This window comes from Halichoeres trimaculatus, unplaced genomic scaffold, assembly GCF_033239565.1.
Source record: "Halichoeres trimaculatus isolate MK-OKI-2021-1 unplaced genomic scaffold, fHalTri1.1 fHalTri1_scaffold_16, whole genome shotgun sequence".
Classification (NCBI taxonomy): Eukaryota; Metazoa; Chordata; class Actinopteri; order Labriformes; family Labridae; genus Halichoeres; species Halichoeres trimaculatus.
This window is the reverse complement of record NW_027437194.1, coordinates 25830408-25948603: the sequence shown is the minus strand read 5'-3', so window position 1 is coordinate 25948603 and position 118196 is coordinate 25830408. Positions and strand designations below refer to the sequence as shown.

Sequence of the window (118196 nt, the reverse complement as noted above, 5' to 3'; positions counted from 1 at the left end):
TAGAACAAGTTTATCCACTCTGGACCGTGTCTGGGGAAGAACTTCTCTGAAGATGAAACAAGTCTACAGAGTTCCATTTGAACGCAATTCAGACAGAGTCAAAGAACTGCGATATAACGATGTACAAGTAAGTCCTCTACAATCCTGTAACTGTTGCATACCCGGAAAAATGTAAACATACATGTTTTACAGTTTTTCTCGATTGTTTACACACAATTTTTGGTTCCTGAGACACGATGACCACAACATATAACCAATGCACCAACTCCATGAACCAAGTCTGCTAAACTATAAGCACAATTCCTGCTTTTCACTCAGACTGCAGATCTACAACACACTTTTTTCAAAACACTACACACAATTCTCTGAGTTTTGGCACAATTTACATGAAGTAAACTTCTTGTTTTCACAAAGAACACAATGCCACTCAAAACAGTAAAATGAATATTCCTATTATGCACTCTGACTCATCACATGGGTAAACACCTGTCACACAATTTTACATTTAGCAATCAGAGCTTTAGCATAAAAGGGCAACAGGTGAGTTTCTCTGTTTTGGAACAATGGATGCCAACAAAATCAGAGGGAGAGCCAGAGGTGTGAGAATGAGAGGACTACGCAGAGGATGAGGAGGACGAGGACGGGGACGATGAAGGATGAGGGCCATAATCTCTGATGAGATCAGGGCCACTTTGGTTGACCATGTGATGAACCATGGTCTAACAATGAGGGAGGCTGGGCAAAGGGTGCTGCCAAATTTGAGCAGAAACACAGTAGCATCCATCTTTCGGGCTTTCCAAAAAATGAGAATAAGAAATTTGGTCTTACTAGTTTTAGGAAATTGTTGTACTGCTATTCAACACAGTACTCAATGAGGACAGTATTACAGTATTGCCAGTGGACTGTTCTGAAGGACTGTAAAAAAGTAAAGTGTTTATTAGGGCCCGAGCCCCCGAGAATCGGGGGGCGAAGCCCTCTTGTAACTGTTAGGATTCTTCTTCTTCTTCTTCTTCTTCTTCTTCTTCTTCTTCTTCTTCTTTGTTTCTGCCAATACAATGCCATTTTGCGTGCCTTTGGCTTGAAAAAAAGGCGAAATGACCTAGCCACAAAATTCAAACTCGGCGAAAAATTTATGATTCCACTGTCTCTGCAAAAATCCATCCCCCCTTGCGCCCCCTAGGGGCTTAAAACTGCAGCCCCTTGGTCTGCTTTCAGCTACAGCCTTGAAATTTGGTGGGTATAACAAGCATGCCCACATGAACAAAAAAGTCTCTTATGACTATCGTGAATTCTCAACATGAACTTCGCTATTAGCACGTAAACATGGGATTTTGACGATTTGTAGCCTACGCATTTGAACGAACTAGTCCTAGGGCTTTTGTCACAGCAACTTGGCATGTGTATACTAAACACATTGAACATTAATAATCATAGCTAAATTTACAGAATATTTTTCCGTTTGGCTAGGACACGGGCTCAAAGTTCGGCATTTTTCAACTTTGTCCAATCTGCACCAAAATCAAGACACATGTTCAGTGTTAAGCCCTGGACACAGCCATGTCATTATTCCTCCCAGAAATTACAACGCCTCCTGATGGCAATGGCCTGAAATTGCCAAAATTACATTTATAGGCTATGTATTTCAATGAACTACTCCCAGGTTTGGACTAAGATGAACTCCAAACTTGCCTTGTGGAAACTACACACATTGAAGATGAACACTTACAATACAATTCTTATCATCTTGTATGGCTCGGCCACAAATGGCCGCCAAAGTTCACCATTTTGCAACTTCATGAAAATCTTAATAGCTCTCTTGTACAATGTTGGATCAGGCCCAAAATGCACACACATGTTAACTCTCCCATCTCCAACACATCCATATACTTCTTTTCATCTAACACTACAGCGCCCCTTACTGTTAACAGGAACTCATGTCTTTTACTCTGTCATTTATAGCCTGTTCATTTTCTGACATTTTCTTTTTCATTCTTCTTGCAAATATCTGTCGTGCCTTCATAAAGCATTACAAATCAGCTCATGTCCTCAAGGTCAAGGGTGTGTCTATGCCACTAGCTTCACCTCGCTAATGTCAAAACACAGCAGGAAGTAGTACTAACTCAGTCATTTAAGGTCTAATTTCTTCCAAACTTCACACACACCATGAAAGTCCATCCCCCAACTTTTCTTTAACCTTAAATCTCTGCTACTGCAATAGCGCCACCCACTGGAAATGCTTGATCATATTATTACATTCATTTTAACGTTTGCTCCAAATTTTACACACATGAAGTCACTCCCACTCCTGACTGCTGTTGACATGAATTACATTGATAATGCTGCTCCCCCTATGGTACACTAATCATATCAACTATGCTTTCAATGTACCATGTATGCTTGCTTGCGGGGGAACAACCTCATCCATACACAGAGCTCTTGCTTGAGGCACATTTTGCTGCACTTAGCCCGCTTGGGAATTACCCCAATACGGACCATTTTTCGCGGGGCGAGGGCCCGTCATTGCTGCATGCAGCTATATTTTGAGAAATGTATTCCTTCCTTTTTATCCCTTCACAATATTTACAGTATTTCACTCTGAGTTATTGCAGAGCTGAAAGACGACCATCAAGAGGAGGTGGGGAGCGTCTACTGTCTCCTGAACAGGAAAATCAAATTGTGAACATGGTCCTCGAGCATAATGTCATTACATTACGACAAATCCAAAGAAAAATACTAGAAAACAATGACATTTTTCCAAATGTTGATAGAATAAGTTTATCCACTCTGGACCGTGTCTGGGGAAGAACTTCTCTGAAGATGAAACAAGTCTACAGAGTTCCATTTGAACGCAATTCAGACAGAGTCAAAGAACTGCGATATAACTATGTGCAAGTAAGTCCTCTACAATCCTGTAACTGATGCATACCCTGAAAACTGTAAACATAATACATGTTTTAGTATTGGAATCATAATGAATGTATTTCACAATAGTGACCACTCCATGTCTATTTCTGATATTATCCTGTGTGTTTCAGAGAGTCCTTGAGCTAGAGGTGGCTGCAGTGGAGCACCAGTTTGTCTTTATTAATGAGGTTAGATTCAACCTCACAAAAAGACGTAGAAGAGGAAGGAACATCATCGGCCATTTTGTGTTCCAAGTCAAAAACAAACAAACAATTCTAAAATATTTTGCAAGAAGTGTCACACTGAACACAAAAAGGCCAGAGTCATGATGAATATTATGTAATCACAGTGTTTTACACTGCGCACATCAGTGTTTAACTGGTTCATATAAATGTTTGTCCATATAGTGGTTTGTGTGTGTCATTTGGAGACAAAACACCATTTTGAGAAGAATAAACACTGTTTTGGATGTAAAGTTTCATTTTGCAGGAGAATTGAGGGGTTTTGAGAAATGTATGAGTGATTTTTTGATTTGTGTGTAGAGTTCTGAGAATATGAGGCATCCTTTCAGAAAATGTGTGTAAGCAATTGAGAAAAACTGTAATATTGTAATATAATTTTACATAATAATACCAGTAAAGCATTAATTAATAAATGACAGGTACATTTGATAAGTTGAACTTAATTTCCAAGAGATAACTAATGCTACGCTAAGCAGTTTTGTTCAGTCTGCCTTTGTTGTTCCCTTAGTTATATATAGGGGAGGATTTTGTTTAAAAAAAACAGGTAGCACTTTAGATTACAGCCCGCGTCTTACAGTGTAGTTTCCCGTCTCTTACAGTGTAGTTTCCTCAACTGTAGGGGTAACTCTCACACATGTACCTTGACATTTTGCGGTACCTATCGGGTAGTTACGCTCTCGTCTTACAGTGTAGTTTCCCGTGTCTTACCATGAACTTGTCAAAACAGTGTAATTTTCCTGGGCATATGCTTTTGCTGTTAATGTGCAACTTCCTCTTAACAATCAGTATGGTGAATAGAGTAGACCAATGATGAACCTAAACACTGTAATGTATTGATGAGTATGTGTTTCGCACAATAATGATAAGACTTGCAGATGTAAAAAAAATTTTTTTTTATTTTTTTAAACACACAGAGACCCCACATAGTAATTCACCTTTTAAGTAACCCGGCCATTAAGTTAACACTTGCCTCTGCTTACTGTCTAACTGTCCATTACTTCCACTGCGACAACCCACTACTTTACCTGTAACTACTGGTCAACAACTGGAACCGGGCTGGATTTTAAAGTGCACAGTTGTTGGCTTTACTTACTGTGTAACTACCCACTACTTTACTGTAACTACTGGTCAACAACTGGAACCGGGCTGGATTTTAAAGTGCACACTTGTTGGCTTTACTTACTGTGTAACTACCCACTACTTTACCTGTAACTACTGGTCAACAACTGGAACCGGGCTGGATTATAAAGTGCACACTTGTTGGCTTGACTTACTGTGTAACTACCCACTACTTTACCTGTAACTACTGGTCAACAACTGGAACCGGGCTGGATTATAAAGTGCACACTTGTTGGCATTACTTACTGTGTAACTACCCACTACTTTACCTGTAACTACTGGTCAACAACTGGAACCGGTCTGGATTTTAAAGTGCACACTTGTTGGCTTTACTTACTGTGTAACTACCCACTACTTTACCTGTAACTACTGGTCAACAACTGGAACCGGGCTGGATTTTAAAGTGTACACTTGTTGGCTTTACTTACTGTGTAACTACCCACTACTTTACCTGTAACTACTGGTCAACAACTGGAACCGGGCTGGATTTTAAAGTGCACATTTGTTGGCTTTACTTACTGTGTAACTACCCACTACTTTACTGTAACTACTGGTCAACAACTGGAACCGGGCTGTATTATAAAGTGCTCACATGTTGGCTTTACTTACTGTGTAACTACCCACTACTTTACTGTAACTACTGGTCAACAACTGGAACCGGTCTGGATTATAAAGTGCACACTTGTTGGCTTTACTTACTGTGTAACTACCCACTACTTTACTGTAACTACTGGTCAACAACTGGAACCGGGCTGGATTTTAAAGTGCACACTTGTTGGCTTTACTTACTGTGTAACTACCCACTACTTTACTGTAACTACTGGTCAACAACTGGAACTGGTCTGGATTTTAAAGTGCACACTTGTTGGCTTTACTTACTGTGTAACTACCCACTACTTTACCTGTAACTACTGGTCAACAACTGGAACCGGGCTGGATTTAAAAGTGCACACTTGTTCGCTGTACTTAATGTTTAACTACCCTCTACTAGTGTGCATTTTATAATCTAGTCCAGTTCCAGGTGTTGACCAGTAGTTACATGTAAAGTGCTGGGTTGTTGCAGTGGAACTGTTGAAGCTACTGACATCTGTGTTTCTATGATGAATAATGCTTGGACACTTTATCCACACAGATACTCCGGTCAGAGAGTAAAGGCAGATACACAGTTCACAGTTCAGTCTTTTATGTATCCTTTAAGAAACAGCATTACACTAACGGCCGGATGCATGGAGAATGAATGAACGAAGAGGATGAATAATGTGTGTGACATCAACGTCCAACAGCCACTTATCAGTAGTGCATCTCAACAGGGTTGGCAGTGTATGGTATCTGAAACAATAAATAACAGAAGGTGAATCAAAGACAGTGTCTACCAGACGTTAATGATGCGCCCACTAGCTATTTAGCATTAGCAGTGCAACGTAAGGGAAACAAGAGCCAAAATTCCTGCCACATAATCAAACAAACTAAATGTTTATTCCCCTCTCAACACTCCTTAAAGATAACTTGTAAGCTATTAAAGTACTTACTTCCTCAAGAATGCATCACTGATAACTTATAAGATGTTTTGAAGATGCTTTTAAACAATCGCGGAATCTCCGTTCGGGATATACAACTTTTAGGACCCCAGGCTGCCCGCATAAAGGCATGAACGCAAATACGCAAAATCCTAAGGACCCCGGTCTGCCCTCCAAGTTGCCTGAATAAAATTATATACAAAATGCTTACAACACATCAACGAAGAACAAAGGCAATTTATAACAGAAAATACTGGATAGTTAGCCAGTAAGCAAAGACAAGTGTGATCTTAATGGATCAGTAACTTAAAAGGAGAATTACAATGTGGGGTCTCTGTGTGTATAAAAAAATAAAGATATTTTATACGTCTGAATATCATTATTATGTGAAACCCATACTCATCAATACATTACAGCTTTTAACTTTATCATTGGTCTACATAATCTTTATCCATGCTGATTCTTAAGAGGAAGTGATACATCAAGGTTTGCATAGTTAGAGCATATGTCCAGGAAAATTACACTGTTTTGATAAGTTCATGGTAAGACACGGGAAACTACACTGTAAGACTCCGGGACTTACACTGTAAGACGCGAGCATAACTACCCGATAGGTACCGCAAAATGTCAAGGTACATGTGTGAGAGTTACCCCTACAGTTGACGAAACTACACTGTAAGAGACGGGAAACTACACTGTAAGACGCGGGCTGTAATCTAAAGTGCTACCAAAAAACATAAACCAAGAGTGTACATATCCTAAAATCAAAATAACTAATCTCCCAAGTTATAGAAAATATACATGGCGAGCCTGAATTTAATCATCTCAAGATAAACTCCCGAATCCTGTAGGTGGCAGTATTGTGCGTGGAAACTTGTAAAATGTGAAGAAGAAGACGGCAAGCCTCACAGTGGCTGTTTTCGAATTCGCATACTATACTAGCAGTGCCTACTGTTTCGACCAAAATGCAGTATGCAGTATGCAGTATGCGAACAAATGTCAGAGTTGCAGTATGAGAAAAACACCCGGATGACGTACTGAAATGGGAAAAATCCACAGTATGCATCGGACCAGTCTGCTTCGCATACTGTTACCCACAATGCAACGCGCCAGGTCCCATATCAGAAGTGAAAATGGCTGAGGGCGGAGCAACAACAACCGGAGTAGCAGAGGAATATAAATATGAGAGCCATTTCTTTTTTTATCTTTAAATCCTCATCATCTCCACCACTGAAAGTTTATATAAAATGCTCTCTCTGGCAATATATTTGCAGATAAGTTACTCGTGGTTTGTTTATTTTCTACATTTTCAATAAAGTTTTTTTTGGGAAAAAAAGTCGGCCGTAGCCAACTTCCGTTTTCTTCGAACTGAAAACCAGCGTAGCATACTACAAAAATTAACCCAACTGAACAGTCATACTACATACTGCTTATGAAAGTAGTATGTAGTAGGCAGTGCCTACTACATACTACTTTAATAAGCAGTATGTAGTAGGCGAATTCGAAAACAGCCTGGGTAAAGCCGGGTAGAGCGCAACGCGTTTAACCCCGCCCACGTTGAGGCACGCCTCGTTCTGCAGGCTGCAGTCAGGGGCTTCTCTCTTGATTTGCAGCTTTATTCTTATAATAAATCAAAATACAAAAGAAGCCGTTCGTCATGGTCAAAGAACTGTGTGCTCATCCAGTCAAAAAACACGCCCTCTCACCTGGTGAGCACACCTATAACACTGTCCAAGACTCCACCCCTGTTTAAGTGAACACAAATAAATATAAAGTGTGCATAAATAAAAATGTCTGCAACAAGTAGGATTTGCTTGTTTCGTTTAATCTTTCTAAACCACGCTTCTTGTGAGTTTCTGTTAGTGATAGAGGTGTGGGGAACTTATTTTACACATGTGGCACTTGTTTCCTCATCCATTTCGCTGTTGCACTTCCTGTCAAAGTGAGCATCGATACAGGGGCTGTTTTCGAATTTGCATACTATACTAGCAGTGCCTACTGATTCGACCAAAATGCAGTATGCAGTATTCAGTATGCAGTATGCGAACAAATGTCAGAGTTGTAGTATGAGAAAAACACCCGGATGACTGAGGGCCTTTTTCAAACCGCCCCCTACACACTCTCCCTACCCACTACCCCTCTGTTTGCGCGTTCTCGCGGAGGGTCCGCCACATTAAGGGCCATCCCAAACCGATCCACGGGGAGGGGTAGTGGGCCATAAAACCCTCCACGAGCGAGTCTGCACCGATGCCGACTCGCTGAACACGTGCAGCGCTAAATTGTGTCCGGTGTCAGCCATGGAGGAAGCAACATACAAATGTAAGTTCCAGGCATATGTGCCTGCACAAATACTGTAAAACTAACACAAATATTTAATTATTGTCATGCAGATGTTCACAGCTTAAGATGTGCATGTCATTGATTAAGGCCTGCCTCGCATTTGTTCAGACAGTTCGTGTTTGAGTGTTTAATATTTACAAAAAACAAAATAATTTATTCAAGCGAGAATGAAACATGAAAAAATCTTCAATAAAAAAAGAAATGCAGCCAAAGAAGCGTGGGAGTGAGTTTCTTTTGTATTTCATACGTTATATTTTCTTTGTTTATCTGTTTCCGCCTGAGACACTTGTGTTGTTCTCTTGCGTCTTAGTCCCTCCCACCAGAGATGATGGGAGAGACGCGAGGAAATGAAGAGAGGAGAGAGGATGGAGGAGATTCGTTTTCAGGGCAATGGGACATCCTCTCCTTCAGAGCGTCACATGAAGCGACGAGTTTCAGTGAAGATGGCATCAGCTGATCACCTCTGGATCATCTGTCAGTCAGCTCTAACAGCTGTTTGTGTGTCTGCACATGTGCGCTGTAATAACTCTGATCAAACAGAAACAGAAACAGAGCTTTGTCTGTTCCTTTAACCTGTTTAACAAACGTGTTACCATAAAGAAAACCTGCTCTCTGTTTATTCTGTGTGCTGTTTAGAAGCTCACGGATCACTTTTCGGGTAAAATGCGTAATTGTGAGATTATTTATGAATTATTTATCCTTTATCTTGAGCCCATCTGATCGTGAACTCTGAAGCTTCAGAGTTCACGATCAGATAAAGTGGGTTATATTACTATCAATATAACCCACCTTATTGTGTCTCAGGAAGATATTATTGATCAGTCAGTTTTCTGTATTAATCCTCTGATTATATTGATTTGATGATGGTTGCGTTCAGTGTTTTGTGCTTTAAACTCACAGCGAACACTTTATTACCAGATTTATGATCAGTTTCTGAATGATCCTCTGTGCCTGTCCTCAGCTCGTCTTTTCTCTCATTAAACTCTGTTGTGTTTGTGAAGTTTCATGTGAAGTCTGAGCTGCTGCAGCGTCCAATCAGAGAGTGATATTCAATATGGGGGCGTGTTGGTCAGTGAAAAGACTCCCGCAAAGCCGGCTCTCGTGTCTCCTCGATCATAGCTCCTCCGATCAGTCTCCTCTCTCCTCTCTCCTCTCTCCTCTGAGTGCAATTATCGCTTTGGGACAGTCTTCAAAATGGCGACTGGGAAAGTACTTCCGGTGTCATGGAGGAGATAGGACGGAGGAAGCACGAAGTTAACGCATTGAGACGCACCCATTATCACAAAATCTGAGCGTGAAATCAATACAGTTCTGCTCTCAAATCAATAAAAAATGCTCTTGATTTAAGATAGGATATTCATTCCATATCTGAAGGCCTGTCAGGGACAGACCTGGTTGATAAACCCCTCAACCAACGTGTCGTGAACCAGAGAGGGGGATCTGTATCTGCTGATTTCTGCAACACATAAATAGGTAGAGGCTTGAAAATCTGCACAGGTTTAGTATGATCATCCGCCGTTTTGTTACTTTATATCTATGTTTAAAATCTAGAAAGCACAATTCCTCTTTTTTAATACACCAGGACTCCTTAGTAGGTCCTCAAGATCATCAAATACATCTCACAACCTTTAAATGTCACTGGGTCGTGTTCTGTAGCTTCAAACATTCATCAGTTTCATGTACAAAGACGAAAAAAATATACTTCATTCAAGAACTCTTTGCTTTCGTCATTAAGACTTTGATGAGCCAATATCATAAGTCAAAGGCTCATTTATTTTATTAAAAAATTATTGTGTTCACATTATATCTGTTGTTTGGTTTGTTATAAAGTTCACACACAGAAAAATGAATTTGACTCGCTGTAACTGACAACTGTTTGTGCACTAGGGAGGGACTGTATTTTTCAAATCCCTTTACAGTGAAAGTTCCCTCTAACAGGAGATCCTAAAGATTCCAAAAATAATAAAAATCCTGAGTGAACAGAAGTTGCCTGTTTTTTCCATTGTCATAAATTCATTTACAAAAACTGAAGTTATATCTCCGAACAAACCTATGATATTGTGATTTTTTTTCTATAATTTGGTGCCACATGACATCTGAGAAAACCATGCTGCTTCTAACCTTCCTGTTATATTACAAAGGAATATTAGTCCCTTTTTGGACTGGCCTGCTAGTTAGGGTTAGGTGCTGCAGCTTTTAGCAACATTTAACCATCTCAGCACAACTGTGGTCTGCAGTCTATGAAACTAATTTCAAGGTGACTGGAGGCCAAAAGTTTTGTGAGCCCTATCCCTTAAAAAAGGGATGCCTCTGACTTTATCAAACAGGAAACATAATATGTCATCATAATCTGTTAAACTTTCTGTTTAATGTCCTTCTTAGAACTGTTACTGAGTGAGTATGAGTATTAGTGATAAAGTTTAGATGGACTTAAACAATTTGGTATCATCTCCCTCTACTGGCGTTTATTACACTCCCTGAATTAATTTACCTTCAATAGCAGTGAGGTCACTCCAAACCACCAGGGGGCGATATTGATCTATTAACAAGTCTAGCTCAATTAGACTCTTAGACTCTTTGATGTTGTGTGATGGCCAAAGTAAAAAAAAAGGATTTTTTCAATGATTATTATTTGATTATTAATAATATTTATTTATTTATTAGGGTCCTCGGCCTGAGCCAGGGCACCTTCTAGCAGGGCTAGAAGGTGCCCTCGGCCGAAGGCCGAGGGCACTATTGTTCCTGCTGCGTTTCTTTTTTTTTCTTATTATTATTCCGCCCCGTCAATGATCGCTAATTTGAACCCCTAAACATGCTCAAAAACTCACCAAAATTGGCACGCACCTCACAATCGCGGAAAAATTCGATAAAATACCAAACATGACCCCCGCCATCCCATAATAATCTCTCTACAGCCAAAAAACCTCTAAAGACCACTCAAAAACACACAAAAATGGATCTAGCTCGGGCCAGGAATGTCGTAGACACATGAAACCAACATCAAAACGTTCGTCTCATTGAGACGCACAAAAAATATAGGAGGTATTTTTGCGTTGCTCCAACAGGAAACCGGCAATTTGCCCGCCAAAATAAGAGTTTTCAGAATTTTTAGCCTTTCTACAAACATTAACTTGTCAATAACCAAAAATGGTACAGGCTTGAAAATTGCCTCACATGACAGACCAGACCCTGTTCTACAAAAGTTGTAGGGGAAGTTGTTGTTTCTGGCCCGGTTTTCGAATGGCGAGCCCTCAAAGTCGCCGACCACGCAATGTTAACAGATGGGAGAGCAGCCCTCGCTGAGCATTTGGGCCTCTAGACAAAAAAGTAAAAGTTGCACAGCTTTAAAAATGACATGGTTGGATTCCTCACAAAATGTTCTTTAAGAAAATCATATTTTTACACAGATAAGGTCAACATTCTGGTCTAGGATGAGTAGTTCTTTCATCTTGGAAATTTGATCCTCTCCCAGGGCTGCTGCATTCCTGTGATGATGTCACACACTGATTAGTAGTTCCACACAGCTGGTCACATGACTCAGCAGAGGAAACAATGACTCTCTCCCTCATTAAAGTGCTTATTAGACCCCCTGAACATGCTCAAAAACTCACCAAAATTGGCAGACACATTACAGTCGTCAAACTCTTCAATATAATACCAATCATCCCATAATATTCCCTCTGTCCACATTCTGACACATTAAAGCAGCCATAGCAGCCAGTAGGAATGTCCTAGAGAGATCAAACCAACATCAAAATGTTCATCTCATTAAGACAAACAAATTACTTGCTGACACCCTGACCTTTCCCAGACAGGAAGTTGGCTATTTCTCTTCAGCATAGCACAGGATACGTTGCCATGGTATCAACTGACTCCCTGACATCCCATAATATTCTCTCAGAGCCATTAGGCTTACTTCCACCAATGCACAGCAAAATAGCCCTAACTGGGGCTAGGAATGTCCTAGAGAGATGAAACCACCAACAAAATGTTCGTCTTATTCTGTTGGACACATTGGGGCCAATACCATGATAGTAGGGCAAAACCGGCATGAGCCCCGAGGACCCGTCTAACGCTGCTTGCAGCTTTAATTTTTATTATTATTTGCAAATTGTTTTTTTTATCCAGGTCTTAATCTGTAATTAACAATACAGTACATAATAATACATTATATTTCCCCCCATTTATGATGCTCCTGTGGTCTTTTTTTTTTAACACACATTTACTCGTTCTAACAATTTTACTTAATTATTTGTAGTATTACCTAGTTTAAAATCTTCACTTTTACACTTTACCGTTCATGCATTTTTAGATGTCAGCGACAATGTGACCCAAGTCTCAAAAATGACTTAAAAAAAAAGTAGATAACTGGATTTTCTTTAAATAGAATCGACAATAAAATCCCCGTAAGTTCTTATAAAAGTCTGAATCTACCCCAAGACTAGTGGAGACCTTGAGATTGGGATAAAATCCCATATTTCCGATGCCTCAGCTAGCACGTGAAGGCAGCACCAGCAGGCCCACCGCTGCGCTGTCCCGTGGGGTTTTCCGGGTCTGTCACACAGCTCCTGCGCCACTCATTAACACGAGACAGGTGTCCGTCCAAATGGCCGTCCTACCGTGGGAATAGCGTTTGTAACCACCCTAAAGAAGAACCATGACGGAGGAGAGGACTCGACTCGGCAGCTGTCCTCCGCCAACAAACAACAACAACACGAAGAAGAGCAGCGACTGGACACTGTGTGTCTTCTCATGATAGGTTTAATGTTTTCCTGCGGCCTGGGCGGTCTGTATGCTGCTTTCTGAGGGCGTTGACGTTTTTACTTTGTATATGTGGTACTGTTGTGGTCTTCTGATCTCACTCTATCAGAAATAATCACAACAGCTGCTGCAGCGACGTCCCGAGGAGGAGCATCCCTGGTGTTTATTACAGGAGAGGAGGACACTATCACAAGCCAGGGACTCGACGCAGAGACAGACAAGAGCAAACATGTTCGAGGCGAGAGGAATCCCCTTTGTGCTGCTCGACATAGCCTGCCTGGTTCTTGGTATGTATTAAATACCCTTTTTTTTTTCCTCCACCGACTGCTCTAAGCTCTTTGTTAGCGCTATTTTTATTACTATAAGCCGATTTGTGACTTGATATAATCCTGCTGTTGGGATATTTAACAGCTTGCCATCATGTGAAGGGAGTGGTGAATGTTCAGCAGCCCACGAGTGACATTTACATTTACAATCATTCTACACTTTTTCTGTATTTTCCCCTCTGAGCAAGATTACTAATAACAATGAAATGACTTTGGTTTCATATGCAAAGAAGGGCAACGTCTTTTCAGTCACCCTGTGGGTGCATTATTATGTAATATTCACATGAGGCGTTATAATAACGAAAATACCCATTCATAAACCTTAATGCCTCCTTTTATATCATATCACTACAGTTTTAACTTACTGAGCTGTTATTAACTTTTTTTTAATGCTCTCCGACGACCAAAATTAAAGGTTAACATTTATGCTTTGTTTAACTTTAATTCACAGATTTTCTTGACAAACTGTATTTTATGACACTCTGACACCAAAAGCTGTTTTAAACCCATACACAAGCATTGGCAAGTTGCTCAAGATTGCTTGTTTATGTATAACCATGTGTTTCCTCTTAAACAGGAGGTAAACTGTGCTCAGGTCCGGCCTTTTTCTTTACTTTAAGGCTTTATCTAACATGAAAAATGACTGTTGCAGGTGGTAAAAATGAACAAATGACACATTTTATACTTGAAATTATTAATTGATTTAAGGTTTCTATTATCAAAGTAGAAAAAACGTAAGTTTTTATTCTTTGAAACTCAAATTGTGAAGAGTTAATGCTAAATGATTAGTCTCAGCTCCACCCACAGTCTTCAGCGTAATCTTCGTATTTCCATGCAATGCTAGATAATGTCAGCTTTGACCTTTAGACATATTTTGAGACAAATTTTCATTACTTTGCCAGAGGAGGGGGCAGCAATATACGAGTGCCGTAAAGCACTGCATTAGACTAAGAGGTAGCATGACTGCAATTTGGAGAGCAGAAAAAGCAAACTTGATTATCCTGCCAGTGACGCAGACTATTCGATTATGACCAGGCATGCAGCCTGAGGTTGTTTTTAACGGTCTTACCAGGGCGCATGTGACCTAAAGTGCACATACATGTTGCTAGTTAAGCTTAATTAATGCAGTGAAGTGCATGATGTACAGAAAGACAAGTTAACCAGGTTTCTTCTTTAGTACATTTGATAAAGAGCTGATGTTGAATCCTCAGGAAAGTGTGTGTATTCATGTTAAAGTGTCCACATTTCTCTGTGTGTGTTTGTTTCTCAGCTGTTATATGGATCAGGACATGATAACGTGTAATACGGCTGCAGTTAAAGAGTGACTTGGGACTTTCAGCCTGTTGGCCTGTCTCAGGTTGTGTCTTGACTTTCTGGTGTCTCCAGCTTTTAGACGATCAATATAAGATGAAAGAGCTGAGGGCAGCAGCTCTAAATATGGCAGATGGACGAGAACCAAAATGAAAAAGCTGATTTATAAGAGCGTGTGGGTGAAGGTGTAGCTGCATGTGATATCATCAGGTTTAAATGTGGACAACAGCTCAATAACACACCCTCATTTTTCTGTTTGAATGGAAGAACAAATTAATTTCTGCTTTCTTATGGACCAAATCAAGCAGAGAGGTGTGCGCAGCTCAATATCCAGACTTTGAACTGTCAGAATCTATTATCTTTATTATGGTATTGTATCTGTTAGGAGTGCATTTGTCCACAGCTCTTTTCACACCAAGGTGAGGCATTGCCAACAACAAAAACACCTCAGAAATATCCTTCCTGCTGACAAAACAGACCAAAGTGAACACTAAGGTCGCTGGGAGTCTGTCTTATGTTATGTGATACATTGTGTTGAGCTTGACAGTGCACATTTTCTGAAGCTGTGTTAAAAACTTGCCATTATTTTTATGCTTTTTAAGTGTTCACATGATATTAAAAGACCAAAATCAACAGTGAATTGATCATAAAACAAGTCTTGTGATCAAAGCTAAATTGTACGTTCCACTGACTTTCTTCTTGTCCAAAAACTACTGGAATAGATAGACTGTGAGTGTTGTTACAGAAGTATAACCTCATACAATGGATCACAAGAAAACCCCTGGATTAATATGGAACTGGTTTATAATAAGTCCTGTCTGTCTCTGAGGTTCATGCGTGTTATTGACCTCTGTTATTTTCTCTAACTTTGAAAACATACCCAATAGATAACAGACATTTTAAGCCAAAGGGTATGACACATGTCAGGGAACAGCCAACGTCAACAAAGACTACTTCTTAAAACAAGTATTGTCAGGAAAGCCAAATGTTACGTTTGACTTCTATTGTTGTAGGACTGTGGAAAAGGTTTTACCGCAACACTTTCTGCCCCAATCTGGATTTTTTTTCTGTCTTGATTAGACTAAAATAAACTGTTAATATTGATCCAGTATCTAGTATCTTATGTCTTGGTTGTTGATAGGGACGCATGGTATTATCGGCACATTATTGGTATTGACCGATATTGGCTTAAAAATAAAACATCAGATATCAGCAAACACATCAAATGCAGTCGATTTAATAAACCGACAACATAATGGGCCAGAGATACATATGTTTTTTACACTTTTTGTGATTTTATTTGCACAGTACAGATTCAGTCATCCCATATTTGTCTCCTGTCCAAAGTTGAAGTTAAACTTAGTTCAACTTGAGTTTAAGCAGCAGTCCGTACAATACATGTATCTGAGTCATTTAGGCACATTAACCATTTACCAAAGTAAACCATTTTATCCAATTTGGGTTTCAATCGTTGTACAGTTGCACTTCTTATATGTTCCTTGTGAACACAGGTTACGTTTACTGACAATCAATTGTGAAATTGGTCAGATTTTCCCTGGTTGTTGGTAATGTTATGATTTTGTCAGGAAGAGCATCTTCAGCTTCCAAGTAGGATTTACCTTTTGGATTTTTTTTGTTTGAAAGCAATTGTTATTGATAAATATATACAATTTCATGTATATATTTTTCTTATTTTGCACAAGAAATTAATATTACCTAACAAATGTGATGAGAATATGCATCATAATTAGACACTGATCGACATCAACATTAGATTGGTGATCGGGGATCGACGATCGACCTATCCTTACACGTGAAACTGATCTTGTATACCTCTGGGAAGGTCTGACAGCCAGCCATTGTTGCCTTTTGCTCTGAGACCTAAAACTCAGCACACTTAATTGGTTGTTTGAGTAAAAAAATAAAGATTTTATTGTTTCACAGGTATTGTTCAATGAAGGTATATGCTGCCAGTTGTAAAAAATAAAAATCAGTATCGGCCAAAATTGGTAACTGTATTAAGATGATATGAAAACATAAAAGCCAGTCTCCTTTAACCTGTCAGAAATGTTGTGGTCTCTTAATTTGTAACGTATTTATCAGCAGATGATCATTCACACTATCTGAGAAATGACTGATTTGGTGATCTCGTCACTGTCTCTCAGCAGCACCCTCACACTCTGATTGTTATTGATCATTTTTTAACCTTTGACCCTTCCTTCCACAGGAGGTCTGCCTCTGGCAGCCTTTAACCTGGGTAAGATCCGCCCCTATCAGAGGGGCTTTTTCTGTAACGACGAAAGCATCAAGTACCCTTTCCACCACAGCACAATCACCTCCACAGTGCTCTACACTGTGGGCTTCAGCCTGCCCATTAGCTGCGTAAGTAGGAATCAACGGAGGCGGGTTCACCAACGTCAATTTAACCTCTCTGTAGCTTAGGAGCTGCAGGTGTAGCTGATAACCAGGAGTTGAAATGAAAGGAAGTAATCTACTATAAAACCAACTCATTTCCAGGCAGAGCTTGATGTAAATTCAGAAACGTTAGCTTCCTGTTTGATGAGACAGAAGCTTCAATTATTCAGAAGCTGTTCTGATGCATGTCGACCCGCTATTGAGTCCAGATGGGATCAGGTGAAGCCCTCTGTTCACATGCATCAGCTTTGAGTTCTATAAATGTGAAGGCCGAGGAGGATGTCCACTTCAAATAACTGATACAAAACAGAAGCAGGAAGTTAAATCTTGCCACATACATTACACACTAAATGTAAAACTCAGATTCAACTTCAATTCATTCACTTCAATTCATATTTTTGCACCTTTATGTGCAATTTTAATGCAATCAACCCAAAGTATCATGATTAAACCAGCAGTATCTGTATGGCTAACAATAAACTAATATCAATCCACACTGTTTCTCCCATAAAACCACTTCAGAGCAGGACTTTACTCTTCTTTCCTCAAACATTTTACTGCTAACTATGGCCTGGGCTTTCTCTCTCTGTTGGTAATTATTGCAGCACATGTGCAGGCTGCGTGCTGTGTCTGTCTGTTCCTTAAAATAGCTGGAATGCTCCTGGATCAGAGAGGTTTTTGTTTCTGAGATGGTGTTGGTGGTGCTGGAGGTGGACGGGCCTGAAAGTGCCGCTGGTGTGTGTTTCTGTTCAGTGGTCTCCACTCCCTTTATCTCTCAACTCTGTGTAAGATCTTTAATACGAATGTGAAACACTTTTTTTAATGTTATTATCGTCTGAACTTTATCATTTTTATCACTTTAACCATCGTTGTCCGCTGCCAAAAGAAGAAGAGCTGAGGTTTTAGTCAGAGCTCAAGCGCGAGAAAGAAAAGCTGACCTGAAGTTGAGGTCAGTTTTTTCCATGTCACTGCAAAGTGTGAATCATGTATGTGCGCTTCAGTCATGTGTGTTAGACCAGTGCTGACAGTGATGGCTTTCTGTAAGGATCTACTTGGCTCTAAAACACAACCCATGACACAAATCACGCCTCTCCCTTAAGAAGTAAAAGCACTGAGGTTTTGCACTTGAGTTGGGCTCATTAACCAGCAGCAGAATGTCATTTCTGTGCTTTAAGTTTAACTTTTCGTTATTAACATCCACTTTTTGTTATCTGTCTGGACGCCATGCCGGCACTTTTAACCATTAACATGCACAAGTTTCTTCCTGGAAGCTGGTGGAGGGTGCTGCCGCCTCCATCGCCTTTTTCAGAGGATGCAACCTGGCCGCTGTCTCACACTTTGCACAGACAGGGACACAGTGTTGCATCATGGGTAGACATGATCTTGTAACCTGTACATTTTCCTTGTTTTTTTTCTCTCATTGCTTCTCTGCCAGTTGGACTCCCGTTTGCTATACTCACACTGAGGCACAGTCCTTTCCGCCGAGGCTTTTACTGTAACGATGATTCGATCAAGTACCCGTATAAAGAAGATACCATATCTCATCAGTTGTTAGGAGGTGTTATGATTCCCGTCACAATAATCACTGTAAGTGCACCTGTTGGTTTGCTAACTGTTGGTTTGCTAACTTTCTGTTATCCACTTCTATCTTCCCTTTAATCCATGTTAAGTCCTTTTTTCCTGTTTTGTCTGTGTGGTTTTAACTGATTTCACCAGTCACTAATGCTTTTAATCAGTTTGGTTGTTGCATGTTTCCCCAAGCCTTTGAGAAAAGTTTCACAATAAAATAAAAAGGTGCCTCAGGTCAGACTTTTATTTTGAAATTCACCTGCCCTAGATTCATCTCCAGCTGCAACAGAGAGACACTAGATCCAGCAGATGTGAAACTCTTCACGAGTGACCTCTGTCAGCCCAAGCTGAATGGAATTGAAAAAATGCTAAAGCACTTACTGAGCCCACAAAAGTGACACAAAAACAAGCAGAGCGCCAACTTCCATTTAAGTCCAGGCACAAAAACCTCCTAAAAAAAACATCTTTTCACTGTAAAGAAGATTAGGATCCCCCAGCTTTTTAAGATAACGGCAGCAGTGAACCGTTAAAACAGCTCCTCTGTGGTTGGACCCTCAGGGCCTGTTATCTGCTGGCAGGGTTATGAAACAGACTCATTCAGATGTATTCAGACCAAAACACACCTACCAAAAGGAAAACATGAGTCATTCTTACGACATGTGACATCCACTATGTATGAACACGTGTCAGGAAATCATTTTACTACTAGAAGAAGAAGAAGACTTTCAGATCAAACAAACAAAACTTCCCGATGCCTTTTTCTTTAGAAGTGTTTTGTGTTCTTCACTTAATCAGATTTTATGACCTGAGACTGTCCTCCAATAAGTCAGGTTTTCCCTAACAGAAGTATTATGATATAATCGTTATCATCAGTAAAGTAAAGAGTTTTATATCAAAGCATGTTGTACCACAACTAGTCAAAACGTAAGGTATTGTATCATTAGTTAGGGTTTAATTCCCTCTCATAATGTTTATGTTTTCTGAAGTGGACATCATCCTGTGGCTTTCCCTCATGCATTACAGGCTTCATCTTGATTTTTTTTGGTAGCCTATGTACAAGACAGTTTTTGCTTCAAAGAAAATCCCCAAAACTTAATTCTCTTGCAAGAAATTAAATCAGAATATCAGGATTACTCATGCAACGCCTAGCGATGGTTTAGCCTCGCGTGAAGACAGAAAATGAGGTAAACAGCATCAATCCAACCAGTGGTTTTAAAATTACCCTGGCTCTATCTTCAAAGCTCATTTTAAAAGTCCCTATATCTTTTTTGTCAGGGTTACTTTTTGCCCCAGTTTTCAGTCTTGATGCTAAGCTAGGCTAACAAGCTGCCAGCTGTTGTTGCTTGTCAGTGTAAAAACATTATTAGTCGTGGTTAGTCTTTCATTCATGTCTCATCAATAAAGCAGATGTGTTTCCCCAAAAGTCTTTGATTAATCATGGTTAAACCGAGTAATCCAGGGAGTGTTTCTGACCCAGATGTTGTACTTTTTATTCAGCTGCTTCTTTGTTTTCATTTCTGTACAAACCTCTGACTCTCTACCCTGTCCTCCTCCTTACAGATGATCTTTGGCGAGTGTCTTTTGGTTTATTTAAAGCGCATCAAGTCCAAGTCCTCTTTCGGCAGCTATGTGGCTTCTGTGTACAAAGCCGTTGGTACCTTCCTGTTCGGTGCCGCCATGAGCCAGTCTCTGACTGACATAGCCAAGTATTCTATTGGCCGGCTCAGGCCACACTTCCTGGACGTGTGCAAACCGGATTGGACCAAGATCAACTGTTCCTCAGGGGCTTACATTGAAGACTTCACCTGCACCGGAGACGCAACCATGGCCAACGAGGGCAGGTGGGTCGACTTCTTTAAACCACAGACTCTGAAAGTTTTGATGCCAACAGGGGTAAAGCAAAACTCAACGTAGGCTCACTTCACTTTGGACAAAAGCTTCTGCTAAATGAAACTGTAGAACTTCTTTCAGAGAAACTGGCCTTAAGCCTTTTCTCAGACAGACGCAGGCTGTCTGCCTGTCAGTCAAGTGAGCCACGACCTTATATGGGCAAAAGTCATCATTTTGATTTGAAGAAAAGGAGTTATAGCCCCCTTTGATAGTTTTTGTGAACCAGGTTGAAAACATGTTAATTTTTGATTAAATCGAAGTCTCCAGCAAGCGCTTCCTTTAGCTCCGTTCCGATGACAGTCGAAATGTCCGCTCTCAGTGAGGATAAAATATCCGCTTTCAGGTCCACGGTATCCATTGTTGACTCTGGCCGTGGGGAGGATGGCTTATTGCCGCGGCTAGTAGTTGCTAACGCCGCAGCGTCGCTAGGCCTTGAGCTCGAGTGTCCGTCGTACTTGTATTTACGAAGCTTGGCGTTTGATGCCATGACACACACCGTTACAAACTTGCTGCAGCTTATTTATAATGTTGAAAAATGAGTTTTTTTATACCCAGCTTGTATTAATTGCGTGATAAAATTGTATTTTTACATAGGTAAGGCAGGAGCTTGTCGACGCACGTCTTACTCCATTGACACCTCAACAGCGCCCCCAAAACATGTTCATTTTTGCTGTAAGAATCAAAATTTTATAAATGATGTCTATGGGGTATCCCAGACTTTTGCAGCCAGCCTCTAGTGGACACTTGAAGAACTGCAGTTGTTAGCACTTCCACGTAGGCTTCATAGTTTGAGCCCTGGAGTTACCACTTGGTTTTAACTCCCGTTAAGTAGAATTGCCAAACACCTGTTGTGTCTGGTTTCACAAAGAGAAAGGTTGAAGTCATTCTGTGTAATTTAGAGTAAACTGCTAATCATTTTTTTCACTTATATCTGGCTTTTGGAATACAAATGAAATGAACCAGTTGACAAAATAAACTGTTGATTTATTGATAGCGTGATAAAACACTGGCTCGTGAATATCGAGCCCCCATATTTCAAATGTTAGTGTTGCAGGTCTGACAGGCAAACCTCCTCACTGTGTCAGTCCTGAAGGTGAAATATTGTGAAGAAAATCTTCTGAGTGGTTGTGTAATTGTTGTAAAAACATATGGCCATCCCAGAGTCGAGTTGTGCAACATTTCATCTGTAGTTAGTATCTGGCTACACATGGATGACATGAGGCTGTGTTTTTAGCAGAATGCGTTGGCAGCACGCAACAGCAGAGCTTGGGTAACATCGCAGGAATGTAAAGCTTGTTTTGATTAAGGTCTGTGTGCGTTATCGGCCGTGAGCAGAGGGAAGTACAGAGGGAGGAGAGGATATCCACTTCTCGTTTTGTCGTAGGGACAGCCAGCGGGAATAGAGGTAATAATAGAAGCAGAGGCCTGGATAGTGACATCAGCTGTGCAGATTTTAAAGAACGCCTCTTTATGAGCCAAAAGGAGCTCTTCTATCTGCTCAGCTACCTAAAGGCTGTGACTCTCTGAGGCTCAAATCTTTTCCTTCAAGTCCTGAAGCCGAGTGGAAATGTTCCCACTTACCCTCCCAGTTATCTACTGAATATCTCCCAGGGTGTGGCGCATACTTCATGATAATTCCATGAGACTTGATACCACGCTGCCATCTGAAGCAGCTTATTGAGGCAACGATTCATCAGCTGTTCAGAAGAATCAAAGATGCTGAGCTGATTTCATTCATGGAGTTTGCACACTTCCTTTCTTTTCTGCACACATCTGGACAAAATTTAAAACTCTTAAAGCAATTAATTTCTTTCCGAAGTTTCTGGAAAGTAGAAGTTTTTCAGCTCTCCATGTTGCTTGTGTTTTTGTTTTATTGCTGTTTACTGTTATGCACCAAAATCACAGACAAATCCTCCAAATATAAATATACAAACAAAGTCAGTATCAATTCTGATTCTTTTTCTAAGATCTTTTTAAAGAAACTTCAAAGCATGGCATGTTTCCACTGTGGCCTTCTTGTCAGTGTTATTCTTAATAAGCGCAGCAGAAGAGGAAAGGGCTCAGCAGGAAAACCTGAGCCGGATCATGTTTCTGTAACATGATCCCTCCATGGCTAACCCTCCTGCAAGAGGAGGCCCGCTATCAGAGTGGACAGTGTGTGTTTGCTTCATAAGAACAGAGATAAGTTGATTCAAATGAGGTTCCTTGTACGGTTGTGGTTCATCAGGAACAAATTTAACTTCCAACAACTGGATGTTGTTTATGTAGAATGAGTGGAGGCTTCAGGGGGTCTGAGCAAAATGAATAATTGATGCAGCAGAGAACATGAAAAGGTCTCTGAACCTGTTGAAAGAACAGAGAACATCTGTCTCCTTTTCTTTTTGTTTCATGTTGTAAAAGATTTTACAGCCTCTTTAACAGCTCTGTGAGGTGGAGGTAAACACAGCTAATCATTAACAGAATGCTAACATAATTTATAATTTGAAGCAGATACAGTGTTGTAAAGTTACCCGTCTTAAAGAGGGAGTGTTCTGCTTTCTCATATTATAAACACATGAAGTAACAACGCTGGATGTTCAGACTAAACATGTGCAGATTGTCAAACCTCTTCATATTCATGTGTCGTAGAAATCCCTCAATCTGATCAAACCTTAGATTTTAAAAAGATGATGAGGTCATCACATAAGGATCTCCTGACTGGATCATGACACTTTGGAGGGGTGGGCCTCAAACACCAAGAGTTGCTCATAGTTCCGCTCCTGGCCAATCAGAGTGAAGGGGGTTTATAGAGCAGAGCCTTAAAGAGACATCTTCTAAAACAAAAGCTGAAATAAAGATTTTCTGCCTACCTTTGCTACTACAGGGGGGGAAAGGGACAGACTGAAGACTTAAAGAGGGGGCACAATAGCCCCTCTTTAAGTTTTTTAGCATGCTAGAATTTGCTAATTACCTCTATACCCACAGGATTGCTATTAATTTTACAGGCTGTTGGACTTCAATCAAATTACCTATGCCATTGAAATTATGTTAATACATTTCATCACGCATTGACCTTATCTTGATTCTAAACAGGAGGTTATCTCATCCTCATGGGACTGTAAATCTTAAAAGAAGTGTTGTTATTTCCAGAGCTAGCTTCATCAAAATATACTGCCAGACTTGTAAATTGAGTTTACTGCTGTTTATCTCTCAGTATTCAGGTTATTTTTTCAGTAATTCAACATGTGAGATACACATCTGATCACCTCTCCTCTTGTTTACTCTGTAAAGTCTTCGGCCCCTCAGCCACAAGTGTAACCCAAATAAACATGGTTACAGTATAAATAATCAGTGTGTGCATTCATGGTTTCTGTGGATGTGCTCCAGACAACAGCATTAAACATAGCTCTGCTGTTTTAAACAGGAAGTAACCACAGCAGGAGGGGCTGCAAGGGTGGTTTCTTTTATAGCTGCTGTCTAACACGCTGTTGAACAATTCAACATCACTTCTCTGAAACACTCGCATGCCCTTGAATATCATTACCGGCTCAAATATAGGTCTTCCTAGAAGAGGAAGTGTGTGTTGTTGTGGTTTTAGACTCTGTATTGTCTGATTCAACGGACACGACCGGTTGTATCTGACAGGTTTGTTCCGTTTGTCTTCTAACAATGAACAAAGTGTTGAGTCATGTTTTTGTCTTCCTTTCAGGCTTTCCTTCTACTCCGGCCACTCCTCTTTCTCCATGTACTGTATGCTGTTCCTGGCTGTAAGTATACACTCAGTCCTCAGATCAGATGTTATTGTTTACTGGTAAATTGATTTGACAACAAGCTGTAAAGGGACAATTCATGCATTTTGAAACACCTTTATAAGTTTTTCTGCTCTTACATTTTAAGTCAAGTTTCTTGGTTTGATGGTTAAACTGATATGACAGCAGAGAGAAGTGGTGTAAAAGTACGTAAATAGGTTTTTTCTCTATACATCTTAGCAGGTTAGCTTAGCGGAGCATTAAGTTGTGAAATTTGGTTTCATTTTGTAGCGATGGTGGACACTGGAGCTGGACTGTCAAAAAGGAGGCTAAAGGCTAACACAGAGGCTAATCTGTTTGTGCTAATGTTCATTCCAACCCACAGTCAGCAGTTATTCTGCAGTGGTTTGTTCAAACTTGAGATTCTTTCAATAAAATGAAGAGTGAGGTTATGTTAGCTCTGCTTGGTAGATGACTAGCAGGACTTAGCTAACCAGGATTCACTTAAGTTACACATTACGCATCTCTTAGCACTAGGCTGTGAGTAGCATTAACTATAGCAGCAACTAAACTAAGATACAAACTAGGTTTACAAACTAATATTATTGTCACATTTTGAAAAATTTTGTAACAACAAATAATTACATTACCTTGTCACTTTGTATCCAGTAAAAAGTTGTCTTAATCAAAGAAAAGGAGTTTTAAAAAGATCTGCTCTTAATTTGTTCACTTTAAAACAAATGCACATTATGGCAACATAGACTGTGTAAAAAATGGATGTAGTCTTCCTGATGTCACCCGTCTGTTTTTTAAACGGAAGATAAAGCAAATTGGGAATCGCGGCCATGTTGGAAGTTGCAAGGGATTTGCGTACAGCTATAGGGCGCCTGTCAGTCATGTGTGCCTCTGATTGGTCACATCTGCACGATAGTAGGTGCGAGTGCTCATGGGAAACAGAGTCTTTATCTCGGAAAAATACTAGCTTTTCCAGATACTCCGCACAGCTCCTTTAATGAACTTTGTATAAGTAAACAGTTACCTTTGAGATGGGGATCACCTCCTTTACAACTAGAAGTGAAAAGATTTTCCAGTGCTCCTTTCATATCACTTCACGTTTATCTAACGGACTGTTAATAGCAGGGATCTCAACCTCGTGCCATGGAGGGCCAAGAGGCTGCAGGTTTTCTTTCCAACTAAAAACTTCACCAGCTGATTTCACTGATTACCCCACCTTCAAGCAGCGAGCAGGGACTAATCAGTGAAACCAGCTGGTGGAGTTTTTGGTTGGAATGAAAACCTGCAGCCTCTTAGCCCTCCATGGCACGAGTTTGAGATCCCTGGTTTTAAGTGTTGTTGTGTTGCAGTTTTAATGCTGGCTCATCTGTGCAGGTATGAGCACCTGAAACTGAGTGCTACCTGTAGGGATAGGTACCGAGTTAGGTACTTTTAAAGGTACAGACTGAACTCTGTCAAAAGTACCAGGTACCGATTCATGTAAAATCAAAAGGTACCATGTTTAGATTAGAGCCCGACCAATATGGGATTTTTGGGGCAAAAATAAAAAGATATCCGATATATCGGCTGATATATATAATAAATTCATTGATATACACTGGATATATACTGTATATGAACACAAATTATTATAACACCCATATGATTTAAGACAGAGACAGAACACTATTAAATTAAAGAAGTCAAACTTTAAACACAGTAAGTAGAAAAAAAAGTCAAACTGTAAACACACAATGAGCAACTTATACGACGCTAAAATACCGTGTTAGAGTCTCCCATTAGATAATGGTGGACGTGTGAAATAACAGTACCATTTATCTCTGTTTATCTCACAAAAAAGCAGCAACGTGACGTTAAAACGTCATTCCATAGTCTTACATGACATAATGGTGGAGGGGGCGGGCAGTGTGCAGCCCAACACGCAGACACACAGGAGCAGGAGTGACAGAATCTCTATGGAGCAAAAATTTTTAGAATCGGCTACATTTTGGCCGATGTTGATTAATCGGTGACAGGCATAATTGGCCCGATTAATCGACCTGACCGATTAATCAGTTGGGCTCTAGTTTAGATACCTAAATGCACACTTGTGACCGTGAGGGAGTGGAAGAGTAGGCAATTTTCCATGCAGGACATGAACACATCATTGCCGTACCGTTGAGTACCGGTACCAATTGCCAGTACTGTATAGTTTCAAATGTGAAAGGTACCCATCCCAAGCTGCAATAAGCAGAAAAAAGAAGACAAACAGCAATAATGCCATGCATTGTGGGAAACAGTTGACTATCCAGATGCATACAGGCAATTTTTCCCAGATCAGGACATCTGGGAATTTTTGCCTTACAGCATATATTTTGTTCACATACTAAATATACTTTAACCTAATCAGCTTCTCCTGGTATGATAAGGCAGTTTGGAAAACAGCCATTGATCTTGGTCATTTTCCTCTATTTGGGTCACGGTTTTTTATTAAAGGGTTTGTGGGTCCCAAAGCAAGACCACTTAAGAACCAATGATTTAGGCTAAAGGACTTCTTCATTAGCTTAGCATGAAGAGCAGAGTTCTGTCTGTAAGCTTTTCCTCTCTTTAAGATGATGTAAGTGTTCTCAGCCAACTCCTCTGAGTCTCCACCCTAAAATAAACAAACAGATAAATTAAAATTCCCCTATCAACACTGATAGCCTTATTATCAGTGTCACTGTTCTCCTCAGAGATCTTTGTGTCCCCTTCTGTTTGTTCTGAGCCCAGTCCTGATAAACTTCATAAGCTGCTGATTCATTTATTCATCTCCAGCAGATATAAATAGACTCAGGGACAAAGTCCTGGCGCCAAAAGAAAGCTCTCCCCTCTCTGTATGGAGGGAAAGATACAGCAGCTGACTTTGACACAGTTGTGTCCAAACTCCAGAGATACTGATTAAATATAACAGCATGAGCATCAGAAACAGTTTGTGAAGAAAGGAAACATGGATCTGTTACGTCTCCTTATATAATGCCAGACACACCCGGTTTATAATACAAACAAAATGTTCGTGTGTGACCCTCAGAAACATGACGCTCAGATGATCAAAGGTTCTCCATGACAGCTCATTCTGAAGAAGTGCTCTGATGTTAAACTTTGATTATTTATTTCCCAGCTTCAACAAACACTTGAATGAATTGTAGAGCTCGTAACATGGGCTATAAAAAGCAGGATGTTTGTTTTGCTTCCTGCGTGTGCGTGCACAGATTTGTGTTTGTTGCACATGGAAATGCTCTGAGTCATCTGCAAATCTCTGCCACTCATTTTCCTGCTCCATTGACGCCATGCCGTGCCCCTTTTTTTTATTTCCTCCTCAGCTCTACCTGCAGGCTCGACTCCAGGCTGACTGGGCACGGCTGCTGAGACCCACAATCCAGTTTTTCCTGATTGCTGCCACGGTGTACACAGGATTGTCGAGGGTGTCTGACTATAAACACCACTGGAGTGACGTGCTGGCTGGACTCCTGCAGGGCGCTCTCATGGCGCTCCTGGTGGTAAGTAACAAGTCTGAATATTTACATTCAACATGTCAGGTTGATTTTTTTCAGAGACAGAAAAATCAAACTTTATTTAAATCTCCTCCAAAACAGTTTTGAAGCAGACTGCAGCTCAATTTGTTTTTGACAAAACCACTGAACCTGCCGTCAGTTACTACGTCTCAGCGATGTGTTTGAGCCTGTACCTTATAAATACCTCAGATTTCTCCGTTCTTTAAGCTTCACAATCAACTTATAAGAAAGTGAAGTTATTATTGGGCTTTACTTTAACTGAGTCCTGTTTCTCATTTGCTGCAAAGACAAAACTCGTTCCTGTGACGTTCATGCCTCTGATTGATGATGCTGATGTTTTATTTATGCATGCTTCAGCTCAGAGCCTTCCTTCTCTGGATACGCTGTACCGTGGAGCTCTGAGGTTCATTACCAATCTGAAGTCTGTAACTCATCACTGCTCCCTGTATGCTTGAGTTGGCTGGCCTGCACTGTAGACTAAATCACAGCGTGTCCTTATTTACCAGGCCATTCTTAATTTGCTTTCCTCTTATTTATGTTTTTAGAAAAATGCTGGAAGCTGCAGTGTTTGCTCTGTAATCCTGTCACTTAACTTGAAATGCAGAAATAAGTTAAAGGTTTTGAAATCTGCAACAGGAGGATTCTAGTCTAAGTGAGCTGCACTCTTTAAACGTTTTTAAAGCAGACTCAGTGAGCTTGTAGATGTTTGACTGATGACTTTCTGTCATGTGATCTCAGGTATGTTGACATGTTTTTTTTTAGTTCTGTTTGTCTGAACATGCTGCTGCTGGTCTCAGCCAGGAAACTCTTGTAAATCAGATTTTTACGCTACAAGACTGAACATTTCTGTGCAGGTACTCTATTATTGTGCTTGAAGCTGTTTACGATAATTTAAAGAGTTGAAACACCTTCAAGGAGCTGAACTTTTGGAGATACAATGACCAAGCTATCCAGCCATCAGACACTGGGTTTTATGGAAGTTGCTCAAAAACTTATGCTCGCACATTTTTTACTGCTTCAAATGCAAAAACCTTGATCCCAAAACGATCACTTTATGCTGCACGTACACCTGATCACAGTTTTAAGACCAGTTGAAGGTTGCAAGAATTTACATTTTGCACTGTGAGATCTTAAAAAAGTTCTGAGCAAAGTTTTAAAATGCAAAAAAAGAAAAAAATGGTAGTGAGACAACAAAATATCCAGCAAGCAATTTGTCGAAAACAGCAAGTTTGAAAAAAGGACTCGGTAACGAGGAGCTCCACCATTCTTGTTGTTGCTTGATTTGGGTGTTTCCAGGAGGCTGTGTGAACGTTGCTCCAAGTGGTGAAGACGACTTCATGGAGAATCATCCACTGTCTGAACTGACGTCCATTTCTGTAAAGGTCCCTCTCCATCCATCCCCAAATGTTGTCAGAGTGATTTAGATCAGGGGAACATCAGGATGGTCCAAAGAGTGAGCTGATTCCTCTGGAAGAAGTCCTTTGTCAGGCGCCCATTGTGACCTGCAGCGTTGTCCTGTTGAAAAACCCAGTCATTCCCACACAGACCAGGGCCCTCAGTCATGAAGGAGGCCCCCTGCAACATCTCCACAGAGCCAGCCGCCGTTTGACGCCCCTGACCAACCTGAAGCTCCATTGGTCCATTGAAGGAAAAAGCCCCTGATCATGATGGCGCCCCCTCCACTGTGCCGCCGTGAAAACATCTCCAGTGGGATCTCCTGGTCATGTCAGTAACGTTGAAGCCATCAGGACGTCAAGGTTCAGTTTTTTCTCCTCAGAGAATCAAACTTTCTTCACCTTTCAGTGTCCCATGTTTGCTGCTCTCTTAAAAAGTCTAAACAGTGAGTTTGTGGCGTTGAAGGAGACTAGGACTCTGAAGACGTGTTTTGTTCTTAAAGCTCTTCTCTCTCAGATGGCGTCTGATGGTTGGGCTGCAGTCGGCTCCAGTAACAACCTTCATTTGGGTCCGGGATCGTCCATCTTCAAGGATAGTCAATCAAATCCTTGGGCTCATCGCTTATAAAATGTTTTTGGGTCTACCTCTGGACTTTTTTGATCCATAACCCTCAGGATCTTTGAAGAAAAATTCAAATGTCTGTCTTACTGCGTCCAACCTCTGAGGTGATGGCATGTTGTGATAGACCTTGCTTTCTCATTTCAACAATATGACCATGTTCAAAGAGAGAAAGTTTTTTTGCCTTTGTCATCAGGAGGTCATGACAGAGTGAATACCTGACAGAAAATCCCACTGATTCCACATTTTTGTGCAGATTTTGTCTTTTAAAGGCTGTGCTCTTAAACTTTTGATCCACAGAGGGACAAACTGTTTCATTTTGTTGTTTTCAATAAACTGTGTCCTCTTTTTTTTTTGTTTCTCACATCTGTTTCTTCTTTTTGCATTTTGAAACTCTACTTAAAATCTTTTTAAGATCCTACAGTGCAAAATTTAAATTCTTGCAATTTTCCAACTGGTCTTAAAACTTTGATAGAGTGTATATCCAAACCATGAACAGGTGCCACTGTAACTAGATAACCAATGATGTTCACTCCCCAGTCAGTGCTCATTTTATGCCTTTTTTCCCCCAACTTTGAAACAAATTTGTTCAAGTGTTGAAATGTTCCTCTGAAACTGCCTGAATGATACATGGTCTCACGTTTTCCCCTTTTCCTTGTCTTGCAGGTTTTCTTTGTGTCCGACTTTTTCAAGCCCCGTGTGGTCCCCCGTCAGGAAGCAGACATCCCACACACGACCCTACAGGAGACCCCGACAAATGGAAACTGTGAGAGTCCAAACTAAGCTACAGGAAAGATGGAGGACAAACTCTGCTCTGTCCAAGCGCACACCCAGGATCCCTGCAGTCTAGCCTTTTCATCAAGTTTCACTCAACACTCCTGCATGGATTACAGCAAACTAGACTAAAGGAAGCTCGTGGAAGACTTTACACCCCAAAAAAAGTTCACCTCAGGCCTGTTAAGATGTTCAGACTTTAAATTTTAGGATATTTGCTTTGTTCCAGTTCCCCTGCTGAAGGAAAGTGTCAAAGACTTTTAAGAAGTGAGATGGACACGAGTTGAAGGATGGACATTCTGAGACGACGGGAACCAACAAATTATTAATGTTTGTGTCTACTGAGCTGGTGGGAAGACTTGCCTGCATGTGCCCACTAAAGGGTCTGACCACTTCAAGGAGGAAGAGGAGGGTTGGAAACCTGTGAATGTAACCTCGCTTTGTGCTATTTCCTGACCTGGAGTCAGGCCGCTCAGGGATCGGGTTCAGGGTCAGTTTGAAGGAGGCGAGTCTCAGCGCTCTGCTGCCTTGATGTGTGGTTTTCATTAAAAGGGCTAATTTGAAAGAGGAACGTTTGCTCCTGAAGACGAGGGTGCTGCAACCTGAAGCTGATCTCACCCTGAGCTGCCGACGCCAGGTCAACGCCGCTGCCGCCTTATTCTCCAACTGTCTAACCTGGATGTGAAGAAGGAAGACGCTCCGCTCTCCTCACATCTGGTTAGAAAGTTGGAGAGTTTCCAGCTGTGAGTTGAAGTCCATCGTTGCCTTTGCTGGACTGCTCCTGCTGCTATCAGCTCCCTGTGTATCTAAGAACTAATATAAACATCAAGTGAACACGTAACCATGTGCTTTATATCATGTGTATGTCCGAACAAATCACCGTACAGACTTTATTAAAAAAGAAAAACTGAAATATTTACAAAGTGTAAAATTATAAAGGAAACATAAAGCCATTACACTCGTGAACTCAGATGAAACATTCATGTGCGATGTATCATGTCATGAGCCTTCAAACTAAATTAAAGCCTGACCTCTTTTGTTTACCTGTAATGATGTCATATAATGCACCACTTTTATTATTGTATGCAGAAACAATAAAAGAATGAATGTTCAGAGTTCTGGCATCAGTGGTGAATTCAGCTCCAGGAAAAATGAAGCTCTGCTGTTTACATAACGTCTGCTGTAAATAACCCAACTCAACGTGACCTAACACGGGGCTCTGAAGTCTTTAAGAAGAAATGAACAACCTGAAGAAAAGAAAAGAACTTGTTTCCAACTAGAAAACTCAAACAGAGGTGTCAGAAATTAATGAGAGGGTTAACCACAAATGAAAGGGAACAAATAAAAAACATGGATCCCCCGGTAGAGAGAGTCTGTCAGGTGAGGGAGCTGAGAGATCTCTACAGGTAGAGACTGGCAGCAAATACAATGTCCCTCTTGATCTTTGTTATTCCTGCAGAGACACAAAAATGACAAAAGTTACTCCAACATAACATCACAATCCAAAGGTTTTCATCCAAGCAAAAGTTTTTTAGATTAACTGAAACAATTATACTGGTACATTTTCCAGCCTTATAGACAATGACTGGATCGAATGATTCACAGACTAATGCAGCTCAAGCATCAGACCTCTGATGATTTATCTGAATATATTTTAATACCAAATATATTTTTCACATTTTTGGGGCAATCAAGTAAAAACAAGTCAAACAGTGAATCAAATGATCTTTAAATGCCATGTCCTTTTGTAACCATTGACAAAGTAATCCCTATCTGCACATTATTTGTTTACAGATAAGTAAAAACGATTATTTTCTCTTGAAAGAGCTTGAATATATTAATTTGAAGGTTTTTTTTGCAAAAATGTATCACATAGGAAAAGGGCCACATTGAATAATTCAGTTAAACTGTCTAAATGTGAAGAGTAAGCTGAGATGTAACAAGAACAAAGCTGTAATGTTACAGATAAAGTTGCAATGTTACAAGAAGGAAGTCCTGACTTTACAAAAATAAAGAGGCAACTGTACGAGAATAAAGCATAAATTTGTGAGAAACAAAGAGGTTAATTTACAAATATAGTATGGCAACGTTACAAGAATTAAGATGTAACTTCACAAGAAGAAATTAGTAATGTTACAGGAACAGTTCTAATCTAACCACAATACATTTCTAACTTTACGGAAATTAAGCTGTATTAGTTTGAGAAATTAGAGTCGTTACTAAATGAGAATAGTCTTAATGCTTGGAGAATAAAATCATACTGTTGCTATAATAGTTGCTGTGCAAAAATAAAACCTTAAAGTGATACTCCGGGCTGGAACAAGTTGGGCAGAAGCCCAGGGTGCTCGCACCAAACACCCCCTCCCTGCTCCTCTGCGGGTTTCCTCTGCACTCAGACGGGGCCATTTTCTACTTGACCAAAAACACAAATAAACGGACTCCCACCAAAAAAAACTGATATCGGTCTGCATTCATGCTTTATTTAGAGAATTTTCAGCGTGTTACTTTCACACAAAAACACAGCTAAATAAGGCTCTAGTTCTCATCGTGTCGTAAAACGGCGCTACCTCCGCTGCAGAGCCACAGCTGACTACGAGGCGCTCGCCGCTTGGTGTATCAGTCCGTGTGCGCGGTGTGCCAGATATAAACAAACGCAGGTAGTCTGCCAGGACGAAGAGACACGATGAGAACTAGAGCCTTATTTAGCGGTGTTTTTGTGTGAAAGTAACGTGCTGAAAATTCTCTAAATAAAGCGTGAATGCAGACCAATATCAGACTTTTTTGGTGGGAGTCTGTTTTTTGTGTTTTTGGTCAAGTAAAATATGGCCCCGTCTGAGTGCAGAGGAAACCGGCTACGGAGCAGGGAGGGGGTGATTGGTGTGTGCGCTCTGGGCTTCTGCTGCACAAAATCACTGCTGTAGGGGTAATTTCTGCCCTCAACCTTGTGATAGAACCCAACTTGTTCCATCCCAGAGTATCACTTTAAAGTCACAGCTGTTCATCTTCAGCTGTTAAATTCAAGCAGGAAGATGGCTGATGTTTTCATATCCACCTTTATGATATTTCAGCATCAATGTAGATGAATTAGGACCCTTTTCTCATAAATTACACCTCAGCTCTCTCACTATCAGACTTTAGTCTCAGTCCCTTACCCTGAGGTCTGGATCTTATGTCATATGAAGCAGTGAAGATAACAGTGTCTCATTTTAATTTGAAAAATGTTTTGTCTCTGACCTTCAGCGAACTTGTTCTCCAGCTCAGTGTTTCCAATGGCTTTGGCTGCAGAACACATCTGTCTCAGGACCTCCTCCAGACGACGCATGCAGCGGATGATGCTCCCTACACACACACAAACACAAGTACACACACAAAGACAAACAATTAACATCTGTGAATCTTCAAAAGCTAATCTTCACTGTTATAAACTCAGTCGTATGAAACAATTAAAGCAGAATGAGAGCGTCTGATAGGAATGTGTTGATTCGGCTCCAAGTTAGAGAAAACTGATGTGTGACGACAGACTCCACTATCATCAATCATCAGATCACTCACTCACACACCAGTATATCCTTCACTCCCTATTAAAGTTACTCAACTCCTTCCTCACTTCTTTTTCTGATGATCACTCACATTTCACAGATGAGCTCACTCAGATAAATCTGAGAGGAGAGCTGATGGACTGAGATCAAATCACGTCATGAGCAATGAATCAATGAGCGAGTCTGTTACAGCATCAGAGGAACAGATCTAATTTCATTAAAAACTTGATCCTAAAGTCAAACAAGTAAAGGGCAAATTCAAAACATTCCTGATCTGCAGAGAAAAGACCCCCTGCTATGACCTGCTGTGTTCCTTTATTACCAGTGAGTCACATGGTTGATTTTTTAAATAAAGGAGGAGCTCTGGTTTGGTCTTTAGGAAGCGATACAATCGCACAAACCAAAACTTCCTTAAATGTAGATCTCAAGAGTTTGAGTCAGATCAGATGGTAAAGTAAATATCAGTCTTTATTTTGTTCAGGGTTGCAAAACATTTCTGTCTGGAGAGTCGATGTATAATGAATAATCAAATATTTACCTTCAAAGACATCGGTCATCTTGCAGATTTGAGCAAACGTTGCTCCGTTGGCCCAGGCGTAGACCACATCCATCAGGTGAGGCTTAAACTGGTTCAGGTACGTCTCCTCGTCCACCTCCACCTTGGCGTCAGCAGAAACTTTGGCTATCCGCTTCGCACATTCCTGAACCCGACCGGAACAAACAGTTTAACAACTGAGACGAAGCACCAGTCACAAGTTGAACATAGTCTGACGTTGTCATACCTGCATTTGTCTCAGAGGAGCTGCGAGTTGCTCCGTCAGTTTTGGCATCTCACTGGCCTGAAGGGAAATATGGAAAACTTGAGTCAAACATTTTTCTATTGAAAAAACTACAGTCAGATTTGAAGAATTTGAAGAATATCATCAACTCTCCACCAAGGAGACTTCAACCAGCTTTTATGTCAAAGATTTTAACAAACATTCATTTGTCTAATGAAAGAAAAAATGAAACTTTAACTTTCTTTCCAAGAGTTAAATGTGGAGATAATAGTACTCATATTATGGTACAAAATAGGGTAACTTAGGAAGGAGTTGTGTGTGTAAGGTAATAAAACATTTAGTAGGCCTGTCACGATAATCAATAAATCAATTAACCGAACAATAAATAAAAACGTTCTTGGTAAGTTTGCCAGCCTGGATAAAGTGACACAAGCATACATGTTTGTTTTCCTCCTCTCTGTCGACCAAAGAGGCTGAACGTGAAGATGGCTCACTACGTCTATCTTTCCTAACATCAGGGTGCATAGGTTCTATAGCAGATTTAGGGGATTTATAGCGGAGTGAGCATCTGTCAAAAATGCGATATTTGGGGTGAAGACGGGGCTACTCGCGCGTCCACATAGACAGAGCTGAAGCGAGCGTCCTGAGGGGTAAGGAGGAAACACACGCTAATATGAGTGATGGCACAAAAGATACGGTTCTTAAGCCGCCTGCCACAGTCCCAGTGTGGGAATATTTTGTAGTGGCGACAAAGAAGAAGAAGAAGAGGGGGAGGTGCAGCGGAGCCTTGTTCTTTGACAATCTGCTCTTACTGAGGCTTTTGGTCTGCAAAGTAAATAGAAATAAAAGTGCCAAATGGTGGGCACTCAAAGACAGCTACATTGCCAAAGAAATGCAGCCCTTCAATACGGTTGAAAGCCAGAAATGTTAAAAATGTTTGACAGACAGTACGGATTGACTGGGAAAAAGGACATGTTACAAACAATTCAGGAACTGTATAAACTCCCTTTTATTTAGGCTATAGTTTTTATTGTTGGTTTTTTTTTTGGAGTTTCATTTTTTCTTTAGAGACAGGGTCTATATTTTATTGTTTTTGATTAGTATTAATTATTTTCATTGACATGTATATTTTTCTAAAAGAGAGTCCATTTCATTTTCATTGTATTTTTTTCTCTTTCTTGTTTGTCAAATTTATTATATTTTTTGTTTATTTTATTTAAAAGATCCTGACCTTTAATTACAGTTAAATACTCTTAAGAAATTAAAGTTTCTTGATTTTGATATGGTGTACTCACTTTATTATCCCATTTATCATAATTACATCAATGAAAAAATGGAAAAAAAAATCAAAATAATATTGACAATAATATCGTTTATCTGCAATAATATTTTGGAAAATTATCGTCTAGCTAAATTTGTTATCCTGACAGGCCTAACATTCAGTTTAGATCATGGGCTGGATAAAACATGGACCCAGTCTCTGTGACATCACTCAGGTGGTCTAAAGTCTCACGATGGTGGTTTCTGTATCGAGTCAACCTGAAGTGTGCTCACTCAGTCGAGAAACAGGAAAGAGGTGGAGCTGCTTTTAGCCTCCTGACAAACAGAAATATCTCACCAGCCTGTCAGTCCACCTCGCCGTGCCGCTAGTTATTCAAATTCTTAAGCCTGGCTTAACTCTTGCACTGACTCGAAGCTGCAGAAGCCAACACAGCCATGAGTAACACATAGAATGTGTCTATTAAACTTTTAATCATCAGAAATGCTTGTGGCCTCTATGAAACTAAAGTCTTCTGTTTCCGGTCCCGCTTTGTTTCCTGCTGGTTTTACCACAGCCTCTCTGACAGCATCTGAGTTTGACTGTGATAGTTTAGAGCTGATACATGTCGACCTTCATCTTTCAACAATTATTACAAAGAAGAATGGAGAGGAGCTGTTCCAGAAATGTTGAAATGCAGGAAATGAGATGCCACCTGGTGATGGATCCCAGCTGAAAGTCTGGGCTCCTTCGATACATAGTAACTGCTACACGCTAAGCCCTCTGCTTTAGAAAAGAGCTGCACACACCTACAGCTCAGGCTACATCCTTGATTTGATGCAGCAGTATAAACTTAACATGTCATATCATCTTTGCAGATGCTTTAAATTCAAATTTAAAAATATTTATTCATCCCCGAAGGGCAGTAAAATTCATAACAATGCCACGCCCTCTGAAACAATAACTACACTGCAATGACTGGAATCTAAGCAAATGGTTTTCATTGTTTGTGAAGAGTAAAACTTGCCAGAGGGGAAAGAAAAATTAGCTCTTGAAGTCAGACTAATGTCTCAGTACAAGAAACTACATTTTTCTTTCCTTACTCCTTAAGCATATTTATTTAACTCTTTACAATTTAAGCATCCTTTTTGTATTCAAATATTTCAAAGAAAGACATTTTTCTGGACTTGTCTGGTTAATATGGCTCACATGAGGTCTAAAAGTTTCTTTTTCCTAAGATAAGAAACACTTCCTTAGATTTCAGTCATAATGTGAACAAGATTTTTTATTTTTTACAACTTTTGCCGTGCCGATTCAATTTAAATTGTGATCATTCGATATTTCTGATTTTTTCAATTTTTAGTTTGTTTTTTCTTACCACCACACCATGTGAAAAAGCTGAATGATGAGGATGATGATGTCGACAGACAATATCAGAAACCATATTTTCCCTAAAGTTATGCATCATGTGTGAGTCAGCTTTTAGGATTTATTCAGGGGATCTGACATCTCATCTTTTATCCAACCCAGGCCTCAAATCAAGAATAAATCAAGGACTTAATTTTGAAAAAAAAAAAGGATTTTTTTCAAAGAAACAAAAAAGTTATAACAATTTGAAATCATTATACAAAAAATTCAGATGCTTTGATGCACCGATTTTTTTCTCACACCCCTAAGAAATATGTCATTTCAGATAGGACTAAATGGGTGTTACTTAGCTCCAGTATTGGCTTCAGTTTTTACCACATAAAGCTTGGACAGACCAGCCCTTTTCCTTTGTTCCTGACCTATAAGCTTAACAATAGTAATGTGCTGCTGGTTGTAACTTCAGGGACAAATATGAAAGGTATTAATGCTCTTCTCTTTACCCAGGGATGAACATAAACCAACTCATCTATATGAGACTTTGATTCACAACATTATACCTCTATTAACACAACTTTTCCAACAATGATCTTTTAAGAAAATAAAGACAAACAGCCCCTAAGGTTTGTATTTCTCTAAACATGTGACTTCAAAAAGGGCCATAAATCCAAGATCATCATCAGTTTTGGCTCTGCACAACTTTTAAGAGCCTTATTTATTGAATGGATGTTGTTTATTGATTAATTTATGCCATAATTTCATGATACTCTGTAAATACTGTCCCTGTTACATTGATGACATTAAAGCCTGTTAAATGGAACTGAAAATCTCCTTCCTGACCTGGTGATTATTCTAAATATCTGATTTAACACGGGTGATTTTAACACTTGTTTGAGAACTTTCATGTCAGTGGTTTAGAAAACACACCCGGGTGTTTGCAGCAGGTGTGTTTGAATGACAGATGACAGCTGCACACACACACACAAACACACACAGAGGTCTCAGTGGTGAACAACATGTGTCACCAGCTGCTGGCCGTGGTCCGCTCTGTGAAAGAGCTTTTGAGTAAAGAATGAGACAGTGACAGTCGGGGAGAGCTGAGCTGATGCTGAGCCAAAGAAAAGCTTTGTTAAACCATCTGATGCTGGGTGAACAGGCTTCATTAGAGGAGGGAAAACACACATCTCCCTCAGGTTTCTGTTTGGGTTGCTGTGCAGGGGAAGAGGTGGAGAGTGAGAGTGGAGCTGGTATGTGTGGGAACGACGCTCAGCTGTGTGTCTCAGTGCTCTCTGAAGGGAAAAGGCTTAAACCTCTGTTTGTGTGCAGAATTAGAGGAATTGTGTGTTTGTGTGCGTTTGCTCGTACGTTCTCCTGGAAGACGAAGCAGGACAGCAGGGCGGTGGCTTGTTCCACCGTCAGGTCGTTGAAGAGGCCGTTGAAGATCATCTCGGTCAGCAGGAGCTCGTCACCACTGAGAACATTCACACAGAACCAGAGGAAATGAGATCAACTGTGACAAAACACACAGCGGGTTTAACATTTCCAGACTCTCTTTGTTCAGCCTGAAGTTACAGACTCTGGATGTCACAAAGGTGGTTTTGAGCTTCTCTTTTAACTCAGGTGTCCTGCTTTAAGCTCCATGCTAGCTCACATAAAAGGAGGAGTTTGGTGAGGTTTGTTAAATCTGTGTCTCTAAAATCTTGTGCACCAGGTGTTCCTCACCTGCTAATCTCACAGGCGACTCGTCCTTTCATCTCGATGACATCAGAGGGACTGGCAAAGCCGAGGCGCCTCAGGACTCTCTTCCTGCATTTCAGTTTGTCCATCTGCAGGACGGTGCGAGCTTTCTTCAGCTCCCGCTTGGCTGTCCGAACGTCGGCGGCAATCTAAAGAAAAAAAAAAAAAACACACTCTGTTATAAATCCACTTCTTGTTTCCAGAACATACCTTTCCAATTATTATGAGCCCTGTGATAAACCCCGGCTGCTTTTGGGAATAAACTCAAACAATTCATTAACTGTTGGAGTGATTTATCATGGGGTATTCTTCCAACAGATGATCAGCTCCTCAGCCTGCTTATTGATGTCCATTATCAACTTTAACCTTTCCCCCTCTTCATCATTACAACACACCTCAGAGACAAACGTGTGCACACAGAGATTTCACAAGTGAGCTTCATTACTCAAAGTTTTATCTTTTCTGTGAAAACTGAAGCCCACTTGTTTTCACTTTGTCAGGACGGTGAAGAAATCTCTGTCCTGATATTTCTTAGAATGAAAAACAAAAGCTTCTGACAGCTGTTAAAAAATAATTAAATCAGAGGAAAGGTTCACTGTAGCAGCCATGATGTAGGACGAGGTGAGATGAGGCGTGCTGGACAACCACAGCAGGTGAGGTAAAAGTTCAACTAAAGGTCAATGTGGAGGTTAGGCGTATGACTGGGGCTGAGGATTAGCTGCTGAGGGAAATACAGGGATTAGATTGGAGGATGGTTAATCTCTTATTCTGCTCATAATACAAAAAGCAATCCTAAAATAGCTCTGTCATTTCACAACACACACAAACAAAACCACAGGGGAGGAGAATGCTGATGATGATTTATCATGTGGGCTTTCATTTGTCCTCTCAGCGATCAAACCTGTACATTTTGTTTTTTGAGATTTTCTCCTTATACTCGTGATCACCTCAGAGTGAGGGGTCACATCTTCTCCAGTAACATCACCAGCTCCTTTTTGATTCTCTGAATACTTTGGTTCTAACAAAAGCCTACAAATCTATTGAAACTTCACAAATTAGTAAAAGTCAAAGCGACCACTGCGACAGACTAAAACCTCAGTACATGGGAAAGCTACCTTCAACAGCTAAACTGAACAAGCATCCCAGAGATGCATGTTTCATGCCTATTTTTACAGCAGCAATAAACATGTTTTCGCCATGTGTGGGTCAACCTTTCTGCATGTGACCAATAAGCAGTGGCACCGGAGACCAGTGACACCCTGACAAAGTCGCAGGGATACACCACGCGGCAACCTATGGTCTGAAAATGTGACGCAATACAGAAGTGCTAAAATGTGCAGTTGATTGTGTGTCCCAAAATAAGCTTTTTCACAGCAGAAATAAACTTGTTTACAGCCTGGTATTTGGGTGGGGGCGTCTTTTCTAACTCGGCAGTTAAGAAGATATAAAGCACTCAAGCAGATTGACAGACCCTATAGCCCTTGTTGACAATTTCCTTCAAAACTCTGTTTAGAAACAAACAGGTGATGTCACAGTGACTACGTCCATTTATTATTCAGTCTATGGCAGAGGTCACCAGCCTTTTTGAGACTGAGGGCTGCCTCATGGGAAATGAGTGGCGGTAAGGGCTACTTGTCCGAAACAAACGTCCGGAACAAATTGCACGGATCACTTTTTAACAACATTAATCATAGCAGAAGTGGTAATAGTATGTGAAGAGACTGCTCACATGTCAATGTTAATTATTCCAGTGTTATTATCAATACTTTACACACTAATGATGGCAGGAAGCAGCTCCATTATGACCATAGACTGTAAAAAAAATGGACATCCGCTTGCTCGAAGTGAGGTCTCCACAAAAACTGCTCCCCCTGGTGGCTGGCTGCAGTATAGGTTTAAAAATCCGGCTTTCCAGCCATTCCAGATGGGCTGTGGTCAAACTTTTAAAAATTATTTCACTTTGTAGAAATGTTTCTCATGTCAGATTGTTGTGTTGATTTGAAAATATCATTTGGCTGTCTTGTATTCAAGTCCTCTTTTTTCTGAAAAGTTTCGTTTTCATTAGTTATACAAGGTTAAAAAAGAGGCTTTACGTAACGTTTAACAATGATTGACAGCTGCCGTTCTCGTGTATTTTGTTTCGGGGATTGTAAAATATGTCGGGAGGTAGAGTCAGGAAGTGATTAGACTCTCGAAAGAAAAAAAATAATTATTATTTTTGTCACCCAGCTCCACTCAGATTCTCCCAGAATCCCTCATCGTCTCTACTGCACAGAATCTGGCTCCAAACTGCTACAATGGTGGCGCCTGAGACAGCGGTATTTTGGCTTCAAAACCGTACAATGATAAATGGCAGTCACGCTGTCCACTTTATATACAGTCAATGATTGTGACCAGTGCTGTTTTTTGGAACATGCCTCCTGGGCACCTTACGTGGTTCGGCGGCCGCCCAGATGCCCACAGGCACAACGTTGGTGACCTCTGGTCTAAGGGATTCATGAACAGATCAATCCAAAAACAAAACAAAATCCTCAAGATGCTTAACTTAGCTCAGCAGTAGCAAACACAGACTTCCTGTGTGCACATATTTCTGTTTCCTTAATGAATCTGCCTCCAATGAATGCGTCGTTATCCTGCTTTAGTCACCTTGGGGGGTTTCAACAAAATAATGAAGATGACAGATCAAATGTTATATTTGCCTGGTTTTATATGAAATTTGACTGATATTCTTTTTTTATATAACAGGGTATATGCTGAAATCCTGAGGTTAAATTCAATACCTCTTTAAGACCTTTTTTAAAACCTTTCAAAAAGTCTTAAGACCTTATCCCGACTTAAAGCTGTTGTCAGCAACCGATCTTTGACAGTTGTAGTTTGCATTTTAACATGAATTAGGTAAACTGAGAAGGAATAAAGCTTGAACGAATAAATGAAACTAAAGGCAGTGTTTCCCACAGGATTTTAGGAGACTGTGGTGGGGGAGTCTCTGACCCTCGGCGGTTTTAATGTGTGTGTACGTTTTTAAGCGCGATGTATCGCCCTTACAGTAAGTGCAGTTTGGGACCATGGACATGAACATACGCTGATAAATAAGAACTTACAAAGGCATATCAAAAATATTTTAAATTTGATTCAGAAACAAAACCAAAAACTCACTCTCTCACAATATTTTGAACAATTTACTGAACAACATTTCAACAACAGGTTATTTACACTATTTCCATGATCTGTGATCCGTTATCAGGCTACTGAGACTGTAGCCTACCGTTATTCTCTCACCTGAGTTAACGAGGTGTGTGTTTGAAGCTGATGAAGAAAAGAGAGCACCAGGATGTGAGTAGGTGAAAGGGAAGCAAAGTAGAAACCCTTTATATTGTTTTAACATCTTAAAAAAATATTTTTTGGGATAAAGGGTCTGATTACGATTCTTCTTCTCTCTGCTCCCTTATTTGGATTTGGGAGTGTAGTGTTTTCATTCTGTTTTTTTTCTATAGTGACTGCTGAAAATAGTCTAAATGAATAAAGATGCCTAAATTTGCTGCGGCCCACTTCATCACAAAATGAAGCCTAAATCAATGCAAGATCATTTTCTGACTGATATTTCCTGATATTTCTGTGTATCTGGCTTTGAGAGAAATTCATCTTCCTCCATGCTCTCTCCGTCTGTGGTGTTCACCATCTTACGCTGACGTCAGTACAAAAATCGCAGTAGCACATGGCTACTTAATATGCACGTACTGATTTGCATTGACCATATATGGTTACGTTCGGGCGTGCTGAAGGTGGGAAAGGAGGCGTGCTCACCACATTCAAGCTTTTCTCGTCGCGGTGTGATTTATCACGGGGAATGGCGTGCAGCCGTGTGTATGCAGTTTGATAGATCTGAAAAGAATGTTGGTCGTATCCACGTTTTGCCTTTTCGTCGTAAGTGAAACTTAAGAGGACTTCGCTGTAATAAATGTAGGCCCCAGGAGAGGAGACTATGAAATAATAACCCGCGTCAGCTCGTTGGTATCGTACAGGTAATTGTACTGTGTGCCTGACACTGACTCTGAATGCGCTGTGATAATGAAACTCTTGAACCGAGACGTGCGCGGTGCAGCCATTCCTCTTCCCAAGAAGGGAGGCAGACAGCGCAGTGAGATACTGTGTCCACGGCCGCAGTTAGCATGGCCGCTAATGCCCAAAAAAGAAGTTACACGTACCTCAGAGTCAGACGCCTCGCTCTAACTTCGCTGGAATCTGGTTCGCGCCAAACGTAACAGGTAAAGAGCGACGTCTACGAGTTTGACCAGTGCGCGCGCACTCTTGTTCTCTTGTTTACGTGCGGTAGGAAAGTACAGCTGTGTAATGGTCTGACCGAGTGACGGATCGTATTTTTGTCTCCATATGAGACTGTGGCGGGGCCAAATGAGACTGTGGCGGGCCGCCACAGTCTCATTAATTAATGGGAAACACTGAAAGGCAGGTTAATTAACACTCCCATTACCACAACAAGTAACAGCAGTTATTTAAGGCCAACTTGCAGAAAAAAAAACAAGAATTTATTTCACCATTGTCAAAATTTAGGACATGTGCTTGAGATTGTGTTATTTGCTGTCTATCAGCGCTACATACGGACAGCTACTAAACTACTGTACAAACTGAGTTTGTTGTCACATTAGCCTACGGATATGTTGGGCTGCTAGCGCCACAAATAGCTAGCGCCTCACAAAATGATCGTCGAATCACCAGGTGTGGTTATTTTCAAAGGTTCAAAACATTTTCCAACCAGATGGACTATTTCCGTGGTGGATATATGGAGCTGTCTGTCTGGCGTGTCAGGTCAGTTTGTAACAGTCCCAAGGAGGAAAATAAATATCCATGGATACTTTTGGAGTCAAAGCTTGAATACCAATAAAATTTAATACCTCATAACATTACAATTAAGACTTTTTAATACTTTTTAAGGGCCTTAATTTTCCCACAACTGATTTATCAACTTTTAACACTTTTGAAGACCCCGCGGACACCCTGTATAATACTGGATGGAATACAAAATAATGAGTAGGTTTTGATTTTGAAGTCACTTCATGATCCCCTTGTCAGTGTTTCTTGACCTCCACTTTGGGAACCACTAATCTAGACCACTACTTAAACCCTGCTTCTTGGCTGGTTTCTGGATTACCCCAGACCCACACCAGACCAGTGTCCCTGCTCCTTTGCACTTGACCCTCTGCTAAACCATGGTGGGCTGTAAAACCTCAAACCTGTTGACCCCTGTAATGTTTGTTTGTTTTAGTAAAGTTAAATACAATCTGGTGTCAACACGGTTGAATTTATTTTAAAAGTCACCAGATGTTTTAATGTGGTTTCAGTGCACAGCTCGATCTGCTCTGTGCACATGGATGGGAAAAACAGAAGTCTTCTGATCTGCCAGAGTTAGGATGCAGCCAGAACACAACAGAGTGAAGCCAGTGTGGGTTAATATGTTGACTTGAATTGAAACCTGTGATGCAGCATAAACGGATCTGGTGTTTCCACTGTGAGCCTGAAGTCAGTCTCTATACTATATCCAACACAACAAAAAACAAGTGGACTTGGTAGACAAAAGTATCAATTTTAGAGTCTATTGATAACTTTAGTTTTAGTCTTCAGATTGTTTTTTTTTTCTTTTTTTTTTCTTACAGGCAGGTTGGGTAAAGCTCATATCCAAAGCAACGGATTAGTTTATCTTATTCCAATAATTAAGTGCATCATTGTACAATTTTAGTTTGCTCCATGTCCTCTTTCTGTTGGACTTTCTCCCCGTGACGCACAAACACTTCCATTCTGCTTTTCTGTAGGGCAGCAAAAAGACAGGAAGCAAGCTCCTCGTCTGCTATATTCAACAACACAGAGTTTAAAAAAAAACCTATCATTGTGATCTAACTGTAAGTAATGGTGCGGCCCTGCAAGAATAATGTCCCTGCTGTCTTCCTGTAATTGTCATTACCAGCTTACAATGCCAAAGCTGACATGTCTGGCAGGAAAAGACAATGAAAGGTCAGGATTTTAAGCCGTATAAAACGGTAGCCAGAGTAAATAAAAAGGCAGATAAGGTAATTAATAACTCGCTGGTAACCAAAACAGACTCTTATCTGATGTGAAATACGAGGGCTGACATTTAGCAGTGTTTTTCAGAGCTGACTTTTAGCTGATCGTGGACATTTTCTCACCAGAGCTTTCTTCTCACAGAGAGAATAGACCGATTCCAGGTGCGGGTCGCTGTGCAGGGAGTGTGAGTACATGCGGTGCTCGAAGGCCTCCACTTTCTGAATAACTTTCTTCAGAGCTGGGTCTTTGATGCCCATGTCGTCCACGGGGTCGAGGAGAGGAACACCATCTGGAAAACGTTTCTGAACCTCCTGCAGACAAAATGTTTGCAGGGGAGAGTGACTGAATAAATAGGAACAGTTTAGATCACAGTGTTTGAGAGTTTCTGCAGTTTTAGGATCATGGCTTTGAGATGGCTGCAGCTGGTACCTGTATAGACTTGAGCATGAGCTGTCTGTTGTCAAAGGGCCTTAGATCTTTGGGGATGTAGAGGCGGACAGAGCTGATGGAGGTGAGGAGATGGATCATCACCGGAACCACCTGCACCAAAACAAAAAGATGAAAGAGTTGTCATCATATCTGTGTTTGTTTTCAACGGTTACACCTGTTTGGAGTCTGCAGCACTCACCTGCATCTCCCCAGTTTCTCCTGGAGCTGCAGGTTTTGCAGCCTCGGTTGCAGCATCTTTCACACTCTCCTTACTGCAGTGGAGCAAAACCTCCACCACATACAGCGGGTCTGAGTCGGTGCTCGCCTAAAGGAGGAACTGCTGGTTAGTCACAGTAGAGTGTAAACGTTCACATCTACACGACACTGACACAATGACTCACTTTAGTGTTGGACTTTTTGCAGAAATTAACGACAACTCCCCATCCAAAGTCAACATCTTCATTTTTCACCTTCAGGAACAAAGTGAAACATTATTTACACTCTGACAAATTAACAGCTGTTATTATTACTTTATTTATTAGTAAATGTGTCTGAACTTACCTTGACCAGGCGTCCAGGCTGCAGGAAGGGTAAGCAGTATTTTGGTTTGTGGATGAACTCTTGTATCTCTTTACCCAGTTTGGCGAGCTGCTGTCTGATTTTAAAATAGGTGACCACACTCTCTTCATTAGGAATCTCTATGGAGTGGTACTGCTCCTCATACTTCTTTATTTCTGCACAGGAAAAACACAATCAGGATGAAATTCAGAGATATTCACAGTTTCAGGGGAAATTATGAGAACTTAACCTGCTCACGGTGGATTAAAGATGGACAGAAACATTAAAAATCAATAAATAAACGTCATTTCACCCATCATCTAACATTTTAACCATTCAATAAAAACTGCTGTGGAGTTTTAATAAAGCTCCATAATCCTTTATGTCTAGAAACACTTTGATGTGACTGATTCCTACTGAAGCTGTTTTAAGCCACCACGAAGTTTGAAGTTAAGAATTAATTTTGGTTGAAACTCAAAGGACTCGTGACTAATGAAGCACTGACCCTGAACGAGCTCTGCACCACCATACTGGAAAAGGGCTTTTAGAGCCTTTACCTACCTGACACCAGCAAGACTCATATTTTTGTCTCATTTCCTACATTATTTGTTCCTTTTGATATATTGATGTGTTTTACTTCCATTCTCTAAAATCCTTTCCTGAACTCTCTTGACATATGGTTGGACAAACTTGAAAACAGTCTTTAGCAAACTCAAATGAACATTTTCTGTCTTTCTGACAACTTCCAATATAGTCCGACTTTTTTATTTTCCTTTTTCTGATCCAGACAACAGTTTGCCAGAACTTCCTTTGATTGGTCCAAGAATCTCAACAAACGAAACGTGTTCAAACAAAGAAACGAACTGAACTGTTGTTCAATTTGATCTGGACCGAAAACAACAATCAGTGTTTTTGGTCTGTGGTCCTAAGTAGGTTTCACGTCTGTAAGTTTGGTTCAGGTCAAATGAAAAATCAGCCAAATCAGTCTTTTTGTTTAGCTTTTGAATCTAAATGATACTCAACACTCTCCTGACAGTTTCCTAGTTAAGTGTATCACAGCACAGCACCAAGCATTTTGAAACAATAGCCGCGTTTCCACCAAGCAGACCGGTTCGGTTCATCTCTGTACGGCGGGCTTTTTGAGGCGTTTCCACTGACTCATCCCGGGACAGATCCCTAAAAACCGAGACGGGCCTTCTTTTTGGGACCCTTTCATATGGGTGCCGGACTGAACCGATCCGCTCTCTGAAGGTGGAGCAACACACTGCAGACGGTTGATTGGTCAAAAGAATCATCACTTACCCCGACAGCGGCTGCATTTCTCCTGATGGCTCACAGACTTCTCTGAAACGAAGCTTGATTGCACTTTGTATCAAAGAGCTACATGTCAATCACAGAGAGGACGAAATGCTGCATGTTTTCCATCTGTGCTCTTTGTTTACTGTGTCATGTTTTTCTTCTTTGTTGGATTTAATAGCGGGGTAAGCTGCTACGGCGTCGCGCTATTGTTTAACAGCTGCAGCTTCCGGCATCCGGCTTACCGACTTACACGCCGCCCACCACGAGAGGGCACAGTTTGCTGTGGAAACGCAAACGGGATCAGGCTCAACTGTACCAAACCGTCCCAAACCGTTATGAACCGACCCGAACTGCTTGGTGGAAACGCAGCTAAAGCGAACAACCATCCCAGTCCCCTCTCGGTAGGTGGCGTGTAAGCCAGAAGCAGATAGTCCAGTCAGTTACGTAACACTGTGACGCCATAGCAGAGCAACACAGTGTACCTCGATAACAAACCCAACAGAGAAGAAAAACGTGACACCCTAAACAAAGATCAATGATGGGAGACATCCAACTCTTTGTCTTCTTTGTGATTGGCATGTGGCTCTTGTCACAAATTGCAATCAAGCTTTGTTTCAAAGAAGACTGTGTGCTACCAGGAGAAATACTGCAGCCGCTGTCACACAGGAAGTGACGATTATTTCAACCAATCAACAGTCTGCAGTGTTGTAGCTCCACCTTCTGGGATCAGATCAGTTTAGTTTGGCACCTAAACGGAAGGGTCCCAAAAAGTGGGACGGCTCGTCTCGGTTATTTGGGGAAACGCTACAAAATAGGTGCTGTAGACTAAGCAAACTGGACTCCTTGGTGGAAATGGGGCTCTAGAGCAGAGGTGGCCAACCAGTCAGAGACCAAGAGCCACAAAAACTGTCGTGGTACTACAAAGAGCCACATTACACACACACTTTCTCTCACACATAAACAAATATCAACTCATACTTAGGGATGGGTATCAAATTAGGTACTTTTAAAGGTACCGACCAAAATCTGTCAAAAGTACCGGGTAGCGAATCATGTAAAATCAAAAGGTACCACGTTTAGGTACCTAAATGTATCCTTGTGACTTTGAGGGAGTGGAAGAGTAGGTGGTTTTCCATGCTGGACATGAACACAGCATTGCAAGGTTATATAGTGAAGAATTAAATATGTTAAATTGAATTTTCTTTATACTGTATTACTAAACAAATTGATATTTTTTTTTATCACATAAACACAGAAAAGTACTGAAAACTAGTACCGTTGAGTACCGGTACCAGTTGTCAGGTACCAAGTATCAGTACCATATCGTTTCAAAGGTAAAAGGTACCCATCCCTACTTGTACTTGGAGCCGTGTCTAAGACAAATTTCTGTTTTTACTGCAGAAGACACAAAGTTCCATCCATCTATCTTTTAAGATAGCTATAAGCACATGTGCGATGTAGAGAAAAGAAACTGAAACTTAAGTATCAATCTTATCACCCAAGTATTGATCAATACTGATCACAACATCAACATATCATTATTTTAGATTGACTGGCGCACCACTACTCATAATAATATATATAATATATATTTTTTATGAATGGATCAACGAGCTGCACACCAAAGGGCAAAGAGCCGCATGTGGCTCTTTGCCGCAGGTTGGCCACCCCTGCTCTAAAGGGTGGCTGCAGACACCACATAAACAAACATGTTTACAACCTTGTTAAAGAAACTAATTTGGTCTGAGTACTTCATTTTTAATTTAATTGGCACACTGTAGGAGGAGGCAAATTTCTTCCAAGAGTCAGATATTAAACTAGTTTTGCCCATATAAGGGCATGACTAACCTGACTGACACCCTGTAGCTGTCTGCACAGGCAAAAAAGTCCCGCCTCTTTACCTCATCCTAACTTGACCAAAGCTAGACTGAGTAAAGCTTTTACAATGGGGCCTCAGCCAATGACAGGTTTCAAAACTCTGCACCAGAAACAAATGGATGACATCACAGAGACTACCTCCATGTGTTAAAGTCTATGCACCACTCATCCCACTCTGCAGTAATAATCTAGAGGGATTACTTACTCTCCACCACACCAGGCAGAGCTCTGTAGTGCTGGAACTGGTAGAAAGACTTCTCCAGCATGTACTCTGGGTTGATTTCCTCCACACGCAGCAGGTTGAGCACCATGTTGTAGGTCAGGTGGAAGGCACTGTTCAGAGGGTCGGCTGAGCCCTACAGAAACACAACATGGACAAACACTAAAATGAATACTTTAATTATAAAAATACACAGCAGTGGTTAATAATGTTGTTAGAGTTACACTGTGAGCTCCAAGAAAGCTGCGAGGTTTAAATTAAAGCCGCCTGAAGTCACTTCTCCCAAAATAAACACTGAGGAGGATTTCTCAATCACAACTCCAAAACCACAGATATGTGAGACAGCTTTCCAAAACTCTCTGGGAGTTAAGCACCGTGATAGGGCCAACAAACAGTTTTACATTAAAACAACCTTGTTGGAAAGCTGCGCAGCTACATTTTTATAGCAGACATAAATCAGTCGAATCAAAGACAAAAGACCACAAGGCTTTTACTTCCTGGTGACTGTGTTATCGAGAGCTTAATGGAGCAACAAACGGCCTGACAATCCTTGAAGGAAAGAACTTTCCATTCAACCCTTCCAATAAATTCTCAGTAAGTCTGCAGAGAAGTGAGTTTATTGACGGGGGGAATGAGACGACTCTTAACAGAAGAGTGTGTGGACAGCACTGAAGAGCTCAGTAAACATGTGATGGATAACTCACACTCCTTATACAGAAAAACAACCATGCAGCTGTTTTTGAAGTACCTTCAGCAGCTGTTTGCCCACAGCTGGACTCATCTTCTCATCCACCATGAAGATAACGATGCCCCTGTCATCCATTCCTCTCCTCCCAGCTCGCCCGGACATCTGGATGTACTCACCTGATGTGATCTGGATTGCATGAAGACACAGTAGGAAGACAGAGATGTGTTACTGACTGTTGAAATATGAGAATGAAAACAGGTAAAAAACGGATAAGTGAGGGGAAACTGAAAGTATTGTGAAACCAATTTAACTTGGTGTGTAGCCAAATATGTGAATGAGCAACATAAAAATCTACATGATGAAATCTCCTCATGAGAACAAAATCAAAAGACTTTTCCACAAATCTCAGGGGACTTTTCTCTCCTCTGCACATGGCTCGAGTTAAACTGTGTGTATCTACTGGTCTCTGTGCAACAAAAATGCTTACAAAAAGAAAGATAAGATCAGTCCTGTGTTGAAATGATCGGGTCTTAATTCCAGGCATGCGAGGGATCAGCTCTTGATTCATAATACGGTGCAGTTGAGGAATGAGAGTCGCGTGTGTTCAGAAGTGTGAGTGCCTGCGTGGAGCTTTGGCATCATCACCGGCACCAGATGTTCTTCATGAGCCTCTTGGAGGGCAGTTTCCTTCTTTCTCTTCAACTGTGTGTGTGCGTGTGTGTGAATGAGGTGAAGTTGAAGGGTGCTTCTTAAGTGACAGCGGCTCCACACACACACACACACACACACACACACACAGCCCCCTCACCTCCTCTAAACAATACGTGGCTGTTTATGTGGCAATGCGAGCTGCAGGCCTTGTAAAGTCCTCAGAGGAACACACTGAGTGACGACCCCACACTGCACCAGGCTGGAAACCAGACTTTTGAAGTGATCGCACAGTTTGCAGGGAGGAGGGAGCTTGGCTATTTCATTGGCTCCTCTTTGAAGCTGGTCTAACAGGAAGATTAGCCTTATTTAGCTGTGTAATGCTATGATTGTGAGCTAAATATCAGCTCCTCTTCAAAGGCAGGAAGCTCTTCCAAATATGGACGCTTGGTCCCCCTGGGCGACACTTTTCTGGGCTCATCTTCCTGCTTTTGTTTGCCCACAGCCACAGAAATGACAACTCAAAGCACAATGTTCTCGTTAGGATTCAGCATGCAAAGTAGAGTCAGGGAAGAGATTTCAACAAATTTCCTCTTGACAAAATACTTTAATGGATTTACTGTGTGAAAATGTTTGCGTGTGCGTGTTGCTCTTACAAAACGGTGGTTCTTGCCATCAAACTTGCGTGCACTGGTGAAGAGAACAGTGCGAGCCGGCATGTTGATGCCCATGGCGAATGTCTCTGTGGCAAACAGGGCCTGAAATCAGAAGGAAAAAAGCAACATTGGAGCATTTTATCACAACTTCTGCCAATAGTACAGATAAATATCAGCAGAATCAAAAAAATAGAAGGAGTGCTTCCTGGAATTAAGGAGGGTGTGAGTTTGAGGTGCTCTTTGAAAAGGAAAACATGTAGTCCAAAAAAGGGCCTCCTTGCTTCCTTGGGTCTATTTGACTTCCTGAAGGAGGTTTGAGGCTGAATCCCTTCCAAGGGTTTTTTCAGGGTTACACCATTAAAATAAAGGCATTTTAACAGCTCCAAAGAGAGCACCTTGAACTTTTTCTTGAATTTCAAAGACATAAAAATATCTTTTGTTCTTGTTTTGTACTTCCTCTTAAATTTTAATCAATCACCAAAAAAGGATGTTAGAGTAGTGTGCTACTCACAGCAAAGCATCACGTGCAAGAAAAATGAATCATAAACTGAGGCAGACATAGTGTCTCTGGGCCAAATTTGCTGTCTTTCTGCTTGCACGTCAATCTTTTCCCATTACGTCAATGAAAGCTACAAACATTACAGTCAGTTTTTTGGTGCATGCATGTGTATCCTTTTTGTGTGCTCAACAGAAACAAAGTGAAGATGTGCTGGAGTTAGACACCGCTGTACAGAGCTATAAATTATCAGGCAGAAATAATGTACAGAGGCTGCCTGGTTGGCATCAGTTACAACATTGTGCAACGTTACTGTTTGCTGAACCTTTCCACATTTTCTTTACTGTACAGGCACTGAAGTCAGTGTAAGTTTAATTCAGCTGCTAATTGTAGTTTCTATGAAGCTCTTTCAAGAACTATCTGTTCTCTCCTGATAGCTACTAAGGGATGAGCACTTCAAGCAAAATATGCTTTGACAGCCACTGCTAACCTCTTAATCAAATAGGCACAGGAAGACGAGGAAATGGAGATCCTTTTAAGGCCTGTACAGGGTTGTTATGGGATCATTAAATATGATGTACACATATTATATACACTTAACATTTTGTTTATTTTAAGTTCCCAGAACTCTAATGCTCCTGAAGTCTCTGTTTTTCTCCTGCTCTGAATCCTACAGAGCTGTATCTGTTTTACAGCAACTGACATCAATGCTTTCTCAATGTTACTGAGCTAATACAAACTTTTTTTTTTTCTATATATTTTCTGACAAAAACAAACAGCTCTCAGATGCCATACAACCACCCCTTTGCTGCTATAACACATTAATAGCAAGGGCAGGTAAAAGCAATTCATTTTTAAGATAAAACTCACATGTTGTTTTTTTTGTTAAAGATTATTTGAATATACAAAAACCACAACCTATCTTAATAAGTTCTACTACAGAAATTGAGCTAAGCTTTGAGTTAATGGGTGATTATAGTCAATCTGTACACAACATGACACAACTGCAATTTTTATCCTTATTGTATTGTGTTTTGCGAGCAGCCACCTTGCAGCAGAAAGCATGCTGGGATACACAGCAGAGCCACTTTTTCAAAGCTTGGTATGCCTGTCATATATTTTTTTAGTTGAGCTTTTACCTGAATCACCTTTTAGTGTTTTATTTATTTTAAGTACAGACCACTTTTTATTACCTTATCTTGTCTTGTTTTATTTAATTAATTAATTAATTTATTTATTAATTTATTTTTAATCTTTTCTTTTTAGAATCTTTTCTATTTTCCGTATTTTTTTCTCTAGTTTTCCTGTTTTATTCCTCATTTATTTATCATTATTTATACATATGTATATTTCGAGTATTTTTTTATTCTTAATTCTTAAAAATCATTTTCTTATTTTATATCATAATAAATTTAATTTTATTCTTTTTACCTAACCTCCAGTGTTTTCTCATTTTTAAAACTTTAAGACGGTGTTTCCTCGGTACGTACTTGGTACAGCAGTGTGCTTTATCATTGTCTTTTATCTATGTTGCTTTTTATTAACACTGTGTATGGGTTGCTGTGTGGGTGGGTTCCGGGGCTGGGTGGAGTGGGTTTGGGGTATATTTCTTTTATTTAATTCATGTGTCTGTTTGTAAAGCACTTTGTGCTACATTTTATTTGTATGAAAAGTGCTATATCAATAAATTTTGATTGATTGATTGATTGATTATAAAGACTGTATTCAAGATAAGTGACCAGCAGGCGTGGGAGGCATGACTCGAGAGGCTGTTAAATTTTCAGTTGTATGAGGTTTCTGCAGCCAGTAACAGTCGCGCCTCGACTAAAGGTCAAATAAAAATATCTCAGCACAATCGAGCACACCTCTGCATTGTTTAATGGTTCATTGGTTGCATGTGCAGCACCATTTTTGATAGAATGCTGTCTGTGCAATCTTAAAGTTCAAGCACACTAATTCGTACCTTCAGCAGACCCTCGGAGAAAAGAATCTCTATGGTCTCTTTCAGGATGGGCAGCAGACCTCCATGATGGATTCCTATCCCCCTCTTCAACAGCGGAAGCACATGCTCCACCTGAAACACATTAAGAGCATTGGTAGGCAGATAAAGAAAAAGCAAAAGAAACCAGTTCGTTTTTTTAATAACAGAATCAGAGCCACACAAAGAGAAGATGGAGGACTGAACCTTTGTAGTGGAAAAATGTGGTGTACGTTTGGCCCTGACCCTGCTCGTGTCGTAGCGGTCGACTTACTTACAAATATTACCTCAACTTGGCTGGTTTTCGTTCACAGTGAGGTAAAATAACAGGAGCTCAGTGCTGCAGTCCATGTTGACATTTTCTGAGCAGCTAATTACATGAAAGTATCTGAACTGTATTTTCCAAGCTGAGAATGACCCTGAAGGAAACACTGGGTACTTTTCTCTTTGCCTTAAAAAGGTGGAAAGTTTCTCACAATCTGAGAGGAAACAGAGAGAATGACCTCCTCACCTGGGGAAGCTTTTTGTCTTCATCTGAGAGACAGTCCACGGCGTTGTTGAAGACTTCCTCAACCAGGCGTTTCTCATCATCTGGGGAAAAAAAACACAACATTTATTTCTTTTAAACTGTTCTACACGTTGTTAAGAAATCACTGAAGGTACCAGCACAACAAAAATCTGTCACAGTTTTTAAAGAGTTTTCTTTCTTTGACTTGATTTGATTTCTTGGCCAATATTCAAGAACTCACTCGCTCAAATTTCTATCATTCTGTGGGATTTCTTACTCATTTTTAGAAACATTTACAAATATTCCTGCTGATGAGATGGTGACGTGTCTTGAAAGGCACCAAGAGATGCTGAAATTTTACTACAAACACAAATCAATGCATGGAAGTGGTTAAAATCATGATATTCTTATGATGTATTAGGCTTACATTAATACCCTGTTAGTGCCAGCCCCACCAGTGTCATTAGTTTTCAGATCAGGTTAAATTGTTTGCTGTGGCTACCTTTCTCTGTCTATGTGGAAACTTAGTCATAATTCTGGGAAAGCTTCATTTGTTAGTCAGAATCTTGGATTTCCAAAAAGCTTTGCTGCCCCAGAATTTATTTTTAATGTCACATTACTTCAGTGTCAAGGGAGTCTTTTTAAAAATACTGTAATAACAAAGCTGTACCACAGGATTGGCCAATACGGACCCTAGAGGTTACATAGTTGATGGGATCCCACGGTGAGAAACAAACTGACAAACACTTTGGAGACAGAAGTCTTCAGATATTTCTCAAAGTGAGGACAAAATAATGAGCTCTGAATGGAAATTAAAGGAGGGTGAGTCATTGTAGCATTGAACAATGTGTCATTTGACCATGGCAACCGTAATGTGCGCAAGCACAAAAGTCACATGGCAGAATGTGCAATGTCAGTCATATCCGTTTTCTTTACTTAAAGAGGGGTCATTTCGCATTTCTAAGTCTTTATTCTGTCTCGCTGGTGCTGCCATAGTAGCTGTACACAATTTACAGCTTAAACAAATCTGTATTTTTTTCACACTGGTGATTTAGAAAACCTTTATTTTAGTCTCTGTTTGAAATACTTCCTTGTACTGTTTCTTTAAGGCTCCCTGCTCCAAAAACCCCCTTCCCTCTGATTGGCCAGCTTTCTGAAGGCCTTTCAGGAGGTAGAGCTAAGAGAAACTTTAGTGTTTTAGGGTCACCCCCTCTAAAAGTATCATGAAGTAGTTAGGAGATCTCCTTATGTGATGATCTCATCGTTTCAGCAAGTCGGGTTCGGGTCTTGTGCTATTTTTAGAACGGAGCAGAGGTGTTTGAATATCCAGCATCATTAACCTCATATCCATCTTTGAAATGTGTAAAAGCAGAATATGCCCTCTTTAATAAATCGTTGCAATTGCTATCAACTCAGTTCAAAAGAGGACTATAGGTTCTCCTGTAAACTCGTACCTTAACCAAATTGAAAGAAACGTCTTCTTTTAAGTTCCAGCCCAAAAGCTTACCAACGTGCTAGTTTCTCATACATTTTTCAGTTGAATCTATGAATATTGATTTTGATCTCTATTCGAAGGTGCTTACTTAAGTGCTTTTTCAGATGTCTTGTTGTCTGCTCTGTTTTCTGGATGAACTTTTCATAGCCTGCCCACTTTATACAAGTCTATATGAACAAATCTTTACAAAGAAGAGCCTCTTTGGACCATGCATACTCAAAGCAGTTTCACACTGATCAACCTCATACACCTCAAGCTCCTCCAACTAAGGAAAATAATGTTGTAATGCTGCACAATCAGAAAAAAACGACAAACACTTCTGCAACAAACTCAATCTATGTCCCCTTTTAATGAGGGTTATTGTTTAGGAGTTTTTTTTTTAAGCTGCTGCACTTCTTCACCCGGTCAGTTGGTTTATCTTTCAGCACCAGCAGGTCCCCTGACTCCAACCCTGCTCTGCCATTCTGCACACACACTGCCCAGAAAGTGTGTGTCACAGCACACAGCAGGAAGGCAGGGAGCGAGGAGGGGGGCTCTGTCAGAAGGAAAACAGACTGAGAAATAAGATATGAAGTACAAAAAAACAAGAGGGAATGAGAGAAAAACCAGGTCTACGTGGCTCCCTCCCCTCACTCAAACCCACCTACACACACAAACTGAGGCAACTTCACAACAGCAACGACCTGTGGACAAACACAACGATTCAACAATCTAGAGGCCTGATCCCTGTGAGCTGTACATGCTCGACAAGAATCAGCTTTGACCAACAGCTGCTCTGTCCAAGTCGTGACTTCAGCCTTGATACCCTTTTACTGCAGGCATATAAACACATCAATTACAGTAGAATTTGTAAAAACAGCTTTTCAAGTCTTTAAACTACATAAACATTCTGATAGAATAATTTGACTCATCTGGGGATCTGATTGTTTCATTTAAACATTTTTCCTCACAATCAAGTAAAGTTTTTTTCTGAGGTAATTAAATCAAATCATCTTACTGCTATCGTTGGACAACATCTGCTTTGTTTTCTAAGAAACTCCTCTTTAGAAAACTCATGAAACTGTGGGAAATGAGAAATTACTTCTGGCAGAGTGAATCCATTTGTGTTTTTTTGTGATATTAATGAAGAAGTTGGCAGCAGTGAAAGGAGAAAGGCCTTCAGTGCTGGAAGAGCTGAGCACAAAAACAAACCTCTTCATTTATGAGAATGTCACAATGCAGCAAAAATAAACCAAGATGAGGGAGGAAAATGTTTCTCAAGTGAGACTTCATGTTTTATTTCACTGACAGAGCCTGAAGCAGGTGGACGCGAGCCAAGCTCAATCTACCGCTGGACTATCTCCATCCTGCAGAGATTTGCCCTGGAGAAGATACTTCACGTATCCTCTGAACCAAACAGCAGGACCAGCTGTGCAGATACAATGAACCAGATTGATGGTACTCACTGTGTGGGGTGGATTTATTCAGCTACACTTGCCAACAGTTTAGCATTTTGAGAGATCGCCAAAATCCAGCTCCCACCACAGCTCTCACAGTTCATCTTCAAAATGCATTTGTTTGGTATTTTAGTGGGCAGACCACCAACTCTGTAAAAAATTAAAAATAATGCTAATAATATCATATCATGTAATAACCAAATGACAACTTCCTGTTTGAAGAATGTGAAACGCTAAAAAACTGCAGTTCATTAACCATCCACTAGAGGCTGGCTGCAGAAGTACCAGAAGCTTAATACATACTGATTCAAAAAAGCCAATCTTTACAACAAAAACAAAAACCTATACAGACTGGTTCAAAAAATGGTTTGGGTCTGATTAGCTCACACTGGACAGGGGAACATTTTATTCCTAGCCAAGTACTTTTTAAGTAACTGAACTTGCGAGTTTTACCCATATAGGGGCATGGCTGATTTGATTGACAGGCAGGCATCCTGTAGCTGTCTGTAAAGAGGCTAAAGGCCCGCCTCTTTGCCTACCTGTTCTAGCAGGAACAAAGTAAGGCTGTGTCAACATTTTCAATATGGCCCCCAGCAACGTAGGGCTTCAAAACACTGAATATAAAACAAACAGGTGACGTCACAGAGTCTACTAATTCGATTGTATTTTATCCAACTGATTTCTGAAATCCCCTAAGGAGCCAGAAAGAAAAACAAAAATATTTGAACGTTTCCACAGAGCTCAACAGGCAAGTAATCTGCTCATCTGTCCTCAGAAACATTTTTTTTACAAGGGGACAATAACTGAAGAGGGGGTACTTTGCCTGGAACTCCTGTAGTGGCTTGACATGATTCACTACTCAACAAAAACCCTTTTTTTTTTACACTGGTGTCTTAGAAACCCTTGAGAGACCTTGGTGTTTGAGGCCCATTTTGCCAACTTATCATTAGCCAGTTAGAAGATTCTTATGTATGGATGGGTACCGAATTAGGTACTTTTATGGGCACCAACTGTATTCTGTCTGTAGTACTGTGCACCATTTCACATAAAATCAAACAGTACCATGTTTAGGTACCTATACACATCCTAGTGACTGTGAGGGAGTGGAAGAGTAGGCAAATTTCCTTGTGAACATGAACACAGCATTGCAAGGTTATCTGTTGAAAAATAAATATGTTAAATCAAAACGATTTGATTTTACTATTAAACAAATTAATAGGTACTGGGCATCAATACATATTGTTTCAAATGTGAAAGGTACCCATCCCTATTCTTAGGCGATGACCTAATCATTTCAGCAAGTTTCACAAAGATCTTTTGCTATCATTAGTTTTCAATCAGTTTACAATCAGACTCAGGCATTTCTACAACATATGAAGAGGTTTGAAAATCAAGTAAAACTTTTCATCTGCATGACTGATTTCTTCAGCGATAGATTTTCACTCGATTATGAAGTGTGCAGTGAGAGGACCAGAAGCAATGCTGCCAATGAACACCAAACAGTTTAAGGTTGATGTGAAGCTTGTGGCATCACCTCCTTTTACAAAACCGAGAAGACTATTAAATACACCAACAAAAAAACACAAAGAGATAGCCATAAAACACAACACTTACCTGTGTTGAAGTCCAGTTTGGCAACCTGCAGAGCGTAGGCCTCACACTCTTTCTTACTGAAGCTGAAAATGATGACGGGCTGGAAGTTTCTCTCCATGATCATCTTCACTATCTTAAACACACTCGATGGACCTGTGGGAATCACACAAATGAGTGTACGCCAACACATTTATCAATGTACACTTACAGTTTATGTATAATAACTAACACACACCTTTCGTGCCTCCTTTCCGTCCTCTTGGGTCCCACTTGCCTCCGCTGCTGCTCCCAGAATCCCCAGCATCTCTCAGCACCTGCATAGCTGTGTTAAAATTGTCCTCTCTGAAGTCACCCTGAAAAAAAGAAAAGATAAAAAAGAATTAATGGTTTTATTAACCAACTCTCTTTAAATATGAATTTGTGCTCTGTTTGTCCTTACATTCTCATCAACCACAAGGTGGAGTCCATCGCCCCCTGCTGGGAAGATGTAGTGTTGCAGTGGAGTAGGTCGGTAGTCTGTGTAGACTACATGGCACGGCTGAAGGAAAGGACATGGAAAACTCTTTAATTTAGTTTTATTTCTTTTATGTGTTCACTTTAAAAAAGAAAAGACAAAGAGGCAGCTTCACTAAATGATGTATATCTATATAAAGTCCAACCTGTGAGTGTAAGTGGCAGATCCACTCCGCGAACTGTCTGGCATTAGGGATGGTGGCTGACAGGAAGACGTAATGCACGTTGTCAGGAAGAAGGATGATGGTCTCCTCCCACACAACACCACGCTCTGAAAAGTGCAAAACACAAAAAGGTTTGTTACCACAACATGCTCAGGTGCCTGCTCCAAAAAAACACAACTTCACCATATCAGTAAAGTCTGCAAGTCCAAGTGTCACACATCAGGTCAAAAAAACTGTCATAACTGAAAAAAAAACATTTCACACATTGCTTGTTACATGTTGATTCAAAAACGATGCAAAGCTTCCTCTCCACTTTGTTCTGATTAGTATTTCTTGTAGCTTAAAGGGCAGTTTATCAAACTGTATTACTGTTGTACAGAGAGTTTATAGCATCACTAATCTTTAACTCGTTCCTGATTGGGCTGGTAGATATAGAGTATAATAATCCATTTACATAAGAACACATCACACTGCAGATTTAAAATACAATAAAATGCATACAGGTGCATTTAAAGAGAAAAAAAATAGAACATCATGGAAAAGCCACATTTTGATCACCTCCATTTTACACTGCACTGATGCAGTGAATCATGCAAAAGAAAGCCCAACCTAGTACTGAATAAATAAACACACTTTTCAGAGGGCCAATTATTCTATGTCAAAAATCCTCTTTTATTCAAATTATTATGGGTTTTCATTAGCTGTAGGCAATTATTACTGTAATTAGAAGAAATATACACTTAAAATATTTCATTTTACTGAATTTATATGATACTCAAATTTCACTTCTTGAATTGAACTGCTAAACCAAATGGACAATTCCATGGTGTTCAATTTTATTGAGATGCACCTGTATATCTTATTATAAATTTGAGGCTGGGTTTGTTGAAAAAATAAGGCCAATGGGTGAATAAAATAAATTCACATGATCCTTAAAAGATGAAAAAGACATCATGTACACACCTGAATCTCTCATGTAATGGATCTCGTCAAAGACAACCCACGCCACCTCCCTCATGATCTCAGAGCCTCTGTAAAGCATGCTCCTCAGGATCTGCAGGAAACAACAGTTCAAGAATTTTAAAATACAGAGTTGTATCTAAAAATGTCAAACACCAAATTGTCAAAAGTCTCACCTCTGTGGTCATGACAAGACAGGAGGCAGTGGGGTTGATAGTGACATCGCCTGTCATCAGTCCCACATCCTGGAACTCTTCATACATTTCTCTGTACTTCTGGTTGGAGAGCGCTTTGATGGGGCTGGTGAAGATCACTCTCTGCTTCTCTCGGAGGGCAAGAGCAATGGCATATCTGCAAGACAAGACCAACCAGTGAGGATCACTTATCGAACAATGTTCTATGACTTAACTGAAAGTGAGTTGGGTAAATCATTGTACCAATGGTACAATCAGAGGAAAATAATGAAATGAGCTGTGTGCTGCAGTTTGCTGCAGCTCATCACCAAACCAGCATCCTGTCAGTCAAAAAGAAACAAAACAAATGTCCAAATCACAAATTTAGCTCTACTTAAGTCTGTCAACTAAAGGTACTCACTCAGCACAGACGGTCTTTCCGGCAGAGGTGTGTGCAGAGACGAGGACAGACTGATTGTTGTCAATACATAATATAGCCTCACGCTGGAAAGGGTCGAGAATGAATGGGTACTCCTGTAAGACAAGACAAACACATTAATGGTTAATAATAATGTTCATAGTATTTACAAGTATTTTCCTTTCAGAAAACAAATGCTGCAGCTCTAGAGTACAGAAAATGTTGTCTTTGATGATTTGTAAAAGCACTTTATAATAAATAAAAGTTAAATAAAGTAGGCAAAGTCAATTGTTTATCAAAAGTGTAAGAACGTATTGTGACATAAGAATCTTTTCTTAAATATTATACCTTGGCTGCTTTCCCTTCTCGTGGTTTCAGCGGTTTATACTCATCAGCAGCAGGTAGAGCAACCTGTTAGGAGAAGGCAGAGTTTTATCAAAGTCTGACATTTCGAGTAATTAAATGATCACACAGGTGACAAGTTAAGGGTTAAGCTGGATATATAAGTCACAGCAGCCTTTGGATCTGGCTGTTGAAAAGCCAATTTGGTGTGACATGTCAGACAGCCACACTGAACATAAAAGAACACGCTAAATAAAATGTAAAATGCCTCACAGGTAGTTGGATATTCCCCATAAAAATGCCATCTATAAATTTGTTTTGCATTGCTTACCTCATGTGAGCATCCCTCCACAGTTTCAACTTGCTCCACCTTCACCTGCGGCATAAATTCTGCAAGGCTGAAGTAAATACATCTCTTACTCACAATGCATCAATACAATATGCTGACACACAACCCATAACAACACTTCAGGTACCCTGCAGAGTCAGATTTGACTTACTTCATTTCATTAGCAGAAGCTGCTTCTTGTCGAGCTTTCTTCCCAAAAACCACCTCCTCTCCTCCATCACTGTCCGCCTCCCTCTTGTTCCGGGCAGATGGACCAGCATCTTTGTCACTCTCATTTTTAACAACAACTTTACTGGATAGGGAAACAAGTCCATATACTATTATTTACACAGAAGCGCTACACCAACTAACTTGCTAGACTCTGTTACTTTAACACTTTTAGGTATTAAAGACAAGTAGGTGGTAAAGCTATTTCATTTTAGTACAAATGGCTAAACTAGTTTAATTTGACGCCTTTAGGAACTGTCATTTGCTTCGTACAGTTTCTAGTTTCCAAATTCTAGCTAACATGCCGGCTAACTAGCATGTTGACTGAATGGCACGAGCACACATGATGCTGCGTTCACGTGCCATGTACGTTCGAATGTTGTGAATTTAACCTCCAAACGTTACTGATTAAACCCTGAATACTTACCCTATATCTGGTGTCAAAGACGCAGGTATCTTTTTACTCGAGCTCGTTTGTTGTTCTTCATCAAACACGCTAAACAACCCGTCTCCGAAGGCGTCCGCCATGATTTTTAGGGGTACACTACCCACAATACAACACGAGGTTACGACCGTGCAATACTTCCTGGTGTTCTAACAAACATTGCGACCTTTCGAAAGGGTTCTACGCAGTTTGCGCATGCGCATGGCCACAACTTTCGGCTTTTTGTCAAAGGTTTGATTCAATATGTATTTAAGAATACCAATATTTCTGCTTGCGATTATTGTTTATACCCTTTCCCTTAGTTTTTGGTCTTAGATTTTCAATCCAGAGTGGCACGTGCACGGTCGGCACCAATCTCAGCCCATATTATGGTCATGCCACTCTGGATTGAAATTGAAATTTTAAATCTGAATAAATCTGAATTTTGTTAACTGAATTTGAACTTTGTATTTTAAGTTTTAGGAATTTATTGAGTTGATTTTTCAAGTAGGTTGAATACAACTTCAAGGTAAATGAATTATCTTTCAAAACATTTAATTTAATTTTTAATCGTGCTATTCAAATTTAATATAATAAATCAAATTCAGTTTCTACTGGCACAACGGACAATCTCAATTTGTAATCAAAATACATAATAAAAAATAACCCTAAAGCAGGAAAACCCATATTGTAGCTTCATTTGACAAAGCAGCACATATACTCAGAACACTAGTACGGAAGCTGCGCTGTCCAAAAGTCACTCGTTTACCAGTCAGACATGACTGCGGGAGATACACATTTAGCATTATCTTTTCCGATTTAAAAGAAACATCCCTCTTCAGGATTTAGTGAATGACTTGTCACCACATAGTCACATAGTGTAGCCGCAGACGAGCAGAGCTGTGTTGACATTATGGGCGGAAAAAAGAAGAAAGCAGCGGCTCAAGCGGCTGCACCGGGAGCCCAGGCAGGAGCAGCAGGCAGGACTGGTGCCTCTGCACCGGGCAACGGCGTGGCGGAGGACCCGAAGAAACAGACAGCCAGCAACAAACCTGGAAAACCAGCCAAAGAAACCAAGTCAAAAGGTTAGTAAAAAGGCTTGTATACTACTGAGACACATAACAGTGACAGTGTGTGAGCTGCCTGTATACGCATGAAATGAATGGCTCCTTCGCCTGTGTTGAATATGGGGGTTAAAAGTAGGCTACAAAAGGAAAAACACAAACTGGATAGAGTTTACTTTATATAAGAGTCTATACTTTATATCAGTATTCAGAAAAGCCTTCTTGGTTTTCTGTTTTGACACCTTGACTTGGTGTTAGGTGGTAAATATATGAAAAAACAAACTTACAGTGGGGTAGCTTCTTTTTGACATTTCACACTTTTTATAGGTATTTAATTGTGTGACAGGCTATGTATACACTTACCTCTTAAGATTAGAATACAGTTAAAACATTCATGTTTATGAAGCATATCCACAACTTTTAAAAAGCCACTTTACTACCATAACACAATATGGGGATTGATCTATGGCCACCATGAAAGCTTTGACAATTAATTTTTTTCTCTCTGGGTATAGACAACATAATTAATGATAATATAATAATATAACATAATTGTTGTATGTATAATATTTCTGCCTTCAGCTCCAAAGACCTACAGTCTTGCCAACACAGCCCAAGTGGACACAAGTGGAGTGGCAGACAAATCCATACTTAAGGCAAGTGTTTGCTTGACTGTTTTGAAGAGAATCTTTCATTTTCTTTCCCAAGTAAAAAAAATGCTTCAGCTGCATCTGTTGTTGAGTTCATAACCTTTAAAAATGATGTTTGATCTGATGTTTTAATGCAGGTTTCTATCCAAGCTGACCTGGAGAAGAAGATCATCAAACTGATCAATGACTTCAGAGAGGAGAATGGAGACAAAGGGCCCATCTCAGGCAGACTCACAAGCAAGAAGCTTCTGGTAAATACAGAATCATCCCTGTCATTCTTCATGTAACAACACACATTTAGGTGTTACCTTGACCCTGTGTGTGTTTGCAGGACCTGTACACAGCTCTGCAGAAGTTCAACTTTAAAAGAGAGCACATCGAGGAGGCGATGAAGAGTAGTGTTCTGTACGGAGGGGATCTGCACTCTGCGCTCGACTGGCTCTGCCTCAACCTGAGAGATGGTCATTTTCAACATTTGCAAACATTAATTCTGTATCTGTGTAGGAAACAGGGCTTTCAATGACAGGACATTGTGAATTTACTCTGCATAACACAGAGGAGCTTCCCGAGGGTTTCAGCCAGCAGATGCAGGAGGAAAGTCAGAAGACCAGGCCGAGGTTCCAGCCTTCAGCTCAGCAGAAATCTGCAACACAAAGCCCCAAAACACAAGTCAGCACCCAGAAAGAGACGCCCAAGGTTTGTGCATTTATGCTTGAAAATAAGATGGTTTAAAAGAGGTTCATTTTTGTAAATTGACTGACCCATAAGTCTATTATTTTCCAGGCCACAGAAAAGGATGAAGCTGCCAGCATGAAGGATTGGATCTTAAGGTATGCAGAGCAGAGCAGTGAGGAGGAAGAGGAGGAGGAAGACGATGTAGGAGGAAAGAAAGCTGCACGCAATCCTGAACTGGATGAAAAGTTTGATCCAGTGAGTAAAAGTCAAGTAACTTCAGGTTAAAACTGATTCACAATTTAGGATTAGAACGAAAAGATTTATGCAAATAAAACAACATGTTAGGGGGCTATTGGGACACCTTTCTTTGTTTCACATTTATTGTTTTCTTTTATTTGGTGTAGAATGACAGGTATTTGATCCTTACTGCTCAACTGTATGACGCCAAAGAGATGGCAGCTGCTGCAAAGACCAAAGGAGACAAGCAGGGCCAGAGGACGGCTCAGGACAGGATACGCATCATACAGCAAGGTGAGTGAGTGTTAAAGTTTGACTTTACATGGAGCTCTGACTTATAAATCTAGTATAAACTTTTCTTTTTGTAGAAATGAAGCAGCTGGAGTCCCACCCCATGTTCAATCCAGCTCTCAAAGTGGTCGATTTGCCTCAGAAGGAGAAGAAAGCACCTGTGAGTGAGGACAAAGAGGACTTGGGCTTCAAGCTGTTTGAACAAGTTGAAAAAGCTCCTCCTGCAGAGAAAGGTTTGAGTCCCCTCAAGTAAAAAAAACATCTTCCTTCAGTCTGTAAACTGCATAATGCAGCTGTGATAGAGGGTGCATACTCATAGTTTGCATCCTCCTCTGTTTGCTACGTTTTATTGACCTCCATGAATTGTCTTTGTGTGCCATAAATTTGTCAAGATTCGCAAGTTGTTCTTTTACTAATCATTGCGTCAAAATGTCTCTTGCAGTGGTGAAAAAGAACGAGCCCAAAGACATTCGTAACTTTGACTACACGGCCCGCAGTTGGACGGGAAAGTCTCCCAAACAGTTCCTCATCGACTGGGTCAGAAAGAATCTGCCCAAAAGTCCAGCGCCTGCTTTTCACAAAGTAGCCGCTGGTCGATACTGGAGATGCAAGTGAGTGTGTTTATAATATGTTTACAAGTCCAAAAACCTTCTGCAGATTGTAAAAAAATACTTCCTTGAAATAAGAATGCTGTCTCAAAATGAGAAACTAAACACCTGCTTTTTTTACTTTGTTGTCAGAATTTCTTTTTCACTTCAACTAATACAGGTGTAACTTTTGCCTTAAAATACATTGAATAAGAAGAATCTAGACTTTTCAGGGTGATATGGCTCATATTACGTCCAATAAGACAATTTCTACTAAAAATAAGACAAACGCTTGTTTAGGGTTTAGTTTTTGTAGTGTGAACTCTTTAAAATCAGGTTCTCAAACATATCAAACAGATTTCTTGATAGAAATCATATTTTGATTTTAACTTTCCTTTCCACATCTTATGATCTTCTTTTTTCAAACTGAGGATTTTGAGACTTTTTTGAAATTATATTCTATATATTTTTTCCCTCTCTCTTTTTATTTTTCTCCTGGCCCTTTTTCTTCCTCCTTTTTATCTAACTTGTCTCTTCCTTTATTTGTTCATTCCCATCTTTTTTTCTTTCTTGTTTTCATTTCCTTTTTTATACTGTTTTGCTCTTTTTTTGTTGTTCTTTACTTTCTTTGCCCTTCTTTTTCTTCCATTTCTTTCTTTTGTTAAAATTATTGTGCTTCCTTTCTTGGTTTTCTTTACTGACCATCTTTTGTTTCTATTTCTTCTCCCACTTTTCCCTTTCCTCAATGATTATTTTTCTTCTTTTCCTTTTTTCCCCCATCTTCTACTTTTCCTGCAGTTTTTTCTATCTGTCTTGTTTGCATATTCCTTTTCTACTTATTTGTATTTATCTTTTTTCTTTCATTGTTCTGTCCCTTCTTTCTTTTGTCTCCTGTCTTTCTTCTTCCTTTGTTTTTTTATTCCCTCATTTCTTATGCTCTTTCTTTTTATTCTTTTCTTCTTATCGCGTCTTCCCCTTTCTTTCTTGATCTTCTGCTTCTTGTTTTTTTTATTGTTTCTTTGTTTTTTTTCCACTTTCTTCCTTTGGTTGTAAAATTGACTGATTGTAAACATATTGTCCAGCAAAGTTTTAATAACTAGATAGTTGTAACAGAGGCAGATTTGTTGATTTGGGGTTAGCGTTGATGTTTTCCTCTTCCTCTTCCTCAGGGTGCGAGTTCAGAGGCCGGACGATGTTTTGGAGGTGTGTCCGACCATCCTGACTGAGGACAGCATGCAGGCTCAGCACCTTGCAGCCACTCTGGCTCTCTACACTCTGGTTAAAGGACAGGTAACACATATGCTGTGCAGGTGACTTCCTCCCATTTACTCCCTCCACTAACTAATACCCATGATGCACCTCTCTCCACCTCTACCCTCAGTCTGTGCACCAGCTCCTCCCCCCGACGTACAGAGACGTGTGGCTGGAGTGGAGAGACAGCGAGCAGCAGCAGCAGGAAGAGAGCCGCACCGCAGCCAACAAACCCAGAGACCAGTTCATCTCCCGGCTCCTGACCAGACTCAAGCAGCAGCAGAACCAGAACCAGGGGCCAGGGTCTGGATCCACAGGCCAGCAGAGGCAGGACCAGGCTGGAGATGAAGAGCCTGAGGAGTCCTGGGAGAACCTGGCTGCTCTTGATATCGGGGAGGGAGGAGGGGTGGAGGAGAAGAGTGAGAGAAGAGGAGGGAGGAAGGAAGGAGGACTCGAGGCATCCAGAGAGCTCTTAAAGAAGCTGAGGAAGACACCGCTGGCTCAGAAACTGAAGGTAAAACACCCACAATCCACCACTGAACAGATACTTTGATGTTTGAGAAGAGTAGCTGATAATCTGTTTTACCTTAAAGGCGGAGCGAGAGCAGCTGCCAGTCTTCCAGCACCGCCACCAAGTGCTGGAGGCTCTGCAGCGCCACCCTGTGGTCGTTGTTGCAGGTGAGACAGGCAGTGGAAAGAGCACACAGATTCCTCAGTTCCTCCTGGAGGAGCTGCTGACTGGAGGCAAAGATGCCAAACCCTGCAACATCGTGGTGACGCAGCCACGCAGGATCTCTGCCATGAGCCTGGCCTGCAGGGTCAGCGAGGAGCTGGGCTGCGAGGACGGACCAGGGTCAAAGGTGAGGATGAGGGTTATTTACCTTAACAGACGACTCCGTGCTTTGCTCATGTTTGGCTTGTTTGAATCTCGTTTCAGTCCTCGCTGTGTGGATATCAGATCCGGATGGAGAATCAGTCTGGGGAGTGGACTCGTCTGCTTTACTGCACAACTGGAGTTCTGCTGAGGAAACTACAGCATGACCGACACCTCAGCTCCCTCACACACATCATTGTAGACGAGGTACCAAGAGCCCTTCACTAAACACTGGATCATTTTTTATTCTTTTGTCTTATCACTTTGTATGATGACATGGTGCTGCTGTACCACACTCCACGATTATGCCCTCAAACCAATCCTATAAAAGGAGCTGTGCAGAGTTTCTAAGTGGTCTTAAAAAAATTTCCCTCCTAGATCTATACCTGATCGTAATCCACACTTTAAAATCAGATTATTAATGCCAATATTGCAGGTTACAGATTATTTTAAATTGCCACTTCCTAGCTTCCTGATCTGGTCAAGCAGGACTGGATTGATTTATGGCACATCTAGGTTTCTATGACAACACCACACCAGCTGACGAAGTTTATTAGTGAGAGGAAAGATCTGTGTTTTTCTCTGCTGAAAACAATTTCTGTGATTAATTTTGTAGTGATGGTGGACACTGGAGCTTAACTGTCAGACAGAAAAATGACAGAAGAGCAGGAGAAAGATAAACAGTAGAGAGATAGAGCACGAGCTAAAGGCTAAAAAACGAGCTAAAGGCTAACACAGGGGCTGAGCTGTTTGTGCTAATGTTGATTCCAACCCACAGTCAGCAGTTATTCTGCAGTGGTCTGTTCAAACTTGAGAGTCTATCAATAAAATGAAGAGTGAGGTTACGTTAGCTCTGATTGGTAGATGACTGGCAGGACATAACCAGGATTCACTAACGTTACACATTACAGACATGTCTTAGTGCACCGGACTGCCAGCTGAGCTAAATATAAACAGCTACTAAACTACTTATAAATTGATAGTGTTTACTTGTTGTCACATTAGCCTACAGATATGTCGGAGCACCGGGCTGCCGATAGCACTACATATAGCCGGCTACTACAACGTTTGCATGATGTCATGTTTAAAATGTAGCGCTACGTACCTTACCTCAGCACGTTGTATCCAGTAAAAAGTTGTCTTAAACAAAGAAAAATTGTTTTGATCTGATCTCCATTTGATTCCAAAACAAACACACGCATCGCTAAAAGTCATTTATGACACTGTGCGGAGCCTCCGGGCCACAAGGTGGCGAGGGAGTGCAATTAAAACAAATCCTCCTCATAGCATCTTTAAATCAGATGGTTACAACATCTTTTATAATATCCTCTCTTCCTCCCCCTTCTTCCTTCATGTCAGGTCCATGAGCGCAGTGTGCAGTCCGACTTCCTGTTAACGATCCTCAAAGATGTTGTTATGAGGAGATCAGACCTACAGCTGATCCTCATGAGTGCTACTGTGGACTGTCACAAGTTCTCCAACTACTTCAACCGCTGCCCGGTCATCACTATCCCTGGCAGGACCTTCCCTGTGGAAGTAAGGAGCCACTTCTAGAAAAATCAAATTCAGCTTTGTGGTGGTCTGTTGAATTGATCAGAAAATGAATAAGAAGGACTCTCAACCTTTATTTGTGCGTCTAGGTTTTCCACTTAGAAGATATCGTGGAGGAGACGGGCTACGTCCTGGAAAAAGACTCAGAGTACAGCCAGAAGATTCTAGAGGAGGAAGAGGAAGTCAGTGTCTCTGTCACACAGAAAGGTGGAAAGACGTTACAGCACCAGGTCAGTTTGTTTCTCTGCAGCAGTGATGAACAACTTCCTCTTTGTGTGATCTGATGTTTGATTCATGTATTTAACTTCTTTCTGCTTCAGGAAGTGATTGTGAGAGACTCCTCCTCTGGCTGGGACCTGGGTCCAGATCTGGACCACTTCAGCAGCAGGACTCGGCACGTGCTGCAGTACATGAACCCCAATAAGATCAACATGGACTTACTGGTTGATCTCATTCACTATCTCGGTACCTAAACACACATTTCATACATCTGTGTTCAGATTTTGTGACGTGTTTGTTTGATTTCGGTGTTTTTGTTCTTTGGCAGAAAAATCCCCACAGTTTGTGGAGGTGGAAGGAGCAATTTTGGTGTTCCTGCCAGGTTTGGCTCACATTCAGCAGCTGTACGACCTGCTCACCACAGACAAGAGGTTCAAAGATAAAAACAGGTGACGCATGTGAATCAACTTTTAAAACACTACACACAAAAAAGTGAGACACAGAATCTCTAAGTCTGTTTTTCACACTCTTTTTAAAGATACAGGATTGTTGCTCTCCACTCCACTCTTTCATCAAAGGATCAAGCTGCTGCTTTCACAGTGCCACCTGCTGGTGTCAGAAAGGTACTGCAAGGAATGTGCTTGATAAAAAATAGAAAATCCTTCATGATGTCACATTTTTTGTTTCTGATTAAAAAGTAAGATTGACAAATTCTTTATTTACACACGTCCTGAATTCTTTTTCTGCACAGATTGTCCTGTCGACAAACATCGCTGAAACAGGTGTGACCATTCCTGATGTTGTGTTTGTCATCGACACTGGAAAGACAAAAGAGAACAAGTGAGAGTTTTTAAATGAAACTTTAACTCTTCAGGAAAACTTCTGCATGAATCAGTTTTAATATTTAATCTTTTGTAAACTTTAAACAGATTCATGCTGTAACAGGGAGTAAAAAAAACGGGCTCTGTTATATGGCCTCTGTCATCATAATATGTTTTAATTGATGATGAAACAGTGTACACAGCTACACCATAAGCTATATGCTAACAGTAGCATGTCAAACAATGAGAAAATGCTAAAAACACAATGTGAAGCCGATATGACATTAAAGAGGGGGTTATTTTGCTTTTATAAGTCTCTATTCTGCCCGTCTGGTGCCCCTGTAGCCTGTCGCTTTATATGATTTTAAAAAAAACAATTTTATTTTTCTCTCCTTGGAGTTTTAGAAAAACTTTTTTACAGCCTTAGTCTGAAACACTTTGGTTTAACTGCTGTCTCTTTAGGACTCGCCCCTCCACAAACCCCCTTCTCTCTGATTGGCCAGCCTTCAGAGGCTTGTCAGGGGACAGAGCTATAGGCAGACCTTGGTGGTTTAGGGGCCATCCAACGAAAAGTGTCATGAACCAGCCAGAATGATCCTTTTGCGATGATCTCATCATTTCAGCACGTCTCGTGAAGATCTTGTGCTGTTTTTTAGAATAGAGCGTTTTGATCAGTTTACAGACAGATTCAGGGATTTCTACAACGTTTGAGTATGTAGTGGTTTGAAAAATCTGCACACATTCAGTGTAAACATCCAGAAATGTTTCTTTAGATCCATGTTTGAAATATGGAAAAGCAGAACGGTACCCCCTCTTTAATAGCAGTTTACTAGCGGAGTGGGTAAGCACAGTCGTATTTGCAGTTTAAGTGGAATTGAGTCACTTTTCCTGTAAACAAAGGATATCTCCTGCTCTAGTTTTAATTGAAATCCCTCCATCAGTTATTTAGTGTGGCTCGTAACTCGCTGGTTTTGTGTCCTTCAGGTACCACGAGAGCAGCCAGATGAGTTCTCTGGTGGAAACATTTGTCTCCAAAGCCAGCGCCCTCCAGAGGCAGGGCAGAGCAGGGCGAGTTCGAAATGGCTTCTGCTTCAGACTCTATCCAAAATTCAGGTACAGTGAATGTCTGCAGCCATCTGATCTGAGTAATTCTAAAACTATTCCACATTCCTGGTGAAGATAACCTGCTGACCTGTACAGCTTTATGTTAACCCTCTGGTTTCAGGTTTGATGCCTTCATGGATTACTCCATTCCTGAGATCCTGAGAGTTCCTCTGGAGGAGCTCTGCCTTCACATTATGGTAAACAAATCAGACATTCAGAGATAATGATTCATTCAACAGCAGCTCATGTTTAAAGTCATTTCTAACCCTCCTCATTTGCTCTCTTTCCTTCATGTAGAAGTGTCAGTACGGCGCCCCAGAGGACTTCCTGGGTCGGGCGTTGGATCCTCCTCAGCCTCAGTCAGTCAGTAACGCCGTCAATCTCCTGAGGAAGATCGGAGCGTGCCATTCCAACAACCACGTCCTCACTCCTCTGGGACAACACCTGGCCAGTCTGCCTGTGAATGTGAAGATCGGGAAGATGCTCATTTACGGAGCCATCCTCGGCTGCCTGGAGCCCATCGTGAGTCCAACACTCAGACCACTGCTTCACTTTAAATAACTGAGTGGGGATTTATCAGGGAGGTTTTCATTCCTGCTGCTGTTTCTCTACAATATCTATTATATGTATTTAAGGCATTTAATTTGGGGATATAAAGGTTGTCTAAATGTACTCAAAGTGTTTTGGCACTTTCAGTTTGTTGCAGGTGTGTAACAAAATGGTTCAGTGCTGAACTAAAAGGAGTCCAAATCTCCACACTGACTGAAAACAGGAGCATGTAGGCTACTGAAACATTTGTTACAGAACTTTCCCTGGACTTCTTCAACAAATCTCCTCAAAACATAGAGAGTTTAAATTCTTTTTACCTGCGATCTTCAGTGTTGATGCCCCAGAGAGAAGAGAGAGGGGCTGTACCTTTGAGTGAACTCAGTACAGTGTAGGAAGTGTGGCAGATTCTCAAAAATACACAGCAAACTATTTTCTGGGCTGTATGAAACAAGATTAAAATGAACCCTCAGCTAGTCGCCTTGTCTCAAAGTCTTAATACCAGAAACCTGGTCTTCAGCAGACTAGCTTGACATGCACTATGACTATTAAACAGTAGAGATAGACCGATATGGCTTTTTCAGGACCAATAGGATGTCGATTATTAGTAGTAAAGGAGGCAGTAACCAATATTTGGAGCCGATATTTATTTGCAGTGAAAGTGTAAAAAAAAAAGTTGAATAACACAAAATTCAACACTTAACTTTGCATAAATATCTTTGAGCATTCGTTTATTGATCAGCTGCCAGGCTCAGCAGCATGTCTTATAAAGTTAAATGAAAACGTAATTAAACTGGGACTGGATCGTTTAATACAATTTCAGAAGAGTTTGCTGTCTAAAAATGATTTCCAAACATATATCTCCACTCTGCAAAACCTTTTCTCCTCTCTGCCGTATGTGTATGTGTGCGTGTGTGCATGCACAGCTTTCACTGCTGATTGGCTGTTACCTAAGCCATGGCTCTGTGTGGAACCAATCAGATAGTACTGTGGGGGGGACGATGCCAGAGACAGAGTAGCGGCAGCAGACAGAAAGGCACCGCTGCATCAGAGCCAAAATAACACAGTTTTATATTTAACCTTTTGTATCTATGGACATAGAATTAATCGGCCCGGCCGATTAATGGTCCATCCCTAGCGTACAGTGATGCATATGTGTGTCAGACCAACCAGAAGAAGAGAGGCTTCAGTAACACTGAAAAAAGAGAAAAATACAGTTGTGTGTTGTCTTATTTGAAGATGTGTAGTAAATAAGTCTATGAAATTCACTCATCAAACAGAAAATATTACGTTCGAAATGTAGAAACAGAAGAAGTCTGAGTAGATCTAGATCCTACTGCTGATGCTACATCTAAAGTCTTTAAGATTTTAATGAAACTAAATCTGTCTGTTGCTTTTATTATTTTTATTTTATTAACATGCCAAAAACAAACTGAGCTGTACTTTTAACATTACATCCTGAGATGAATGGAAAAACCCTTACTCAGTTTCTTTTATCAAACAGCAGAGGGCGCTGTCAGACATTTACACTTCTTATTAATTACATCTAACAACTTCTTCTGGCTGTTTTCACTTACTCTTCACTGAAATACCTGTTCTGTTCTTTCAAAGTAAAAGCACATGAGGTTTTACTAAAGGTCATAGTTTAGTCTCTTCTCTGAATCTTCTCTAAAAATAGGGATACGTTCCTCTAAATTACCATGATGACACCATGTGAAATTAACAAGTGTTCAGAGTCTCTACATCCTTCAACGACAGAAGAAAAGCTTCACATCCTTCCTAATGAGTTGTTTTGTTTCAGGCAACCATCGCAGCAGCCATCACAGAGAAGTCTCCATTCTCCACGCCCATGAACAGGAAAGACGAGGCCAACCTGGCTAAAGCAGCACTGGCTGTCGCTAACTCTGATCACCTGACCATTTACAACGCTTATCTGGGGTACGGGCCTCATCGAAGACTTGTGTTTTCATTTCTTGACGTCTTTTAAAGACTTTTAGAAGCTTAAATCTTGATTTAAATTCACTGAGATGTTTAAGAAGCCTCCTTTTCTGCTAACTGGTCTCCGTCTTAGGTGGAAGAAGTCTCAAGTTGACAGAACGGACATGTCGTACTGCAGGAAACACTTCCTGAACCGTACAGCTCTCCTCACAATAGAGGTAAGCTACAGTCCTCTGTGTAATCTGATAATCTATGATCTGAGTCTGTTCATACTCAAACCTCACCGTCTCTTCAGGATGTGAAGCACGAGCTGATGAAGATGATGGAGCAGGCAGGTTTCTGGTCCTCTCGCTCCTCCTCCTCTCATCACTCCAAGCAGCCGGCGGCTCCGCTCTCCAGGCAGCAGATCTCTGTCGTGAACGCGGTGCTGACAGCAGGACTCTACGACAGTGTGGCTCGGGTGTTGTGCACCCCGTCTGTGGACGTTCTGGAGCGGGTGGCCTGTACAGTGGAAACGCCGCAGGGGAAAGCTCAGGTCCACCCGTCATCTGTGAACCGCAACCTGCAGACACATGGCTGGCTGCTGTACCAGGAGAAGGTACGAAGAGGACTCTCTGTGTTATTTTTCTTTCTCCATGTTGCATTTCTGCTAATCGGTCTTTTTCTCTCCCTCCACAGGTGAAGTACACGAAGATCTACCTGAGGGACACCTCTCTGATTCCTCCTTTCCCTCTGCTGCTGTTTGGAGGAGACATTGATATCCAGCACAGAGAAAGGCTCATCACATTAGATGGATGGATTCACTTCCAGGTCAGAGGTCACAGTGGGTTAGGAGTTTGTACCCAACTTTTTTTGCTGGTTTCTAGAAGAGCTGACAATTAGTCCACATTGGCATTTAGTATGGCGAGCAGCCTCTTTGGGCTTCATAAGGCTTCATCAGAAACCAGCGGGTGAATTAAGTTAGACTACATGTTTGAGATCCATGTGATCTCTTTGTTGTTAATGTGTTAAAGGGGTCAATGACTCCTTGTTCCCTTTTCTCTTCTACTTCCTCTATCAGGAAGAGTCATAGTTTAAAAACCAGAACTAGTGGACTTTTTTGAAAAGTAATCCATGTTGTTGACCCTCTAAGGCTCCCGTACGGATCGGTGTTATCTTCAAACATCTGAGGAAGCTGATGGACTCGCTGCTGGAAAAGAAGCTGGAGAATCCCAGGATGAGTCTGGAAGGTAAACTCAAAACTTTGGAGAACAGATTTATGGGAATTATTTAAGAATAAGATGTGTTAAATTTAAAAGGGGTGATGTAAATGTCCCTGAGTCAGAAGCTTGCATAGGTGTTTATCTTCTTCTGAGCCAAAGAGACAAACAAGTCAACCCATTTGTCTCTTAGCTAATAAAGATTTAACATATGTGCAGATTGATACACTGCAAAAACTGAAATTGAAGCAATTTTTTTCTCCTATTATTTTAAGTCCAAACTGTGTTATTAGACTTACTGTATTGATCTGAACGTAGGGTGATCCTGGATTAAAAAAAACAGACCCCTTTTCCTGAGGCAGATTTGGGGGGAAAAGGCTGTTTGATAACAAAATCAAACAAAATCAGGAAAGAACATTTACTGTTGTTTATAACAGCATAGTGCCACATCAAAGTTTAGCTCATTTTGCAATAGAGAAAAAAAAATATGATAAGATAAGGTAGTTTGTTGTTTATAACAGTTTCATAGTGTGATATCTCAGTGGATCCCATGTCATAATGGGTGGGGAAAATGAATCAGTGTTTCCTCTACTACGCCCCACCCCCCCTGAAGGTCAAGTTAGTTTTATTTTCATTAAGTGCCACATCACAGCAGAGGTAATTTAAGGTTTCCTCTCATATAGATCAGGTCTAGATCTGTTACTTTTATTGAACAGACTTAACAGCCTTATGTTATTTTTCTTATTTACATGACAAAATGCCATTTCTGTCTCTTCATGGTCGTGTGTTCACAGCTCTGCTTTCTGTATGGCAGATGGCAGAGTTCCGCCAAGATGCATTCACAGACACGTGTGCACACTATGTGTAGCAAATAGAGAGTCAGGAAAAATAATGGTGCAACCACCACAAATATCAGAAATCTCTCCTCCTTCCTCTGCTTTTTTTTACATTACTTGTCACTGTAGGAGGGTATTGTGGCGTGCAATTGGGAGAAGGTGTCGCCGCTGTTAAAAGCATAATCTCTGAAAATATAACAAACCCACTTCTTCAAAAGGGATTCCCCAGGAAAAAAAATTGTCTTATATTCAGAACAATACAGTAATCTGAACCACATTTGCCTCACAGGTCAGTTAAAAGACAAAAATGAGGCTTGAGTTGTTAAGAGAAAATCAATTCATTTAATTTCTTGAAAAAAGAAAAATGTCTCGATATAAGCCAATTGACGAGTATATTTTCTGCTCCAGATGGCTGATTTTTATATTGAATTCAGGCGCCATTTTTGTCTTTTAAAAATCTTAAAATAAGGCATTTTTCTGGACTTGTCAGGTGTTGTTGTTCATATTAAGTCTAACAAGACAAATTTTTAAATGAAAAATAAGGCAATCGCTTGCTTGAATTTCAGTTTTTGCAGTGTAAAATACACAAAGTGGAACTTTCCTGTTTATAAAAATATCTGGAGAGATGTTTCAGACCAGTCTGTCTCTGTGCCTGTAGGAGAAAGAACCATCCAGCTGATCCTGGATCTGATCCAATCAGAGTGATGTTTGATGGTGAACCACCAAATGATCTGACAGCTGCTGAGGAGCCGTGTGAGCAGACGGTGAGGTGCTTCCTGTTTCTAGCTTTGACAAGCAGGATGAAGAAATCCAGCAGCCTGAGATGAACTGTCTATTATCAGGAACTCTTACTCACATTGAGGATGACTGTATTATATGACGTGCAAAAAGACAATTACAACAAAAGAAGAAAATTATGCTGAAAGAGCGGTTAAAATAAAGCTGTACACATTTTTATTTCAACATCTCTGTGTGTTGTTGTTTTTTTGCAGCTAAGTTATTTATTTCAGATCTTATAATGTTTCAAAGATGCAATCCTCCAATATCAGTTAAAAAGGTGTGTGGCATCTCTGCAAGGATTAGGAAAACTGAAAGTAGAATAACGCAACAGGTGAGAGCAAGCCAGTTGAATACAGATCCTGTTTTGACTTCTTGACTTGTTGGGAGTTATTAGAAAAGAAGACAAAGTGAAAATGGAGAAACAGTAGTTTTATGTGAACAACATCAACACCAGGTTGGTTGCACAGCAAAATTCAACACCCCTCCTTCTGTCTTCCATTCTGCAGTTTCAATATCAGTCAAAGTTTGCAGAAGGCTTTACAAATAATTGTGCTTTTGGCATAAATAAAGAAAAATCAAAGTGCTTAGTCTAACAGAAGGCTTCAGGAAAACTGTGACACAACCACAAACGAGTAATATGAAGACTTGAATGTCAATCAGTACGTGGAATCTAATCCTCCTTAACGTTCTGTTTGTTTCTTGAGTGAATGTCGTAAACACAGGACTTCAAAACAATAAAAAAGAAAAGCAGAACCTGTGAAAAATGTGTGTTCAGCCACAGTATTCCTGTGAGCTGACGTCCAAGAGGAAACGAGTATGCAAAGTGCACATTTTCTTATGCTGTGAACATCAGTCTGACGTTTCAAAAAGGGGGGCTACACAAAAAATATACAAAGTTTGAAAGAAGGAACAAGTTTTGCGCATTAACTGCACAAATAACTGGGTCAAAAACATCTTTTAATATCAACATATCTAAAATTACTTCCGCTAGCTTTTAAGGAAGTAGTTTGTTGTGAATAAACATCTTTACATTGAGTCATTTTACCAATGTTTTTAACAAAAAAGCCACTGTTTTATACACACACACAGTAACCTGAGGTTTAAAACACTTACTATTCTCTTTATAAAGCTGTCACATCTGTTAAATATCAATGCAATCTCACCTTAAAATACACATTCACACCTTTATGCTCTCATTTCCATCCAGTATCTCAACAGGAAATCATTTCTGAGAGCGTGATGGGGCCTGTGTAAGCTTTGTGCCCTTTCACAAAGCTTCAGCTCTTCACAGCTGATCTGATCTGTGTGAGTGTGTGTGGGGGTCAGTACTGGATCACACTGTAGCTCGTGTCCTGCACCGTCGAGTAGATAGTATCTGCAAAGGAAAACAGGCTGAGTATGAAAGGCAGAAGTGTGCAGCAGTGATGCAGCTGACATTAAAGCTACGAGCTGGAATCCAACTTCTGAAACTGTTTTGTTTCACACAATAGAGTGTGTGAAGTAAAACAAAACATACCTCTGCTGCTGTTTGCTGGATCAGGTAACGGTCCTCGTCTGAGAATCCATAAAACAAGGAGAACAACATTTCAGTCAGTGATGGCTGTGAAATGCAGCAGAGAGGCTGAGCTGTGAAGTTTAAGAATGGCAGAATAAGCAGATGGGTAAAGGAGTCGGTCTCTTTTTACCTGATGACAGGTGGAGGTTGTCGAGCAGGTGGTGCTCCACTTGGAGCTCTCTGACTGCTGTAAAAATTCTCATACACAACTGCAGCTGTTAGGGAGAATGACAAACTCTGATCAAGCACCAATGAAACCAACGCACCCTCCCCTGCGTGTGCCATCAACACTCTGACCAGCAGAGATGGCCAAAGAACACCGATTCCTTACTTGAATAGAAGTAAAATGCCTATGTAAAAAAACAACTTGAGTATAAGTAAAAAGCACTGATCCAAATATCTACTCAAGTAAAAGTAAATAGTACAGGTTCTGAAATGTACTCAAAAGTACTTGTAAAAGTAAAAAGTATTTCAGTTTAATTTGTGTTTAATTTTGTGAAACTAGTCAAAAGATGAGGATTCTTACCTGGTGGTTTGTCTCCAGTCCGCCTGAGGTCGACAAAGTGCTCCAGATCCTCCTGGACGTCACACTGTTCCAGAGACTTCCTCACTTCCTCATAGAGCTATGATCACACAGAATAGAAAACCAGCAGTGAAGAGCAGTGTGTAGAGCCTAATGAACCACGTCTTTGTCACTGTGTGATGCTCCTCTCTGACTTAGAGTGTTAAAGGGGACATATCATGCTTGTTTCTCCTTTTCACTATGCCAGACTAGGATGCCTGTAAAGCATTTCTGCCCTCAGTACAAGTCATTTAGTTCCTTCATTGCCCCACAATAGCGTTCTCAATATCCTCATTTTAGGCCATTCTGAAGATCTTGTTGAAACGCTCCGTTTGGAGAATGACCTCCAGTAACCTCGCAACGTCACAGCCCTTTGTGCTCTGATTGGTCGGTTCTATCAGAGGAGCGGAGGGGGTAAAGCCAGGGGGCGGTTTTTGCAGCATGGCAGTATTTACAAAATCACCACATTGAATGGAGCAGACCGAGCGAGTTTGCTGTTTGCCAAAACTTCACCGTAAGGCATTGATAGCACTAATAAAATGGCAGAGTGTAGGATACGTCCTTTTGTATTGGACCCCGAGTCAGACCCGGACGGTTCTGCAGCTCAGGAGGAAGAAAATCCACCTCGACACGGATCATCTCAGGACGCTTCAGTGTGGTGAGTCAAACCAGTACTGTAACATGTATAGTTTATACGTTTTTACTCGGCTCTTGGTGGGTGTATCCCTCTGTGGCGGTTGTGTGACTAACTGACATCACAGAGGAGGAGCTGCTTTATCAGATTACTCCAATAAAAAGAAAGGATCCTCGTGTCGTCACAACGTTTGAAATCTCGCGGCCAAATAGCAATGACCTATTTTCAGAGGCATCAAATCTCGTTCTAAGATATCAGAAAAAATACAATATCTTATTTCTTGAAAATTCAGGGGATGTAAGGTCTTGTTTTCAAATGTATTATATTATATGTGAGTATTAAATCAGGGATCAGCACGATATGTCCCCTTTAAACAAGCTGTAAATACATGTCGGAAAGTTCACATAGAAAACTGTCACCAAGAAACATATATATATATATATATATATATATATATATATATATATATATATATATATATATATATATATATATATATATATATATATATATATATATATATTTATATTTATATTTATCTCTGGCCTCCTGATCGGTGCAACCCAAAACTGAGCTATCTTTTAACTCTCTTTTTGGCCTCCACCAGCAGATGTAACATCAATCCATGTTCTCCAGCTTACTTCAACCTGTCAGTACAGTAACTTCACAGCAAATTATCAACACCTGGACGTGTTTCGGAGAGCAGATTTAGTGAAAAGCTGAGTGAAACTCTGAGTTTTGTGCTGCAAAGAAGGAGGAAACTGGAACCCTGGACAGAAAGAGAGGTGACTAAACTCTGAGTTACTGTGAAGCTCAGCTGGTCAGGAACAAGTTTACTTCACTGAACCCTGAGTTCCTGTCTGTCACCTCTCTCTCACAGAGGAAGAAACAGTTTCCCTTTTTAAAAAGTTTGTTTCAAGTGTCCATCAGCAAAATTTGGCGTTTGTCCAAATAAGTTTTGGACAATCTGTTTGACAAATTACAAAAAACATAATTTTCCCATCATGGCCTGTCATTTTTACTGAGGGGCCTAAAGACAACAGGGTTTTGTTACACTACAAGGAGTGGAGAAGAGTTTTTGACCCAGCTGAATGTTGTATAATTTAAAAACAAAACTACCTGATTGAGTCTTACCATTATTTTTCTTCATTTTATAGTGTGTTGGTTTGATCATAACAAGCCTCATATCCATATCATCACCAGGGGTGTACACAAGGGGGCATTCGCTAACACCCCCCCACCCCCCACCCCATGGCAAAATTGTTGAAAATACACATGATCCACCTTGATGTTTTTCATCTACTCACCTTTCACTCACTCAAATGTACATGACTTCAATTTTTTTGTATATATTGTAAGAAACCCCATTTTACTGTGTTGTACAGGATTGTTCCAACAAAGTTTTGTTGTGTTTCTTATAGAATGACACTAAAGCTTGTATCTACTAAACTGCTTGCATGGGAGCCAAAACCTGCACTTAACTGCTCTCCTTGCTGGTTAAAGCATAATAAGCTGCCCTGTTGTGGGGAATTAACACGTGCCAAAGTATCCTCTTCAGAGGCCAGAGCGCGTTGTATATGTCAGCTGCTTCCAAGATCCCTTTCCTCTACCTGGAGTACAACTAAATAAAAGCTAGTCTTAGGTTAAATTCTGTTCCATTCTGTTAAACTATCTCCTGTCTTTTGCAGCTGCAGCTGTGATGATTTTCTATCTGAGAGAATGCTCAAACTTCTTTTTTGTTCACATGAGAATTTCTGTTGTCATATTTCTGTTCTCTACATGTTTTTTGTAGTTTTTCTGCCTGTACCTGACTCTGCATTAACCCTCTCAGGTTTAACTGATCGAACTCAAATCAGCCAATTCTGTTAATAAGCTCAGAGTTAATGGTCAGATTCAGAGTTTGTTAAGCCTCCTCCCTGAAACTGATGTTGTTTCAGGAAGGAAGTTTAAAACAGGCTGAACCAGTGAGTTACAGCTCCTATGGGGGGTTGTGGATTTATGTTGATTTGTCGATCCTGGCCCTTGAAGATTTATCTCTTATCATCAATTTCTTTTGAAGGTCAAATTTACCACTCATGGAGAATCTCTATGGTATAGAAACTGCAAATAACAACAATTAAAACTCCTCACATGAGCTTTGAAAAAAAAACAAAAAAAAAACAAACAAATGTCTGACATTATCGGTGGATTGTGTCATCACAGGTGACCTCTCTAACACTGTAGGAACTCATCTCTTGATAACACATGTTGGTTACTGAAGCGTTTAAATTACACCCCCGGCAGCCCTTACCTCATCACTGGTCACACACTGCTGGGACATCTGGTTGAGATGAGTCCAGACCGTGTTTCTCACAAAGTTAATGCGCTCCATTGCCTGTTTCTCAAACATCTGTGAAATGAAAGGAAATCTTTAGATCCATTATTTGGTGTGAGCCGGTTGGAGACGTCTGGAGTTAAAAGTCTCACCTCGCAGGCTTTGATGTGTTCCTTCAGCCACTCGTCTCTGATCTTCCCCAGTGTCGTCACATTCTGGTGGTATAATCTGTCTGGCAGCCACAAAGATTCATATATGTTTGAAAATAGTTGACGAGCTTCGTGCACATCTGTCTTGACAGTGACTGTGGTCAACCTTTGCTCTGGTCCAGTTTTGTTTTAAGGTGTAAGGTAAAGGTAAAGATTATGTAAAAAAAACCTATGTGATAGAGGTGTCATATTAACTGAAGGGCTCTGGATGTCTGGTTTTGTAGGTATTGGGTTTCTAGTCCGATTCTGTTCATGACTTTTATGGACAGGATTTTTCAGCCCAGACAAGCGATGGAGGGAGTCTGGATCCCATCTCTGCTTTTTGCAGATGATGTAGTCCTATTGGCCTCGTTGAACAGTGACCTCCAGCTTGCATTGGGATAAGCAGCTAGGATGAAGATCAGCACCTCTAAGGACGCGGTCACACTGGCCAATCGTGCCGTGCCTAAGCACGCTTCAGCCCTAAAGCATGTTTGGAATGACCAGTGTGACCGCAACTGTGCCGTACTTGAGCACGATTCACTTCCGTGCCTCTGCACGCTTCGAAGAGGTGGGCTTCGGCACGGTTTACTTCATGCACGAGCACAAGCACGCAGGCAGCACGTGAATTCCATTACGTATGATCACCGCGAGCGCATCTCTCGACTATCATTTTGAAACAAAGCGGGGGTGTAAGAGGGCTGTGTCAGGCGAAAACCACTTACCATAAGTCCAAAAGTCTCTAAAGTTGTAGCAGTGCTCTGTGTCTCATTGTGCTGACTCTGATGAGATCGGGCATCATGTAAACAGACGCTTCACGATGACATAGGCGGGCCATGCGTGTGTGTGATACCTGCTAAAGTCTGGTTCACGTAGGGGTAGTGTGACTGCTGGCCGCACTCTCCAGCTGGGGAACAGCGCCGCGGGGGGGGGGCAATTGTGCTCAAGCACGGCAGGGTTTGGATGGCCAGTGTGACCACGCTCTAAGTCTGAGGCCATGGTTTTCAATCAGGACAGGGTGGATTGCCCACTCTGGGTTGGGAAAAAGTCTTTGCTCTAAGTAAAGGACTTATAGTATCTCAGGGTTTTGTTCAAGAGTGAAGGGAAATATGGATTAGGGCAGCAGGGATGAGGGTGCTACACCTGTCCGTTGTGGTGAAGAGAGAGCTGAGCAAGAAGGCAAGGCTCTCAGTTTACTGGTCGATCTACGTTCCAACCCTCACCTATTGCCACGAGCTGTGGGTAGTGAACGAAAGAACAAGATTGTGAAGAAATGAGCTGTCCCAGCAGGGTGTCCAGTCTCTGTCTTAGAGATTGGGTTCAGACATCCAGAAGAGGCTCAAAGTCGAGCCACTGCTCCTCTGTGTCAAGAGGAGCCAGATGAGGTGGTTCGAGCAATCTGGTGAGGATGTCTCCTGGCATTTGGACATGTCCATCTGAGAGGAAACCCCAGGCTAGACATAGGACACAATGGAAAGATGATATCTCTCGCCTGGCCTGGGAACACCCATTTCCCCCCAGAGGAGCTGGCAAAAGTGTCTGGGGACAGGGGCCTATGGTCTTCACTGATGACACTAATGACATTGCTGCCACTGGGATCCCAACCCGGGTAAGCGGTGGAAGATGGATGGGTGGGTTTCAAGTCAACTCTCAACATGAGTGTCACCCAAGATTCATTGAAAAATCCAACCCAACCACAAATACTTGGAAACAGTATTTCAAGATTACTCAAAAAGTCTACACAACCTTTAAGAAATATTTCAAAACCACAGATGTGAATGAAACGATGGCACTGAAGGTAAAGTTGGTTCACCCAAGTTGTGACATTGTGAAAAATATTTGAGCTTGGCCAAAAAGGATGGACTGACTCACACTTGTTGTGGTGATCTTGGGTAAAACATTGTCTAACCTAAATTGCTCAGTCTGGTCTGTTGCATGGAGGCTCACAACCTGGGCAGATTAGGTGTGTGAGAGCATGAAATAAAAACTAAATTTAAAGATCTACGAAACTCTGTTCATTTAGTTAAAGATGTCTGTGGCAGGTTGATGTTTGCAAACTTACCTGCTTCTTCTGCGTTCTGTTTCGCTTGTTGTGCTTTCGTGTAGAGCTGAAAGATGTTAAGCAAGAGTTGTTTTACAGTCGGTCACAGCAAAAAAATGCATTTCTTCTTGTTTGCAGACTGACACACAACTTATTTGTAAATAAATACAATTAATCACTTTTCCATGACCACAGGTGTGGAAGTTAACAGCTTTGACCTTTGTTTAATGTTGACTCCTGCCCCATTGTTGTCCTCGTACCTTCTCTATGTGCTTGGTGTTGTTGGTGTTGGTGTTTCTGTTCACGTTCTGATCTGCTTCTTCTTTATCTCGGCACTTGTGCTCATACGTCTTCTTTGTCTGAGGACACAACCACAGTCAGTGTAAAATCTCTTTAAAGACATTCAGTTCATTTAGATTCTATTTCTGATTATTATAATGCAACATGACAGCTACTTCTTCTTTTAGAGTATTAATGGTGTTGATTTCTGCCCCTGTGCTTTGTTTCCCAGACTGGCCCTCACAGCTTCCTCCACCAAAGAGGAAGAACAGAGACGGGATAAGCTTTTCACTGTTGTCAAAACACAACTGAAAGCGCTCTGACTGACAAAGGGAGCTCTGCTGGTGGCACTTTACCAAAATACTTCTGTTTTTTTTTTCTGACCTCAGCTTACCCAGCATCACACCAGTTCAAAAACAACAATCAATCTTTGCCTTTAACTGTGAAAACAGTGTTTGAGCTTTGGTTTAGCAGCTCATTTTTACCCACATCCATCGTCTTCTTGAACTGTAAAGACTTCTGTTTGTGGAGGGCATCCATCTGCTGCTCAATCTGAAATCAAAACATCATTTCTAATCAGAAACTTCACATTTGTTCCACAAAGACTTTCCAACCTCGACATTAGGCCTCAGTGTCAAAATGCAAACCTTTTTCCGAACTTCTTTCTGTTTTTCTCTGAAGTCCTCCAGTTTCTTGGCCTCCTCCCTCATGCTCTGCGCCAGCTGAAGGTGCGACAGACTCACATGTTCGGTCTCTGCAATGATAAAGATATTTTTTAATTCAATGCTGCTGCACAACAAAAAAAGAAACTGATGACTGCAGCAACACTTACGTAGTTTGAACACGTCCAGCGATCTTTTCAGTGTGCTTAAAAGGAAAAAGAAAAAAGAGTGAAGACAAAAGTTTTGCTTGTACAAACTCCTCATCAGATGAGTCAACCACATGTGGCTTTATGAGTCACTTCAAACAGAGCAGATTAAAACCACAGAGCTCCTGTCTGCTCGTGGGACGATGGAGCCATATTAACATGAACAGGTCCTTTGTGGTGTCAAACAAAGAACAGGTAACACCTTGAAAGATGTGTACTAATGCAAAGAAAAAGTCAGTAAACACAGAAACACAGTTGAAAACAGAATAAAGTTTGCAGATAATTTCAAAATACAGAAAGAAACAAAGGTTAACATTTTAAATTAAATACTTTTGAACATGTTTTAACCCCCTAAAGAATGCACACAATGACCAGTATTCAATCATACCCGTTAAATAATTATACATCTTAATCTAACAATCTTTATATTTACTTTGTACTTTACTTGCAACAGGAATGACACTGCAGAGGGAGGAAGTAGGACTGATTACCCAGGGCCCCGCTGGAGGATTTAGTCCTCAGTGAGAATGAAATCACAAGATAGTCTTCACACTCTGAGTTTTAACTCTCATATGAAATATATCATTGACTGAACTTTTGAACATGGTTCTGAACTTTTTATGCCTCATGATTTTTTTTATTAACTACACAAAATGATAAAGTCCACCCTACAAGTGGATGGTACAACCAGGATATCAAAAAGAAGAGGAGGAAATCAAGCTAATGTTTTACATCTACTGTCTTTTAACTGAGAAACTAGCTCAGATTATATCTGGATTGTGGAAAAAATAAAAATGAATAAACAAACAAATAAATATACAAACAAATAAATAAATGATTATTGGGCCCTTGTTTTCTTGGGGTGCAATACAAGTCGTAGTTACTCAATTTTAGGAAGTTAGCTTGGTGGAAAGATAACTTTTGATTTTTAAATATTCAATAGTTTTTAATTAATAAAGAACTGAAAACATCATGTGACTATTTCCTATGAAATACATTTTTTTGCATTATATAAGAAGGCCTGGCTGTACACCTGGCACACTTTGAACTTTGTATAAGATAATCCTTAATTTGTCCCACAACAGTTGAATTAACAGAATTACAGCTGGAGGTAAAGAGTGCAAATACACAATCAGAATAACATACTAAATGTAACCTTGAAAATGAATATATATTTCAACAGGACTTCTAATCTACAAGGAATATGTAAAACAAACATTATACAAGCATGAAATGTGCAGAGAAATAAATACAAACAGAACATTAAAGACGCAGCATTAGCAGCCTTGCAGAAGAAGCAGTGACTGTTGAATAGTATTCATTTTAAAATGCTCATCCCGATAAAAGAAGTGTTGTTGCAGCAAATGTCAAGGCACAAAATTCCAGAAAAAACCTTCTGCACCCGCAATGCATGTTGCAAACAGAAATACAGTTAACTAGGCTAAGAAAAAAATATGTTTCTAATGTAAGTAAAGATTTTTTTGTATGTGAACTTTGGGCATTTTCAGACTTCAAATAACACAGAAAGCATGATTTTGCAGAGATGGTGCTGGAAAAATATCTTTTGCTAGTAAAGTCTGAAGGAAACCCCCAAACAGCAAGCATTATTATCAAAGCATTATATCTTTATAAATCTATACACTGCCTCTCTGTCGCCATCCCTCATTAGTCTCCCTTCCTCCTCCTACCTCAAGAACACCTCTGAGCAGACACAGAGCGGTTCTCACTGTGACCACAAGCTGAATGGGAACTGGACTCGCTGATGCACACACTTAAAGTCCACACTGACAACAAGAAATACATTTCCCATTCCTGCTTTCAAACTGTTAGAAACATCCCCACACTTTGTGACTAGGTTCCTGATTTTACTTTTGTTAGGCACTTAAAAAAATGTACATAGTGCCAGTTCTGCAGAGAAAGTCTGTAAACAGATCCAGTCATGGACTTGAATTATTCATCACATCTCAGCACAGAGGTTGCTTACTTCATCTCATTGTGTCCACACACCTTCTTGGACAAACCCAGCAAATCTTTGGCGTACCTTTCTTCAATAGACGCCCTGAAGAGAAGAAGAAGAGTTATCACACATTGTAAAAAAAATTGTAACAAAACAGTTTTTAAAAATATTTTTTCACAGTGAAGTCCTGTATTTTTACAGTTATTTCAGGTATTTCTGTGTTTAAACAGTGTTTGACTGTACTTTTACGGTATCCGTCTGGAAACTATGCTGCAGGTACTTTAACCGTTTTTTACAGTTTTTGTTTGTTTGTTTTTTACAGTGTGGTCCTGTATTTTTACAGTTATTTTATGTAGTTCTGCATCATTACAGTACTTGACTGTAATTTAACAGTTTCTGTCTGGAAACTTTGCTGCCAGCACTTTGACAGTTTTTTTTACAGTTTTTTTAAATACTGAATTGCAACCATGAGTGTGGAGGATACAGGGTGCAGGTATGTGCTCTTATTGGCGTAATAGCGAGAAAAAAAAAAGAGAAAAAGAAAAAGAAAAAAAAAACATCCAGGATGCTATTTCACAGATAATGTCTTTAATTTTACATTTTTGTATAATATTGTTTAAAAAAAAAATGTTGGTTAAAATCTGTAAATTTAGTTGTTTTTTTCCGTGTAAAATTACTGAAAATATCTGTAAATCTACTAGCATTTTTTTGTTTTATAAGAAAACAGTCAAATCTGTTAAAAAAATTACAGAACATTTCCTGTAAAATTACTTTTTTTAACAGTGCATGTTTACACCCACACAGTGGACATTTTTAGAAACAGGCGTTGTAAAAGGATTAGTTTATTGTGTACATCTCAAACAAACAAGTACTCTGTTTGCATGTGGCTAAAGAGCCATGGCAGCTCTCCAGCACTGCTTTCATCACTGCTTCAAACTCCTTAGAAAACAATATACAAAATAAATACATTTGATGTTGTCTGTTTTCAAATCTCCATTTACTTTGAGTCCATTTATTCATAAGTTTTACTTTATGTTTGAAGATTTCTTGTTTTTTTCCCACTTCATCATTTTAAGTGAGAGCTATTGGTAACAGAGGGATGCATACAAGAAAAAAAAAAGTCTAAAAAAGATTACAGAGAGGGTGGTAGAATTCATAAACACTGTGTTGCTATGATTCAAAACATGCTGTGACTGCTTCTGGTTTATGTTTTGACCTGTGAAGATCATACCATGTCACTGTTAACCTGACTGCACACCAGTTTCCTCCTTCAATTCAGACTTTAAGCATGCAGTATTGTATGCAAGCATGTGTTGTGACTCTCAGCATGTCAAATAAGCTGAAGGCAGCTGTTAATCTTTTTTATAAACAGTTTCCAGCTCTATTAAGTAGGCAAATACAAGTACTGGATTGGTGTAATCAATATCAGTATTTAAAACTGGAGTGGGATCAGAGTCCAGTCAGCTGATAGAAATCCCTGCTAATAAATACACACAGGTGTGCCACACACGGGTGCTTAAGGGAAAATAAGTTCTGTCAATGATTCCTGATCACAGTGACCTGAATGTCTTTTGGTTTTATTGTGTCTGCTGTATGAGGAAGTCAACGGGAATATTCCTGATACTCATATGTCAGGATGCCATGAAAGGAAAACACAACTTCTTCCTGTGACACCGGGACATTGTGAGGTGTATTGTAACTGAAAAACAATAAATAATGTACAGGTTTCCACACAAATGTATACTGGTCGGGTTGAACCATTTCAATGCAGGAGAGCTGGAATACTTAAAGAGAGGAATTTTGCTTTACCAATCTTTTAATATGGATATAAAGTAACAATCCTGGATGTTCAGACTATACATGGGCAGATTTTTAAACCTCTACATATTCGTATGTTGTAGAACTCTCTGAATCTGTCTGTAAACCGATCAAAACAGTCTCATCTAAAAGTTGCACCAGATCTACACAAGATCTTCATGAGACTTGCTGAAATGATGAGGTCATATCACATGGATCTCTAAACTGGTTCATGGCAGGTTAGGGGCCTCAAGCACCATGGTCTGCCAATAATTCTGCCTCCAAAAGGCTGGCCAATCAGGGGGAAGGGGGTTTGTGGAGCAGGGAGTCTTAAAGAGACAGCAGCTGTAACAAAGTATTTCAGAGGCTGAAATATGGGTTTTTTAAAACACTAGGGAGAAGAAAACGGGGGTTCTTTTGAGCTTTAAATCATGTAAAGCTACACAAGGGGGATGGGATAAAGAAAAAAAAATCATAATACCCCCTCTTTAAGTGTTGACTGTCAGAGGACTTTTATTAGGGCTGAGAAAGTCACCTGTGAAACAAACTCTGGTGTGGAATGGGAAAGTGATGAATGGTGTGAAAACAGTTAAATGTGAAGGAAAAGCATTCAAAGAGGAGGGACTAATAGCAACTTTGAACACAAAAACTACTAAAACTGGATGTAAAAACCATCAGTTTCAGCCCTGATTTTCTCTCTTCATGTGCCTTGTCAGTTTATCTCTGTGCATAAGTGAATAAACTGATACAGATCCATTACATACACTTTGAATTCAGAGAGGACAGTGGACAGAGAGAGATAACAGACGAAGAAAGAGGGCTGTAGGTGGGAAAAGAGGCCACAGGTTGGAATTTGAACAAACAGGAGTCCACAAATCGATCTCTCTAATGTGTTCTTTTTTTTCTTAACGCTTTACCATATTTTTTTTGCATGTGACCAAACTTGTACATTTTGTAGTAGCTCTTGTTGTATTTTGTGAATATCTTTTCATAACATCCTTTTTTTGAGATGTTTACATTTCTGTTTTACTGAGCTAACACAAAGCCTCCGTTTTGCAATCAAATCAATTAGATCCCATAATTTTTGAATAATAGAGCTGCAGGGGAGACAGGGAAGTTTAGGACACCTGCTGCCAGTGGGACCTGTGTATATGGTGGTGTGTGTTTGGTTCTCTGTGTGCGTACGTGTGTGTGTGTGTGTGTGTGTGTGTGTGTGTGTGTGTGTGTGTGTGTGTGTGTGAGAGAGAGAGAGAGAGAGAGAGAGAGGGAGAGAAAGAGAGTTTACTTATCTCAAGAGGAAGGAGGAAATCAAAATTCAAATACCAAACTTTACATGACTCCATCATAAACTCCATCTCGATAATGCTTCATAATACAGGATTTGTTAGGAGAGGTTTGAAAAGAGGCAGAAGTTTCTTTTCTAGCTCCTCTAATTTCTTTGCATTCTAAGTATGGATGCACTGATCCAGCCTTTCTGGTCCTGATACCGATACCTGTGTGAAATAATAACCTTCATGCTCTACTGTGGGATGAGACCAGTAATGTTTTGAGTAAAAGACAAAAATGAGTACATATGGAATTATTGAAGTTAATATTTGTTTAAACTATAAGTGTTTAAATTAGGGATGCACGATATTGGATTTTTGCTGATATTCGATACGCCGATATATCGAAACCCCTTTTGGCCGATACCGATAATCGCAAGTTAGTTTGTTTTTTTCACTGTAAAGAAAGCTAAGTCTATCCTGTACTGGAATTTATATGTTACTCTTATTGTGACATTCTTATTTGTTTAAGAAACACACATAAAACAAGACAACAACATTTGATTTTACAGTAAATAAGAAATGTATTATTTTTTTCAAACTCAAGACATTTAGTATTGAAATACAGAAAAATAATTTCTTTAGATCACATGAACTTTAAATGTACAATGCATTTTTAAACATAACCAAGTTACATTTGATTATTTTAGAGCTACTGTAACAACCTGGTGACAGACACAGAGCTCTGCAGTGCAAATAAATGAAGTGCTACATTTTATTTAAGGAGATTATTTTTCAGATGGAAAATAATAATAATCCTAACTGAATAGCACCTTATCAGCTGTGCCTATCGGCAGAAAATTTCACATCTGCTGATACCGATAAACGTGTTTTTAAGCTTTTATCAGCCGATACCGATATTGTGCCGATACTATCGTGCATCCCTAGTTTAAATATTTAACAGCAGTTTGGTTAAAAATTGCGTCAGAATGAACAGACATGACTATTTGATTGTAAAATTTCATACCTTGTAGACTAAATCATAGTTTAGCCGTAGTGTCAAGTTTGGACCAACCCTTTCCGATACCTGATCCAGCTATGAGGGGCTGTATCGGGGCCAATACCTAATACCAGGATCCGACATTTTATTTTGTGCATCTTAATTCAGTGTTAAGAAACAGCAGCTTTAAGCACTGGTCCAGGAGACCATCAACTTCACTTTCGATCTAAATGTCCTCTTACGAGAAACTGTAAACTTCCCTCTTCAGTTACTTATTTCTTGATCCTCCACGTGCTGCTTTGTCATGCTTTCCCAAGACAGCTTCTCCTTAAGCAATCTTCAACCCGTGATTATTCCTGTCTTTGATTTTCTGGACTCTCAGGCAGTGACTCTCTCCAAATCCTCCGCTTGCTCTTTCATTTATGAATCCCACAACTTCCTATTATGAAACTGTGTTCCTTTTCTTTTCTGCTCTTATTTTTTTGCAAATTCACCCCCACCTGACCTTTGTGCTCTTGCTTTGTTAAGCATAAAAACAGCTCTATGTAGCCACTTTATCTATGCAATCAAACATTTGATCATCTGCTCTGAAAACATTGTGTTTAAAACCAAGACAACCACAACAGCTCATGACTTGAACTTTACCACACTGTGTTTGTATCTTGGTGCATTTTGCACTGATACAATTTTCTGCCTCAAAGGTGCAAGATCTGATCTACCACAGTGACAATTTTAAACAACCAGCCTACGATCTCTGATAAATAAAAAGCTAAACCTACTCACACAGATGTAGCAGTTAGTCTATTTGCATCATGATAATAAAGAACGTGGTATTACCTGGCTTTCATGAACTCCTCCACCTCTTTGCATGTCCTCCTGCCATCACTGAGATACTGGATGATGGCGTCATAGCCGCCTGTGCTGGTTAGATCAGAGTTCTGTTGATGAAATGGAAAATACTCACTCACAATTGGTGCATTTTATATTTTATGCATCGTTCATGTGTGCTCCGATTATTGTTTCCAGACTGACACAACCTCCACCACTACTCGGTTCAACACCCAGTTCTTTACCTTAAAGCTATGTCTAAACTTGTTTAACCCTAAATTCCCACAGTTAACTTTCCAATCATCTCTACACACAGTACAGTAATAAAGACAGGCTCACCCATCAAGATCTTAGACACTGTGTGTAAATTGATGTTTTGTACATTACATCACTCTGTAATTTAGTTAAGCTCAGGAGGGTTGCAACATATAATCAACAGTGCAGATGTTAAAATAAGCAAAATTTTGACTTTTTGTTCCAATAAAAGATGTATTTGATATTATTTCAACAAATGTGTAAATGTTAATGTCTTTGTAGACGCTTTAAAGTTAATCTAAAATCGTCATAACTGGATACTAAAGTTAAGTAAAACTTACACAATGCACAGATAATACATTTTAATCATTTGAACTGGGACAGACTCTATAAACAGGGTAAAGTTAAGGCTAACTTTATATAAAAAAGGGATGCTTGTTCTTTTACTTACACTTATATTAAAGCTTACTTTGGCATGAATAAAACTATCTGTCCAGGACTTTTAACTGATACTTTCCATCTCTTATGTCTTTCTGTTTCCCTCTGACAATGTAAAAAAAAAAAATCACCCACCAAAAGTAGAAAGAGGAAATAAAACATATTCCAAATTACTGAACAAGTTCATTTCTGATGATGATTCTATAGAACAGAGTGGCTGTTTTTAATAAATAAAGGTTAAAAAGTGGATAAAATATAAAAACAGCAGAAAAAAACTCACCCAGAAGAAGTCTTTGAAATGAAGGTTTTTCATGTTTTAAACGGACAGAGGAAGTGTGGCTTTCACAGGTCTGCTGTCAGACTGACTTTGACCGTTAATCTCCTCAGTGTTAGCATTCACACTGTGGGCAGGGCGCGAGGGAGCCGACAGTCCACGTGGGCACTGCGCGAGGGCTGCCATCCAGTGGTGAAGTGAGGTATGTACATGATTCTACGTCACTCAGAGAAATATTAGAGAAGCTCTGGCGTTAAATCATTAGTCACCGGTTTGCTGTCACACTTTTGACTCTCAGGTGAATTTCTCATGATTAACACATTTCATATCATATTAGTCAGAAGCTGGTGTCTACTTTTTAAATGGATATCGTATCAAATCCGCTCTATGCTCTGAAAAGGAATGTCCAGCAGCATAGCTTCATGCATTATTTCAAGCTCAGGTCACGTGACTGTATGTTCAGGGTCTGTTGATGAGTTTCCCATCATATTTCTCTAACATATAAAAAGCAGTGGCGTGCTCAGACTTTTTGAAGGGCAGGGGCAAAAAGGAGAAATGGCACATGAACCACTGGTACCTGAGAGAACACTTAGCACACGTTTTTGGCATACAAGAGGGTTGTTTATGTTTTAACCAGCCTAGAGGGCAGTTTATCATCTCATAACCAGCCAAGGGGGCAATTGAATGTGTTCTACAAGGCACTTTAGCGTGCATTTGGCTTCCAAGAGGGCACTTATACAAGAGGGCACTTTTACAAGAGGGCACTTAGCACACATTTTGGTTCACTAGAGGGTTGTTAATCGTGTTTTAACCAACTCCCCAAGTGCAGTTTAGTGTGTTTTGCCAACCAGGAGGGCACTGCACAACACATTCTGGCTCACAACTAGGCACTTTGGTGCATGTTTTTCAACAATCGGGCCACAAGGGGGAGCAACCCCTCCAGGCCCACCCCTCTGTGCACACCACTGCTATAAAAGGTCGGCTGTGAATGTCTTTCAAGGTTACCCTGCACGTTTTGCTTGAGGGATACAGTTTGGTCTCAACTCGTGACAAAAAAAGTTGAGTGTTTGCATGCCTGTGTCTGCATGAGTGCGTAGTGACAGCCCTTAATTTAGGTTAAACACAAACTCAAATTATTTCCCCTTTTCATTAAGTTTGCACCTGTTGGCACAGATGTATTTGCTGACTTTATGGTTTACCAACATCAGTTGATCTTAAAAAGAACAGAGTGAAATAACTGGCTTAATATCTCCTCAATTCAAAACAATTCATCAGATGTATTTATAATAATCAAACAATACACAATTTTAAAAAAGGAAGCAAATATTTAACAGAGAAAAACTTATTTTTAACTATTTAAAAGGGAACAAAATATAAAACCCCTGAAAAAAAAAAAATTAATACATTTAAGACAAATGCATTATTATATGTGAGAAGTGCTTATTCAGACAGTTGTGATTATTTTTAAGCTAAGTATACCAGCACATGACCTTAGTCTGTTTGTCATATAAGTGTACGGATCTGTGTGAAGAATAAGTAATGTTCTCATTGTCTGAGCTGTTTACATAACATGTTATGTAAGTCAAAATGTGAAATCATCAAGCACCTGATGATGACCTCTGAGGACAGTCACACTTAATGACTTAACGAGACCAGGTGAGCCGCTTGTCTGGGCTGACGTTTGGGTTTCTGGTAAGAATGGTAGAACAGGAATGACAGGAGCAGGAGGTCTGAGCAGGTCAGGAGGGAGAAACAAGGAGCTGCTAAGACAAACTGAAGCAGGAATATGGAGAGAATCAGTGGAAAAGGAAAACCAGAATAAAAATTACTGGGATGGAGCTGCATCTTTTGGAAAGTCAAGGTTAAAATCATGGGTATATTCTTGTCTCTGGAGGCCTCATCACATGTTTTAAAAAATGCAGAAGGACTCTGACACAAAGCCAATAAGGTCATGATTAAAAACATTTTATTTCCTCTGTTTTTGACAGCTTCCTTTCTGCTGCTGCCCACATGACTGAGGTAAGTGAAGCCTGTTTCTGTTTTTCTTTGTGCTTTTGCTTCTTTATGAAAAAAACAGAAGAACAAAGAAAAAGGCTTCACTTACCTCAGACATGTCTAAAGTCAGACCTGAGGTCCATTTTCATACAGCCCCCAGCTTTTCTGTCAAAGTCACAAACAAAACCAAAGCATATCTTGTATAAAATGAAATTAAAGTTATGAAATTGTGCAGAATTTTTTTTTTTTAAATGGTGCATAAGAAAGAAGAAACTTAAATTATTTGGGGCTAAAACACTGATTTAAGGTCAAAATAGTCTGAGTATGAAAAATAATACTGATGAAATCCTGATCCTGATCCTGCCATAAAAGAAATCCTGACATATTTTTCACACATCGCCCCCTAATGGAGAACATTTTTCTTGGTCAGAAGCAGTTTTCTGATTTTTACACTAAAAGAAATAGTTTTTAAAAAATACAGGATTTGTTTTTATTTGTTTATTCTTATTTTATTTTCAATTTTTACTTTCTTAATAATAATAATAATAATAATAATAATAATAATAATAATCATCATCATTATTATTATAATTATTATTATAATAATTACAATAATTAGAATAGTGATAATATAGGATAATAATAATAATAATAATAATAATAATAATAATAATAATAATAATAATAATAATAATAATAATAATAATATAGGATGATAATAGTAATTACAAAAAAAAAAAAAAAGAAAGGAAAAAAAAGAAAAAAGGATACAGCATTCAGAGCGCAGTGGTCTCAGTCACGCTCCATGAGGTTCGCCATCATGCAGGTGGCACAGGTTCCAATCCAGCCTGTGGCCTCTATCCTGCTCTATCCACTGTCCTCTCTACTATCTAATCAAAGGCATAAAAGCCCAAAGAAAGCAACAAATGCAGCATTTGTTGCTTTCGTGGTTGATAAATATCAATAAGAAAAGGAGAGCTGGAAAATGATCTTGGTATCTCGGATCAAGCTTTGTTTTCTTGAAAAAAGGAGAAAAATAAGTTGAGATCTTGTGAAAAACAACTGAAATAATCTCATTATCTTGAGAATAACCAACAAAAAAATGTAATGTGGTTAATGAGCTTAAAGGCTTCAGTACAAACCACCTTGATTGACATTTAAAGAGAACTCTGCACCTTTACAGAGGGTCAGAGGTCAGAGATTTAAAAGTAGGTTTCCAGTTTCACTTCCTGTGAGTTTCACTTTCAGTTTGAGTTTGTGGCTAAGTGACTAACAGGTGAAGTGTGGCTCTTTGTAGGTTTAAAAGCAATGGGAATTTTTTATGATACAAGAAATATTGTCTGAGGAGTTCATTCATGGTTTGGGTTTTTCAGCCTAAAGCTTTGTTGACAGCTGTGCTTAGTCCTCTGCTAATGTGTCATTATAAAAGCTCCTACGTATGGGACCTCATGACTCTGTTTCACTTTAACGACACAAACTCACATCACAGGATTGCTTTGGGTGAGACCAACCTGTCTTACCTGTTCAGTGTCAGACATTGTCAGAGTTTTTGTTTGATAATTACTTTGTTCTCACCATCGGAGGCATGAAAACCTTCCAGACAGTGGAAGAAAAACACGAGGTCTCTTACATCCTCAGACGACTTATGCAAGATAATTTCACTACAAGAAAACAAAAACAGCAGTACACGGTTTGTTGACATGTCTAAAGTCTTGTGCAGGTACAGTAGCTCTGATAACACAAAGATTTACAACCCCTGTTATCAGCTCAGAGCCTCCTGCAGCCTTTAGACCTTTTTCTGCAACATGCTGCTGAACTAGATTGTGGCTGAAATGTGCAGACTTCAGGTGACTGAGATGAACTTTGTTCTGCTTTCCTCTACAGCATGGTGCTTAAAGCATTACACTACTAAAAGTGTTTATGTCTTATTTCTCAATTAAAAAAAAAACATTTCAGCTTTACTTGAAATAAGAACAATGTCTGAATATAATGACTGGAATTTTTCTCTTTCCATATTTGCATTTTTTAACTCTTTACAAACAATTTAGGCATCATTTCTGTCTTCTGTCTATGTTACCCATTTTTGGCCTTTCACAGAATCAGAATCAGAATCAGAATCAGAATCAGAATCAGAATCAGAATCACCTTTATTGGCCAAGTATTTTCAAGAATACAAGGAACTTAACTCCGGTTTAAACTGCACTCTCTCAGTACAAACATAGATAGAATTACAAGAGTAGAAAAATAGAGTTTAAGTAGTAGAAAAAGAATAATAATTATTACAATATTAGATAAAGAACTCTGCACAGAGTAAATACAAAATATATACACAATTTAAGTTAGGAAAATAGTGCACTGAATAAATGTCTTAAAAAATGTGCAATTTGCAACAGGGAATGGAAGATGAATGTGCAATAGAAACAGAAACAGAGAGACTGTGGCTGTACATGAGGTATATATGTTGTTTATGGCAAGTTAACTGTTCATCAGAGTGACGGCCTGGGGGAAGAAACTGTTCCTGTGTCTGGACCAACTTGGCCAGTTCCCCTTCTCAAAACTGTCCGATAATTTTTTTTCTGTGTCTTTCTCAGTCTACAGAAAATATATTAACAGACAAGTAAAGCTTAAACTCTAATAGTTTAATTTACTTTATTTGCTAATTAATTTAAAGTAATGTTGTAAATAATTATATTTTTTTAAGTTTTTACACTTTTATGGCACACATTGTAAACTGTTGAGGACATTAAGTATTATCCATGTGTTTTTGAAAATAAAAATGTGTTGAAATATGAATAAATAACTCTGTTTTTTCATTACTGACCATTATGGTACAATGTTGCCTCAAGGCAACAAACTTAAAAAAAAATCTATAAAAAATATTTTTTGAAAATGTCTTTATATTATGTTTATTTAATCTTTTTTTAAGACAAAAACAAACAAAAAACAAACACTCAAAAAAAAATTCTAAGTGGCATCCCTATGCCCATCATGGAGGGTGAATATCTTGAAATAAGACATTTCTCTGGACTTGTCAGGTGAATGTAGCCCATATTAAGTCTGATAAGTTCCTGCAGAGCGTTTAGAGTTGTTTTGTCTCTGCAAAATTGATTTCACATAAAATCATGTTAGAGCTTAGAAAAAAACATCATGTTGTTTTTTTTTCCATATTTACAAAAACCTGTTGTTTTCACCACTCTGAGTGAAGTTGTGGTCTTGTAAAGGTTTCCTGTAATTCTCCGAGGTATTTCCCCAAAACGCCCCCCATGTTTTCTTCTTTTAAACAACCTTCATGTAACCAGGTTAGCCATGTTATGATCGGAAACCTATTTTTCAAGTGAAACCTGGCCAAACATGGCAGAAACACAACAACCAACAACAAAACAACAGAAGCACACAGAACTAAAAGACCAAAACATTAACACACAGAAAGCCTGGATTCCTGAGCCTTTTCTGAAGAATTGTTTGTGTTATAGGTCGGCTAAAATGTAGTTTCCATGTAACTGCAAGGCCGAAATGGAACAACAGTTTTGCGTTTCACCCTAAAACCGTTGTCATATTAACTTACACTATCTTACAGTTTGTAAGATTGTTTCAGGGAAATGGTGCAGAGTATTAAAAGGTTTCCTTCCCATTTTACCCCTGACTTTAGGAACAACAAATTTCAAGATGCTAAATAAGCAAAGGTTAAGACTTCTTCAGGATTAGAATGGAGGAAATGTTTTCCAGGGTTTTGTCAGCATGTTGAAAAGGCATAATGTTACACACTCTTTTTTTCTGAAAAAGGACAGCCTTGTTTCTGTAATAAAGTGCAAGTAAATACTGTCTCCTCTCGTCAAAACATGTTTTTTAAAGTTATTTTTTTGGGTCTATTATTCCTTTAATTGGATAGAGGAGGAAAGTGGATGGATCAGGAAACAGGGCGAGAGTGGGGAGTGACATGTGGAAAAGAGGCCAAAGGTTGGATTCAAACCCATCAGACTGACAAGCCCCTAATGAAATTCAAAGTTTTTTTTTCTTTTCTAAATCTCAAAGTGCTGTTAAATAGATCACTGATTTTTTTAACACGGCTTTGGAACATCCTAGTTTTATTACTTTGCACACAGAACCGAAATTATTTCACGAAAACAGTACCTACCAGGGTCAGAGTCATTAGCCACCCCCATGCTAACAGTCAGTTGTGTGTTGTTTTTGCTGGATCACAGCATGCACTCGTTTGTTGTGGTTTGTAACACGTCTCTGACACATCTCCTGGAGAATCCCGGCCAATTCTTCTTCCTAAAATCCTTCAAGCTTTGATGGTCTACAGGCGTCTGGTCTGCAGTTCTGCACTATTACAGATTTACGATGAGGCTCAAGCATAGACTGTATAATAAATAGATTTTTAAACTTTCATTTGAAGCACTTTGAGATTTCTTTGAAATTTAAAGTGTGTTATAAATACAATGTATTATTATTATTATTATTATTATTATTATTATTATTATTATTATTATTATTATTATTATTAGGTAGTCTCGATGACATCAGTTGTCTGTTTCTAAAACAGAGTTTTCGAAGCAAATCATTGACAGTGGCCATATTGTCAATGGGGCGGGCTCTTAGCATCCACACTATTAGCTATAGGGCGCCCGCCTGACAATCAGCTGAGCTCTACCTCTGATTGGGCAAACTCGTATCCCTAGTATCCTCTGAACTGCTGAGATTAGAAGATAAACTAAGATACTCAGTAAGGCGTCCCTTTAGCCTCTGAGCAAAGTGTGCCTGTTAGCTAGCCAGGTTAGCTGTGCTTCTGTTCAGGCAAACTTGTAATTTTTAAATCTTCTAAAGTACTGAGTTTAAAAATCTTCAACCCTGTGTGTGCTGATTGAGAAATGACCTATTCAGACTGAAGTCATTTTCTGACCCAGGCTGTTGACATGTTTATTTCTGCAGTGAAGATCGGCTTTTTTTGCATTGGTGTGTATGTGGTTTCTGGTAATTATGGAGCTGGCCTCAAGTGGACGTCTGATTAACTACAGTCTTTAGCACCTCCACATTGGCTTCATATCTTGTGGTTGAGTTTAGTTTGATTCCTGACAGACTTCAGGCTAATTGTCAATGTGTAAGTTACTGTAAAGCTTCTCTGTGTAGCTGCACTCTTACTTTAGATCCAATTTGATTGTTTTTGTATTTATTGTTGATATACTGAATTTGATTTTTAAAGGAAAAACTCAAAAGCAGCCCCTAGCTCTGAAACGCTACTTAAGCTCTGATAAACACACATTATGAAAACAAATATTGTTATTTAGAAAAAAGAAAAAAAAACAGATTCTGCAAAGTAAGAACTTCTACTTCTGACACTCTCAGAGTCTTTGAAATCAACAGCTTCTGTTGGCACGCTGGTGGTTAAGGGTCTGGGTTTCACTTGATGTCTTCAGGATTTCAATGATTTCATCAGTTGTGTTTTAGTTCCTCTCTTTTTGTTTTGATACTACATAGTTCCTTTAATATTTTCTGTAAGTGTGTTACTTTTTCTGATTCGCGCTGACTCAGTTCCATTTAAGGTCAAGTGAAAAACTTGACGTTCTGTCTGCGTCTCACATCAGCTGACCTACACTGCAGCTACTTCCTGGTACTTCCCTGTCTGCAGATGGAGCTGATAGCTGGAGGCAAGCTTAGACATGTTCACGCTGCTGGTCTGAGGAGAATTTGTGCCTGTTATGGGAAATTTTGACAAAATGCACAGGGGATTTTCAGAACCTGTAGCTTATGTCATGTTTGTTTGCATTCAGCACAGTCACCACCTGGCTGTTTGTGAAACTAGAGGCTGCTTAAAGGAAATAGCTCTTTGATGACAAACACATGAAGTCTACACATGTTGTTCTTCAATTGCTCAACATTTTCCACTCATTTCATATGATATAACATGTTTTGATGCACACATGCTGCCTCGTTTGCACTGTAGTGTTTTAATAATCTGTGTCATGACGTTCTTGTGACGCACCTGACGTCCAGAAAACAGCTGAATATCTTATCAAGTCTGACCCGATGGACACAACATGAGCTTCAGATGCTCCTGTGAACTTTTGTTGTGCTTTCAAATCTGACTCTGACAGGACAGTAAAACTTTATGGTGACATTATGTAAGTGTGGGGTGTGAAAATCGGTCGCTTGTGTTTTTGAAAAGTGTGATTTGTCATCCTGGTGTCTTGTTTCACATGACAGGTGGGTAAGTTATGTGTGACTTCCTGTTTATGTTTGACCCACTTCAACAAGGTCTGGATACAGGTTAGCTGATTTCTGGTGAAAATGGAAGTGTTTGTTCAATGTATATTTCTACAGAACTAGATTTAGTGAGTAGAAAACACGTTTGGTTTATTGACACTAAACTTGAGAAAAGAGTCTCCAAAATAAGAGTTTCAGATTTTACAAATAAGAAAAGTACAGCAACATGTGTACGTTACGAAATAAAAAGCTCTCCTTGGACAATTGATACTTAAAGCTCCATACTTCAAATTAACTATCTTCTGCAAACATCAGCTCTTCGCAGGACAAATAACCTGTTTGTTGTTTTCTGCGAACTGTCAAAGACGTAAGCGGACACTGTGTCATGACTGATTAAAAACCTCACAACACTTCTGTTAACTGTGTGGGAGGAACTTGGCTTCAGCCTGCGGGGATTCCTCCGCTGTAAAGTTACGTCACGCAGGGCTACAGTACTTAACCGGCTCTGCTATCAATAGCTCAAACCTGTTCCTTCTTGTTGAAGAACAACACACAGACGGAGCTTTTACAGCGCTGAAGGGGAAGAAAAACCAAAAGGCTTTCTTTGCTTCTCTGGAGCAGTATTGTTAGAGAAATGGCTGGGCATGGTGAGTATTTCAAAAAGACTTTACTCAACTTCACCTGTTTTTCTTTGAGCTTCATTAAATCATACTTACACAGACCATGTGTACTTAGTCCATCTCTCTGTCTTTCTTCTCCACAGACTCTGCTGAGACCCTCGACACCTGTGCGCATGAGCTGCGCCAAATTGGAGATGGCCTCCACTGGAAATACAAGCTGCTGGAGATTCTGATCAAGAACTACAAGACTGTCACAAAGATCTAACACAAAATGTCTCAAGGAACTTTGAGAGGATTTTGATTTTTGCTGAACTCCAAAGCAACGCGAGCCAGAGCTGAAAAGTCTGGAGGCTGTATTCAGGCTGAATATAAGCGTGTTGAAACATCTTGATGAGGATGTACACTGTCAATGGACTGCTGTCATTGAAGATTAAAGCCCCACAGAAGAAATCAGATGAGGGATGGCTTCGGTCCTCGGTTTGAGACCAATTGGCGCCTGGAACCAAAGTAGAACAAATGAATGGACGCTTTGCTGGGAGGTGATGAGTGTCACATGTGCTCTGTATGAACATGAACATATAAGAAACTGTCACATTTATACATTTGTGTCAACAAAAGAAGTGAAGACTGAAGAATTGAGACGTTCTCTAATCTATAATGTCTTATTCTGTTTTTCTAAATGAAAATATTTAAAACTTTGAAAATAAATTATGTAAATCCAGTTACTGTGTGGGTGAAGTGTTTGACTTAAAGTTACACTACTAAACCTTTTAAAACTTATTCATAGAAGTGAGACTTTAATATTTTAGGTATACCTCTGTTTACAGTGATATAGCCACCTTTAGCCTCTATGCTAACATTAAGTCTCTGTGGCAGGAATCACTCTTGTTCTTCTAGGATAAAGACTCCATTTCCCAAGAGCACCATCACCCATTTTCATAAAGATGTGACTCTCCAAGGTAGATGTTTTCTTTGTTAAAGACAATTTTTCCCAGGATGTAAAGTGACATGGTAATATACTTATTTGTAGTGAGGTAGACTATCTGTTTAGTGTTCCTCACAGCTCGGTGCTCTAAGACGTTTTAGCTCGTGCTCTGTCACTCTCCCATTTAGCTTTCTTCTGCTCTGACCTCCTTTTTCTTTTTGTCTGTCCAGCTCCAGTTTTCACCATTAGTACAAAATTAATCCAAAAATCCTTTTCAGCAGAGAAAAATATCGCTCTCTTGTCACTGCCAGCAAAAACAACACAGAGACTTTCAGTCTGCATGCTGAAAATAAACTTATGTTCTACCAAGAAAAATCCAAATCCCGACCATAGATACCGAAAAATAGCATTTCAGGATGACTTAAAAAGTCTTAACGAGGGCTTTAAGAACTGTTTCAAAACTTTAGATATGAATCAGACGAAGACACTATAGGTGAAGTTGGTTCATCAAAGCTGTGATATTGTGAGAAATATTTGAGCTTGGCCAGAAGAGATAAACTGACTGACAGTTGTTTGAGTGATCTTCAGTGAGACATTTGCTAACTTAAGTTCCTCAGTCTGGTACGTTTCATGGAGGCACACAGTCTGAGCAGATGAAGTTTGTGAAAGCATGAGATGAAAACAAAATGTAAAGAGCTACATAACTTCAATATTACAAGATAAATCCAAAAGATCCTTTTCTTTCAGTCTTTACGTTATAAATGGATTCATGTTTTCATGGGGAAATCTGATCACAAACACTGAGAAACAGCATTTAGAAATAACTGATTTTAGCCCTGATCATCTCATTTAAAATAATAGATTATGAACAGGCAAATAATAATAATAAAATAATAAAATTAAAATTATTTTAAAATCACCTTTAAAGTTGTAATAGGGCCTTTTGGGGCAGTAAGCTCAACTGGCATAGAGACTGGAAACAGGACATAAAGAGTTGTTTTTACACCTTATTATAGAATAAACATCTGGTGACAATAAAAGCGCTACAAAAGTCTTGAAATCAAGATCAGTTTGTCAGTTTGGCTTGCATAAAGGTAAGAAACAGACACAGCAAATTGTTTTTACACTTTGTAGATTTGAAATAATTCTTTATTCAGGATAATAAGACAGCAACCGTGAGAACAGAGCCCTGTCCTCACAACGGGCTAAGCTAACTAGCTCTGGGCTGCATGTTTGCATGAAGCTAAACATGAACTTAACTGGCCCGGCATGGGTTATTTTTCTGACTGTCAAGTTAACACGTAAGACACACAAAGAAGGTGCACATGCTCGGGTGCAAAATGAGGTAAAAGACGTGTAAACATGAGGTGAGCAGAAAACAAAGGCCACCAGAGGTGAGAAACTTAGCATGAGGTGAGTAGTTTGATGATCCTTTTTCAGACAGTGAAACCTCAATAATCTATCTTAAATGCCAATTCACAACCAAGTTATTTCAAGCTGTTAAACAGAAAGAGCAGACTCAGATCATACTTCTTTAAGATCAGCATTTTAAGAATCACTCCTTTCCTATCAGGAGAAGAGCACTTTACAGCATTTAGGTACAGTGGCAAGGAGAGACCTTCCTTTAGGTAGACTAAATCTACAGCCAAATACCAAAAGGTAGGGGGGAAATAAACACATTTTTCTCAAAGCATTAAAGTCAAGTTTAAGCAGATATGCAAAAAACATTTTTGAATTTCAAAAATGAGTCACCCAAGTACAAGGTAAGACATGCTAGGAGGCAGTAAGTAAATACGCAGGTCTAACGATACTTTACTTTCCAGTGACAAGTTAATCCTCCTCTGTGACTGAAAAACAAAACTGTTTAGAGTCCAGGTCCCTGCCTCCAGACAAAAATTGATTAACAATGTAGAAAGAGATGGAACTTTATTGTTTGTTGCAACAAGTACAACAAAATTGCAGTAACATCCTTTCCAAGACATATAAGAAAACAAACTTAGACAAGGGAATTCCGGGATAGGGTAAACCTAGCCAGCTTTCTAGTGCTCCTTTGACTAGATAAGAAATTACACCATTGGGAGAGGAGAGGGGAAAAAAAACATCAATTCCAGTGTATTCCCCAGAGGGGGCATAATTTGAGATCAAGAAAAAAAAAGTGCTTTGCAGGATTAACTTTCTACTACAGGAGGGTAGCTGTGGCCAACCAGAAAGTTAGGGGTTTAACCCCATGTCCACGTATCCACACACTGATGTGTTCTCAGTCACAACACTTAACCGCACACAGCAAAAATGCTGCAAAAACGGGAATCTGAAGAAGTGTTTCTGCCTTATCTTTTTGTAAAAACATCTTATAAGATGTAATTTAAGCTGCATTCACCCAACAAGTCCAGAAAAAAACGTTGTTTTTTTTTGTTTGTTTGTTTTTTTTAAGTGTTACAGAATAAAATAATGCCTGAATTGCTTAAAAGAAATGTGCCAAATGTGAAGGAGACATTTGGTTGGAATAAAAAGAAAATTATTACCCTGTTGGCGGATTGTCTTTTCTCTTAAAAGAGAAAACGCAATTAAGGCATCATTTTTTGTTTTCATATCTTTTAAAAAAAGTTTTTTTTTCTGAACTTTTTAGGTGAACATGACTCATATGAAGTCTAAAAAGGCATTCATTTCCTGGGTTCAGTGTTTTTTAAGAAGAAATGAAACATGACAGTAAACATGTTCCCGTCTGAACCCTGTCAAAATGTGATGCTGGTATCAAATGTGAAAACACAAACATTTTTATTTTCTTAAATTAGATTAATCAGACATTTCAGTATTTAAAGTCATATTTGCCTATTTCAATATTAGGTATTAAATATAGTTTTTTAATGTTTGGAAACAATTAAAATCTGTTTGTTTCAACTTTTCAAACAGCATCATTCTTTAAACTAAGTATTTTGGTTAAAATGTTAACATTTACAGCCTCAGGAGATATAATGGCTGTGTTTGATGAATGAAAATAAATGAGTTGAATCTCCAGCACCAAAACATTTGGCAGTTTTCTTCCTAAGTTTATTACTCAACCATAAAAATTTCATTTTACAAGGAACTGATGCTCTTTCTGATGAAAACACGAAAATAAAAACAAACTAGGCTGAGCTTTGTAATATTCCTATGATGTATGAATGACGGCGCGCTCTAACCCATTGCATCACAGAGGAATAAACCAGACGTATGACGGTCTTATAAATAAAAACGAGAGCAAAACAGTGCTAAATTCAGGCACTTAAAGGATCCTTACTTTATTTTGTGTGGTAATACAAAAGCATACAGAATTATAGAGGATAGGAGAGAAGATCCCTTTCTTTGAATTCCATTAGATCGTACACATAAAATGACTATTAATTACATACAAGCCTTTTTCTCTGTAGCTACATCCACAAGTACCCAGCCCTCCACCCAAAGCATGCACGGCCTCTCTGCTGTAAACACATCTCAACACTTCTTCATTCCTGTTGGTAGTTTGTAGGCAAAAAAAAAAAAAAGACAGAACTATAAAGTATGCCATGAAACAATAGATAACATAACTTCATACATAAATCACACTCGTCAGACCAGAAACACATTCACAATCATGGTTTTATATCCAATAGATTGCATGTTATTCAACAGTTTCAGTCTTTGATAGAGTATTCATCTGGGGCACAAGTTACCCTCCAATAATCTGCACGTATAAAACAAAAGAATGGATAAGACTTCAATAAAACATGATGGGAAAAATGTAGCAGAGTGAAAATGTACCCAATTTACGCAATACAGCCTCACTTACCTCCACTGATTCATAAGAGGGGAAATCTTTCAAACATGGCTCCAAATAACACTCAGGAAATTTAGCAAGTTAGTCACAAAAACTCCAGAAAGAGATCTTACCTCAGATATATTTTTCTACAGATGATGAAAGTTGTAAAAATGAATTCCATCTACCAATAAGGATGCTGCAGATCCCCCCAGCGTTAAGTTAAGTAAGGAGACTTTTCTGACCCGAAAGTAGCCGAATAGGCTAACACATGTATGAGAAATATGTCTGAGGTGATCTATATCAGAACGGATCTGACCTCTTAACTTCTTTACATCTTAGCTCACACATAAAAACATGAGTAGAGACTTTTTAAATATATATCTAGAGGAATGATTCGTAAGATATCATAAAGCTCAATAGCCGTAGACAAAATAAGTCAGATCTTTTTTTCTTTTTACCATGGCTGCTAAATACGATCTACGACCTACCTACAGGGCTATTGACTGTGCAAAATAGTTTAAATAGCGTCTACTCCAAGCGTTGATAGAGCAACATAAATACAAATGGAAGACTGAGCTCACGCTGTGAGACACAGAATGGACTCTTGGCAGAAACAGAATTTATTAGACTGAAGGTTTCAACCTTCATGTGAAGAGAAAACAAAAAACCAAAACTTGTTAGTTCAATCTGGTTTTCTCCTTCCACCCCTCAGAATAGGCCGAGGAGGGAAAAGAGAAAAGCAGATTTAATGTAGGAACATTCAGGTAGTCTATTCTAACAGTAACCAAATGTTTGTAGTCCAGAGTGAGCATGAAAAGGTCAAAGCAGAGGAGCCGCGTGAGTGCAAAAAGCATCGATATCTGTGTGGTTTTCTATCCTGTATCCTTGCATAAGCTTGTAGGGACAGTATGGAGACCAGCGTGAGGGTCTGGCCTGATCTTGGGATGTTGGAGAGACGTCTCTGTATTGTAGAAGGGAAACTTGGCCCCAGTCAAAAATCTTCATATCCACCATGACTGCTGCTGCTGCTGCCGCCATCTTTGTTCTTGTAGACAAACATTAACAGAAGGCCATCTGTTCGTGCCGTTGATGTTTACACTGAGGCCAGTAGCAGGTTGGTTTTTTTTTACCTCATTGAGTGACAGCTGTCAGTCATCATTCATTCGCTCCAATCAACCAAATGTTACTTGGTGAAGCCCACCACCGATCATTGCACTGGGTTAATATGGACTACCACCAATAAATGTCATCTGGAACAGATGATCAAAACAGGCTCCCCAACCAAAAATAGATTGTCTCATTAAAGTGAAGTCTGTCTCATTAAGTGAAGTCCTTCAACCGATTAAATAACACAGACCATAGCCAGATCTTCCAGTCCAACCAGTCGCGTGTTTTCATTTAGTGAACGCAGCCACCACGGCCCACATGAGTTCGTTAGAGCTGGACTTCATGCTCTCCTTCTCCGGCTCCAGCTCCAGCAGGGTGTGGACTCTCTTCATGCCCAGGTCGTACTGGTCGTCTTGGAGCGGGGCGAAGGCGTTCTCGAGGACGTCGGACGAGTGGGCCAGGAGGATCAGAGCCAGAATGCGCTTGTCCATGCGGCTGGGATCATTGACCCACTTCTCCAACACGGAGTCCTGGACTTTCTTGATGAGGCGCTGCAGGTAAAGACATAAAGCCGAGGTTATATAAACATTATATTCATCACATGCAAGAAGAAAGACAATATTTCTAAAAGGTTCATTATATAAGATCTACATTTATTTTGCCTTCTCATGTTTGTTGCTACTTAGCTTAGCATAAACAAACAGCTAGCTCAGCTTTTTTAAAAGTTAAATCCGTCAACCAGCTGCTCTGACACTCACAGCTCCACACTCTGTATCTTGCTTTAAAAATTACCCTTTCTATCTGCAAAGGAAAATGATTTATCTGGAAAAAATAGTCTTTCATTTTCAGACTGGTTTATCAACAAAACATGCTTGAAAATATGATTGTTAAGTGAGTGAAATCCACTCTATTTAAGGTTTGTGTCAATGTCAAATCAACAATAACTTCTACCCACAGGCATCATCAGGTTGTTTGTACTGCTAGGAAGGAAATGTAACACTAAGGCTACATAAGCAAGGCCAAAACAAACATTTAATGTTCTTCCAAAGGTTTAAACTGCTCTGTTTATAAAATATTTTTTTTAATTTACAGCTTATTCTTAAAATTCAAAACACTAAACACAAAGTATGTAATTGTAATCCACAGAGAGCAGGATCTTAATGTAGTGAAAATAATTAAATAAAAGCTTTGAAATATTTGATTGACAGATGCTGGCAGGAGAAGCAGCAGCATGCTTGCAAGACATCCCAGGAACACATGTTGTGTGGCATACACACCATGGACACGCCTTCTGCTGTTTGATGCAAGACCCTAGAGTCTAAATTGACCAGGGTGATACTTGCAGAGGAATTTCAAAGGTTATGTACATTAGCTAGCTAGCTCTCAAGCTGTATAAAACAAAGGTCAATAACACTTTATAGCCCAGTGGAGCACCAGAGCTGCCACTTTACAAGTGTTTTTTTTAATAGCGTAACTCCAAATGACTCCTTAAAGAAGATAAGACAAGCTTTACGGGTATAACAGGACCTTGTAGGAACCAGCTTGCAACAGCGTTCAAATCACAGGTGATAACTGTTGCAACCTGTTCTCATTACCGTAACTCTTCAACTATTAGGGCAATAGAGTTGGGACAATATGCTATTCTCGTGATTTGGTTATCCTACGATTTTTGGGGTGCTGATTAGATTCAAATTGCGATTCTTCGATATTTACTTTTTTTTTTTTACTTTTACTTTGCTTTTTCACACCAGACCATGTAAAAAAGTTAAATGATGATGATAATGTCTACAGACTGTATCAGGAGCCACATTTTCCCATAAAATGCACATCATGTGAGTCAGAGAGAAACATTTCACCCTCTGCTGGAGAAAAGTGGAAACTTTTTCCAATCCAGTTTATAAACAAAGACTGAAATGAAGAATATGAATTTGAAATAAAATCTATGTGGTCTGTATGATACTTAGGTGATAAAGAATGAAGGTGTAGAGACATTATTGGTTGTCAGATGTCTGACTGTTGCAAACCTGTTTTATTTAATATAAGTGACTGTAGACACAGGTAGTCAGTTTCTGTGTTTAGAACAAAATTGTTCCCCAACAGATACAATCACTTGGAGGGGTTTTTCCAGTTTTTTAAGTAGTTTTTTATAAGTTACATGTCACTAGTATTTTCACTGGAAACTAGTCACCTCAGCCCCTTGAGCGAGAATCTGCCCATAGCAACAGCAAGCAAGATTTCTGAACACTGGGCCGGGTCGGCAACATCATTTAGATTCTTCAGAGAGACTCCAACCCTCTACTCTACACTCCACTAAGATTACCATTGTCTCAGCACCTTACTTTGCCATCAGAAAGTCTGTTTGTTTTTGCACTATTTGCAGATGCAACACAGACGTGTTCTTCCGCCTTCGGCTTACTGATCAGCTGTTTGGATCGGCAGATTTCAAATAAATCCCAAATTTGATAATGAGTGATGGCATGCTGTTTGTAGCACACAAACACGCTGTAATGAGCCGAAGTTTAGAGAGGGAAAGGCGACTTAATGCATCCACTGCAAAAGTGGAAGAACGTCAGTGCTAACTGAAAAGATCTAAATTACCTGTTGGAGCAGGAGTGTAAACTTTGAGCTTATGCCAACAAACTGAGAGGACTACTCACTGTCAGGGGTGAGAATAGGTAACAACAGAACCTCCAGGACCCAAGCTGACACAAACTCTACATACATTACTCTGTCTGTTGGGTTAATCTTAGGCATTTGGTGCTCGGTGTCACGCAAAATGTTTTGGTCTCTCTGTGATCTGCGGACCTGAGCAGCAGATCAGTGCACACAACAAGTGGAAGAGCACATGTGTGTTGCTTCTGCAAATATTGCAAAAACAAACAGACTTTGGGATTGGCAGAGTGAAGAGCTTAGACAATAGTAATCTTAGCATAGTGTACACTTAAACTCAGATAAGTGCTCAGGTTGAAGTCTCTAAACTGAGCTAAATGACGTGGCAGATTCAGACATGTTAGCAGAAAACTGTAGCCAAGCTTAGTGCAAGTACTAATGACAGTTAACATATCAGAAAACTGAAATATCTCTTTAAGATGTGATCATAAAATAAATATAAAAGTTCTCCTATTATTAAAAAAATCCCTCAGGAATTTTAAGCTGAAACAGACGGAGCCTGTGCTTGATTTCAGTCGGACTCTAACAGGATCCAGAGAAGCTGCTACTCTGAAAATCCAGGTCAATATCTCAGACACTTCCAGCTGTGGTGAGTCTCACTCTAATAAAAGCTGAGTGTCAATATCTGCAGACTGAACACCTACACCTCACCTGTTTGATGTTGCTGTTGGTGAGTGGATGTGTGGTCATGTCAAAGAGCAGGAAGTTCTGTTTCTCTGTGGTGAGGACACCTTTCTCTACCAGGTTTTTGGCCAGACGCTCTCGAACATTTCTCAGCTGGTAGTGCAGCTTCAGGGGATTCCAGGTCTCTCCTACAGGACAGGATGAAAACATGCGAAGCACATGAAAACACAGTAACATTTCAACAACATGCTTCATCAAGTCTGTTTTAATCTTCAACATCGGTTAACAAGTACTGACGCTGAAATATTTCTTAGTCAAAGATAAAGTTGGTGTTCAGCAAAGAAAACACTCAAAGCTGACATGGCACAAACACATTCAACAGGTAAAACAATCTTTTGTCTTGTAATCAAAGTGTGAAGGGCTTCACTCACCGCTCAGCAGCTCTATCCAGCTCTGCACAGTCTCTGGAGGCTGGGTTTCTTTTATGTGCTTCAAGGCCTCATCCAGGAGCACATCTCCTGTTGGGGCGTCTGACTTGCAGATCACCTTGGCAAATAAAAAAGGGGCATGTTTGAACTGGGATGCACATTAACAGCACTCAGGCTTCCAGCATAGACTCACATCCTGTTTGCACAGGACTTAGAACACATGATTAAGCAAAGACTGAGTGCTGGGATGGATTTCTCTCATGAGGGTCACAGAAACCAGATGCAAAGGTCATGATGTACTATTTAAACCATTCTAGACAGGCAGACCACACCACTGGAGTGTTGCATTAGTTTAACACTTGTGGTGTTTGAATAATGTATAAGATGTGTTTCTGACAAGTACAGCTAATGTGACCACCACTGAACAACATTTTGGCCAGCCTAGCTGTAAAAAACCACTGAGTTGACATTCTAAGAGAGAGTGACTGTTGGTTTATGTTAAATAAAAAGAAACTTCCCTGGAACTGATGCACTTTCCCCCAATGCAAAGGAAATTTATGGCATGTGAATGAGTTAAGAGCCATAAAACAAAGACACAATATTTGTGTAGCAGCACAAACTCTACAAGTTGGCTTCTTATTGTGCCTATAAGCTGTTTAACACATCAACATGAGCATTAGCTGACAAATAAAGGGTGGGTTGTTGTCTTAATAACCCATAAGTGTATTACATTAGTTGAAATTAATTCCAATGCCTTTTTGAGTTGGAACAACTTTAAAAGTCAAAGCTTTTTTTTAACCTTAACACACCTGATGAAAGTAGGATTTGACCGATTATCGGCCGAGCCGACTATCAGGGCCGATATTTGGCATTTTGAGGCATGATGGCATCAGCCTTTTTTTAATCCAAAGGCCCATAAGAAACAAATTTAAAACTGCGTTGTTGCGACTCTAGTGCAGCTGCTGCTGTCTGCAGTCACTACTCAGTCCCCAGCACTGTCCCACCCACAGTACCATCTAATTGGTTACAAGCAGAGCCATGGCTTGGGAAACAGCTAATCAGCAGTGCAGTTATTATAGTTATTGTAGTTACGCTGAAATTTTGGAATACTTTATTTGCTGTAGAAAACTTTAGATATCTTTATTTTTTTAGTTTTCATTTAAAATGTATTAAACACGCTGCCAAGCCTGGGAGCTGTTTAATAAACCTATGCTTAAAGTGATACTCCGAGATGGAACAAGTTGGGTCCTATCACAAGGTTAAGGGCAGAAATTACCCCTACATCAGTGATTTTGTGCAGCAGAAGCCCAGGGCGCACGCACCAAACACCCCCTCCCTGCTCCTCTGCTGGTTTCCTCTGCACTCAGACGGGGCCAATTTTTTACTTGACCAAAAACACAAATAAACAGACTCCCACCGAAAAAAATCTGATATTGGTCTGCATTCAGGCTTTATTCAGAGAATTTTAAGGCTCTAGTTCTCATCCTGTCGTAAAACGGTGCTACCTCCGCTGCAGAGCCACAGCTGGCTACGAGGCGCTCGCCGCTTAGTGTATCAGTCCCATGCGCGGCGTGCCAGATATAAACAAACACAGGTAGTCTGCCAGGACGAAGAGACACGATGAGAACTAGAGCCTTATTTAGCGGTGTTTTTGTGTGAAAGTAACGCGCTGAAAAAAAAAATCTAAATAAAGCGTGAATGCAGACAGATATCAGATTTTTTCGGTGGGAGTCCGTTTATTTGTGTTTTTGGTCAAGTAAAATATGGTCCCGTCTGAGTGCAGAGGAAACCTGCAGAGGAGCAGGGAGGGGGTGTTTGGTGCGAGCGCCCTGGGCTTCTGCTGCACAAAATCACTGCTGTAGGGGTAATTTCTGCCCTAAACCTTGTGATAGGACCCAGCTTGTTCCATCCTGGAATATCACTTAAAAGGTATTTGAATAAAGTTAAGTGTTGGAGTTTGTATTGTTCAAAATTTTGACACTAATATTTGCACTTTCACTGCAAGTTAATATAGGCTTCAAATATTGGTTATCGGCCTCCTTGACAACAAATAATCGGTATCAGTATCGGCCTGGAAAAATCCATATCGGTCTATCTCCAGACGAAAGGTTTGAAAACAAAAGGTGGAACTTCCTCATGAGCACAATGGGTAATACGAGATGAGCTTTTTGTTTCTTAAAAGAATGACCCAGATTAGTACCAATAGTTAAAATACAAGCTGTTATGTTAGGAGTGTCCATATTGTTCTCATGTAATGACTGAATAAAGCTTGCAAACATGCCAAAACTATCTACGAAGGTGTCGTTGGAATGAGCTGAAAAATGATTTTCTGACTGAGAAATTAAATCCTCCCTCTAGTTTTAAAACAAACTGATCAATAAGAAGTCTTCACACTGGTTTGATGGTTGGTGTCAGTTTGTGCACTGCAGATTATTTTTTGTTTTGTTTGAAGATTATCTTAAATTGAAGGTTGCTATTCAATTACTGTATCTTCTAATGCACAACAAAGTATATGATCTAAAGCTTATAACAGCAGAAATAAGATATTGTGAATGTGCTTTTTTTCTTGTAATTCATATTTGTTCATCAGAGCTTCTTTCATTTGTATATTTCTTTCTTTTATATAATTCTCTGCCATTTTAATCACGTTTTGGTGTAACCAGAGTACTTTTATATCATGTTTTAGTGTTTATTAGTTTGTTAATTGTGACTATTTTGAGTTGCTTTATGTTTTTATGTTACTGGATGTCAAAGTGGACATCATCAACAAATAAATATACCCGGAGGTACAAATAAAGAAACCTAAAGAAAAGGCCAGGCCAAAATGTGCCAAATGACATAAATACTATGCATTGATAATACTTTGGTTGATGAAATGTGGAATATATAACGGCTTGCTGTGTGTTGCTAGACACAGACTGACTGAGATTGTTTCTGTGCAATCATAACACATGAACCAAAGACACAACAAAGTTAAAAGTCTTAGCAAAGTTAAGAAAGCAAATTTGAGAAAGGATATAGAATCCTTCAAAGGTCATCATTGAACACTGTTTTTTTTTTGTTTTCTTGAGAAAGTGGTATAATTTCCCGAGTGATCTAAAAATCGAGTAGGTCAATTGGTTTCATTAGCCAGGGATGGGGAGTCAAACTGCCTTTCTATCAATTCCACATTAATGAAATGGGTGAAGCCTATATCTATGTCTCTTTTTAGCTACATGTACCTTTGGTCAATGCAAATAACCCATTGATTTGATTTTTAGATTTCCACAAAATTGTCATGTCAAAAACGAGCTTCATTTTTCCAAGTTAATGATAGAGATACGTTGAGATCTTGAGAAAACAAGTCCAATTAACTTCATATTGAGAAACCTGAAGATATAAAACATTTTTAATCATGGCCTAGTACAGCTTCCGTAGAATGATGTTGGAAAGATTGGAAAATATTTAATGACAGAAATTTTAGGTTTAGCTCCAGTCTAAAAGACAAGTTTGACGGCTTAGGTGGCCTCAATCAACCAGTTTATCACTCAATGTGGGTCACAGAATATTACACATATATAACAGCAAGTTACATAATTAGGTGTGATCAAATTGTGATCATAACTTTACCAGTCATATAAATAGCTTGCTAAAATCCAACTTTTCTAGGGCCACGTAAATTTAAGGTGAGCATAGCTCCTTTCCCCCTCTTATCACCTGAACACATCAGCACAGCCTCACCTTCCTGGAGAGCAGGCCTTTCCTCCTCACACCACAGGGCTCCAGGTGTAGCCGTCCTCTGAGAGCCAGTTCCACCAGCATACACCCTCGAAGTCCGGAAGAAATACAGTCGTTCCAGAAAGACGTGTAGCCCTGGTAGAAGGAGGAGGAGGAGAAACAGCCAAGGTGCAGCGTTTGTTAGCTTAGCTGACGTGTTTGTATGAATACAGGGAACAAGACGAGAGTTATGGCGCTGCTGGCAGGTTGTCAAAAGACTATACAGGTAACGACCCGGCGAGAGCCACGTAGAAAGTAAACGAGTTAATGAGCTTTACGTGGGATAAATGCTTTCATTCAGCGGCTCGTTTAGCGTCTTACGATCAACAACAAAATGCAGCTTACGAGTAAGATGTTAGCACGACGTATACACAAGCTAGGTGGCGTTTTATACAACATCAAACGAGCAATAAAAGACGTTTAAACATCACATTTCTGACTTTGAGTCGTTCAATAACATCAAACACAACCTCTGCTTGAGTAACTTTATTGACATTTGCAAACACAGGGGTTGACGCAATGTTGAGTACACTAGCCTCTATAAGCTTCGCTAGTTGACGGATTAAAAACAGCTCAGACCTCTCGATCCTTGAGGCCCAACAGCAGGACTTCCTCCATCAGTGTGAGCCTGGTTTCCTTCGAGTCCCCCTTGTCGTCGTCGTCCTCTTCCCCGCGACGGGTCTCGTCCTCCTCATCAGCGGAATCCCTCTCCTTGTCGGCGGCGGCGCTGCGAGTGGCCTCGGTCCTCCTCTGGACGAGGCCCGAGGTTCTCTGCGTGAGAGAGGACATTGCTGCTGCTGCGAAACGATCAAATCCGAAGAAAAGCGCCGACCTGGAGCAGTTAGAAAGCCACGCAGCATGTAACCTGGATGTTAAAGGTGAGAACAGGGAACTAGTTGACCGATCAAATAAAGACGGAGGTCTACGTTAAGCTCGGATCGGGACTCCTGCTCCGACTCTGCCCACTTCCTGAACCAACATGGTGGCAGTGGCTGTGACGTAGGATGTGGTTTCACTGTAACGTGAAGGCATCACGCCTGTTGCATTCACAGACAGTAGAAATGCGGTAAATATGAAAACCCGATGCACAGTGTTGATACTTTTCATTATGTCCTGCATTTAAATTACTTTGAGCGCATACTGGTTATTATTTGCCATCACACAGCCCAGAAAATGTTTATATTATTTTAAAGTTATTAGAGCTTACACCTTTATGCAGCAGAAATAAAGATTAATACAGAGAAACTCACGTTCTCTTAAAAATGGTCCAAGTCTTTTATTTTCAATTTTTAGGAAACAAACAAAAGATTGAATATTGAATATGATATTTATTACCAATTTTCCATTAAAAAGGGTATGACAATAAAAAGCTTTTGACGGACAACCAAAGTTGGTCAATTAGTAACCATAGGAATAAATTGGTCACATGTTGCAGCCTCAGATTCTGGAGCCTTTCCAGTCTGTTAAATATTCCTCTATGGACTCAGCTGGTTTGCAGACTAAAATGATGTATAAAAGTACTAAATGGCTATGTTATATGTTCATCCCAGCTTATGCTATGGCCAAAATGAGCCCTGAAAGTCTTAGAAAGCTTGTAAAGTTGCCAAATTTACATTAATGAAACAAAATAAAACAGCCCAAGTCTGCTCTTGACAAAGGCCATGATACTACAGGAGGAGAAGCACAGGATCTGTTCAACTGAGGACGGAGGAAACAAAGGAGATTATATTGGGAAAAAAAAAAAGAAACTTTTGTCCAAAAATAACTTAGGTCATCACTGTGGGAAGGTGAATATGTGAAAATATCACCATCAAATATGTTTTAAACACTCACCACGAATCTGGCTCAAGATGCATCCTTAAGCATTTTATACCAGGTAAAGTGCCCCCAGAAATAAAAATTATCCAGGTTTTAACCTAAAAGGTACTTCAAAGGAACTAAATTTGTACTGAATGCTGCCCAGTGTAGACAAAGCAGGACCTTTAATCTCTTTGTCACTTTTTATATTTATTAACAGTGAAACAAAATGATAAAAGCTCTATTTGAAAAACTATTCTTTATTGGTGATTTCTTGGGAAAATCTCTCAGGTGGCGACAAATATTCTTGAAATCAGACCTCAACTAGGGATGGGTACCAAATTAGGTACTTTTATAGGTACCGACTGAATACTGTCAAAAATACAGGGTACCGAACTCAGGTAAAATCAAAAGGTGCCATATTTAGGTACCTAAATGCATCCTTGTAACTGTGAGGGAGTGAAAGAGTTGGTGATTGTTCATGCTGGACATGAACACAGTATTGCATGGTTATATATTGAAGAATAAATATGTTGAATTTAAAAGAATTTACATTTTATTATCAAACAAATTGATTTTTTTTTTTTTACCACATACGCACACAAAAGTATCCAAAATTGGTACCGTTGAGTACCGATACTGATTGCCAGGTACTGGGAATCTGTACCATATAGTTTCGAATGTGAAAGTTACACCTCGCTAACCTCACCTGTCCCTAAATTGTCTCCCGTTATCAGAGGATAAGTAGTCAGTTTTTCTGTAGTGATGTGTTCTGCGT

The 118196-nt window shown here is 39.9% G+C and overlaps 5 protein-coding genes across 6 annotated transcripts; 2 read left to right on the top strand and 3 right to left on the bottom strand.

Moving 5' to 3' along the window:
* The first annotated feature begins 12610 nt into the window (after positions 1–12610).
* plpp1a (phospholipid phosphatase 1a) lies at positions 12611–31267 on the top strand. 2 transcript variants are annotated; one of them, XM_074689860.1, is made up of 6 exons: positions 12611–13170; positions 18371–18522; positions 20065–20345; positions 24083–24140; positions 27476–27652; positions 30347–31267. In XM_074689860.1, the coding sequence occupies exons 1-6, from the start codon at positions 13113–13115 to the stop codon at positions 30461–30463; spliced, it is 843 nt and encodes a 280-aa protein (XP_074545961.1). In that variant the 5' UTR covers positions 12611–13112; the 3' UTR covers positions 30464–31267. The 2 variants fall into 2 exon arrangements, with proteins under 2 accessions (XP_074545961.1, XP_074545960.1); XM_074689859.1 differs by lacking the exon at positions 18371–18522 and adding an exon at positions 16748–16902.
* An 86-nt stretch (positions 31268–31353) lies between these two features.
* On the bottom strand, positions 31354–62787 carry mtrex (Mtr4 exosome RNA helicase). Its single transcript, XM_074689858.1, has 27 exons — positions 62643–62787; positions 62160–62300; positions 61991–62057; positions 61666–61728; positions 61321–61433; positions 60903–61077; positions 60730–60820; positions 59749–59873; positions 59529–59627; positions 59325–59442; positions 59111–59242; positions 54569–54648; positions 54043–54153; positions 51584–51685; positions 50340–50465; positions 49577–49727; positions 46198–46370; positions 46038–46106; positions 45836–45961; positions 45637–45747; positions 45330–45518; positions 39118–39281; positions 38761–38866; positions 34776–34832; positions 34532–34694; positions 33689–33793; positions 31354–31907 (listed from the first exon to the last, which is right to left on the bottom strand). Exons 1-27 carry the CDS (start codon positions 62741–62743, stop codon positions 31855–31857), a joined length of 3111 nt encoding a protein of 1036 aa, XP_074545959.1. The 5' UTR covers positions 62744–62787; the 3' UTR covers positions 31354–31854.
* A 583-nt stretch (positions 62788–63370) lies between these two features.
* On the top strand, positions 63371–77427 carry dhx29 (DEAH (Asp-Glu-Ala-His) box polypeptide 29). The gene is made up of 28 exons (XM_074690764.1): positions 63371–63724; positions 64286–64359; positions 64491–64604; positions 64685–64814; positions 64910–65049; positions 65137–65283; positions 65433–65559; positions 65634–65789; positions 65999–66167; positions 67313–67433; positions 67525–67908; positions 67988–68254; positions 68332–68475; positions 69628–69804; positions 69909–70049; positions 70140–70284; positions 70367–70487; positions 70577–70661; positions 70790–70878; positions 71844–71972; positions 72085–72160; positions 72261–72485; positions 74311–74447; positions 74581–74665; positions 74743–75045; positions 75126–75257; positions 75580–75676; positions 77141–77427. The coding sequence occupies exons 1-28, from the start codon at positions 63553–63555 to the stop codon at positions 77185–77187; spliced, it is 4134 nt and encodes a 1377-aa protein (XP_074546865.1). The 5' UTR covers positions 63371–63552; the 3' UTR covers positions 77188–77427.
* A 194-nt stretch (positions 77428–77621) lies between these two features.
* Positions 77622–93599, bottom strand: pstpip2 (proline-serine-threonine phosphatase interacting protein 2). Its single transcript, XM_074690702.1, has 14 exons — positions 93524–93599; positions 92560–92660; positions 87688–87762; positions 85668–85702; positions 85483–85589; positions 85325–85387; positions 84817–84915; positions 84578–84623; positions 82480–82559; positions 82304–82402; positions 79344–79440; positions 78948–79032; positions 78779–78816; positions 77622–78637 (listed from the first exon to the last, which is right to left on the bottom strand). Exons 1-14 carry the CDS (start codon positions 93554–93556, stop codon positions 78585–78587), a joined length of 1011 nt encoding a protein of 336 aa, XP_074546803.1. The 5' UTR covers positions 93557–93599; the 3' UTR covers positions 77622–78584.
* Positions 93600–106510: 12911 nt separating this feature from the next.
* Positions 106511–116607, bottom strand: LOC141805839 (Golgi phosphoprotein 3-like). The gene is made up of 5 exons (XM_074691039.1): positions 116201–116607; positions 115586–115717; positions 111869–111983; positions 111465–111625; positions 106511–108694 (listed from the first exon to the last, which is right to left on the bottom strand). The coding sequence occupies exons 1-5, from the start codon at positions 116408–116410 to the stop codon at positions 108431–108433; spliced, it is 882 nt and encodes a 293-aa protein (XP_074547140.1). The 5' UTR covers positions 116411–116607; the 3' UTR covers positions 106511–108430.
* Between the last annotated feature and the right edge of the window lie 1589 nt (positions 116608–118196).

Excerpts from the sequence above, each read along its gene's own strand:
- pstpip2 (XM_074690702.1), bottom strand. The coding sequence starts at position 93,556 with ATGAAAAACCTTCATTTCAAAGACTTCTTCTGG. Across the intron at positions 85,590-85,667 it reads GCTGGACGTGTTCAAACTAC|AGACCGAACATGTGAGTCTG; the intron begins GTAAGTGTTGCT and ends TTATCATTGCAG. Across the intron at positions 82,560-84,577 it reads ACAGAACGCAGAAGAAGCAG|ACAGATTATACCACCAGAAT; the intron begins GTAAGTTTGCAA and ends TGTGGCTGCCAG.
- dhx29 (XM_074690764.1), top strand. The coding sequence starts at position 63,553 with ATGGGCGGAAAAAAGAAGAAAGCAGCGGCTCAAGCGGCTGCACCGGGA. Across the intron at positions 64,815-64,909 it reads CTGCCTCAACCTGAGAGATG|AGGAGCTTCCCGAGGGTTTC; the intron begins GTCATTTTCAAC and ends TGCATAACACAG. Across the intron at positions 70,662-70,789 it reads CACCTGCTGGTGTCAGAAAG|ATTGTCCTGTCGACAAACAT; the intron begins GTACTGCAAGGA and ends TTTTCTGCACAG.
- LOC141805839 (XM_074691039.1), bottom strand. The coding sequence starts at position 116,410 with ATGTCCTCTCTCACGCAGAGAACCTCGGGCCTCGTCCAGAGGAGGACC. Across the intron at positions 111,984-115,585 it reads AAGGCCTGCTCTCCAGGAAG|GTGATCTGCAAGTCAGACGC; the intron begins GTGAGGCTGTGC and ends TTATTTGCCAAG. Across the intron at positions 111,626-111,868 it reads CTGGATAGAGCTGCTGAGCG|GAGAGACCTGGAATCCCCTG; the intron begins GTGAGTGAAGCC and ends CCTGTCCTGTAG.
- mtrex (XM_074689858.1), bottom strand. The coding sequence starts at position 62,743 with ATGGCGGACGCCTTCGGAGACGGGTTGTTTAGCGTGTTTGATGAAGAA. Across the intron at positions 51,686-54,042 it reads TCTCCGAGGGTCTGCTGAAG|GCCCTGTTTGCCACAGAGAC; the intron begins GTACGAATTAGT and ends TTCTGATTTCAG. Across the intron at positions 38,867-39,117 it reads GTCGCCTGTGAGATTAGCAG|TGGTGACGAGCTCCTGCTGA; the intron begins GTGAGGAACACC and ends GAATGTTCTCAG.
- plpp1a (XM_074689859.1), top strand. The coding sequence starts at position 13,113 with ATGTTCGAGGCGAGAGGAATCCCCTTTGTGCTGCTCGACATAGCCTGC. Across the intron at positions 13,171-16,747 it reads CATAGCCTGCCTGGTTCTTG|GAGGTCTGCCTCTGGCAGCC; the intron begins GTATGTATTAAA and ends TTCCTTCCACAG. Across the intron at positions 24,141-27,475 it reads ACTGTATGCTGTTCCTGGCT|CTCTACCTGCAGGCTCGACT; the intron begins GTAAGTATACAC and ends TTTCCTCCTCAG.